This window comes from Daucus carota, chromosome 2, assembly GCF_001625215.2.
Source record: "Daucus carota subsp. sativus chromosome 2, DH1 v3.0, whole genome shotgun sequence".
NCBI lineage: Eukaryota > Viridiplantae > Streptophyta > Magnoliopsida > Apiales > Apiaceae > Daucus > Daucus carota.
The window spans coordinates 11,212,967-11,357,145 of NC_030382.2; the positions used below are offsets into that span (position 1 = coordinate 11,212,967).

Below are 144,179 nucleotides of genomic sequence, written 5' to 3' on the forward strand. Positions count from 1 at the left end.
GTTAATCCAAATTTCTGAGTAATCCTCGGGATTTTCATCTTTAATCGATGAATCAAAGTAGTTCTTACTTAGAACTTTCAGACTCTGAAACTGACTATTTTAAGTCCAAACTTAGGATTTCTATCTTCAAACATGTAAGTTCGATTAGAATTGGTGAACTTTCCAAAACACAAGCACAAGCAAAAATTACTTGGATAGACGAGCCAGGTAATCCTCAGGACTTTATTATTAATAGTAAAAGAAATAACTATCTCTGGAAATCAACTACATGGCAGTGGTCAACATGACCTTATTTTTGTGGTAACTACTAACTTCTGTTATCACAGAGTAGATATTAAATATAATATATCTTTAAGTTGGTCGCATGCCAACTTCTAGGGACTTCAACTCCTTCCAAGGTTTGAAGTTTGTATGAGCCATGGCCTGTGACAGCCTTAACTTGGTAGGGGCCTTCCCAATTTGGAGCCATCTTGCCTTTGGGACCTACTCCTGAAGCCTCAATTTTTCTAAGTACCAGATCTCCTTCCCTGAAATATCGCTCCTTAACCCGTAGGTTATAGTAATAGGAAGCTCGTTTCTGGTTTTCCACAATCTTAGCATGAGCTTCGTCACGAATCTCATCAATCATATCAAGTGCAAGTCTCATACCTTCTTCATTGGCTTCTGGCTCATACTGCTGGACCCTGGAGGATGTATGAGTGATTTCAAGTGGCACCACTGCCTCGGCTCCATAAGCCAGTTGAAAGGGGGTTGCCCCAGTTGAAACCTTGCAAGTGGTTCGATACGCCCATAGTATAGGGAGTATCTCATCGGCCCACGATCCCTGGGCTTTCTCTACTCTTTTCTTCAGTCCATCAAGAATTATCCTATTGGCCACCTCAGCTTGTCCATTAGCTTGAGGATGGGCAACTGAAGTGAAGCGTAACTCAATCGAGTAATCCTCACAATATCCTCTAAACTCAGCATTATTGAACTGAGTCCCATTGTCGATAACCATGACTCGAGGTATTCCGTACCTGCAGATAATGTTTTCCCACACGAATTGAGCAACTTGCTTGGTGGTTATCTTGGCCAACGGCTTGGCTTCAATCCATTTGGTGAAATAATCAATCGCAACCAATAGAAACTTTCTCTGCGCGCTAGCAAGTGGAAACGGTCCAAGAATGTCCATCCCCCACATTGCGAAGGGAATAGGAGTATTGATAGATGTCAGCATCTCAGGTGGCTGTCGTACAACAGGTGCAAACCTTTGACAACGATCACACTTTTTCACATAGTCTTGAGCGTGCTTCAGCATGTCTGGCCAATAGAATCCAAGGCGGGTCACTTTATGAGCCAATGCTCTTCCACCAAGGTGTTGGCCACATACCCCTTCATGAACTTCTCTAAGGGCTTCTCGAGCCTCATCAGGCCTCAGACATCTCAAGTAAGGGATCACAAACGATTTTCTATATAAGATTCCCTCAATGAGTACATATTTAAGGGCCCTTACCTGTAATTTTCGTGCTTCATCAGCATTAGGTGGCAGATGTCCGCTTCGTAAGTACGACTTAATTTTATCCATCCAAGTGGCCCCTGTGTCAATGGGGGCAACTAACTTTGCTTCGATACTCGGGGTTCTCAAAACCTGATAGTAAACGCTTCCTGAGCATACCTCATCGTCGGAAGATGCAAATTGCGACAGGGCATCAGCCTTGGTGTTCTCCTCCCTTGGCACATACTCTACCAAGCATTCTTCGAATAGTGCCATCTGGGTCTTTACAATCCTTAGATATTTTAGCATAGTCTCCTCACGGGCTTCAAACTCACCATTCACTTGGAAGACTACGAGCTTTGAGTCACCACAGACCTTCAAATTCTTTACCCTCAAGGTTCTGGCGAGGCCAAGCCCAGCTATCAATGCCTCATACTCTGCCTCATTATTAGTGGTTGGAAAGTCTAGCTTAATAGCATATTCCACAGTAAAGCCATCAGGGCTTTGGAGCACAAGTCCTGCACCACTACCTTTTGTTTTTGAGGCTCCGTCAAAAAATAGTAGCCAATATTCTTTAGGTTTTTCTTCCTTAGTAGGTTCTTCTACCTTGTCTCCTTGCCCCCGGACTTCCTGGTTGCTAATGGTGCATTCAACTAGGAAGTCAGATAAGGCCTGAGCTTTAATCGCCGTTCGAGGTTTGTATCGGATATCAAATTCTCCAGGCTCAATGGCCCACTTGATCAATCTTCCACTAGCCTTAGGGCTATGTATAATATTTCGGAGAGGTTGGTCTGTCAGGACTTCTATCTTATGAGACTGAAAGTAAGGTCTCAACTTCCTCGAGGCCGTAATCATGGCCAAAGCAAACTTTTCGATCACTGAGTAATTGAGCTCCGCTCCATGCAGAACCTTGCTCACATAGTATACTGGTTTCTGGACTTTGGATTCCTCCCGAACCAAGACGGCACTTAGCGCTTGTTCCGAGACAGCTAAGTACACATACAGGGTTTCACCATCAATGGGTTTCGATAGAAGAGGTGGTTCTGCCATGTACTTCTTCAATTCTTCAAAAGCTACTTGGCTCTCATCCGTCCATTCAAAGTTCTTAACCTTCTTTAATGCTTTGAAGAAAGGTAAGCACTTGTCTCCTGACTTGGACACAAATCTTCCTAGGGCCGCAATCCTTCCTGTTAGCTTTTGTACATCCCTTACGCTTTTGGGAGGTTCCATGTCAAGGATAGCTTTTATTTTGTCAGGGTTGGCCTCGATACCACGTTTGGAGACCATTAGACCGAGAAACTTCCCGGAACCAACCCCAAAGGCACACTTGGCCGGGTTTAACATCATCTTATGCGTCCTCAGGACTTCAAAGGCCTCTTTAAGGTGTTCAAGGTGATCCGCTTTGTTCAAGCTTTTCACCAACATATCGTCTACATATACCTCCATAGTCTTACCAATCAGATGTTTAAACATCTTGTTTGCAAGGCGTTGGTAAGTTGCTCCTGCATTCTTAAGTCCAAAGGCCATAACCAAATAACAAAATACACCAAAGTCAGTGATAAACGATACCTTGGGTACATCGTCCTTGTCCATCCGGATCTGATTATATCCGCTAAAGCCATGCATGAAGCTCAACATCTCATGGCCAGCGGTGGCATCTATTAACGTGTCTATCCTTGGAAGAGGGAAGCAATCCTTAGGACAAGCATCATTCAGATCAGTGAAGTCTACACACATCCTCCACTTTCCATTGGCCTTCTTGACCATAACCGGGTTAGCTAGCCATTCTGGAAATTGTATTTCTTCGATAAAACCTGCTTCCAGCAACTTATCGACCTCCTGTTTAATGGCTTCTTGCCTTTCAGGGGCGAAGTTCCTTTTCTTCTGTTTAATAGGTTTCCTCGTGGGGTTTACATTCAACTTATGTGTTATGAATGAGGGGTCGATACCTGGCATATCAGCTGCTGTCCAAGCGAAAACATCACGGTTGTTCCTCAAGAACCTCACAAACTCTTGTTTCAAATCTTCCTGGAGTAATGCTCCAACATAAGTGACCTTTTCAGGTTCTTCTGTATACAATTGGATTGGAACCAAATCTTCGGCAGGCTTGCCTCTCCTTTCCTCTTCTTCTCGGACATCAAGGTCCTCTATAGGTAATACTTGCCCCCCGGCTCCTCCAGATCTTAATGCCCCAATATAACAGCTTCGGGCCATTTTCTGATCTCCTAATTCTTCTCCAATTCCGTTCCTAGTCGGGAATTTGATCTTCATGTGGTAAGTGGAGGGGATTGCTTTAAAAGCGTGTATCCCGGTCCTTCCAAGGATGGCATTATAGGTCGACGAAGCTTTAACAACCAAGAAATTTATCATGCATGTGGCTTGTCTAGGTTCGGTACCCATAGTTACAGGGAGTTGGATCATGCCTTCAATCTTGGTTTCCACATTGTTGAAGCCATATATAGGCATATCCGAGGGTGTTAGTTGATTATCGGAGTATCCCATCTTTTCATAGGCATCATAGAACAAAATATCCACCGAGGCTCCATTATCAATGAGCACTCTTTTTACGGACGAGTTTCCAATCACTGGTGTAATTACTAAGGGGTCATCATGGGGGAATTTTACCTTCTCAAGGTCGACGTTATCGAATGCCATTGCATAGTCAATTTTTGCCCGCTTCGGGGGTTCTCCAACTATACTCATCACTTCCCTTGCATAAGCCTTTCTTGAATTGCTTGAAGTGCCTGCAGCCGTAGGTCCTCCGGAGATTACATTAATAACAGGCCCTCGAGGCTGAGTTCTTTTGTCATCGTTGTCTCTTCCGCGATTATCACTGTCTCGATGATTCTTGTCTCCATCCTTGGTAAATTTGGATAACTTGCCTCTTCGGATCAAGAACTCAATCTCATCCTTCAACTGCCGGCAATCATCAGTCTTATGTCCTGTATCTTTGTGGAATCGACAGTATAAATCTTTGTTGCGTTTCTCCGGATCGGTCCTTATTGGCTTCGGCCATCTAACACTTTCATCCTTCTCAATTTCCAACAGGATTTGACTCCTCGGAGCGTTAAGCCTGGCATACTCAGTAAATCTCGGCCCCATCTTCTTTTTAGCAGGCGATTTTTCTTCATCTTCCTTCCGGGAGTACTTATTCTCAGCATTATACTCCGTATCATTCCCACGCTTTTTGAAGTTGGTATTCGGTCCCTGATTGTTCTGGGATTTCCTCAAACTTTCCTCCGCCTTTATATACTTTCCGGCCCTCTCTTGTAAATCGTTCATATTGTCCGGAGCCCTCTTGGCTAGGGATCGGCGAAAATTGTCATCAGTGGTGCCTTGTTGGAGGGCAATCATGGCTACCTTCTGATCAAGGTCTGGGACCTTCAAGGCTTCTTTGGTAAAACGATTCATATACTCTCGGAGCGATTCGTTCTTACCTTGATGCAAATTCATTAGGGAGGCAGAGCTCTTAGCATGTGTTTTGCTTCCAACAAATTGCCCTATAAAAGCCCTGCTCAAGTCAGCAAAACAAGAGATAGAATTAGGGGGTAGGCGACTATACCAATGTTGGGCCATCCCACTCAAGGTTTGGGGGAAAGCGCGGCACTTAATTGCTTCGGTGACGGGCTGGAGTAGCAGAGCGTTCATGAAGGTCCGAACATGATTAGCGGGATCACCCGTACCATCATAAGCTTTAATGGTGGGGAGCTTGAATTTTCGGGAAATCCTTGCACCCATGATTTCTTGCGTAAAAGGGGGAACCGGGTTATCAGGATCGCCTGCTGGTAACAAGTGAATTTGATTCATCACGGTTTGACGAGGGATTTCCTCCCTAGATTCTGGGGGTTGCATCCTTGCCTGGTCTCTCTTTAACCGTGCGATTTCCCACAGACGGCGCCAAATGTTATAGAACTAAAAACGGGGGAGAGCGATTCGTGCTTCGGACTGGTCTCGTTGCGAGATGCCTACGTATCCTCTGCTAGGAGAAGAATCAAGTCCAAAACGTAGTTCTAGTTATGAGGGGTAGAGCCCTTTATATAGGCGCTTCGGAGTCAGAAGTCGGACGGAAGTATGATTCCGTATATCAGACTTCTTATCGAAGTATGCCTCGAAGCAAGAGATAAGATAGAGCTCTTATCCTCTTGTTGTTGACGTTTATCCGAACTTCTGAATATTTATCTGCTAGAATCAGATGTGTTATAGAATTCGGACTTGTTACTGGACCTCTGACTGGGCCTCTATTAATTAATTACGAAATTAACCAATAAATAGAGGCTCAGGCCCTATTTAACCGGGCTTTAGTATTCTTGGGCTTTTAATATCTAATAATAATTAAATATTACTTCTGACCCATATCAATTTTGATCTTTAAAATAATCTTTAATACGATCTTTAAAATAATCTTTATTACGATCTTTACTATAGTGATCTTTATAAAGATCCTCTTAAGTAATATTTTAAAATGATTTTAAAAGATTCCATAAGATATTTACTAGAATCTGTTAATATTTGTAAAAATATTCATAACATATTCCAACGAATTGAAAAATGGTAAGATTAATGCAAAATATGTATCATTAATGGTAGTATTTCTAAGATCTTGACATACATGGAAATAATTTGAATAGTATATAATAAGGAACTTTAACGGTGATTTTGATGGTAATTAAGATTCAATCCTCGTAATTATGGAAGTACAATTAATAAAATCATATGGTTGATGTATGCATTAATGCGTATTTTTAAAAATATAATATACTACCCTTAGAGTTTAAAGAGGGAAGGATACCAGTATGTATGTATAAAATATAGACCACAAGATCAAAAGAGAATCAATGGTAGAGATCATGGTCTCTCAGGTCTCTCACTGCTTTCCGGTCTCTTTTGAACCTCTCCATATATATATATATATATATATATATAGGCTCATGATCAAATAGAAACCAATTTTAAAATAAAAACTAGAAACCAATACAAGTTAGTGATATTCTCAGTACAATTTAGTGATTATCTCTTTAGGATTTAGTGATCTGTGCTGCAGAATTTAGTGAAAACTCAATCTCCAGATATTAACCAGCTTAGAATCTCCAGATCTGTTCATGTTTTCGATTCAGATGGTGGTGATAGTGGTGGAGATGGTGGAGGTGAAGGTGGAGATGGAGGAAAGATGATTGTAGCGGAGGTTTGGGCGGCTTGAAGTAGGGGGTTGGAGCGTTGCCGGAATAGTGGCGGCTCCGCCTTTGAAGTTGAGTCGAGGTGGAGATAGAAGTATGAACGAATCTGAAGGAGGTTGAAGCGGCGATTAAGATGGGCCTGGTGAAGATGGAGGTGTGGAGGTTGTGTTGTTAAAGAAATAATGGAGGTGGAGGTGGAGATGGAGATGGAGGTGGTGGTTATGGAGGGGGTGGGCGGCATAGAGGTGGTAGTGGTTATGAAGGAGGCGACGACGGAGGTGGTGGTAGTGGAGGTGGGGTTGGTGAAGATGGAGGTGGGTTTGATGAAGATGGAGGTGGAGATGGGGTTGTTTAAAAATTTAGTGGTATTTGCTTTAGGATTTAGTGATATTTCAGTTTGGTTTTTAGTTTCTAGGATAAGGAGGTTTCTATTGGAGTAAAACTCTCTCTATATATATATATATATATATATATATATATATATATATATATATATATATATATATATATATATATATATATATATATATATATATATATATATATATATATATATATATATATATATATATATATATATAGGCAAGCGATCAAATACAAACCAACTCTTAAATACAAACTAAGAAATAGTTTGTCCACCACTATTTATAACTACAGGTATCACACTATTTATAACTACAGGTATCACTAACTTATACTGCATTAATCACTGTTTTATAAATATATAAACGACTTTTATTATTCAAAATTGAGAAAATCTACTTACCTAAATTATTGATTATTGATTATAGATGATCAATTTCAATCTTAGGAAGGTTCTTGACGGTTGCAAGCCGTAAGAGAAGGTTTATGATGGTGGTAAATAGTCGCTAGTTTTGGTAAGTTATGATGACAAGTCTTCATGACTATTCGTGATGGTTGGTGATGGTGGTAAGTCATAGAAACGGCCGGTAACTATGGTAAGAGGTCCATTACTACAGTACGTTACATATATATGTATGTATATATTTATATTTGAGAGACATGTTATATACAAAATAATGATTTGTGATGTACAAAATAGTGATAACTGCAGTTAAAAATAGTGATGAAAAATTACTTTTTTAGTTTGTAAGCTAATACAAACTAAATTTGGTTTGTGTTGGAGCAGAACTCTCTCTCTCTTTATATAACTCTTATATTTTTCGGATTCCCAACTAAAAAACTGATTTTCTAAAAGTAACACATGCAACATACATATAAGGAAAAAAATTATAATTATATATAATTATTAATATACAATCGATATGTTTCAAATAAATACATTAATGTTATTTTTAATTACTCCATATTATCACTTTAAATATAATATCATAAATCTATACTCCCTCCGTTTCAAATTAGATGTCCACTTTCAAAAAATCACACAGTTTAAGAAAAGTGGTTGTTCACACATTAATTGCATTAAATAAGCATAATATGTGGTGTGAGATTGATCTAGGAAATATAAATAAGAGATATGTGGAGGAGAATTGACTTAGGAAATATGATTTTGCATTGAAAGTTGGAGTGGACAAGTAATTTGAAACAAAAAATTTTCTTCAAAGTGGACATGTAAATTGAAACGGAGGGAGTACTATCTATTTATACTATACTATACCATTAATATATATCGTTGTTGTTGTTGTTGTTGTTGTTGTTGTTATTATTATTTCATTAAAACAAAAATATTAATAATTTTATTGGTCGATCGAGTTTTATCAGCCGTTCGAGTATTGTTCTACGGGTTTCTTTAATATATAACATGTTCTAATAATTTTTTTATTATTAATTAAACCAAAATATTTAAAAATTCGGCAAGAATAATCGATTTATATTTCATTTAAATTTAAAATATAAACGATAAAATTATAAATATTATAAATCATCGGCACAGTAATATATACACTCATTTATACATAATCTAAATCTAAATATCTTTATATTTCCGAAAAATTGTTAAAATATATGATATTAAAGTATTTTACAGTTTTTTTTCAAGGAAATTCACCTACAGTTTGTTGAAAATTCTCCTTTTCCTGTCCTCAGTAAAATATCTCCGCTGTAAAAATGTCGCCATCTCCGCCACACCTCCGCCGTCGCCGCCGCCCGAAAACTACGGACCAAATAAAAACTAATAAATATCTCCGGTCAGTAGCAAATCTATCAATTTTCGATATCGCATCGTTTTTAATCACCACATTTTACTGAAATCCATGTCATTTTGTCTTCGTATATGTGTATAAACTTGTCGTTATATGTTTGTATGTAATTGTGCGTGTGTTTATACTTGTTAATTCGTAAGCCGTGACGTTTTCGAACCCTAGGGTTTTGATTTTTAGTCAATTATTGGTCCCATCGCTTGTAGTCAATCTAGTTGTCTCACTTATACTTTCCGTAAGCTCTTTCGATTTGTTTTCGATGTGGTGTTGAATTTTCCGGTTCTGTTTTGTTTTGATTGTTAGACTAATCGTATGACTTTTAGTGTTAGGTAAGGCTTGTTGTTTCGATGTAATTTTAATTTTAAATTGTCGAGTCGTTTTTATTTGTTACACTAATCGGATTGTTTGTTAGAATAATGGTTTGACTTAAACTTCCAAGTAAGGCCTGTTGTTGTTGATGTAATGTTAAATTGTCGAGAGTCCCTTTTAGTTTGTTACACTGTTGATTTTAATTGTGGTTGAAGTACGGATTGATGTTTTTGGTGCAATGTTAGATTCTAAATTTATTTTTGTTTGTTACACACTTACACTGTTGATTTTAAATACGGGATGCGTGGTCATAATGTGATGTTAAAATTCGTGGTCCTGTTTTTCGTCTTTATCTGACTAGTATATATGTGTGTAGTTTTTATTCTGCTTATCAAGTCAAGATTAATGTCCCACTTATTAATTAGTGAGTGTGTAGTTTAAGTGTTTAACAGGAACTTCACTTGCTCTCACTCCGTGCTTCGATCATATGCATTGCTTCACCAGCGTGTGCTAATTTACATGTGTATATGTGTATGCTTCTTTGTTTATACTGATGGTTGGCATTGTTTGGATCTAGTTTTTGCTTGTTTTAAGTTTGTTTCGGTAATTATCATGGAGATATACGAGGGTGATATGGATTTTGTTTTCTTTTTCTAGTAAAGAGCTAGCATTTCATTTGAGTAATAAGTACAATGTGTTTGACTGACATAGATGCTACCTTCTTTCTGTTCCAGGTGGCCCAATGCTTGTGGAAGTTATCAGTTTCGAGTCTGTTCAGTGAAATTGGAAGATTCAAATATATGCTTTTACAGTCTCAGTACTAAGAAGCGGCTTTTGAGTTGGTAGATTTTGTTAAGTGTTGTATATCTGGTCTGCGGTAAAAGAAAAATGGGTTTTAATCTACTGACTTGGTATTGCCGGCCAATGGACTATGGCATTTGGGCACACGAAACAGGGAGTGCATTCGGTGCTTATACACCATGTGGCATAGATTCTTTTGTGATCTGTGTATCGAACTTGGTGCTGCTTGTTTTGTGCTTATACCGAATATGGCTGATTACAAGGGGTGCTAAGGTCCAGAGATTTCGTTTGAGATCAAATTTTTATAACTACATGTTGGGATTTTTAGCTGCTTACTGTACTGTTGAGCCTTTGTTCAGATTGGTTACCGGGGTTTCAATCTTTAACTTGGATGGCCAGACTGAATTTGCTCCTTTTGAGGTGCACTTTTTCTTTCTCATGTCAGTTACAACTTACAAGTACATTACATGTGCATGCACAACTAATACGGTTGTGTTGTAAGTTCAGCCACTAGTGTAACTTCACTTATGCCGCATGTTCTAAACCCATCACTGGCATTAGCTTGTTGGGAATTTCATGAAGTTACTACTATTGCTATTTTGAGGTATACCATGTGTTTTATTTCAAAAAAATAAAATAAATCAAAATGTTGCTGCTACGATGCCATTTACATAGTCGAGGAAGATGCTATAACATGTTTCAAATTAAAATAAGTAGTTACCTGAAATTAGTGGTTATATATCCCAGTTGGTTTAATTTCTCGAGACCTCTCTGACATAAAGACACATCTTAAAAGTCCAAGGATGTAGAGAGTAAATAATAGTGCTGCTTTTGTTTTGTTCCCTTTAATGTTTGATGCAATTCATATTTCAGTTATAGACCTATGTTTTTCCATATTACTATCATTTGAAACGACTATGATATATGTTTCCTTGCTTTCCTAATGATTAATTAGTATAATTGTATTTTCCGAAAGCTGATTGAGATTGGAGATCTTTGTGTTGGTTGTACCATTTTCATGTAGAACATACACCTATGTCCTCTATGAGTTTAGTCGTGCATTTGCACTCAGGACTAAATTATTGCTCTTGCAGGTGGTTTCTTTGATTATTAATGCTCTTTCTTGGGGTTTCGTCGTGTTGATGATTGCTGTGGAAACAAAAATCTATGTACGGGAATTTCGATGGTACATCCGCTTTGGAGTTATATATCTCCTTGTTGCAGATACTGTGGTGCTGACTTTTGTGATCTCGTTAATGAGTTTTTACACAAGGTCAGCTTTTGGTCATTGATGCAACCAAGTCAATATCTTGTTTGTAAACATCTTGTGCATAGTTATAGGTTATAAGTGACAATTTATGATAAACATATGCAAACGCCATGCTCAATAAAGTTGTGTTGTTGCTGTTAACTATGTAAAGAGCTTAATTTGTAGAAGTAGCGGTTAATCTGTTAAATACATGTTACAGACAGATTACTTAATCTTCATTTTAATTTATAAAAACTGATGTGCCCTGAAAAGTAGGCATACAATTACTGTGAAAACCTCTGACTGGAAATTTTTTACTCATAGTAGCTATTATTTGTGTGCAGGTCTATATTGTTTGACTACCTGGGTACATTCTTCTGCAAGGTGTGTCTGCTGTCCTTTTAATGGTTGTGTTATGGTATTTTACTTCAAGTTTTCATGTTCGGTTTCTAAATAAACCATGTTTTTTTGCTAAGAGTACATTCTTGAGGAACTAAATCTGGTGCAGGACAAAAATTGTTACGAAGGTTACGGTATATGAACAATTAAAAGATGATAAAATTAGGTTGTCCAACTGAAGAAGGATAAAAGATGATGTTTGTGGAATTAAATAGATAAAACGGTCATGAATTTTAAAGTACGACTACCCCTGAGATTTTCTAACCACATATGGGAGAAAATGTATACATCTTAAGCCATATAGGGAGAGACTCAAGTCACAAATTTCGTAATCAGTCAAGTCTTACGACAAGTGGAAGTTACATTACTTACATAGCGAATATCAAAGCAGGCAAATAACCTAATGAACTACTCCCTGTAAGCAATTTGGCTGATTATAAGTTACTAAGATAAACATCTAACAAGTAACCAGTTCCACACATAAAAGTTCCATTTTATTTTTACTTGCGTTCCTGTCATTGTCCCTTGTTGGAGAAAACTCAATGCAGTTAATCTTGATATGACTTGGAACGCCATTATGGATGATTTTGATTGGACGGCATTCAATAAACCCTTTAAGTTGCAAGGTCGCAGCTATCAGAATCCGAATCCTTTTTATACTTTTCAGCTTGCAACCGAATAAATCCTTTTTAGATAGAATCCGAATCTTGGACACAAATTAATTATGGCAAGTGCCAACTATATTTCACATATATAATATAAATTTGTTCCTGTTGCAATTGATTAAGTTATATTGAGAAATAACAAGACGTGATGTAACATGATTAAAACTAGGATCTGTAGGCATTTTTATATGTTTATATACAAGTCTACACATCTTTGTACTGATGGTAATAACATATGTCGTGTGCAGATTCTGTTCGGAATGCTGCTCCTTGTTTACGTTCCGCATTTGGATCCTTACCCGAACTACATTCCACTGTCAACCGAATCTTTTGATGACACAAAGTATGAAGCACTTCTTGGAGGTGAACATGTTTGTCCTGAGAGAGAGGCCAACATGTTTTCGAGTAAGCATATATCCTTGAATAGAAGTATTGTTTAAGCTACCTAAATATTTTTATTGGTTACCTCAACCCATGTTTTAGTTTTTTAATTGTATGATGAGCTAAGCTTCACTATAAATCTCTTTTAACATTTTTAAACTCCCCTGAAGTATAACTGGTATATATGACTTATGACAAACACATAAATTAGTTACAATTTTATTAGGAATAAATGTTATTGCACTATCTATTAATCGAATGTCATACTCCACATAGCTGTAATTTTATGTATCTTGCTAAAAAAAATTAATTTACAAGGTGGTGTTGTAAGTTCGACTAAATTTCTTTGGAGTTGGGTAGTATGATGCTTCCTGGACTGTGATGGTTTCCCGTTTTAGTTGCTATTTTTGCCCCACAAACTTTAATAATGAACTGTTTTGTACCTACTAATTTGTTTGAGTCTATGAGCAATGCATGTATTGACAAATTCTTAGAATAGAAACTTATGATTTGTTGCCTAAACCTTGTGGTAGGGTTGTTTTTTGGGTGGATGACTCCACTTATGCAGCAAGGATACAGAAGACCTATTACTGAAAAGGATGTTTGGAAGCTAGATACATGGGATCAGACTGAAACGTTAAGGAAAAAGTACATATGATCTCGGCCTTGTGATACTTCCTTTTATTTGGCTTTCTATTCCATAAATAAGAAACAGTTGCAATGTACAAGTTTTAACTTGCAAATTGGTTAGGTTCCTGGATTGCTGGATGAAAGAATCTCAAAAGGAGAAGCCATGGCTATTACGTGCTTTAAATTGTAGTCTTGGAAGAAGGTATAGACTGCTAGTATCACTTGTGGGTTGTGATGGTCTAGCTCTGTTTTAACATGCAGGTTTTCTTTTTTGTACTGAATTATTTCAAATTGTTCTTTGCAGGTTCTGGTTTGGTGGATTTTTCAAAGTAATATGTTTATTTCTCTATGGTTTCTGTAGTTTTTGAAATCCTTTTCTTTTCTAGTATGAGTATAATAAGTAACTAGCAACACAGGTTCCAAGTGTATGCACCTTGTTTTTATCTTTTCAACTTGAAATTTAAAAATTGTACCACACATTACCATGTACTCTGTAATATCATATTTAAATTATTTATTTCTCACAACTTAGGTCTTCTATATCCCTTTACAATGACATTGCAGCATTCATCATAATTCTGTGTGAAAGAATGTTTTTAATTTATATCTCTGATAAAAAACTTGATCCCTTGGGATAATGAAGGTTCCAGAATCATTGAATTTGATTGTGTGGCTGATTGATGTCTCCTTTAGGTTAAATTTAAGGCACTTCTACCTGGCACCTAATCCTTAAAAATGAACTTCTGAGTGATTTTAGATTAATTTTTGTATGATTTCAATTAAGTTAATGTTTGTTAGACAAGATAATATAGTAAATGCTCATACCAGAACGTATGGCTGCTGCAAAAATAAATGTGATGTTCATGCTAAACCAAGAGAGATGGCTTCATGGTTGTTCCAGGCTTTTGACTCTTTTACGTTGAACTTGTAGATTGGAAATGATCTATCACAATTTGTCGGACCTGTTATATTGAACCATCTCCTGCAGGTTAGTACCAATATGGAAGTTGTATAATATCTCTTCACAAGTTTTTACATGACAATTACTCACAGTAACTTTTAAATTTTGGACTTATAGTATTTTAGTATACTAAGGCTCTAGCTTGCAACTGGACTAATACTAGTGCTGTTGATGTTGAAGTCACTGGAGCGAGGTGATCCAGCTTGGATTGGCTATGTATATGCCTTCCTAATTTTTGTTGGGGTGGTATGATTCTTAATTTCTTGGTTATTTTTACCTTAATCAACTATAGTTCCATGTCAGCCATATGTATTAGCTCCCTCTTTTTCCCTCCAAAAACCTTCCTAATTTTTGTCGAGGGTGTTATGATTCTTAGTTTCCTGGAAATTTTAATCTTAATCAACTAGGGTTCCAAATATCAACCATGTGAAACAACTTCCTTCTTTTTAGAAACAAAATGAAGCCCTATTGTTTTTTTTTATAGTATGATAGCATTTTTCTACCATTAAACATTATAACATTCTATCATCCCTCGAAATACAGTCGCATCTTGCATATATTTCTATTTGCATATTATTTGTAGCATACATGTGTGGTAGATTCATGTTTAAATTTACATGAAAACGAGGGTTCTTATAAAGAGTCTTATTGAAAATTTATAGAATACCTCATAATAGCTTCACAAAATTGAGATTATTATCTTTTTTGGGCCAGGATGGGATGGTTCATTCTTTACTTACTGATGCAAAATTTGGAAACTTTGGAATCATTGTGCTGTAGTTACTAATATCTTAATGATTTCTCTTGTTTTAACTGCATTCTGTTGCACATAAATTTTAAAACCTGTCATCCTGCGTTTCTATTGTCAATACACAAGTTGAAATCTTTTCGTCAACTGATGTGTAGTATATCAATACTGCCTCAGTGTATCCTTATTTTGTTCTGTATGCACCTGGTCCTGTATATATTGATTTGATAAGAGTCACCTGGTTTACCGATTTTCCGAGTAAGTGCCTGTTAATTGGCTGGTCATCAACCATGTTTTCTTATATATCTGTCAAACCTGGTAATATCTATGTTCTTTTTTCTTGGTATAACTAGTCTAGGTATATGTCTTTTTGTAGGCTATGTACAAATCTAGTAGTGAAACATTTATATTATGCACTTCGTCTTGACTAGATTATTCTATTTGCTCCAGTCATTAGGAGTGCTGTGTGAAGCTCAGTATTTTCAGAATGTGATGCGTGTTGGATTCAGACTAAGATCTACCCTGGTAATATATTGCCTTATTATGTTCACACTGGTTGATAAACACATCCCCTGAAACCGTATTTCACTGGGTAATAAAGTATGTCTATTTAATTTCTGCATTAGGGAAGGCCAGTCAATAAAATCCGGGGATCGAGTATCTAGCACTAAAAATGCTTATTTTTCTGGTTCATGAAAGATTCTGTTTTTCTGTTTCAACAAATATATATATGTGGGCGCTCAAATGACACTTAAATGAGAATCGTGAGAACCAAAGAAAATCACCAAATTCACATACGCTAATCTCTAAATTTGTATTATTTTCTAAAATTTTGTTGATTTGTACAAATTATATTGCTTTGGTACTAGGGATGGCAACGGGTCGGGTCGGATCGGGTTTCTTGAGATCCAGACCCGATCCATTATATTTCGGGTCGGTTCGGGTTCGGGTCCGGGTCTGGAAAATGAATATCCAGATCCGATCTGTCGGAATTTTTCGGGTTTCGGTTCGGGTCCGGGTCTAATTCGGATACTTTAAAAAATTAAAAATTATGTATTTAGAAAAAAAATTGTGATGATTGATTTTTTTAAAATTTAGAAATATAAAAAAGGGTTTTATAAGTTTCGTTTAGTATAATAAACACGTGAAACATGTAACTTAATTGTATACAATCATTCAACTTATCATTTATATTCGTATATTTTTATTATATTTAGATTTTTGAATGCACAATAATTGAGAAAAATATTAATGAAATGAATATAGATTCTATATTGGGCATGTAAAATTAAGTAAAATGTTAATATTCATATATACCTAATAATTCATAGTATTTCAATATATATACTTTACATTAAACATAAAATATATATATATATATATATATATATATAAATAATATTTTGTATCGGGTTTTTATCGAGTTTCAGGTTCGGATCGGGTTTAAATCGGGTTTCGGATTTCGGGTCGGGTCTTGGTTCGGAATACCTGAGATCCTGATCCAAACTCTTTCGGGTCTAAAAATAAGACCCAGATCCGGATCCAAATCCAAAAAAATTGCGTTCGGATAGACCCAATCGAATCGGAACGGGTCGGGTATCCATCGAGTCGGGTAAAACTGCCATCCCTATTTGGTACTCATTTTTCTTATTTAACCTGGTTCTCGTTGGAACATGACCTTATTATATATATATTGAATCGTTATAATTTGTTTCCTGAAATATATATTTTTGTCCAGGTTCCAGAGTATGTGACAGATTAAGTTACTTCTTAATATGTAGGTGGCTGCTGTATTTCGCAAATCTCTAAGGTTGACCACTGAGGGGAGAGAAAAATTTCCTCCAGGAAGGATAACGAATATGATGACAACAGATGCTAATGCACTTCAGGTAACCAATGTGCCTCAGCTGTCATAATCAGACAATACAAAGAACACAAAAATTTCCATGCCACCTTTTTATTGTGTGTGTTTGTGTGTGTGTGTTGTATATGTTAGTTTGATTTAAGGTTTTTCTGCCATTGAGAACAAAATATAGATACGAGTGACCTAGTTGTTCTGAAGAAATGTGGAGTTGTACTAATTGTCCTCTTAGAATGCAAATAATGGGGCATTTTTCTGGTGCTTTGAATTTCGACAGGCCTCCCTAATAGTCTTAGAGATTAATCGAGGTTAGTTAAGCATGAGTAACAGAGTTAGAGCTGGTCAGGTAGCTCCTAGGGATGACTCTCATTATTTTTCCATGGTCGAGATGTGGCTGACATTCGTAACACATATATGTCCGTTAACTCTCATCATCCCCATAGCTCTGTCATCCTTGACCTTGAAATACAAAATATTTCACTGCTATGTTCACTCTCTGAGTTTGTTTCTTCTATCGTTAAACAAACTACCATCTAGAAAGATTGGGACCCGGGTCTGAAGCCTAAACTAGGTAAGAAATGGAACACCATTGAGCAAAAACACTGTTTTATGCTACATGTGTTTCCAATATAATTATTGTCTTTATAATATAAAATTCTCTATCCTTGTTTTTGTTATATTCAATTATGTGTTCTTATAAAATGGGTGGCGGGTGCTCCATATATATCTCAAGTTTTATTTATTCCTACCTGCTTGCTGCAAATGGATTCTTATTTGCCTCTGCTTCCAGTCAATTTGTGCAGCTCGCATGTGCAGACTGTTAAATCATGAGCAATAATATCTCTTGTCTTCAAATTTTCTGAATTGATAGACTTTGCATTGATCTGAGGAATAAGATGGTAAAAATTGACATGATCTTGTGTTGACAATCTTCATGAATTAATATGGGAGTCATCTGTGAACTGATAACCAGCTTACAACTTTTCTGTGATGATAGTCTGATCAGTTTGATTAAAGTGATTACTAATTTCAAAATTTTGTCTTCTGGCATTATCATTATCATTTGATCTAGTGTTGTTGGTCTATGATCGGATCATGTTCTGTTATTTCATGAGTTTCAAAATATTTGCAGAAAATATGCCAACAACTTCATGGTTTGTGGTCTTCACCATTTCGTATAATCATGGCTTTGGTTCTTCTCTACCAGCAATTGGGTGTTGCTTCAATTCTTGGTTCTCTTGTTTTATTGCTTATGATTCCCTTACAGGTAAAATGGTAAATGAAACTCTCTTCTACCCTTTATAGCTGCATTGAATTGTTAAAGTGACTGAACAATCATAACAAACAATTAGTTTCCTCAAGACAGTCTGAATTTTTTTTCGTTTTTCAACTCCCACTATCAAGTCAAGATGATAGGGATAGACAAACAGTTCTAAATTAGTGCTTGTGGCCTTTAAGTCTTTAGGTGTTAAATTCATATCTTCAAAGGTTTTCAGTTGAACTATATTAGCAATATTGCTTTGAATCTTCTAATTAGGCCACCTCGATCATGTTGTCACCTTGGATAATGATATATGATATCCGATAATCTGGCACTACACTTATTCTGCCTGAGATCCTTTAACTGAAATTTGTACACGTGACCAAGCTAACGATATATAAGCTGATGTAATCTCTTACAACTCAACCTATAGTTTGAAAATAATTATATTGCTTTCCTGTGGTATATTGAGGCTTTTGAGGTCAGTGTAGATACATTATACCCCTTTCGGTCTCTTACATCAGAAATGGTTTTATATTATATGCACTAGATTATGGAAAAAATACATTTAGTTTTTTAAAGGAAAATATCAAAGTGCACAAGGTATGTTGAAGACTGGTGTACAAAAGTATCAGAACCCTGAAGTTATGCTTGGAATATTAGTGCATATTCACCAAGACAGCATATGTTTAGAAAGTTTTTTTTTCCTTCCCTTCTAAGATGAAGTTACACTTAATCTTTATAATGTATATTGGTTGGTTATCAAGCCTTACGTGCATAATTATGTAATGGAAGCAGACATTCATTGTGAGCAAAGCGCGGAAGTTATCCAGAGAAGGGCTGGAATGTACCGACAGAAGAGTAGGTTTAATGAATGAAATTATTGCTGCCATGGAAACTGTGAAGTATGTGGTCCTCCTAATCATTTTTATTTGTGGAGGATGTTACTGACTTTAAAAATTTTAATCACTTAATATCTTGGACCTATTCATAAACAAATATCAGATGTTATGCATGGGAGGAGAGCTTTCAAACAAAAGTTCAAAGCATGCGAAATGAGGAATTGTCATGGTTCCGGAAAGCGCTGCTGCTAGGAGCGGTATGACATAAAAAATTTATCTAAAAAATATCGCATCTATAAGACCCATGCATCTGTGTTTGTAGGTGTAGTGTCTGCATATCGGTCATGCATGATACATGCCTGCTGCATTCCTTGTTTGTGTGAGATTAATATGATGCACAGTATTTGTTACACTACCCATCACTACAGTGTTGAAAATATTCCATATTATTTTATAAGTTTCCGTGGTTAAAAATCGAAAATTTAGGAAACAATAATATAAAGCGGTGAGGTGATGTAATTTGTTGATCTTTAATAATACAAATGGAACATTTTCTAGTGCTTGATAAGTTATTCAAACCACAAATTAGTAATTAAATTATCATTACCTTTCTCCAACACTTAAAGAAAAACACTTATCATTCTAAACATCAAAATTAATTGATATCATTGCTTCATTTATTTTTCTCTTGCCTACTTTACAGTGTAACAGTTTTATACTAAACAGCATCCCGGTTCTCGTGACGGTTATCTCCTTTGGATGTTTCACTTTTCTTGGAGGAGAATTGACCCCTGCAAGGGCCTTCACATCACTTTCTCTGTTTGCAGTATTGCGTTTTCCTCTGAATATGCTCCCGAATTTGATAACTCAGGTTACCTTTTCTTCACCTTTCTTATTGTATGTTTTCTCTTGCATGATTTTAATGCCTTTATTCACTTTTGCATATGTGGTAGTTAGATTAAAGATGATTTGTCCTAGTAATTACATAACTAGGCTACAGTCTTCCCCTTCAGTTTCTTTTCCTCTAATACCTACCCGTACTACGGAGACACACTTGTTCTATGTACTGGTATGTAATACCCAGAAGGTAAAAACCCTGAGGTTCTGAAAATATGGTAAAGGGCATACCTAAGTATTTGAAGCGGACTCAGTATGCAATATTATTGTGGTAATGTGATATAGTGAGATTGGGTCTAAGACTAAATTAGGACTGCATTATAAAAGTTGTAAGTATATAGTATGTAGTGTGGAGAACATTGAAATTTAGATTGTGCCTTGGCCTAATGGTTTTTAGACTATTTTTCTTTTCTGATACATGAACTTTGACTCTAATATGCACCAATGTAGTAAACATGTATATACTTGAAAAGTCTTACATCAATTCATCGGAGGAAATATTTTATTGCTGTGACTTCTAACCAAAGCCATTTTAAGTTGGACAGATATTCTGTTAGTAAACATAATTGGTGCAATATTTATCCAGTATTAAGGGATAGTACATAATAGGAGACGTGTTATCTTTTTATTAATAGCTTTTCGTTTTTCGTCTTCTACTTGTGTCCTAAGCTTTTTCTTTGGGATTCAGATCTTTTATCTGATATACGCTTTCTGCCGCTTGTAGTATTATGACTTATAAACAGTGAGTATAAGCAATTGGCATGCCTGATATCAACATTTACTGTTTTTCCATAGTTTCATGTAGCAGCTGCTTGCAGTACTTAATGGCGCTCTATGTTGCAGGCTGTCAATGCCAATGTCTCCCTGCAGAGGCTAGAGGAACTATTCCTAAGTGAGGAGAGGATTCTCTTACCCAATCCACCACTTCAACCAGGGCTTCCAGCTATCTCAATAAAAAATGGAACATTTTCTTGGGATCCAAAGGTCTACCACCCCCCTCCCCCCCAATTCTCTATATATGTGTGTATTCGCGAGTGCTTGTCCGGGGGAGTATACTTGTTAACAAAACATCAAAATCTAGTTTCGGGGATACAACTGAATCTATTGTAACCATATTTGATGATATACTGTAAATTGAGATTCATACTTAGGGTTCGTGCAATTTTATTGTAGTTATGCCGTTATGGATGTTGAAATCCAAAAGTATTTGTTCAAATTTCTTATTGCCATTACTCGCCGTAGTCTGTAAAGCCTATTATACTCTTTCCACAATATATAACTTGCTTTATAGTATGTGCATAATGAGGATGAATAAGGCATTCAATTTTTACATCAATGTTCAGGTATCTGTAAAATGTGATATTGTGATGTACATTTTTGTTCAGATAACTGCTTGTTTGGTTGACTTATTGTGTGCTTGTTAGTAATTTCTGAAAGGATTTTAGGAAATGTAAGCTAAAGTTGAAATTGTAAATTCGAATTTGAGAAACAAGAACATATCGGTAGAATCATTTGTGAGGCTCATTCATTTGTCCATGCTTTTTAGACTGGAAAGCACACATTGTCAGATGTAAATGTGGACATAAAAGTTGGAAGCCTGGTAGCAATTGTTGGGGGTACTGGAGAAGGAAAGACGTCACTTCTTGCAGCAATGCTTGGAGAGCTTCCTCCTATAGTAGATGGAAGTGTTGTCATCAGAGGAACTGTTGCCTATGTTCCTCAAATTTCTTGGATTTTCAATGCCACTGTGAGCTTTCGCATATTCTGTAGTTACTATATGGATCATAATTTTTAAGTAATTGCTACATTGCGTGGTCAACTGAGTAAGAATTGTGAATTCCTAGGTACGTGGGAACATATTGTTTGGATCAGAATTTGAAGCAGCACGATATTGGCGGGCAATAGATGTAACCGCACTGCAGCATGACCTTGACTTGCTTCATGTTAAGTCTTCTCGTGTTATTATTAACAACTCATTTTCATTATTGAAAGTACTTCATATGCCTAGTCAATTGGAACTGTATAATAAATATATATCAACTTTCAGGGACATGATTTAACGGAGATAGGTGAAAGAGGGGTGAATATTAGTGGGGGACAAAGGCAAAGAGTCTCTATGGCCAGGGCAGTGTATTCCAACTCTGATATTTACATATTTGATGACCCTTTAAGTGCTCTAGATGCTCATGTTGGTCAAGAGGTATTGTCATCAGCATACTAAACAGATACACTGAATGCCACAGTTTTTCTTTTAAAATACCATTGCACCATTATAAATCACAAGTTCTTGGACTCGGATCACTTAAGTGTTAGACATGTCATCAACCTAAGTGTCAGGCATGTCATTAACTTAAGTGTCAGGCATCTCATCAACTTAATGGTTTCAAGTCTCTCTTTTCGGACACGATTTGTTTAACATTTTTTAATTTTTTTCAATTTTGTGTTTATGTCTATGGCTGGCCATTAAATGACTCATATCATATATATTACAAGTAAGTTTCATTGTCGGTGGGGTTCTGCAGATGTAAAGTGGGGTCTCCCACTTGAGTTTTTTTTATATATTTAGCGTGCACAAACTTTATATTTTATTTTGTTTACATGTATAGTTTTTAGCCTAATGTTTATATATATATATATAGAGTCCTACTCCAATAGAAACCAAATTAGCCTAAAAACTAAAAACCAGTTTCTGGACAGTTTTTTATCACTATTTTTAACTACATAAATCACTAATTTGTACATAACATATCACTAATTTATATATAGCATATCTCGCGAATATAAATATATATATAACACATATATGCAACGTATATGACCATCATATTCACCCAAATCGTAATAATGGACCTCTTACCGCCATTACCAAACGTTTCCATGATGTGCTACCTTTGTCTATCATCACCAATAGTCACACACACTTTCCATCATAACTTACAAAACTAACAACTACTTACCATCATCATACAACTTCTCTTGCGGTTATCTACCACCAAGAACCTTCCTACGGATGAAATTAATCATCTATAATCGATTATCAATAATTTAGATAAGTAGATTTTCTCAATTTTGATAATAAAAATCGCTGTTTGCATACTGTATAAAAACAGTGATTAGTGCAGTATAAATTAGTGATACCCGTAGTTATAAATAGTGGTAGGGAAACTGGTTTCTAGTTTTTATTTTAAGAGTGGTTTCTATTTGATCATGAGCCTATATATATATATATATATATATATATATATATATATATATATATATATATATATATATAAGGCCACAATAGAATACTTTCCTTTTAGTGCGGCCTATAATCATATTTAATGGATGTTTTTCAACGATCCAACCGTACGAATGTAAAAATTATGTCAAAATATTGTAGTAGAATATTTTTTTATGCAAATTTTAGTTGTAGAGTATTGATTATATAATGATATTATGTTCTGATATAATGTTAAAGGTAGAAATTGATCGATTTTTATGTTAAAAATTGTATGATCCAAATTTTGAAATCATTTAAAAAATTTGCACATTTGTCTATTTTTACTAGATATATACATCCTCCCCCCCCCCCCCCAACACACACACACACACAGATATATATAATATTAGAACTAAGAAAATATGTGGAGTTGTCAAAGTTGTAATTCTAAAAAATTTAATATTTATAGATAATTACTGAGTGATCATCTTATTCTTCGCTTCCATATAGAAATAGTAGTTCATCAATTATGTTGAAAAAGGATATTTACCTTGTTGATTATTGTACTTAATTTGTCTTTTTACCTGATATCTTAAGATCATATTTGCAAATATATACCTTTATATGCTCTCTATGAAACTACTGTCTTCCTGACATACTATTATTTAAATTTATTTAAATTTCCAGGCAAAGTATTAATGGCACCTAATTCGAATATTACTGATTCCCTAAGCATGCATCAGCTATATATTTTTTTTAAAATTATCTCCGAATCAAGCAATATATAAATTGCATAAAAAATATATACATTCGAACAAAAATTAACCTCCAAAGGATTCCGTTGAACTTCAGGATCTTTCAGTGCTTTATCATCAAACAATTGTAATATGTTGTTGATGGTGCTTGAACTCTTGAGCATAGGTAATAATACTTCTAAAGTCCATAAGTATTAGAATTTAACATTTGTTTATGAGGATCGAACTATTAACCTTTGGTAGTATTTGGACAAGATCCTTCTCTTATTTGAAAGGATATAGTTACAAGTAGGGTAATATACATATATATATATATATAGGGCCCTTCTCCTTGAGTAACCAGTAAAATAGTAACTTGGTAACTCTTCTAAGAATTAAAAGAAACATGGCGTTAAAATAGGAGAACACGACCTGCTTGTCTTCAAACCTACTAATCCAGTACTGTAAACACGGACAGTGTTCTGTACACACGTATTAATAAAAAAAGTGAAGAATAAAAATATACATAATATAAAAAGTAGATAGTCCTGTATTTTTTATTATATATTTTCCTCGCATGTTTGTTCTTTCATTTATAATATATTTTTATGTTATATGTTTTTAATATAAAATTGGTTGTATATATTTTAAATACAGAATATATTTATTTCTATATGATAAATATAATTTTCAAAATAAATTGGTTAGAATTATATAAAAATACAGAACATAAAAAATGTGTTTTTTAGAAGTATTTTCTTGTCTCTATTGAATTTTATATTTTATCTCCATGTTCTGTAACTTATTTGTTGTATAATATAATTTTTGTTGTATGTTTTTTTGTCACTTTGTTGTACCTTTTTTTATATAATATATTTTACGTTCTGTATTTTTTGTCTATATTGAATTTTATTTTTTCTCCACATGTTCTGTAGTTTATTTTAAAAACAACCTAAAATAAAAATTCACGCATAAATAAAAGCAAAAAAAATACAAAACATGTTTATAAAATACATATCATTATTTTTATAAAGAACACTTAGACCGTCGTACTTTTCTAAAATATAAAAAGTATATACATCACACAACAATACAGTACATAAAACTAAGAAATACACAGTACTGTATATATTTATAGTTACCAAACATGCTAAAAAGAAAAAACAAATAAAAACAGAAAATTATATATTTGTATAATACATAAAAATAATAAAAAGATTAAAATATAATAAAATTACAGAATATAAAAACAACTTAGCAAAAACACAAGGTATTAGTTTTGATGTGTGGGCCACGTGTCTCATCACATCACAGGTTAGCAGTTGCACAGTACAATATCATCGTGCGGCTCACATCTTTAGTTACCAAGTTACTCAAATAGAATGGTTCCTCATTGAACCATCCCATATATATATATATATATATATATATATATATATATATATATATATATATATATATATATATATATATATATATATGCACATGACAAATATGCTCAGGCTGATGATTTTCTTATGATATAAATGAGCTATGTTTTTTTTTCCTTCAAAATATAAACTATAGCCATATAATTTTGCAATTAGCAAATTTCTGCAATGTCTTTTGGTATGTACGTCTTTTTTGGTAATTTGCAAAATTTTGCGGGACTTTCCTTCTCTCTTGCCTCCATTCTGTAGGTCGGTATTGCAGGGACTACCTAATATTAGAATTGCACTTTCTAATTTTTTCCTATTGAAGTATCAACTGTTTATAGGTTTTCAACAATTGTATCAAATTCTTCTAATGTAGTATTAATTTTTCTATAGGTTTTTAACAAATGTATCAAGGATGAGTTGCATGGAAAGACTAGAGTACTTGTTACAAATCAGCTACATTTTCTTCCTCAAGTTGATAAAATTTTATTAGTTTCGGAAGGTATGGTGAAAGAGGAGGGTACCTTCGAAGAGCTTTCCAGAAATGGGCTGCTTTTTCAAAAACTAATGGTAAATGCTGGGAAAATGGTAGATCATGTTAATGAAAATGATATGAGGCCAGCTGTTGACTGTAATTCTTCAACCCCTACTGCAAATGGGGGAGATATTGACATTCAAAATGGTGCAAGATATGAAAAAGCAAAGAAAGGAGGTGAGGCTGTTCTTATTAAAAAGGAAGAGCGGGAGACAGGTGTTGTCAGTTGGAATGTTTTAGCCAGGTAATGTCAGTTCAGATATTTAAACAGTTTATTTGATTTTGTATTCAACTGCTACATCCCAATGGATTCATAAGATTTCTATCTAGACAAATTGGAAGGTAAATTAATGAGTTTTAAAACGTAATGTGTATGAGCTTGAACATAACTTGCTTGCTTCTATGCCTATAGCCAGAATAATATGTTTAGAGATGTAGTCAATATGCTTTTCAACCAATTCCAGTCTTGAGTAGGTGTCTTTGTCAGGTTTTTAATTACTATGCAGGAAACACCAGGTCAGACTTGATACAGTAAATACTTAATTCTGTGTTCATTCTGTTGTTTTTGTCAGGTATAAAAATGCCTTAGGAGGCCTATGGGTTGTCTTGATATTGTTCTCCTGCTATATCTCGACTGAGGTCCTCCGAATTTTGAGTAGTACATGGTTAAGTATTTGGACAAAACAAAGTAGTTCAACGAATTACGGGCCTGGTTTCTATATTTTTGTTTATGCGGTATTATCATCTGGCCAGGTATTAAAAATATAATTGTCAACTAAACTGGACTAAGTTTCACATATTTCTTTCTGTATCTTTCTAATTTTGCTGTAATTGTTGTATTCAGAAAAGTTTTATCTTCTGCCAGACTTTTATGTTCAAAGTTAATTGCTCATATTACTGTGCTGTAATTAAATAAATACATTCTGAAAAAGAGCTTAATGTATTTCCTATTGTTTGTCGTAAAGGTCTACTATCAATATATGTGAGTTGTGAAGTGTATCTTCTAAACATTCAGACTAGAATGGCTTCTTTGTTGAAATATAATATAGAGATCTCTCTCTTTTTTTTTTTGCCAGTTATTATTGCAGTCGTCTTATCTTCTTTTTGAGCGTGTTCTGATGGATAACTAATAAGGTTTAAGCATAATCTTTATGTAATTATGTAGGTGTTGGTGACACTAGCGAATTCATTTTGGATAATTACATCAAGTCTTTATGCTTCTAAATGTCTGCATGATTCAATGCTGTACTCGATGCTTAGAGCTCCTATGGTATTCTTCCACACTAATCCAATCGGAAGGATGATCAACAGATTTGCAAAAGATCTGGGTGATATAGACCGGGAAGTTGCCACTTTTGGTAATATGTTTTTAAGCCAAGTGTTCCAGCTCCTTTCAACGTTTGTACTTATAGGCATTGTGAGTACGATATCCCTGTGGGCGATAATGCCACTTCTGATACTGTTTTATGCAGCTTATCTCTACTACCAGGTTAGTTGTGTTTGTATTATTTTGTTTTCATCATAATTAATATTTTTATCATCTTAATTTGTTTTGATAAGTTATTAATATTACAAGGGAAGGGGTGAGAGCATATGTTCTAATAAATATACATGACTTATATGGTGAGGGGTCACAGACGGTTTAACTTGGCTATATTCTAGACCTCATATGTTTCTCTCAGTTGCTTGGTCACAGATGATTTAACTTGGCTAGATTCTAAACCTCATATGGTTCTTGCTTATTCAACATTATCCATTAACTTTTACTTTTAATTTTAAAAACAACTATAAAAATAGCACTGAATTTAACAACTATATATAAGCATACTCATGTCTAATTATTGGTTTGAAGTGTTGTTAGAAAAGTCAATACTCTTAAACCAATTTAGTGAAATTATTAAAAACACCACACGCAATAGCTTTTAATAAGCAGCACCTGGTGCATAATCTAAATAGATGTTTATTTAAAAATATTATGGAGATGTTTTTGGGATGGCTATCACATTTTGTTTTGCAAACTTAGTGCACTAAAAGATTCAAGTTACCTTAGTGTTCCAAATACAAAATAGGACAAGTATAATAGCCATACTAGGAATGAGGAGTCAAGGTACCTTGGACACGTACTACTTTATTAGAAGTCGAAAATCCCTTTGTTGGTACGATTAGTCTGATTTTTGTTATAATTCAATTATTTTATAATATTTATATTTAATATTTAACAATATCACATTTGCAAGTCTATACTTCTGTTTATACTTTTTCCATTATAATCCTTTTTAATATCTTTATTTTAAGTATGAACCCCTCAACATTATATGAGGTCTCATTCTCTTACTCCCTCTCTTAAGTCCCACATCCATCACAAAAGAATGATCTCCTCAGTTATTTTGGACAAAATTTGGCCACTAATAAAACAGTGATAAACCCCACACCCATCACAAAATGACAAAAGACCTCCTTAGTTCCTGCGACTAATATTCGATCATCACAATTGCCCTCTTAAAAGGAGTATGCTAGTCTCTACCGACGAATAGCACAACCCAAACTACCTTCCAGCAAATCACCAGTATGAGAAGATAATCCGCAACACAATATATTAGTCTTACTGAGAAACTACTGAACGATAAGCAATAATAAACTATTACAATCCTCGAGAGGCTGGGTCTCTCCTACATCTATTTTACTCACGCAATACTTTCGATGAAACCAGCCCTATTCCCCTCTCTACGATCTTATCCCCTGCTCCCATATTTAATTTACTTTACTACCCTTACTCACTACAAAGACATCTATACCCTTTATTTTTTATTTCTTCCCTTCTTTCTTTCTTCGAGTGTAAGTCCATTTAATATTTTGTTGAGGAGCACTGTTACTAGCAAAGTATTAAGGTTCGTTTGTTTCAACATGTTTAGGTGTTAGGTATGGGTTTCATTCATTCCAAACCCTTACATGGTCATTGGGTGAAGAAGAAACATTGAAACCCATACCTCAAACCACCAAGAAATGGGTTTTTGATACTAAGTGGGGTTTGAGGAATCAAATTTAGTTTTTTTATTTTCATCTCTATTTCTAAAAATACATGTAATTTTTTTGTAAATTATTAAATGCGTGATCAAAAAATATAAAATGATTATTTTTAATTAATATTTTAAATTAGTTAACATTAATAACTAAAAACTATTTTAAATCAAAGATATTTATTTCACCACTTAACCAAACCTATATCACATTAACCCGATTCCTAATTCTAACCTGATACCACTCCACGAACAAAAGAACCCCCAAGTATATATAGTTTAAAATGTGTTAAGGAAAGTATGGATTAGGTATTACTTTAATTCACCCAATCAAAAACAAAATATAAAAAATGATTTGAGGCATGTAAAAATCACTCTCTTATTGAAATATATGAGTCCTTTCTCATTTGTGGGGTGCTGGCCCCCTTTATCCAATTTTAAGCAATAATGCCTCAAATATCATGTGGAAAATATGGCCCCAAAGCCCAAATATCACTTTATAAGGTTATATCATTACATTTGTTTTTGAAAAAAACATAAACGCTATATTGGAGTTGAAATGCTACATCGTGTAGCGTTTACTCCCTTTTTTTTTAGCCCAAGCCCATAGTAAAACACCTACAAACCCTAGAACCCCTAAACCGTTATAAAGTAACGTTACTTTATCTGACGTTTGAAGCCTAAGCCCATAAAACATATCCCTTAAACGCTACATCGTGTACCGTTTTATTCTTTCAAACCTAACTCTACATGTAGTGTTTTTAGCGTGTTATCTAGGGCCATATTTTCAGAATGTGATATTCAGGGAATTTCAACTCGAATTTGTGATATCCAGGGCCTTTTCTCTCATTTGTGCTTGAAGACGATTTGGCCTTGGTCCCTGTAGCATGAAAAATTTCTTTCCAATGTAACCGAAGTTAAAGATCTAAAATTGATGCACCAAATCTGTGTAAATTATCTGTTGTGTTCAAGAATAAAACACGCTAGACTTAACTTGAATAGGTTTAAATAATGTGTTATTTACATGGTAAATTGATATTGTAACATATACAATGTTTTGTTTATTACTATTATTTTTTAAGCTGATTAAAGACTCAATCAATTTTCTTGTACTTGTTACAGTTAGTAATCTGGGTATTATAATATCAAAATATCTTATACACCATAATACTGAGATTTTAATCCACACTTCGTTCCTCAGAGCACGGCCCGTGAAGTAAAACGCTTGGATTCTATTACAAGGTCACCTGTGTATGCCCAGTTTGGAGAAGCGCTGAATGGTTTGTCCACAATTCGTGCATACAAAGCATATGAAAGAATGGCTAATATTAACGGATTATCTATGGACAACAATATTAGATTCACCCTGGTTAACATAAGTTCAAACCGCTGGCTGACAATAAAATTGCAGACTTTAGGAGGTCTCATGATTTGGCTGACAGCAACATTTGCTGTAATGCAGAATGGAAGAGCAGAAAACCAGGTCGCATTTGCATCGGCTATGGGACTTCTCCTCAGCTATTCTCTAAATATCACAACTTTGTTAAGTAATGTTTTAAGATTAGCTAGTAATGCTGAAAATAGCTTAAACTCTGTTGAGAGAGTATGCACATATATAGATATGCCCTCTGAGGCTTCAACTGTAATTGAGACCAACCGACCTCCACCTGGATGGCCATCTCACGGGTCAATCAAATTTGAAGATGTTGTTTTGCGTTACAGGCCTGAACTTCCTCCTGTTTTGCATGGTTTGTCTTTTACAATATCTCCCAGAGAAAAGGTTGGTGTAGTTGGAAGAACTGGTGCAGGGAAATCAAGTATGCTCAATGCTTTATTTCGGATTGTAGAACTGGAAAAAGGAAGAATCCTGATTGATTATTGTGATGTTGCAAAGTTTGGATTGGCAGATTTGCGCAAGGTCTTGACTATCATACCACAAATACCAGTTCTTTTCTCTGGTATGTAGCAATTTAATAATTTAGCAATGGAACTATTTTATTACTAAAATGGATAATCAGCATCAGGTGCATCTTGTTTCCTTTTCGGTTTCGGCTATTGCAGCTGAATAATAATACCTGATGAGACCATGGGTTCTTTCTAGGGTGCCATCCTCTACTAGTGGATATTTTCCAGGGTTTCGTTAAGTAATTGGAAATTTTAAATCCTGCTGAATTTGTAATTACCTCCTTTAAATCAGTAAAACTTGTACTATATGATTTACAAAAACTTCTCATGAAATTATCTAGAAATGTGAGAAAATCTGTAAGGATCAGTGTGCTCTCGAATCAGCAATTTTAATCAATCATTTAGACACATTTAGTGATCACTTGATTTTTTCTGGATGTGGCTTACTGGTTGACATAATATGGAGAATACCAGTTATTAGGTGGGATCCTTTAGTACCTTCAAACTGAAAGATCTATTCTATTCCTGATGTACCCTTGTTGGCTTGCTGTCTTGAATGTCCTAGGAACTGTTCGATTTAATCTTGATCCATTCAATGAACACAATGATGCTGACATTTGGGAAGCTTTAGATCGTGCACATTTGGATGATGTTATCAGGAAAAATGCACATGGGTTAGATGCCAAGGTATAACTTGAATAATGTCTTTTCTGGTACTCATCATGGACTTTCTTATATTGGTTTAAATGTTACATTTGTCTTTTTCAAATAACACCTAATTTGAACAGCCAAGCAGTAGTCATTTCATAGATTTTAGTATACTAGTTTAGCAACAATTTAGAACTCCTAATTAGTAGTGATTGTTAAATATGTGATTTAAAAAGTTAAAATAGAGAGACAAAATGAAGCAATTTCATGCAGCTAGACAAATAAATCCAAATCTTATCTTCGTAACATGTTGAAATCTGTGTTCACAAACTCAATCTCCTTTGTTTCCTATATTTCTAGCTTGTAACCGCTTCATTTTCAAATATAGTTCTGTTTTGTGCTGTATAACTTTTGTTCTTTTGATTAATGAAATTTCCTTCAATTCATACTAATTACCTGTTAGAACTGCTTTGAGCTGTACTAGAATTATTAATAATGTCAAATAGAAATATTGAAATTCAAAGTATATGATGCGTATTCATAAGACATGTCACTTCCTTTTTATAATTTGAACTTCTGAAGAATTGTTAATAAATCTTTACTGAAAAGTAGAAATTTTCCGTGTTAATGGTTAAGGTTTCAGAAGGAGGGGAAAATTTCAGTGTTGGGCAGAGGCAACTTTTGAGTCTTGCTCGGGCATTGTTAAGGAGATCAAAGATTCTTGTTCTTGATGAAGCAACAGCAGCTGTTGATGTTGCAACCGATGCTCTTATACAGAATACCATTCGAGAAGAATTCAAATCATGCACTATGCTTATTATCGCCCATCGGTTGAACACAATCATCGACAGTGACAAAATTCTTGTGCTTGATGCTGGCCAGGTGAATTATCAATAATACATACTTGCTGATCCTGGTTCCTCCAAAGGAACATAAAATTTTAATAGATGTTTATTGTTGATAAGTTGTTAGATACTCTGTTGGAAACATAGAAATTATAACTAATCAGGATCGTCAAGATTAGCATAATAATTCATAATATTCTGTAGATTTTCTAGTATGATCTGATGCATATATCACTCCTTTATTTTAGGAGTTGATTATGACTATATCTCTATATGAGCTTATGCATTTTAAATTAATTGATCAAGGAAAAATAAAGTTTTCTGTGCCTTCAAACTTCATGGTATCAGTTTGCGTAAAACCTTTTTTCTTCAATTTCAAAAACACTTTCATGGATTATAGAAGGGCAGCCACAGGACAAGATAGATTTATCATCAATTCATGCATGCTCCCTGAGAAGAACATCTTGACGTACCATGAAGAACCTTGGATTAGTTCAACTGTAATGGGCTTTAAAGGGTTATAAAAGCATGACTAAATCGATTGTATTTTTTCAGGTTGTAGAATATGATGCTCCTGAGAAACTTTTATCGAATGAAAATGGTGCTTTTTCTAAGATGATCCAAAGTACAGGAGTAGCTAACGCACAATACTTATACAGCTTAGTTCTTGGATGTGAGGGAGTAAAGAATTCAAAGAGGAACCAGACTGCACACCTGGATAGGCAACGTACTTTGGCCTTCTCTCACTGGGCTGCCGCAGCACAGTTTGCTGTCCTTAATAATATCTGTTCTCTGCAGAACAACCTTCGACCATTGGAATCGGAATATGAGAACAATATTCTGAACAAAGCAAAGGATTCTGTTGATACTTTAAAGGTGATTTTGGAAGGAACACATGACAAGCTCATTAATGAGGCACTCGATAAATATCAGGTTCCCGCAGATAACTGGTGGTCAGCACTCTACGGAGTGGTTGAAGGTACTTCCATATTTGTTGCATGTTTATCTTTTATAATTGCTCATATTGCACACATCTCCCATATGCTGCTTACAGTAGGAAAAGCTATTGGTGAACCAGTCCTGTGATAATTACCATTGCATACCAGAAGCAAATACTCATATTTTTACTTCTAAAATTATTTTGGCTAGTATGAAATGCACAACATTCTTAATTGTTCTTCTCTTTCATATTTGAACTTTTATCTCTAACTGGTGAAGAGTTAAGACATACTGCAACTCCTTAAAATTTGGTAGTATCTATTTTTTTTAAACGTAATTGCTAATGTAAATTTTAATAATGTGTTTTCTTTGTTAAAGAAGCTTTTTCATGTCATTACAAAGAGTAATTTATTTATTTTTTACTTTTTTGTAATGGTCCATTGCATTACTCACATACATGTGTCAATTGAGGCTCAAATCCACACATTCAGTACCAAGTCAAGCATGACACTATGAGCCTGTTTGTCCCAGCTTTAAGCCGCTTAAAGCTGTTTTCAACTTTAAGCTGAATAATATGTGTTTGTGTAATAAGTCAGAAGCCGACTTAAGTCAGAAATAAGCCAAAAACTGACTTAAAAGCCAGAATTTAGTTTTAGAGACTATTTTCTTTTTGATAAAAATTACTTATAATACATACTCCCTCCGTCCCCCTCAATTGTTTACATTGGAGAGGGACACGGAGACCAAGACAATGTATGAAAAATGAGTAAAGTTAGATGAAAAGTGGGTAAAGTGGTGGGACCTACCAATATTTAATAATAGATTTGAGATAGTGGAGGAAAGTAGTGGGTGTAATAGTAGTTTTTATTGTTAAATATGAGATAGTGGAGGAAGATGGTGGATGTAATGATGAGAAAAACTTACTATTTATAGTAACGTAAAGAAATGAGAGGGACATCCCAAAATAGTAACTGTAAAGAAATGAGAGGGACAGAGGGAGTAAATTATTTATAAATCACTTTTTTTATTATTATTATATTTTTAATAACTCATAAGTCATTAATTAGTCAAAATTATCCATAAGCTCCCAGCTTATCACATAAGTCACGGTAAGCCATGAGTCACATTAAATTAGAAGTCATAAGCCAAGCCAAACGGCTCTTATCTGCTATGCTACAATTTAAAAGCATTATATATGTATATTGAGTTGTAGGATGAAGAAATTAGATATTTGTTATCTGACAGTCTTGCATTGTCCATTATCTTATCATCTAATTCTCTTCTTCATAGGAGTATTTTGTAATCCACTAACCTGCAAAAACACTTTAACTAATTCATCTACAATTTTTTCGGGCAAATAGAATATTTATCACCTATTTTACCCGGACTCTCGTTTTGCCTCAAGTACCCGTGTCGGACACTCGACACTCGGACATGGGTATGGACACTCCGACACTTATTTTAGGCCAAAAACATGTAAAATTTTCAAAATATTACCGAGTCCGACACTCGGATACATATCCAGTTTGGACACTTTCAGCCGAGTCTGGGTAACATAGTTTATCACTAATGAATGTAATTTAATCATAATTTGAAATTTAGATCAAAATATCATTGTAAATAGGGATATGTATCATCATAATTTATAAGTTTTTTTTAATCATCGCAATATTGAACTAATCACAATCTTTCTTTTTAGGAATAAGTATATATGTACTTTCTTGACCAAAGATTGGATTGTTGCGTTCTGTTCAGGTCTGGCTATAATGAGTAGGCTGGCTCAAAACAGGCTTGGGCATACTGGGAATGGTTTGGAAGACGCACCAGTCTATTCAGAACTTGATGAGATCTAAAAATAGAGAAGGTATCTTCTGCTTCAAACTGAATTGAGCCTGGAGGGGCTAATAACTACCCTGCCAAATGTTTATTCAACTACATTGTAGGTAGCTGATTTACAAATATAGCTTATACTTTTTACTCACATATTTTCCCAGGGACCTGGTCATCTTGGACATCAAAATTCTGTAACAACATTATTGTATAAATATATCTACCTTGTTAATTGAAGGAATGAGGAGAAATTCGAATCACAGCAGACGTGAGGGAAGCAGCTATTATTAACTATTATCCCGTATTACAATATGTTTGGAACACAAGTTATGAGGTGAGAGCCCTCAGTTGAAAACGGTAAGAGGTGGTTAATTTAAAAATCACTGGTTACAATTAAATAAAAATTAACTTAAGTTTTAGTGTATTTGGCTACTTCACTTCTGGCAGAACATGGCCTGGGAGGCTGGGACCATCATTATAAGCCTTTGTAGAGTCAAAATTCTTGCTTGGTCGAAGGTTAAAAATGGATAGTTATTAGGAGACAAAAAGATTACTAATATAAATAAGGGTGTGGCCTTCTTTATCATAATTTGAAGTAATAATATTTTAAATATCATATGTGGAGAATATGGTTATAAATATCATTTCATAACGTTACATCGTTTACAATTTTTTTGTAAAAAATATAAACTTTTTTCACCCCTTTTCCCAGCTCGATCATAGGAAAACACCTAGAAATCCGCTAGACTCTTTTTTCTTAGTCCAAACTCATATAAAACACTTACAAATCCAAGAATTTGTAATGCAAGATAATGTTAAATAAAATTTGTAATGCAAGATAATGTTATATTATTTTATTTAACATTGGAATTCGAAGTCTATATAAGCATCTATACTATTATATACTTATATATAATAAGCGCAAGAGATTACGTGGTCCAAAAGCTTATCATCCGTTGGATCGTATATTGAACAAATAAGAACCGTTAGATTAGAACAAAATTAACTTTTTAATTCAATAAAGCAACTGATATCTCCTTGCATGTTTATAATTTTTTTTCTAGAATCCAAAACAAATTCTGTTTTTCACATGTTTATGATTTTTCTTTAATCCAAAATAAATATTTTCTACCAACTTTAATTGTAGAAACATATGAATTGCACCGTCACAAAATTATTTTATCTGATATATTTTAAAATTAATAAGCCAAATTTAAATCATATTATAATAATTCTAATATAAAATACATATATAAATATAATCTAATGGAAGTTGACGTCATATATTCTACTCAATATATACTAAAATTTGATAGAAAAAATTTAATATTTTGGCATGATACATAAGAGAAAAAAAATGACTTGATTACAATAGTTTATTTGAAGTTATTAATGACTGTGACTGTGACGGTGTATTTTATACTGCATCGCTACTGTCGGATGATCCAACATGTGTGACCAGTGATGATCCAACATGTGTGACCAGTTTTTACAATAGAATCAAACAAATCATAATTTCTATATATTTAAAATACAGTCATAATTTCAAATTTTATTTAATTTGAAATTATTTGAAAAGTAGAATCTATATATTTTTACGATAATTATGACTTACAAACAAATCATAATTTCAAATTTTATTAAATTGAAAATTTTAATTTATTATCTATAAATTAAATTCTTTCACAATATATTCAAAAAGTTTATATATAATTAAAAAACTCTCGTGCCTCGCACGGGCTATAAGCTAGTACTATTAAAGCCGAAATATTAAAAGTTCGGAGTTTTATTGTCTATTTTACGAATGTCCTTAATATATAACGTGTCTTGATAAACCTTTTTATTGTCAATTAGGCGAAATATAATGTTAATGTATATGTATTTCAATTAAATTTAAAATATAGACAATAAAACTCCGAACGTCATAAATCACACGTGCATGGGACGGGACCGAAACATGAGTCTATCTATATAACCCATTATTCTTTTTAACTAAAATATATTATTTGTTTTATATTTGCTAACTGAAAAAAAAATTAATTTTCTAAAATAATATCGAGCAACATAGTAATTACTTTTTTTAACTAAAATACATTAACTTTTTAAGATTTTCTAACACGGGCGACATATATATTAAAATATAATATCATTATATAAAATTATTAATAAATAACCGGTGATATTTTTCAACCAAAATACATATACATTAACATTATTTTTAAATACTCCAATCGTTTCACTTTAAAAGTAAAAATTATAAATCTATACTATATCATATATTATATTATTGTACTATTAAAGGCGAAACATGGAAAGTTCAGTTGGTTTGTCGGTCGGTCGAGTTTTTTAAGTATCTATTAAACTAAAATATTAAAATTTAGGTTAGTATGATGGGTTGGTATTTGCGTTTACGCATCTTTTTAACTTATAATATGTTCTATACTATATAATATATTATTATTAACAAAATATTAAAACGTTGATTGGTTAGTTTATATTTGGGTTTATAGGTCTTATTACATTTTCTATACTATATTATTAATTATTAATAACAAAATATTAAAATGTTGATTGGTTGGTTTATATTTGGGTTTATAGGTCTTCTTAAATTATAACATGTAAAAAAATATAATTTAATATTCTCATTAAGATATATGTTCGACATAATTTTTAATTAGCTATTTAACAGATTTAATTATTAAGAATTTATTCAGCTATTAAATGAAATTTTTATTTAACCACATTATTCTATCATAATTTTATTTTCATAAAAAAATCAAGGGCTTTTTTTATAAATAACCAAGTTTAAAAGAATTTTTTCAAAAATACTGTCACTTTTAGAAACAGATTGCAAAAATATGATGTTGCAGAAAATATTTGCAAAAATATGGTGGTTGCATATGCAACCATATCTGCAACTGCTAGCAACCATATGTGCAACTAGAAATGCAACTTTGTAAAAAAAAAATTAAAATTATATTTATTTGCATAATAAGTTGTAATTGGTTGCGAAGAAAGAAAGGCGTCCTCAGTCACCTCCTCGCGGACCACCAGCTACAGCAGGGCCTTCTCGTCGGGCAGTGCAGCATTCGGGGTTCAGTGATTCACAGTACAGGAGGCTCGCACGGCGTATAGATACTATGCATGATATGCATAGCCGTTTTGCTCAGGATTTGACACAGGTTTTGGGGACTGCTTTTCGTGCTACGGGCGTAGACATTGAGTGGCATGTGTTCGGTGCTGGCATGGTCTATCCTCAGTGGCGGAACCAGGATGAAAATTCAGGGGGGGCTCAAATATTTAACTATAGAATATCCACAATATGAAAAAACTTACAATAATAAAAGAAAATGCAACTAACCTTTAATTTCCAATAGTTGTACTATTCTTTTCTGAAGAAGTGATGGATGATAGTTGGATCCTGCGATTTTGCATATTTTGATAGTGTTGTAGAATAGCTTCGTTATCCACACTTGCAAAAATAGCTTTCTTCGATATATATCATCATACTATCATTCAGCCACGCATCTCCCATCCTATTACGCTGATAAGTCTTGATCGTTTTCATAGCAGAAAAAACTCTCTCAACAGTAGCAGTGGCAACAGGTAGAACCAGAGCTAACTCAACCAGAAGATAAACCAAAGGATAAGCAGTGTGTCTGTGTGTCTTAACCATCATGACAGAAAGATCTCCTATACTTTGAAGTCCAGATAAATCTTTATCCATTCTCGCATCATAGATAAAATTATCCAACTGATTTGGCAACAGCTCAAGATCTAGTAAAGAGAAATCTTCTGGATAAAATTGTGCAAGACGGAATTTGATCCCGAGTCCGTCTTAGCCCCTGATTTCGCACCAGAATTTTTATTCACAGAACCTGGAGATCTCGGCCTCTTAGTCCTAATCACAAATTTATCCATGTATATTGATTCCCTGGACAAACACACAAGCAGAAGCAACAATAATCAACATGACAACATCAAGGACTGTTATAAATTCTCTAGTTCCAAACTTCCAATTCCATGACATTAACATCAATTAACAATCTAAAACCCCCAAATCCCCAATTAACAATCTAATTTATACAAAATCACAGCGGATACAATTATACAAAAAGATTAAAGAGATAAAGAATGAGTTGAAATATGATACCTAGAGGCTACAAATCGGGGGTCGCAGCAGCTGTAGTGTGGGGGAGAGTCGGGAGACTGGGACAGAGGAGCAGAGCAGCAGGTTGTGGTCCTGTGAACCCCTTGTGCAGAAGCAGAACTCGCTGTTTAGAAATTAGGGATTTAGGGATTTAGGAGTGTTTTGTTATTTTGTAACTTGAAAGTTGTGTGCGCGCGTTGGAAGCACTGTGTTAGAACTTAGAAAGCCACTTTGTGTGATTGTGTTACACTGTTACTTTAGATCAAAATTCAAAAGCCTTCTTTTTTTCTTTTTGTTAGATTAATTATGTTTTAAATAATTTTAAAATATTTGTTTTATTTATAAAACCACTAATTTTATTTTATATTTGTTAATTAATATATTACATATGTTTTAATATTATTTTTACAAAATAAGTCCTTCTCTATGACATTTTTACAAAATAATTGAGCGGGGGCTAAAAAAAAATTATATTGACGTCAATAATTTGGGGGGGCTAAAAAAAATTATGTTGACACCGATTATTTAGGGGGGGCTAAAAAAAAAATTTAACTGTTTTTTTCAAGTCAGGGGGGCTCTAGCATCCCCTAGCCCCCCTCTGTTTCCGCCACTGTCTATCCTCCAACTGACTCTTCACCCGATGAGGGTGGGGAGAGTGATCGTTCCGACTCCTTCTAGGTACATTCGATCCTTTTTATCACCTTCAATGAAGACATTGAATATTTAACATTTGGGGGTGGTAATCTAAGGACTAGTAGTAGTGTGTGTTCATATAGGTTGCATGTTGCATATAGTTTAGCATATCATCTCATTTAGTTTGCATATTAGTTCGATTTTATTTTATTTTATATATATATATATATATATATATATATATATATATATATATATATATATATATGCTTGTGTTAGGATGTCTTAGTAGTTTTATATAGTTGCAATTGCATGAATCTTGAAGTTGTTTTTCAAGTTGATTTCCTATGATGAATTTATCTGCATAATTTCTTGGCTAGTAGTCTTGATCATATGTAATGCCTTGTCACTTGGAAATTGCTTGTGTCAAAATTGTAATTACACTTATGCTCTAGAGATAAGACTTAGACTAACTTATTTCTTGAGTCCTTGCGTTGAGTCGGGCGTAGAGTTAGGATTATTCCCTTTTTGAACTTAGAGTTTGTAAATCTTAAATTTGGGGGAGTTAAGGGATGAATATGCATTTCTAAAAAAACAAAAAAAAGGAAAAAAGGAAAAAAAAAGAATAAAAAATTATCAAGTACTCTTTTGAGATCAATGGGTAGAATGCAATGTCATGTGAAACGGACGTGTGCTGGTATTAAGTGCAAATGTATTAGAATAAGCAATTTCTTGGTGACCTTTCACAACTTTTGTTTACTGGAGAATTACTCGATTAAAAAAAAGAAAAAAATAGAATAAGCCAAGTCGAATGGCGGTCGTGACTCACTTACACTGAGAAGTGTCCCAACCTTAGACTTAGCAAGAAAAAGAGAAAAAAAAATTAGAAAAATAGGAGAGGCATAGGAATTCTTTAGTGACCCTAAATTGTAGTTGACTCTTTAATAAAGAAGTGTTTAAACCTAATTCTGATTAACGGCTCATAGTGAGGACTCTGTTGAAGTTTGATGGTCTTTGTTTTGTTTCACTAGAGAGCATGCTAGCACACACGATGCACTTCACACTTTTAGTGGAAGAGAAAATGGCTAATATGTGAAAGAGATGAATGTCGAGAATGTTGCATATTCTGAGGGTTATATGTTAACAAGGATTACACTTCATGATTCGATTAGATGTAGGCATTTAGTTGCATTCATGCATTTCATTAGTAGTATTTGTGTGTGTGTCTATGCTTGAGGACAAGCATCGGTTTAAGTTTGGGGGTGTGATAAGTGGATTTCATATCCACTTGGAAGCCTTCATTTTGACTTAAATTGATGAAATGGCCTCAAGCTTTTGATGTTTTTGATATGTTTTAGTGTTGTGTTGTGTAGGTTTCTTGGAAGGAGGACGAAGAGGAGATTCATAGCTTTCATTGGAAAAAAACGGTGAAGCAATCGGATGCACGAGGATAGAGTTATGGGCAAAGAAGCATCGGCTGCGCGTTCTGACTTTGTGAGGCGTCCGCCTCACTGCGCGTTCTGACTTTGTGAGGCGTCCGCCTCAGGCGGGCGCCCGCCTCACATTCTGAGCGGCATTTTTGGCCCGTTTTGACCGTTTTTGATCCGTTTGAAGGCCCGTTCGCTGGGGAAGTAAAAGAAAGGCTTGGGGAACCAAAAACATAACCTAGAAACATTCCAAGGAGCACGTGACGGCTGCGGAGAAGATCGATATAGAATTTCATAGTTTTTACCTTTGTAATTCTTCGAAGTGGGCGTAACTTTGGATGCTCGTTTCAAATTTGTTTCTTAAGTCTTATTCTCGTACTTTGAGTTTCTTTTTCCTATTTAGTACCATGTTTACTCTTATTCCCATGATGATGAGAAGTTCGATTATGAACTAATCGTTAACGTGGGATTCTAGCGGATTTATATATGGATTTCAGAAGTTGATTTGCCTTAATTATTTGTGTGATGAATGTTTGATTTCTTCGTATTGGTTGTGCTTATTCTTCTTGGATGCGTAGCTAACATCTAAGTTGTGGCTTAATCTTTATTGAAGCGACAGTGGATATATTGATTTAGAACTTGCCATGCGAACATAGGATTATGAATTCGATATACATGATTAGTGGTGTGATTTTAACCATCTTGCATCGCCCTATGTAATCTTGATAGATAACTTGTTCTTCAACCGTTATGTTTTCAAATCTTATAGACATATAGGGTCTAAGCATAATTGGTGTCTGTTTACCTTCTATCTTAACTGTGGATGTGGAACAGTATGGTGCGCGTATAACGACAGTTAGCGTGTATCAGTCTCGTGTTATCTGATTAGTTATCAACCATCACATATCGATAAGGCATAACTCTGAATGACGTATATAATGAAGTTAGAATCCCATGTTTTATTCTCATAAGTAAATCAGTTAATCACTTAGTTTAATATTCGTAGTTCAGTAATTCGATTCTATTAGTTAATTTAGATAAAAACCAACCAACTTGTTAATTGTCCGAGCATTGAATAATAACCATACATTGTTGCATAAGTGCATATTACTTGATACACCAGTCTCTGTGGAAACGAACTGAATTGAATTTCTATACTACTTGTGACCACGTACGCTTGCGTGATTTTGTGCGAACAGATCCTAATTACTAAGAAACTATAATTATAACATATATATATTAGTAATTTACTCTGATCAAATATTTACATTAAATTATTTAAATAGCATTAAAATAAAAATTGAAATTAATTTTTAATCTCATCCTCATATCATGGGATATCAGAAGCCCATACGGGGAAATTTGAATTCGAGGTGTGTATTTTATATTATATCTTTTCCCACCAAACAAGTCTGGAATGGAACAAAAAGACTTCACATGTTAAAGGCTTTGCTGTTTGTTTCCAAATTGCTTAGCAGAGTTATTTATTTATTATATTACCAAAAAATAGTTTACATAGTTGTGCTTGTGGTATAAATACTATTTATGAAATTCTTTAGTTTAATCTCAAATTAGTCCGACAGTTTAAGTCGTCTCAATTTTTAGTAAGAAACTAATTCATTTTTTACTGAAACTTTACGTGAATTCATTTAGGTGCCGTTTGGAAACACATTTTTCATTTGAAATGTGGGATTTCAAATCCAGAATTCGAAATCCAAATCTATTGTTTGGGAATATTAGAATTTCAAATCCTTGATTTGAAATCCAAATCCATTGTTTGGGATATCTTAGTATTTCAAAAACTGAATTTGGAATTTAAATAAATTATTACTTAATAATTTAATCATAAGTCCAAATTTAATCACAAATGTGTTCTTCAATATTTATCTAAATTTATATTTTAAAGTAGGCGATACATGAGATAGATATTTAATCTCATTCATAAAGTCTAAGATAAAATGAGTAAATACTTTATTATAACATGTACTTCACACTTATAATTCAAATATTACAAGCGATCCGTACTTATCTTATGATTTTAATACTACATAAATTTTCCAGAAAACACAAATCACTTATTGGATCAAACAGACACACCCCCAGTTCCTGTATGCAGCTCAGGCTCAAGCCTGCATCTTCTTAAGAAGCTCAACATACACTTCAGGCTCTAGAACAAATTTCTTAGCAGCATCAGTCGACAGAAACTTGGTCATCCATCCGACGAGGCCCGGTGTTTTGGCCTCAGCCAGAACCTTGATGCCACTCATTTTCTCGATTGCCTTGATCCATCCAATGAAGTTTCCCAGAGCAATATCAGTGTAACCTGATCAAATATGTCACGACCCTCTGATCAAAATCCTTACCTGCATATTATCCGTGAATATTAAAATATTAGGCTGAGGACAAATAAATACTAGTAAGCACCTTCATTTCAATTGTTATTATATCCAAATTAGATGAGTAATTAGCAACAAGAAAGCAATCAAAAAACAAACATCTAATGTCCCGCGGTGTGTCAAGTAGGGTGTTTACCTCCTAGATGAGCGTCTCCATTGGTCGCGAGAACCTCAAAAGTTCCATTTTTAACACTTAAGATACTGACATCTAATGTCCCACCACCAAGATGTTAAAGGACAGAGTGCAGAGTGACAGAAAATCAAATAACTCAATGATGTTAAAGTTTAAAAGGTAGCCAACTTGGCCACATTTATTCCGCAACTCAATGATGTCTTACAGTACTCCCCTGCTATGCTATAGGATTGAAACTCAAAGAAACAAAGCTGATATCAATTATTCTACTGCAGACAAGTCCATAAAATGTATCACCAAAACTGAAGAGGCAGAAGAAAATTCGAAAAATAATAATACCTATATTTGTAAATTGTTTAGCACTTGGGGAGACAAGGGGCTGCTTCTACCTGCCTCCATCAAAAAATATATATGAACAAGAGTTAGTTTACGATGACAGGCACAAATACAGAATACTTTACAAGGCACAATTCCTATATTTGATATTTTATTTTTTGCTTAAGACGTAGTAATTCTAGCATTACATAATTTATCACTGTTTAATTTAAGAAGCACAACAACGTAAATGCATTTAAATGGAACCTTTTATCAAATCCTTCTCCTGCAGAACTTTGATTACAGCTTTAAAAAGAATCCAGTCTGTATTATATCAGCTTACAAAATCGACTGAAAAGAAAAAACTAATCAATTGTCATTGGATAACATAATTACTAGTCATTAGTAATTAAAAACAATATCAAGAGCATAAGTTTTATACTACTGGATCTCGTTTACAGATATTTAACATAATTACAAGCCATTGGATAACATAAGTTAAGAAACTGTATCAAGAGCATTTCATAAGTAGATATAACCAAATTACATCTCGATCAAACAGGACTACAAAATTATACCATTTTCAAGTATCCTTGCATTTATTACTCATTAATTCCATCCAAAACAAAAATTATAAGGCTATGAGTCTCAATTTAATTGTTCAGATCTCGAATACGATGAAGTAAACATAACACACAGATTGTATATATAATGCTAAACTCTAATTACAAAAATGAAAGAAGTGAAATCAATTATATGCACATAGATATCAAATTAAGCAATTAAATAACATCCAATGTATATAGAGAGAAAAGATACATATATACTGTTATTTCATATTATATTGTGTTGGCTTTTGTTTTAGGTTTGATGGAATTGAACAAATCCAAATTCAGATTTCATAGAATTTGGCAAACAACAGATTTGTTCAAATACAAGATTTGAAATCAAATCAAAGTTACCAAACGGGGCATTAGGAGATTTCTTAGAATTTATATATTGAAATAAATTTCAGTAACTTACTTGCAATATATTTTCAATTTAGGAAATTATCAAATATAATTTTTTAATTTAAAGTCAACATCGCATAGAAATCATGCATTTGATTTACAGAGGCCGGAGTATAATACGGTGTCGATTATCGTGATTTATTCAATATATGCACATAAGAACAAGTGTTAGCTTTTTAATACTGGTCACGTTAAAAGCTCCAATTCACATGGCCGGATATGAATTATTTTTTTTCTCGTTAGTTTACTCTAGAATAATATAATCTTATCCTCGTGGTGTATAAATTATCCTCTTTTTTTTTGGTTGTTGTCGGGATAAATTAAATTATCCATTTCTAAGAGTTAAGTTGCATGTAGTTCACATATTTACTGTAGTACCGTAGACCACGTATGTTCTGCAATTATAGAATACCATAAAAACATTGCAAAATGTATGAAACTTGTTATTTTGTGAAATACATTCTATAAATATCACTATTTTATGAAAAATATTGAAAATTATTTATGTTCGACAAGTAGAACACATATGTTCTGTAATATGTAAATATGTTCTGCAAACTTAACATGTTTTGCAGAATAATGTGTTTTTCACTATTTAACTTGCAGAATGTTTAGGATTGTCAAAATTTTTAACAAAATAATGATGTTTATAGAACATGATTTGCAAAATAACACATTTTGCAATGTTTTTATGGCATTCTATAGTTGCAGAACATACGTGGTCTACGTTACTACAGTAAATATGTGGACTACATGGAACTTTGTTGCCATTTCTGATTCAATATAAAACGAGGATACTGACTGTTGTCGTAGATTATAGTTTTTCTACTTACCTACCACTCTACCAGTCAATACAGTAAATTTAACTGTAAACAACTCCATGTCGCTTTCCTCGGTGTGTATAAGAAAGTGTTGCCCTTGCTCCAAAATTTTTAGTTAAAATAAATTATATTATAATCATATTACAGATAATATATATAATTTTGTTCACTTTAGTCATACTTTATTTTTCTCTAAGAATATCGTCAACATAGTGATGTTGATTATATTGGATAAAGATGAATCTCTCTTATAAAATTATATATCATTTAGTATGAGCGGAAGGGGACCCTAATTAATCTTTATTAAATAATATATTTTATTTATAATACTTTCAAATAATAATAACATATAATTTTACAAATTCAACAAATTGTACATAATCTATAACATGTCTAATTAAATATCCAATTTCAGTTAAGAACTTTAAAAATGCTTATTAATATATACACATCTGATTAAAAGGGAGTATATACATTTGTGTACATATCTACACAATAATTTATATGATATTGTGTACTTCTTGTTATGGTAAATCTGAGTATGTATACAATAACAAGTATGTTCACTGCGAAAACGATCAAGCTGATTCAAATATTATGAGACCGTTTGGGTAAATTTAAAATAAGTGATATTATGAGGTCGTTTGGGTGAACTTAAAATAAGTGCTTCTTCCTTAAAATAAATAAGTGGAGTAGAAGCTAGAAGCAAAATAAGACTTATAAATGATTAAAATGTTTGGGAAATAAGTAGAAATCCGGAAACAAAAGCTAGCATTCCTAACTTTTTCTAAGTGCTTCCCAACTTCTTACACAAAAGGTACGAATAAAAGCTTCTAACTTATAAGTCGAGAAGTCCGGCTCAAAAGGGGCCCAAACACCCACTATCAATTCAGTTCTAGCTGGACCAAACTTCAAAATTTTAATCACGCTGCAATAAATGCAACGTTGCATAAACGTGGTATACTTTTATATGGTTATATTATCAAAACATCAAAATAAATGTTTTAAATAAATTATCTAATCCCTAGTTAGAAGTAATATATTAAATTTGAATACTGTCGGTGGCGGGCTCAACGGTGCACAAATTGTGTGCCTATAAAAACTGATCCCCCATGCATATTCATTCTCATCAAACGCTATAACTTCTACACCTATCGAGAGAGAGGCCTTGTCTGTGTTCTTAAAGATGTCTGGAAAGATTGGAGATGCGATTTCAGATCAGGATGCTAAAACAATAAAAATTAAAGGGAGAGTTGTCGTGATGAAGAAAAATGTACTTGCTTTTAACGATTTCAATTCTTCGTTTGTTGATACGTTTGATGAACTTGTTGGGACGAGAGTTTGTTTTCAACTCATCGGTTCTCAACATCCTGATCCTTCAGGTAAATGCTGCTTTCACCATTGTATAATATTAATGCGTAACTTTAAATTTTACTCTTGCATGTCAAAATAAGTATGAAGAAGACTTGATGAGTTTTCTATTCGGTCTGTTTTGGAGTAAAAAAAAAAATTGCTATTTTTTTCTTATGTGTCGAGGTAATACTCGCTCCATCCTCTTTTACTAGTCATTTTGACTTTTGCACATAATTTAAGGTGATTAAAATATTGGACATAAAATATACTTGCACTTATTATATTTGAATTTTTTTTTTCTGAATTAAAGTTTATAATTTATAATTTTATTCATAAAAAGAATAAAATTTATAATTTATAAAGTTTGTAATTTATAATTTATAATTATTTTTTTTCTGAATTAAAGTTTATAATTTATAATTTATAATTTATCCTTTCACCATTGTATAATATAGTATAATATAGTGCCGGTTCCACAAACTTGTGTTTTTTTTTTCAAAAAGCAAGCATTTATAAAAAGCTGAGGATGTTAGGTTTTGTTTTAGAAATTTTACTTCTTTAGCGAATAGTTTAGTCACTTAGAGTAATTTAGTTCTTCACTTTCACTTTTAATTTAAACCTTACCCTTCCGGATGTATTCGGTTTGTTTTAAAGTAATTTTAAAGTAAAAAGAATTGTTATTTTTCTATATGTGTCGAGGCTAATGTTTATTAGTACCTTAAATTTAACGCAGCCTGATATTAATGCGTAACTTGAAATTTTACTCTTGCATGCGAAAATAAATAAGAATAAGACTCCATGACTTTGTATTTTAGTCGAGTTCGCTTTTTTAATCTTTAGTTTAATGTATATGTATATTTTTGCAGAGAAAGGATCGAAGGGCAAGCTGGGAAGTCCAGCATACTTGGAAGATTGGATAGCAACGATCACTGTTATAAATCCTGGCGAATCAGCTTTCGATATAACATTTGATTGGGATGAAGCTCATGGAGTTCCTGGTGCATTCGTTATTAAAAATTTCTATGATAGTGAGTTTTACCTCAAGACACTTACGTTACTAGATGTTCCTGGCAACGGTGATATCCAGTTTATCTGCAATTCATGGGTTTATCCAGTTGACAAGTACACAATGGATCGCGTCTTCTTCTCAAATAACGTACTCATAACTTTACACGTTACTCTCATAAGTTGTACTCTAAACATATAATAGTCGCTTAGACTTTTTTTCACGTACTTTTAAGAACTCTGACCGTACTTTTAGATATTATTTTTAAAATTTTATTTTTATGAATAAAAATATGATACTTCTAATTTTATTCACAAAGAAATTTAAAAATAATATATATAAGTATAAGGTCAAAGTTCTTAAAAGTAGGTAAAAAAAAGTCAAACGACTACTGTATCCCGAGTAGTAGTTTGTAAACTTTATAGTGGTTTTGGGCTGATTTTGATGTTTTTTGCAGACTTATCTTCCTAGTGAAACTCCAGGGCCATTAATTGGGTACAGAGAAGAGGAGTTGGCTAACTTGAGAGGTAGTGGAACTGGAATGCGCCTGGAATGGGACAGAGTTTATGATTATGATTTCTACAATGACCTGGGAGATCCGGATAGAAATATAAAGACTGCTCGTCCAGTACTTGGAGGATCAACCGAGTTCCCTTATCCTCGTAGAGGAAGGACAGGCAGACCACCTACACAGACAGGTTTGTCAACTGTCCTCAACAAGTTTCCAACACATTTCAAATTATTATCTCCGTCCCCTTTTAAATGTCTATTTTAGTTTTCGAGAAGTTAAATTGATCAATTTTTGACTTAACGTTACAAATTACATGTTCATTATTTTTAAAATCTGAAAGTTGCATATTAAAATGGGCTAAATATATTTTTTTTAACGATATAATTTTTACTATTTTTCTCAATTATATAATATAGTCAATTCGATTGGTAAAAAATCAAAATGAACATGTAAAAGGGGACGGAGGGAGTAATTTTTATTTTGACGTGTTTAAATAACTGAGTACTCCTAGTCAATGAATGACATGTAATATTTGTTATGTACATTGAACAGATCCTGCAACTGAAAGCCGACTACCAAGATTTGTCTTGGACATTTATGTTCCTAGAGATGAAAGCTTCGGACATCTGAAGGAGTCAGATTTTCTTTATTTTGGACTAAGAGCCCTTGTTCAGTTTCTTCTTCCGGCATTTGAAGCTATATTTGACAGCACTCCTAATGAATTTGACACTTTCGATGACGTTCTTAAACTATACGAAGGAGGATTCAAGTTGCCAGAAGGCCCTTTACTTGATAATATCAGGAAAAATATTCCCCCAGAACTGCTGAATGAACTCATACGCATTGATGCTCAAGGATTTGCGAAATTCCCTATGCCAGCAGTTATAAAAGGTAGCATACACCACAACCATTTTTTCATTTGAGGAAAAAAATACGTGAAAATCTAATCTCTATCTTTTGTAATAGAGGACCTGACTGCATGGAGAACTGATGAAGAATTTGCAAGAGAAATGCTTGCGGGAATGAACCCTGTCAGCATCGCTCTTCTTCGAGTAAGATGAAACTTATGCCGCATATTCATTAGACTTAAGTACTGTAATACTAAAGTGATATTTTCCAAATATTTGCAGGAATATCCTCCAAAGAGTAAGCTAAATGTCGAAGTCTATGGAAACCAAGACAGTTCTATAACGAAGTTTCACATACACAACCAACTCGATGGGTTAACAGTAGATGAGGTAAATTAATAATCTTGAGCCTTTTAAATAAGAGGCCTGTTATACAGCTACCGTTGGATAGAGAACCACCAAATCAGGGCCGTTGGATGAAAAAACTCCCTGCAATGTTTCATTGCGGGGACTTAAGTACCCGCAATGAAACAGTGGGGCGCTTTATATATTTTTTTAGAGCTAAACGAGTCTAATTTTGTTAACAGGCAATGGAGACCAACAGGCTGTTTATATTAGATCATCATGATGCGTTGATGCCATACCTGAGTCGGATAAATGCTTCAACAAAGACAATTTATGCAACAAGGACACTACTTTTCTTGCAAAATGATGGCACATTGAAGCCTTTGGTGATTGAATTAAGTTTGCCACATCCAGAGGGTGATGAATATGGTGCAATTAATAAAGTCTACACTCCTGCTGCAGAGGGTACTGTTGAAGGTTCCATATGGCAGTTGGCTAAAGCTTATGTTGCGGTGAATGACCAAGGCGTTCATCAGCTCGTTAGCCACTGGTATAAGAACTTTTCAGTTACACAATTGATACCTTCTTGGTGAGGTACGGCATTATTTTTTAATTAAAGAGTCTGTATTTGATTACAGGCTGAATACACATGCATCAATTGAGCCATTTATCATTGCAACCAATAGACACTTAAGTGTGCTACATCCGGTCCATCGACTTCTACATCCTCACTTTCGTGATACGATGAACCTAAATGCAAGTGGCAGACAGATCCTCGCCAATGCTGGTGGTATAATAGAGCTGACCATGTTTCCAGGAAAGTATTCAATGGAAATGTCATCTGCAGTTTATAAGAGTTGGGTCTTTCCCGAGCAAGCCCTCCCTGCAGATCTTATAAAGAGGTAATCAAACATAATTTCTCTACATTTTTTTTTACATATTTGAATTTATAAATGAAATTGTGCATTTTTCAAGATGGCATTTGGTTATATAAATCCATAACTTTTGTTTTTATTGGTACCTCAGGGGAATGGCTATTGAAGACTGTAATTCTCCCCATGGTCTTCGCTTACTGATTGAAGACTATCCTTATGCTAACGATGGCCTTGATATCTGGTCAGCAATCAAAACATGGGTTACAGAGTACTGCAACTTGTACTACAAGACTGATGACATGGTCCAAAATGACAATGAACTTCAACGGTGGTGGACAGAAGTTCGCGAAGTGGGACATGGTGACAAGAAAAATGAAGGTTGGTGGCCTAAAATGCAGACTTGCCAGGAACTCATAGACTCATGCACCATAATCATATGGGTAGCATCTGCTCTGCATGCTGCAATCAATTTCGGACAGTACGAGTATGCAGGGTATATCCCTAATCGACCTACTCTAAGCCGTAGACCCATGCCTGAACCAGATACACCCGAGTATGAGGAACTTAAGACAGACCCTGATGGCGTATTCTTAAAAACAATCACTCCTCAGTTGACAACATTACTTGACATGGCAACCATTGAAATATTGGCAACGCACCCTACTGACGAGGTATATCTAGGGCAAAGAGATAACCCGGATTGGACAAAAGACACTGAGGCATTAGAAGCATTTGAGAGGTTTAATAAGAAGCTGGAGGACGTCGCGAAGAACATTGATGATAGGAATAAAGATGGAAAAAATAAAAACAGGAATGGACTGGTGAAAATCCCTTACACTTTGCTTTATCCTACAAGTGAACCTGGACGTACAGGTAAGGGCATTCCCAACAGTATATCAATGTAGGCTGGGTTCATTTGGATACCAAGTCCTGATCCATTTCATTTCGTAAGTCTCTGTTTTTCTGTTTTAGTTATTTGCATTGGTTGTCTTGTCTTCGGGCCGAGACTTCCATATCCTTTTTACTGCTTTTCCCGTTTTGGGCTTGTATGGTCCGTTGGATTTCTGGCTTTGCACTGTTATCAACCTCGGCAATAAAATTTTATTTCTACAAAAAAAGAAAGTTGCGACAGATATCTCTTTTTTTGACAAATGCAAGAAAATTTCATTAACTTGAACATAATACAATCGGGACAAACCCCCAACTGCCAATACAACCAGGTGGTAAAACAAATAACATACTAAAAACAATTAAATGATTTGTTTCCTGATCGTTTAACAGATCCAACACTAAATAGACCCAACCATAATTAGACGGAAACATAACCAAACACTCCAACAGGAGAGACAAAACACACTCCAAAAGGATATGATTAGAGCTATTTGGTCATCTATCTCTATCTTGAGAATTAAAAAATTAAAATTTTATCGACTGATAATTAGACCTATGGAAAGAATATTTATATTAAACGATATTAGATTTATTTATATTAAATTTATTTAATTAGAGCACAAAACAATCACATTTAAAGATATGATGAATTAAAAAGTTATATTAATTTGATGATTAAAATATCTAGAACAGAAGTACAGCGTCAGCATAGACACTTGCCAAATCAACAATTCAAGAAATAAAAATTGGGTTAAATAGCTAATTCATAATTAACCTGGTTAAAAACTTGCAGTTTGGTCATGTTGTTGAAAAAACTTTCAAACACATAACTTTGTTTCATATAATTTTCAATCGAACGATCATGCTATCAGAAACTTACACGAACGTTAAAAATCATTGACTTTTAACGTTTTCCGTTAAAAAATCCGTTTACCCGACCCGACCCAATCCTAATTACATCTAAATTCATCTTGGAAGAATGGCCAGCATATAACTAGAACACCACCACAGTCCATCTCCACCATAGAATTCCATCCACAATGCGTTAGAAACGCACCAACTCGAATTGAGTGAATTGATTGGACTTTTCTCAGGTACATGACAGCCTAGCAATGGAAGAGGGCTGATTGGGTAGACGTTGGTATAGTTCAACTTGGAGACCAATGCTTGCAGTGCTTCAGTTTCAAGTAATTCAAAAGTGTTGAAAATCATGGTAGGGGCTTTCAAGTTATTTTGATCTTCTTCACCCATGAAATCAAACATTATACCATCAGGATCAGTGGTTCTAATAAAACTGAAGGTGGGATGATAATTCATTTTATTATTGCAATTGCAGGGGGTGATGTTTATTATGTTTGTGATAATGTTTTTGCATTATTTTTTTTGTCCAGTGATCTTTTTGAAAGAAGGCTTATTTCCGTTAGTGTTTTTTAACAGAATTCACAGGAATTACCAATATGCAAGTTTTTAAATACTTCATTAGTTGACTGTGAGGTTTTTTAACAACATGACCAAATTGCAAGTTTTTAACTAACTTAGTTATGAATTAGCCATTTAACCCAATAAAAATTTGTTGGTAGTTTACAAGTTCCGTTAAACCCTTGTACACTTGTTGCATAAAATCATAGAATTGGAGTACACATATTGCATTATTAAAAGTAGAAGTACACACTCTACATTTTGCTCAAACTTAAGGTACACAATATGCATTTTACTCTATTTTAATCACCAATTCAGCATAAAGTTACGTGCTAGTGACGAGGGAGTATCGTTTTTTTCAAGAGCGTACAGTATTTGAGCGGGGCCATATATAACGAGGGTTTTGATTCATTATAAACGAAAACACGCACAACACGCAGGCGCAGCCCCCTCCCTCAGTCCCTCGTCGTCTAAATTAACCAATTATTTATCCATGGCGAGACTGCAATACAAGAGTAGTGATTACAAGCCACCGAAGCAATACAAGAGCAGTAGTATTGATTACAAGCCATCTCCGATCGTTGCCCTAGCTACAAGTCCTGATGATTCCAGAGTGGCCGCCGCTCGTGAAGACGGCTCGCTTGAGATTTGGCTCGTCTCTCCTGGAGCCGTCGGCTGGCACTGTCAGCTGGTACCGCATTCTCTTGCTACACTCTCTTTTTAAGCTCAATTTTATGCGTTTTTGAGGTTAATTATGTGTTTTTGTAGACGATTTACGCAAGTCCTAATTCGAGAGTTTCATCGCTTGTTTGGTGTCACTCGAATGGATACTCTCTTGGACGCTTGTTTTCTTCTAGTATTGACGGTTCAGTTTCCGAGTGGGACCTTTTTGAGTTGAGGCAGAAGGTATTATATTTGCTTGATGTATATGCTGGATGGATGCACATATTTATTTATGTATTTATGTTTTTGGAGAACAACTCTAGCTACTTGACATGTGTTTTATTCAGTGCTCGAAAATTGGGACTCGAATTAGTAACTAGAGTTACTTTTGAGTGATTAATCCGGAGCACTTTAATTTTAATTTTTAGTAATATAAAGAGAAATGACCAAAAATACTACTTTTTCCAAGTTTTTTTTTTTTTGCAATTTTACGATCTTTTTATAAAAATCGCAAAATTACGGTTTGCAACCAAATATGCAACTTAACTGAAAGAGTACTGGATTTTTTTTTTGGTTGCAATTGAGGTTGCATCTTGTTGCTGCAGGTTGCAGTGTGAATTTTAATCAATTAGTTTTGATTTTTTTTCAATGCGTAGAATGTGCTATCTATTGGTGTGTCAATCTGGCAAATGGCGTCTGCCCCATACAAAAACCCGCATAGTAATGAGAAGAAGCATCCTCAGTATATTAAAATGATTTCTGATTCTAGTGATGATGATGATTGTAGTGAGAGTGACAATGACATTGATTCAGTTGTGACAACGGATGGATCTATTGTTGAAGATGCAAATGTAGCAATGGCGTGTGATGATGGCTGTGTGCGAATTTGCACTGTTTCTGATGAGTTTATTTACCACAAGTCATTGCCAAGAGTCAGTGGTAAGATAACTTGTCACTACTACTGTAATGCCCTTCATTCCAGAAATCATGTCGCCAATTTTTTCCTTCTCATGTTAAGACCTCTTATTTCTGTATCTGGTTTGCAGGGCGCACCTTGAGTGTGACTTGGAGTCAGGATGCAGATAAGATTTTCTCAGGAAGCAGTGATGGGTATGCAATTATTGGACAAAAGGGCATATGTACCTGCCCTGTTACTATGTTGCTGTAGAGTTTATTATATACTGAAACTTCTCATCTTTTGAGCAACATTTAATTTTAAATTCTACACTAGACTTGTGTTGCAAATTGCTAGTTCTAGTTAATTTGGATGACACCAAGTTGTATGCCTCGAGTCGTTGACGATAATATGGAAGTTTCAGGTTAATCAGATGCTGGGATTTTAAAACAGTTCGTGAGGTTTTTCGGATAACTGTCGGACTTGGAGAATTAGGCAGTGGACCTGAACTCTGCATATGGTCATTGCTTTCCCTCAGGTAAACTTGCCCATTTTCTTTTTAGCTAATTGTTGCATAGGAGTATCTATGATCTCTCTTTGTGGCATTGGTTTATGATGTGATTTGTTGCTTGGTTTCCTGATACCAATAATTATTGTCTGGTTTCAGGAGTGGTACCCTTGTCAGTGCTGATAGCAATGGTAGAGTTCAGTTCTGGGACAGTCAAATGGGAACTCTTTTGCAGGCTCATTCGCGTCACAAGGGTGATGTGAATGCGCTGTCTGCAGGTCCAAGTCATAATATGGTCTTTTCTGCTGGCTCGGATGGTCAGGTGTGGACTTTCGGTTTCTGCACACAGATTTTATGCAGTAAAACTTTATGTAGCATTATGTACTCCGACAGATTGACATTTAGCCACCCTTTGCTCTAATATTATAGATTAAGTGATTAACACTTTTACTGTAGCTCAATATCTTACTTTATCCTATTTAGAATTTCAATGCGCCCAGCTGGTATTTAATATGAAGTCTATCTGTAAAGCATGTGAGTCTTTTTTCTTTTTATTGGACTTGCGATGTTTGTTCAAGACTCACAATGGAGTCTTTGAATGAGCATTTTTTATCTCAAGCACACAGTAATAATAGAGGACATCTTTCAGTGGGTGACTGGACACGTGGGTGATAAATTGTAGAGGTTAATTTTAAACGGATTGCGTATGTTTTCTTATGGACATCTCTTATACTCCTAGAAATCCTTTTTTTTTTTTTTTTAAATATCCAGCCCTCTAAGGTGGATTAAGATTTATTAAATTTGAGTCATTAAATTTCATAATTATACTGAGCTAAAGAAATAAGACTCGATGGCTATATTAATTACTAATTAAATGAGATAGCAATGTGAAATTTCTTAACCTTTTCGCGGTTACGATTCATACGTTAGCCATGGAGTAACTAAATGCGATTATGTAAATCAAAGGCACTATGTCGCTGCTAAACAAAGATTTACTTCTTATGATTATTAACATTTTACATTCATTATAAAGGTTGTTTTCGATAGGCAATCTCAAAATAGTCTACACAGAGAATGTAGTTTATTTGTGGTGTTAACCATAGTTGTCTTTTTTAATATGCTGAAGAGAGATAACAAGTTGTGAATACAAAATTCTCTTTGTTGTCATTTTCACGGATGGCAATTATATGTCTAGTTGGTTTTGTCTTTGTGTCTTTGTAGGTGATACTCTATAAGCTCTCAAGAGATGTATCTGGATCAACTGATAAAAAGTCTTCTGTCAGAGTAATTGAGAAGTGGGTATATGTTGGTTATTCGAGAGCACATACACACGATGTGAGGGCCTTGACAGTTGCAGTTCCCATAAGTAGAGAAGGTGACGTTTTTGTATTAACTGTTCTGGGTTTTGGACCTTTGGTCATCCATTTGAATACTTTTTAAATGTGTCAGTGACTAATGCAGATACGTTTCCTGATGAAAAGGTAAAGAAGGAAAAGAGTGATAGTGTTCCGAAGAATGAGAAGGTATATAGGAAAAGGAAAGACCGTAAAAAGGTAAAGAAGGAAAAGAGTGATAGTGTTCCGAAGAATGACAAGGTATATAGGAAAAGGAAGAAAGACCGCGTAAAGAAGCCCCATGATTTTAGTTTCCGCAAGTGGGGCCATATAGGTGTTCCCATGCTTATTTCAGCTGGTGATGACACAAAGCTTTTTGCGTATGCTGCAAATGAGTTTACCCAATTCTTTCCTCATGACATATGTCTAGTACCACAGAGACCACCAATGCAACTAGTACTGAATACAGTTTTCAATCAATCTCCTTTGCTTATGATTCAGGCCTCCAAGTGGTTAGATGTTTTTTGCGTCCAGTCAAAAACTAGTTCTCATCCTGATACGAGTTCTGACCCTTGTGCCGGCATTGCAACCACAGACATGGTAGTCAGGGTCAAGAGTAAGGCTTCTCAGAAAATCATTTGTAGCTCCATGTCTAACTCAGGAGTGTTCTTTTCATACTCAGATGAAAAGAAACCTAGTCTTTTAAAACTAAATAAAATCGAAGCTCAAAAAAGTGCATGGACTATTGAAAAAAGGAAACTTCCGAATCTGCCATTTGCACATTCCATGTGTTTCACATATGATTCTTCTTGGCTGATGATAGCAGGGAATGACAGAAAGATATATGTAAGAATTCTATTTGAATGTCAATTTGTATCTCACTATCACTCTCTTTTTATAATGTTTTTTAGGTTATTGTTATCCTTTTCTTATATCAAGTATCAATTGACGTACAGTATTACCCTCTCATACAGAAATCCAGTGATTTGTATGTCTTGGGTTGTATGATTTTTGCTTGATTGTCTTTGCATTTATATATCCATATATATGAATTGAAAACCTCTAGATTTCTAATGTACCTTTATGAATATACACAAATAAGCACATATACCGTGTATTTCTTTGTGATGCAGGTTGTAGATGTGGAAAGCCTAATTCTGATCTGCACATATACCCCTCGTTGCAAGGACATCGATGATGAAATTCTCAGTGAGCCTCCTTTAACAAGGATGTTCACTAGTCCTGATGGACAGTGGTTGGCAGCTGTTAACTGTTTTGGAGATATATACATTTTTAATCTGGAGATAGGAAGGTACTGATATTTCTGTAGAAATTGTAATTAAAAGAGTGCAATAAGCTGCTTTATGAGTATGCCAGAAAAATATTTGCTTTACCTGTGAAGAAATACCCAGGACAATCAAAATAGCATTCTAGATGCATGTGTTTAGAAATTGTCAGGCTTTCATTACATTAGAATCTGAACTTGTTTAGAAGTATGAATTTTTTATAGATAAATTTATAAAATTATTCTGAGCCTAGAATTGTAAGTATTTGAAATATTATCTCTGGTGAAAGTTATTACATCTTTGAGGCAGTTTCTTATGCTTATCATCTATATTTTTGAACAGACAACATTGGTTCATATCCAGATTAGATGGCGCTTCTGTTACTGCTGGTGGTTTTACTCCTCGAAACAGTAACATCCTCGTAATCTCCACCTCTTCAAATCAGGTATATGCAATTGATGTGGATGCTAAACAGTTGGGTGAATGGTCTACTCGGCACAAATTTACTCTTCCCAGAAGTTGCCCAAAATTTTGTGGAGAGGTTATAGGACTTACATTTCCGCCATCCCTAAATGCTTCTTCTGTAATTGTCTATAGTCCCAGGTTTGTCATTTCACCCCCTGCTATTATTGATGCTGTTGACCCATGTGTCTTTATTGTGTGTGTGGAGATAAGAGTGAAATGGAATTTGAATGGTTATATGTTTTTTGCATTTTATTTTGCGCCGTTATCTTTCGTAATTTGTAGTATGATTTGCATATTTGAGCGGTGTAGAGACATTTGTTTGGAAGTGGTCAAATCAAGGTAAAATGGTAGATTCTGTTTTGTGATTATCTTTATTGTGACATTGACTAGAGTTGGAGAAACTATGCTGCTATAAATTGACTGGGAGCGCTAATTAAAATGTGTGAATATAAGAAGACAAAAACCAAATCCTCATCACACACACACACACACACATATAGTAAGTTTCTAGAGAAAACCCTCGTAAAAAGTGAACAAGAGAACCTTAGCTTTAAAATGAGATCCGAAATACTTTTTATCTTATTTAACATTATAATTTTCTAAATATTTATTAACATTATATATTTATTACATGATTTTTAAAATCAAAATTTTAGTCAATATTTATAAAATTCAAAAACAAATTCTTAAAATTCATAAGATTCAAAAGCAGATTCTAAACTTTTTTCATGATTTTTTTAAAATTTTCAAACAAATTGTTGTTTGTAATTAACTTTATTGAATCACCATGAAAATTAAAAATCATTTACACCTTTTTTCAATTTTAAAATTTATTTTTAAAAAAGGGTTCTCTCGTTCCCTTTATATAGCCTATATATATTGGACTATAGTTTCTGGTGGAAACTTGTGGGATGTAATCAAGAAAAAATCATGTTCTTATGCCTTTATATATGTGGATAATTTGAGTTTAATTGAACCTTTATCTTAGTTTCTCTACTTGTAGTATTTGTTAGGAGTAACCAAGACCTGAAAGGTGAATATGTCTTGGCTGGTTTTGAGCATTTTGTTTAGTCATATTACATGATTGGTTCAAAATTTTACTTTTATTTAATGCATATTTTCAGTGTAGTGAAAATATTGGCCCTACCACTGTTAATTATTAGGAAAAATTGTGATCTGTACGCCACACCCCTACAATAGTGATCAAGAAAATATTGTATCATAACATTTCTACCAAATGGATAGTATCATTGTAATAGATTTTGATGTTTGTAATGTCGATGAATACTATCATTGAAATAAATTTTGATGTTTGTAATGTCTCTGTTGCAGGGCGATGTGTGAGATAAACTTTGAAACGCCAGTTATTGTAAAAGATCTCGATGCTCCTGTGAGGAAATTACCAAGTTCACCTTCGAAAAAAGAACTGAAAAGAAAGTTAAAGGGCTGTGACTTTGAAAAGAAAGTTGAAAAGAAAACCAAACACAATGGTAAGGAGGATTTTGAAATAACCCCTTTTGATGAACCTGTATTGTTTGCTGGACTTCTTTCCAAAGGTTCTCTCTTTGTCATGGAAAAACCATGGAGTCGAGTGATTACAAAATTTGATGCCCCGCCTGTGCACAGTCATATCTATGGTACATAACTCCGTAATGTTTTTGAAGGAGAATTTTGAATGGCGAAGGTGGGCGTTAAGATGTTGAAGTCAATATGATATTCTGAGGGGCTATTTGAAGGATGATTTTGTTTATTTCTGAAAGTATAATTCTTATAAATTATTCTGTATTTACTTTCAACCCCTTGTTTGCATGTATTTGCAATTTTTCTCTCAAGTTTGTATATAATTTTGGATTTTAGAGAGTACAAGTGAGGGATTCACCCTCGGAACCTTAGCAAGCCAAGGTGAAGACTAATTATGACCAAACCCACACGGGTGAAAGTAATGTAGAAGCAATCAGTCCCTCGCTATCTAAACAATGAAAGAAAATAACTTTGATGGCACCTTTGCAAAACCTCTCCAATTAAGTGATCTGAGCAAACTAGCAATTAATCAGAGGTCAAGGCATTTCCTTAGCATACTAATTTTCTATAATGCATCCTTAGAGCTAAAATTTGAGTTAATATAGAGCTTATAGTTTGATATAGGCTAAGGCATCTCCTTGGCATGCAAGCTCATTCATGCTGGCTTCAAATTTTAAGCAACAAAGACTACGAGCTGATCAAATCAAACAAGGTCAGAGACTTGGGCAGAGGTGCCAAATTTTCATGTAGGACCACATTGTTCTTCAATAAAGAATTAGCAATTAACCAATCTGCGGTCATGAAACAACCAACCCAAGCAATCCTTACCTAAGACCCAGCAAATCAACATCTACCAAGTATCCAGGCACTTTTTAATGAGGACCAGCCGAGAACAAAAACAAATTGGCCAAGATCATAACAAGGCCCTCCACTCTCCAGTATAGGCATAAACCCCTTATGCTTTGCACAACTTAAACAAGGTGACAACTTACAAGGCTTGAACTAAGTTGATCGAAAGAATGCAGAGGAGAAACCTAACCAAGCAGACAAGATGTTTAGCAGGGCAACACGACGACTGAGAAGGCGAGAACCGTGTCACTAGCAAGCTCCACCAAACAACACCACCAACAGTTTCTTATCGACCAAGTTGGCAAGGCTTGCATCTACACAGAAATAATATGATACTGAACTAGGAGCTAACCCCGAGGCTTTAAGTGTGAGGAAATTATGCCATAAAGCTAGAACCACAGGCTTATAAGTGAAACTAACATAATTAGCTTAACAATATCTATCCAAGTCGAAACGTAGTTATTCAACAATTACTAAGCATTCAAGCACCCTTCATTGCGAATCTAGATGCCGTGACAAGAATAGAAAGGAGTCGACTAAAATGTAGCTAAACCCAAGGCCGTTATAAAAATGACAAGCACTGAAAAACGTCGAAACAAACAAGCATAACCAAGTAAAATGAAGTAACCGTTGCCGTATTGTAGAAGAAATGAAGAAGAAATGAAGTGAAAATGAAAGAACGTGCGTATTTATACTCGGATAAAAAGGTCGGATTAAAGTAAATAAAAAATTAAAGATAAATGGAGTACAGCTGTTGACGATAAGGGTTTCAACAGTCCGCATTTCAGGGCGCGCCCACTTAGGTCATGAACAGTTGGACGAAAAAGAAGTCAAAGGAGGAAAGATTATTAGATCTCGCCAACATTTTCAATATCATCAAGATCGGGGGGTAGTTGTTGTATGCAAAATTATGAGATATCGCTAAATGGGTCAGGCCCACCAAAAGAGACGTATTTGGGCTACAAGGAACCAGACTGAGACAACTTCAAGATGACCCTGTCCAAAGATAGGGCGCGCCCGCCCACTTGCTGAGGATAGTTTCGTACGCGGAGAATTAAAAGGGCAGAAGGAGGTACTTTTTGTTTAGGGGGACGCCCTTAAGCATAAGTAGGTCCTACTGTTAAAATGATGAAGGCCCTACCTTGTAGTCTAAGGGGTTGTCCTCCTTGGGAGGTAGAGGATAAAGAGAAGACACACCCTGAAGGGTCCTATCTCTGTAGTCTGGCGGGTTGTCCCTGTCGGGGAGTAGGGTAGTGCCCATGCATTTGGGGTAAGCTTTAGACCTATGCCTCATCGTATTGGGCCCCTTTCGGGAGGAAGATTCTAGGAGGGGAGGCCCAGCCCACATGGGTCTCTTAGGAGAAAGAACTACGTGCCGGCTTGATCCCCTATAAATAGGGGTACGTAGGCAGATTGTAGGCATCGATCATTCTTGAGAGCTATTCCAGTTAGCAATCTAAAACCCTTTGCTTACAATTGCAGCCACCATCATAACAAACAACCAACCGCTTCCTACATTCTCGCCAACAAGAATCTTGATCCACGCCGCGAACCTCATCTTTGTTAACCTACCAGTTTTCTCCGTTAACAAAAATGTTCCAGAGTAGTACGCTTCAATTAACACTCAGAGCAGAGGCGTTTGTAAGGCGCACCCCCTTCACCCAGTATGGGGGCCGGTGGCTGCCCAGTTCAAAACACCGCGGTTCTTTGTGGGCGTACCCCCGCATTTCTCTGGAAGACATTCAACGCCCCCCGTTATCACCACGATCTACGTTTATGAGGTTTGAATTGGTTCTTGGTTTTTATCAGTTCTTGAACTAGACTATCGTTCTTCATGACTTTTTGCTTACAACCGTATTTCTTGCTTTTGCAGCCTAGTCGATTCACTGCATTAGCAGTGGCAGGATCACTTTCTAGCTTGGGATCTATCTTTTGGATAGGGTTTGAGCATAAAAGGAATCTGGAGGCGAAACAACAAGAAGTAGCTGAAAAAAATATTTCGACAAAATTTACAAGTCTAGTGTCGAATAGAGCCTACACAGGTTGGAAGAAGAGGTTAAGTCGTTGAAGAAAGACTTTATTGATCGTAAGAAGAAATAGTTGGTTGGTTAGCATAACAAAGACATTTACATAATGCAAATATTCAAGATCAAGATTCAAGTAGCAGCTGGTAGCATAATGTTTTAGGAAGAGTTTGTAAATGTAGTTGATTTGTTACTTTGTTTTTTTGGTATTAATGCTGTTCTGATTTAGGATTGGTACACAGCAAGATTCAAGATTCTTGGCCTACATTTAGATAAATCATACGTTTTTGAGTTGAAACAATACGGAAATCTGAAAAACTTTGTTTGCAGTCGAGAAGAGTACATTTGTATAAATGCATGGTGTGGAAAACAAGAACTTGCATGGCAATATAAGATGTCCTTTTTTGAGAATTTCTGGAGTTCCAAGATCAAGATTCAAGTAGCAACTGGGAGCCCATTATGGATCAGGACTACTGTGTAGTTTTTTTTTTTTTTTGGTGTTGAGTTTGTGAGTGAAGTTGATTTGTTACTTGTTTTTTTTTTTTTTTTTTTTGTTAATGCTCTTGTGATGTAGGATTCAATTGTTACCTCTTGTTTTTGCTTACCATCAATAATACAATATTAATCTATTCATTAAAATAAACAATCAAAATTTTGTACATTCCAAACTGTATTGAATTTGAGATTCCATATTTTTAAGGTAATTTTTTTTTTGAAACAATTTTTAAGGTAATCTTACTTTTAATCTTCTTTTACTATTTTTTTTCTTTATAGTTCGTTAATGATTAATTGATTATTATTTTTTAAATTGTGTTTTCTAAATAAAAAATTAACATTTGTATTTTTATTTAGAATTTTTTTAAAAAATAATATATAGAAGTATGTCTTTTTAATATCTCAAATTATGTATAAAAAGTATTCTTATTTTGGAACAGATTAAACATACCTCTGCTTTTTTTTACGACATATAACTGATAACTTTCAGTGTCTCAGTCAGACTCGTATATTTCTCATTCTTTTTGCGGGATATTAACTGTATGAAATTTATGAAAAGAAAACAAGACGGGTGTACACAAACACGGGCCAGCGAAAGGTGGTGTTTTTGTAAGAAACCCAACTCTATATATATATGGGTCATTTATGCAAACTTAAAAAAAGTGATTCTTTGTTTAAAGTAAAGAAGTGGATTAGAAATGAGAAGTAAATAAGTTAATAAAGTGTTTGGAAAAGAAGTAGAATCTCTTAGAGAGAAGCTAACATTCTTAGCTTTTTAAAAGTGCTTCTACTTCTTTACACAAACGGGTCAAAAAAAAAAGCCAGAAGCGGCTTCCACTTCCTCTAAACAAACACCCCCATATATATAGGGGTGAGTTCTGGTACAAACTTACAAACTTACAAACTTTCTGTGTTCAACACATAAATAATTTGAGTTCAACATTTTTTTAACATATTTTGTTGAACATCGATTAAAATAGTGGTGAAAAAGTACATAAACTAATTTTTAAATGTAAGAACTAAAGTAAACGTGTTATATAACTAATATTTATGTTTCTAGACCCTACCCAAACCCAGAGGTATATTTTAAACATCTTTTTAGATATATTCAACACAATGATAATTAGTGGTTAACACCCGATGTTGAACCCCAGTTATTAATGTGTTGAATGTACGATTTATTTTTGCGTTATTTTTAAAAATTGTGATGTTTTTTCAAAAAATTTCAACATGGATACTTTCTATAACTAAGGATTAACACCATGGAAGAATAACAAAAAGTTTGTAAGTTTGTAACTTATAAAAGTTTTTATTTGATCCTATCCCTATATATATATATATATATAGGGGTTTGTTCAAATACAAACCAACTTTATCATAAAAACCTAAAAACCAATTTCAAAACTAAACAAATATCCCCCCAAACTCTTAAAAACTAACAATATCACCCCCCCTAGCTTTGCCATCAACTTCCCCAAACTTACACTTTCCACCCCGCCACGTCACCATGCCACGTCAGCGCAGGGGGTCCCCCACTGCTGACGCGGCACTGCCACGTCAGCACTGGGTCACACCCACTGATGACGTGGCACTGCCACGTCATCTGCCACGTCAGCACCTGCTGACGTGGCACTGCCACGTCATCTGCCACGTCAGCAGTGGGCTGACCCAGTGCTGACGTGGCAGCTGACGTGGCAGATGATGTCAGCAGTGGCCCCCCCCGGAAAAATAAAAAAATAAAAAATAAAAAGATTGGAGTGCTCATAGCAAAAATAGGAGTGGAAATAGTGGTTTTTAGGTTTGTATGAGAGTGTGGTTTGTAGTGGAATAAGCCCCTATATATATATATATATATATATATATATATATATATATATATATATATATATATTGAGTTGGGTTCCTTGGAGACTAATTATTTTGGAGTACTTGAAGACGACATCAACACCATTAGATTAAAAAATTAATGCACGGCTAAGATTTAAACAAATTAAATATTTTTTTCAAATAACTGACCATACATCAGAAACGCTTTATTCTTTAGTTTCTACCCTGAATCAACCTCAAGATCTAAGTCATATGTGCAGACCTTAGAATTTGTTCAGGCGAGTAATTGTCTCTTACTAGCAGATTGTTGCAGGATAGTCGAGTAATTGTCTCTTACTAGCAATAGCAAGTTGTTGCAGGACACACTGAGTTTCATTCCTTGGTTATGGTTTGCTGTACTTTCATTTTCACTAATGTTCTGTAAATGTCTGATGTGACGAATAATATTTACTGTTCATCTTACTCTTGATGAAAACCAATCCAATCGCCTTCACCAACAAAAGCTGAAAACCAAATAAAATCAAATTGATGTTTATAACTGGTGCTCCTTTGTTTGCTTAGTATGCTCCAGGCACAGCGAAGACCTTGGCCTCCTGCTCCGCTATGCCATCCATTGTGAGAGGTGTGTCGCGTAAACCCATTAATATATAAATAAAAAAATGAATGCCTATTCTCTAAAACCCAAATCAGGCAAAAACCCCAAAGGAGGAGAAGCAATCCAACGTTAAACAAATCGCAGAGGAGAGAAAAGCTGAGCTAATACATATAGGGAGAAACTGCTGCAGAGAAAGAAGAAAATGAATAGCCGATGGTATTACAAAAATTTTGTGTAAATTGAGGGTATATCTGTCATTTCATGGGTATTATTTTTACTCTTTTTGCCCCTGGTCCTCTTGTAATATATAGAAGTAGATGTGAAATTAGTTTTTGGTAATTTAAGTAGACATATACTCTCTCTGGCTGAGCCAATTCTTTACATTTAATTTGAGCACAGAGTTTAAAAAATATCAATATATCAATATACCTATATAAAAGAGAAGCGAGGGGCGTGTAGGTGGCGCCTCTTACATCGCTCCATTTTATTTTTCTAATTTTCTGGAATTAGAACTATCTTTTTTAGTGTCGGATATATTAGAAGCAAGTTTCAGAATCTGATTTTGTTTCAGATTATTTATGGAATATAGTAGCTTGAAAGTTTTAATCTGATTTTGTTTTTATATAAAACAGAAGCGAGGGGCGTGTAGGTGGCGCCTCTCACATCGCTCCATTCTATTTTTCTAATTTTCTGGAATTTTCGGATGAAATCAAAAATTAGATCTACCTTTTTTAGTTTCGGATATATTAAAAGCAAGTTTCAGAATCTGATTTTGTTTCAGATTATTTATGGAATATAGTACCTTGAAAGTTTTAATCTGATTTTGTTTCAGATTATTTAATTATGATAAAGAGTAGCACACAACTTTCTCTGCACCTATAAATACTCCTATAGGTTGTAGGCTTTTGGATCATCTAAACACAACTTACTCTATCTCAATACCAAAATTCTACCTCTCTCTGGTGATAGTTATCTTGCTCGATTTCTAACTCGGTGGTGCCGTTCTTCTGCAACGATAAGTGTAGGTTATTTATACGGTATTAAAAATAAAACAAAAGTTGTTGCGAGCAATAGTAGGAGTCGACACATCCAAATACGGGAGAAGAACATAGTCTTGACATGATATTGATGGATGATATCAATAAATTAACTATTAGTGATGTATGTTTGTTGGTTATTTTTTTATAATATTTGTTTTGTTCATCGGACATGTTTGTTGTTGTTAAAGTTTTATATGATTTACTTTGTACACGTGAAAATATTATTCATATATTACCTGTTTGCTCCGTTCAAGCAACTTTTAACTGAAGACTGTTCAGTATTAAAAAATAAAGGTCCTTACAAGTAAGGGTAGTTATAGACCGCTATCTCACGGATTTAAGTTAGATATTTTTGTGCACAAACAATCCAAAAGAAATTGGAGGAAGGTGATAATGTAAGAACATGATTACTTTTCAAAAAAAAAACACAAATAAAATTAAGATTTGTCGTGCTTTAAATTGTTAATTACGTGTAGAAATTTATTTTCATTTTTTCAACATGAAATATAATCCAATTTTGCAATTTTATATATTAGTATTGGTATTACATCAAGATTTTTATAATATGAAATTTATTTTATCTTACAAATATTAATTTTTAATTATTAATATACTTTTTATAAACAGCCACAAAATTATTGCATTCTAAAATATTAATATTGAATCATTAATATAATTTTTATAGACCGCCGCAACACGCGGCTTCTCTACTAGTGTATATAATAGTAGAAAAGAGGGGAAAAAATAGGTGGGATGGTGGAACTCATTGACAAGTACTAATAATTATCAAATTCAAAAACCTTGCTTTTCTGAGTGTTTTCCTTCCAAAAGACTATCTTTTGAGTCCGTTACTATTTTAACATGATCAAACCTACCACGTATATAATTTTCTTACAAAACTCTAACCTCAAAAAAAGCCCTGATGTTTGTAAAATAGTGTTAAAGCTACTTCGGAAGTTTGGGCTAGTGGTCTTTAGCTACTATAGTCTCTACATGGACAGCCAAGAACGAAAGTGAACGAGCGGACGTATCTCAAATCTTAATGTTCTCGAGTTTATGTATGTTGAAGTATATATATGTTAAAGTACTACCGCAGCAACCTTGGCCTCCAAGTTCGTCACTGTAGCAGCAACCTTGGTCTCCAAGGAGTTTCATCTATTTAAGTAGCTTCTTTTCCTTGTAATCAGAGCCGTGCCTGAGGGTGTTCCAAGTGTTCAACGGAACAGGGCCCAAAAATTTGAGGGGCCTTTTTTTAATGCATTATATACATGATATATACTGTTGGAAAAAATAGTAATTATAATTTCATTTCAACACAGAAAAATGTAGATAGAATAAAGTTTAAAAAATAATACATGCTAACTAATTATCAATTATAATTATAAGTAAACGTAAAACATGTTATATTGATCTTAAAGATTAAAATTAATCATAATAATTTAATATAGACTACCCGTCTTACTTATTTCATTAAAATATATTTTACAATCGGGAACACTAGGGTTTTGTAGACAACTTCTACATTTTATCATTTTTTTAGTAATTCAATTCTTAGTTAATTAATTTATTTTATTTTATAACTACATGCAATGTTTACATATTAAATGAAAAATATTAACTTATAAAATTACATTAATTAAATTATATATTTATATATAATTTAAATAAGTTTAAATAAATAAATTAGGTTTATGTCATTGTTTTTTTGTTTATAATGATTACATCTTATTAATTATGTACTTGTAATTTATCTCCTTATTTTCGATGTATTTAAATTATATTATAAAAGAAAATATTTAGTTAATTTTTGTATTTTATTTACTTTATTATTTTATTTTATTTTAATTATAGGGCACCATTTTAAAATTTTGTACAGGGCACATGAAATCTCAGGCACGGCCCTGCTTGTAATAAACAAGCTCAATACTCCGTATCAATATACAAGAGTCATAGTTTGTTCTTATCTTTACATTGATGTTCAGTTTCGTGCGGACGTTACTTATACAATATACTTAACCAATCTCCGGTTACTATATACATACACAAGCAGAGCATCCCCGCGTCTCTACAATGTAGACCCAAGTTATATAGTGTTCCATGTTCGAGTTCAAGGTTATGTCGTACTTTACAGGATGTCTCTCACATACTATTATTAATTATCATGTTATTTTTTTGTGATATCACACGCACATTTTAGGTGCATTTTCTGATAATCGCGACGACAATACTGCGAAATTGATTTTTTTTTTTTTTTGGTCAGATTTCATTGCTGGCGCTTATTGCGAAAACATGTATATATAACAAAAAAAGGAATAAATCCGAGAGAAAACCTGAGGCTTAAACCTGCTTGACAAGTGCTTAACAAAAAGGGAATACACCTGAGAGAAAAGCCAAGAATCGTTTGAACAAGTGCTAAAACTCCTTGACATCATCCCCCATGTTCCTAAATAATTTTAACAAAATTTAATCCTCCACTTGTAACTTATATTGCTTGACAAGGAAACATGTCAGGACCAATGCAAAATGTATAACAGAATGTGTCATAGATCAGCAACCCAAGTACAGAAGTAGCAGAATCCCAGATAGCTTCCATCGCCTAAACCTCTGTTTGTATCTTGACAATGCAGATGCCGAAGCACGTAAAGATCTGAAGCCACAACAATAGTGGAACTAAAAATTAGAAAATTATTGTTGTCTAACAGAAAACTTATCAGTTGTTGAAGTACCATACTAAAGACTTACTCCGATGTAGAGTAAGAACATTTTCCGTAACCTGCAGACAAGGTCAAACAATTAAGTACAAAGTTTTCCCTAATTCGGATGTGAATCATTATTTAACTTCAGTCCAAAGTAAATTTTGAGAATATTGAAATTGTTGCATTTGAATTCGAGACCATTAGGCCAATGTAGCTTTAAAACTATATCAAGTCACGATGAGGTCTTACTCGGGTTTCTCTGAGTTAAGGTGGCTGTCCCTCCAAAATTGCAGGCGATATCAGAATTTCCATTTTGTTGGTAATAGCTGTTAAAAGCAAAAGAGGCATGGGACAAAAGTGTATTGGGTTCAAAACATGGACCCCCTGATTTAATCGGACCACAATTAGTCTTTCCCATGCCACAAGCCCAGTCTAATGCATCCTGCAGATCTCCTTGAGAGACCCCAGGCCGCGCAACACACCAGCTTGTTCCATCAAGGAACGTTGTGTTGCCTTCTGGCGGTGTTAGAACTGGTTGATAGTTTGTTATATCAGCTTTCTCTTGAACAGGCACGAACCTTACTGCATCAGCTAGAAACCAAAACACGACAAAAGGAAAATGTTTCATTGACATGCTGCATAATTTTAAAATTACAAAACCTTCACCAAAGACTATTTCAAGGTGAAGTATATATGGGACGTTACGCTATCCATCTCAATAGTTCTTCAAATCTTAAAGGAACTAAAATAGTTCTTGCTACTCATGTCATAAATTTTAAATACAAAATCGAATACATATACCATAACTTCAAGAAAGCTTACTTAGATTTTCAACTAAAAGTTAATAACTTAAGCTGCACCTGCACATTACAACCTATAATCTACATTCTGGGCGACGTAATCTACCTCAATTACATTAGGAACGCTCACGAACAGGTTACAGTAAGCTAACATTTACAATTGAAACTGAAACAACTCGAGAATTGATGCAGAACAAAAATACTTGTCTTGAGGAAAGGTCCTGATATATGCAGCCTTAGTCTTATGTTCTATTAAAAAAGCAAGTGATAAACTAGCGGACAGATATAGCTTTTATCCTTTCCCGAACTTTAGTATAACTAACATAAGATACAATGAGGAAGCAAAGCACCTCAATGTCTTATTTTTTGTTTTTAGAAAACTGTAAGCACTTTTTTAATGAGTCTTCTTTTCTTCCTGTTAAAGCAACAAGAACATTACATTCTTTCTTCTATTCTGTTTTATAATCCCAGTTTGGCTCTCATGGGAAGCCATACAGGAAAAAAAATAATGTTCCCAGATTATCAGCAAACGCAGAACACTATTTAATAAAATGAAATATCGAAATTAAAACCAGAGTTCTTGTACTTCTTTCAAATGGTTAGTTTTAAAGATCTAGGTGCACTTTTCTCATAATAATTGCGAATATGTATTGTGAGCAGCTCGCATGTAGGTTGCCGAAATCAAGAAATCATCATATGTGTTAAGTGACCGGTTCTCCTAACTGAACAGTGATGAACGTCTAAACATCAGTCAGCATGCAAGCATAAAATTCAGAGAAAATTTCAATAAACATATGCAAATGCTACCAACATTAGTTAGCATCCCTAACAAAAAAACATAATTTTCATAACATGCTAAACCAAAACATTATAGTACAATGCAAAAACACAAGATTATTTTTACACACCCCAATAGCATTTCATGGCTTCAAGGCAGAAAAAAATCAAGAGATTATGTTTCTTGATCATGTCTGAAAACCACTGCAACTTCTTGAAAAATGACCAGCTAAAGAAGAACAAAAACTGGATCACTCTTTGTATTCTCTCTCGGGTAAAGTGAGTTTAAGGACAACTGTGATGAGTAATGGCACCTTTAAATACACAACAGAGTATATGAAGAATCAACCGTTTCTTCAGACAAAATTTTCTTCCTGTCTTCCTACTTATTAATTTCCTATCCTTGTAGATCTTTTAAAACCGTTTATAGAGGCCGTTCACAGTCCTCCCTCCGTCTCTATTTACTTTTCAACTTTTTGCATGCAACTTGAGGTGATTATAAAACATAATTCCGATCATTATTTTTAAATTTTTTTTTACGAATAAAAATATAAACTATAAACTTTAATTCAGAAAAATAAAATTTTAAAAATAATAAGTAGAAGTATGTTCTTTAATCATCTTAAATTATGTGCAAAAAGTCAAAGTGACAAGTAAAAAAGGACGGAGGTAGTAGCGATTGTCTCAAACCATCTTCGAGCAATATTTTTAAATATTACCCTCTCTATTTTTATACCATTTTTCATTGTCTGACACGCATTCTAAAACGTATATAAAATATAGGTTCATAATTTTTTCTAAAAAAATTACTTTTTTATTAAATATTTAGATATTAAATTTTTATTCAGAAGATAAAGAAGTTCAAAATAATTTATCAAACTATATTTTATGAAGTAAACAATTGAGGGGGACTGAAGGAATAATCAATGATTAAAATGATGATAAATGACATGGCTCCATGTATTTACTAGAAATTTAGAATTAATATATTCTTGTGATTAAATATCACCCAAAAACAGTCTGTCTAAACCACTTGTATACATTTTTTTTTTCAATACTTGACATGTATTTTAAGTTCTAATAAAACATAATTCTACAACTTATTTTTAAAAATCTTAAAAATAAGTTACAGAATTATATTTTATTGAAATATTATAAACCGTGCCGCAACTCGTCCCTTGTGTATACTATTGGGTGGGACTGAGAGTACATCAAAGTAAATTGCTGGAATCGCGTTTTATATTTATTTATTTACTCTTATTTATATTTATATTCTATGGATCACCTAGCAAGCTACTAGTACTTGTCTACTTACACATGGACAAGAACATGGACATGACTTGTAGAGGTGGATTTCATACAGGAATGAATATCATAGATATAAAGAGTTGTATCTCAAGTTTAATCTCGTTAATATTTATTCAAGAGTGTAACAGAAGCTTTATTTGCTGTTCAGTGCTGACTTAATTGGTAAACTAGTTTTCGGTCTTTCTTCTTACTGTTCCAATGAATTGTATACAGTTTTTTTTTTATGTCTCATCAACTGTACACATACCAAAAATGATAAGTTTTATAATATAAAAACTTAACTACACCCACTACTTTCTTCCACTACACCCACTTTATACCTTAAATATAGTAGGTACCACCACTTTACTCACACTACCCTCATTTTACCCATTAAATATTAATGGGTCCCACCATTTCACCCACTTTTCTTACTTTTCATCACTAAATTACACATTTTCTTAACCTCCGTGCCACTTCTCATATGTATACTACTCACCGGGACGGAGGGAGTACTTAATACGTTCTAAATAACGAATAAAAAATCGAACTCTTTTACTCCCTCCATCCAATTTAGATGAGTTTTTTACTCGTTTCACACATATTAAGAAGTATTAAATGTTTGGTTTTTTTCCTTCCATATTTGCCTATATTTATTGCGTTGATTTCTTATTGTATACTACTCACCGGGATGGAGGGAGTACTTGATACGTTCTAAATAACAAGATGTGCACGTATGCACCGATAAGTCCATACATGTACATCGGGCTGCGCATACATCTAAAATTAAAACGGATCGTGCCGGACAAAAAATCGAACTCTTTTACTCCCGTCATCCCAATTTAGATGAGTCTTTTACTCATTTCACACATATTAAGAAGTATTAAATATTTGTTTTTTTTTTCCTTCCATATTTGCCCATATTTATTGTGCTGACTTTTTATTGTTGTAGTAGTATTAGCTAGTTGTACATTGGAATAATAAATATGAGAGAGTAAAGATGGAAGATGGTTGATAAATATGCATTCAAAAGGGAGAAGCTCAACTATTTTGGGATAAAAAAATTTCTCCATAGGCTCATCTAATTTGGGATGGATGGAGTGATTCATGAATCTATGTATAAGAGCATCTCCAGTGGACTCCTCAAACAAGCTCTTAACTCTAAATTTAAGGAGGATATGAAAAATTAGAACTCCAATGAGCTTTTAAAAATTTAAGAGCTTATTCTCTCTCTCTCTCTCCTTTCTTTTAAGAAGCATCTAGGTACCTAACTTATTTTCAACAAATAAAATAATCACTTCATTCTATTTCTATTTAATTCTCTCTACAACTATTCTCTCAAATAATAATAAAATATGAGTAAAGAGTAAGTATAAAGAGTATGGTTGGAGTTGTCACAATATTCAATGTCTTAACTTACAAGGAGCCACATATTATATTATTCGGTTTTTCTATATGGTGTGCCCATGGGCACATGCTAAGCACTAAAATTTATAAGTTTAGGTGATTTTGACTGGCTCCTACTTCTTTATAATGGTGGACCCCTCTGCAGATTCAACCTGTACAACAATCGAAATCCACCAAATTTATAGAATTTTGGTGCTTACCATGTGCCCATAAGCACACACTAGACAAACGCAATATTATTTTTTAAAGAAGGATTTAAGGGTACCATTGGAGATGCTCTAAGACCTCTTATATTTGGTGTTTAGAGCATCCCCAATGCACAAGCCCAACTCCACTTACATGTGGGTCCTTTTTAATGCCACATAAGCATCAAGTGGATTTTAGAAAAATATGGTCACAGACTCACAATGCTCCATGCTCCAATGCACAAGCCCACTCCCTCTTACGAATGGGTCCCATCAAATCTTATCTTTCTTTATATAATTCACTTATTTCAAATTATAATATAATTATAAATATCTTATGATTATATAATTATATTTAATTTAAATAAAATAAAAATATAAACATATAAAAAATAATTTTTAATAAAAATATTATATTTGATTCATAATTACAATATATTACATAATTAGGAAAAAGAAAATTACAAGAACAACATAATAAAAAAACAACACAAACAATTAAACAAGTTAAAATTAAACGATGGTTTAAAAAAAAGTTAAAATTAAACAATAGTACAGTTAACTAATTCAATGAAAAAAGCAAGCAGAAAAGTAAACGCAGGAAACTAGATATGGTAAAGTGCGGCAACTTTATTATTTTATTTCACTTGAGCTGAGCCCAGTGCGCCAGGCCGGACCTCTTTTTTGTCTGCGGCAGCGCTTTACTCGGACATTTCCCATTTCACGTGTCCCAGCTCCCAGGCAGCAGCTGGGCTCAGGCTGGGGATGCTCTTAGATCGTATGGAGAACAAATTGGTTTGGAAGAACTTTGACACTAGACCTGGCAATTCGTGCAGATCGTGTACTTTCGTGTCGTGTACCTTTTCGTGTCGTGTACTCAAAGGCCAAACACAAAACCGACCCGTTTAGCGTTCGTGTATTTTCGTGTCGTGTACCTCCGTTTTCGTGTCATTCTCGTGTCGTGTTTCGTGTAAAATCGAATTTAAATATAAATATAAATAAATATATAAATTAATGTAAATATTAGATTTCTAGGCAAAAAATTTACAAAATAATATGAAATATATATATTTAAATCATTTACACTTACAATATTATAAACTATGTATTATTTTAAAAGAAAATATACATATATTTATTATAAATATACATATTTATAATTAAATATTAATATTTAACTATTAAATTATATTTATTTCGTGTACCTCGTGTCGTGTCGTGTACCCGAAGGATAAACACAAAACCGACACGACATCTCAGTCGTGTACTTCGTGTCGTGTACCTTTTCGTGTCGTGTACTCAAAATGCAAACACAAACACTAAATTTTCGTGTCGTTTTCGTGTCGTGTATTCGTGTCGTATTAGAATTTGCCGGGTCTATTTGACACACATATCTATAGAAGATTGCTCAAATACAAATTAAAATATAAATAAAAACAAATAATCTAAACCACAATCACCCACGTGTTATGTGTCATCACGCGCCTAGAAACCATCATCGCCACACTTAATCCACCCGGGCCCACTAGACCCTCACCAAGACTCCACACAGGATAGCCTTAAGAGCCAATATTTGGCCCCACTAGGCCTCATCCCGACCCAAGTAGGCCCCACTTAAGTCCCGTCTACGCCCACCTCAGGGTCATTCTCGACCCCAAAATCCTTCTCATTGTACTTAATCGCATTGATTTGTATTTTAGTGATTTGTATTGAAGTTATTTACATATATTAAATATATTCTCATATATTTAAATATATATAATATATATAATTACATGTAACTATTAATATATACAAATATATATATGTATATAGAATTTATATATAATGATCTATAAACATAAATATACATATATTTATGCACATAATATATATGTAAGGTGCTACTCCATTATAAACCTTTCTTAGAATAAAAACTAAAGAACCAAAATAAAAAAAACTTTACTATTACGTGTTTTTGTTTTAACAGGCGGTACTACTCAGTTTATGATCCGTTAACCATACTACCATTCAGTCCATCAAAACGTTAAAAACGTTAGTTGACCGTATTTATTTCATATTTTCTTTTAGAAAACACAAAAAATATAGCTCATATCCGTATTTTTTCTTTGTGTTCTTGAGTTTTTTAAATTAAACAAGCTTTTGATCATGTTGCCCGTGTCCGTTTTAAGAGTACGAGTAACCAAATCGAAATTCGAGACGAGCTCTATCTATTTTGATTATTTTGATTATGATCATCAATTTCACCCTACAACATCCTTTGACATATAACCTCAGTAATAAGTCTTTTCTCAGCACTATCCCGGTTATTATAAGTGTATTTTGTATGTACAGATCTTCTATAAATACCTTGTACATGTTCACAAGCTACATAAGAATCACAAACGCTTCTATAAACCAAGCTAAATATGAGTCTTGTTGCTTTTCCGAAGCTTCATAATGCCAGAGGTCTGTTAATCTGAGCATTGCTGCTACCACCACGCTTGGGAGTCGCGGCTGGAGCCTTGGCAGCTAGTGTGGTGAATAGATTGGATGGTGGTCAAGTTGGCATGGCGGTGGAGTTGTACCATTATGATATTGGTTTTGATTTGGTTACGCATACTCTTAAAATGGACAGCGACAACATGATCAAAAAGTTGTTTAATATTCAAAAACTCAAAATATAAAGAAAAAAAAATATGGATATTAGTTGTATTTTTTATGTTTGTAAAAGAAAATATGAAATAAACGGTCAATTAATGTTTTTAATGTTTTGATGGACAGAATCGTAGTATCCTTAATGGATCATAAACTAAAGAGATAATTGCATATCGCACCCCCTAACTATCGTTCAAAAACGATATCGTACCCATACTTTGAGAAACTCAACTCGCACCCCCTGTCTTTACATTTCGAGAATGATACGCACCCCCTCCGTTAACTTCCGTTAAAATACTCCCTCCGTCTCAATTTACATGTCCCTTTTACTTTTCGAGGCGTCAAATTGACTAATTTTTGACCAACTATTAGAAAATATTTATTTATTATTTTAGAAAATGAAAAGTAACATATTAAAATAGACTAGATTTACATTTTGATGATATTTTTTAAAAATTTTGTGACTTGGGGATAGCTTAATCAAACAAAATTTTAAAAAAAAATTCATCAAAAAGTAAATCTAGTCTATTTTAATATGTAACTTTCTATTTTCTAAAAAAATAAATAAATATCTTCTAATAGTTGGTAAAAAATTTATCAATTTGACTCCTCGAAAAGCAAAAGGGACATGTAAATTGAGACGGACGGAGTATTTTAACGGAAGTTAACGGAATTTAACGGCGGGGGGTGCGTATCGTTCTTGAAATGTAAAGATAAAGGGTGCGAGGGGTGCGTATCGTTCTTGAAATGTAAAGATAAAGAGTGCGAGTTGAGTTTCTCAAAGTATGGGTACAATATCGTTTTTGAATGATAGTTAGGGAGTGCGATATGCAATTACCTCTAAACTAAATGATAACGCTGGTAAGTCAAACACACGAAATGGCATCATTCAGAAAAATCAATACCACAATGGTACCATTAATAATTTTCCAAAAAAATTTCACATAAACATGATCACATCCTAGAAAATATTAATTTTACATTATTTATTACGCACAGAATACTCTTTCAAATAAATATCACTAACATAAGATATTAAAATTAATATCCAATGAACAACAAACCACTTTACTGGGATGGTGATATTAAAATAATTAGGAGTATTATTTATTTATAAATCCACAAATAAAACTTCACATCAACAAATCACAGTCTATAGGCTAAACAAATTTAAGGATGTACACACACATATAATCTTGATATTTCATTCACAAACTTTCCTGTAAACATCAGATCTAACGAGCACCCCACATGGTACATAGATTTGACGTTGCCGACTACTATGATTTTATTTTACTTGTCAAGTTTGTCAAAATATATTTTCATATTTTTTTCCAGGTACTTTTCACACTATAGTCAAACGTCATCCACAACCGGAAACAGTCATTTTCATTCAAAGTTGGTTTTGTTTTTACCTATTTAGTTGGTGCCCATTATGTGATTTATATAAAAGTTAAGCCAGAGTAAAATCAAACCAAATCGAATCGAAATAACTGAACCGAATCATACAAATTCGGTTAAGTTTGATTTGAAATTTTTTAGAAATTCGGTTAATTCGGTTTTCAGTTATAACTGAACAAAATTTTTGGTTCGGTTCGATTTCTAAAAAAATATAATTCGGTTTAACTGAAATAACTGAAGTTAAATATAATTCCATTTATATGATATTAATAATATTTAGAGTAAAGTACATTGTGTGTACCTACAGTTTAAACGGGACACCATTTATAGTACCATATTTTTAAAACCATCACATGCAATATCATAGTTCAAAACCTGTTACAGACTGTGCTCTTCCGTCAAATCTCTGTAACGCCGTTAATAGTAATGGGGTAAAATATGACTCTTTTGCCTATTTAATCAAACTGCACCCCCTTTTCATTGTAATTTTAAAAGATTCTTCTACAATCTTGAAAATTCCTGGCTATTTTCAGTATTAGATCGTGGTTCGTCAGAGGGAGAGGTCGCCGGATTCGGCTAAATGGCGGCGACGTAGCAGGAGGTTGGGATTATAGGCTGTCAATGAGGGAAAACAGATGGAGATAGTTGCCGGAGTTTGGTCAAATTTGTAGTGGGTTAGGCGACGGTTGGTTGTAGTCAGTGACAAAGCTGTTTGAAGGGAGATTCACGACGGCAACGCCGTCGGGTTTAATAGTAGGAAAATTAGTGGGTCGTTGGGGGTGGTCGGAGATTGGAGGCGGAGGGGCGAGCTGTAGTAGATGGGTTGCGGTGATTGTAAATAATAGGTAGGTTGATTATAGTCATGTCCAATCTTGTAATAAGCGGGTGCAGTTCAGTTAAACAAGAAAAAAGGCCAATACTGATGTAAAATGATGAATTTACCCCCAATTCTGTTAACAGAGTTACAGAGATTCGACGGAAAAACACAATCTGTGATGAGTTTTGAACTGTGATATTGTATGTGATAATTTTTAAAGTACGAAATTACAAATGGTGTCCCGTTTAAAATGCAGGTACACGAAATGCACTTTACTCTAATATTTATATATAATTCAAGTCGATGACTTGCACAAAGTTATGAGATACATTACAATTAGACAAAGCAAGATGATGACCTAGAGATATTGATGCAAACGAATAGATCGATTATCTTAATTAGCTAGCTAGCTTTCATACTGAGACTGCTTGATCAACAATGTCGGGAGCAGAAGCAACGACGATGAAGGCCCTTGCAGTTGCAGCCTGAAAAGCCTTCATTGCTGCAAACATTTCCATAGTTGGTCTTGTTCAAGCATGTACTCCTTCAACTGCAAGTCCACTTAATGTAATTTTTATAAACTTCAGATTTTATATAACAGAATCGAAAAAACTGAACTATTTAGGTTCGGTTTAAAACTCGAGTTCGGTTCGGTTCGGTTTTCAAGAATATGAAATTTCGGTTCGGTTCGTTTTTTGACCGCTCCGACCATCTGCTCAACCCTATATAAATTTATACTACTCAAACAAAATTTATATAATTCCATTGAAATTAGTATTCATGATTATATATATGTGTAATTTGGAAATTTCCAGATTTACAAATACAAAGATGATGATAATACTAAGTTTTATGGGCCTATTACTTACTATTCGAATTTTGATCCTCAAATACTGAATTTTGATTGTTGAATTGTGACATCAAATTCTCACATCCTATAAAGAAAATTAATTTGTATTTAAACTTTAGTATGAGGATTTTTGGAAAGAGTAAGAACAAATCCGTACAAGTTTGGTCACGGTGCAAAGCGGATAATATCATACTAATGCGGAGTTAACCAATATTGTCTAGCCAACAAGTGAAATTAGAAGGTAAAAAATTTGATCCTTAAGGTTACGAATTGCATGTTGTGAGTGGAGTAATAGCGGATGAATATCCATCAGTATGAGACCATTTGAGAGTAGTCCAAAAACGAATTCGTAGAGGTTTGGTCATAATTCAGAACGAACAATATCATACTCATGCGAAGTTAACGGGTGTTGCGCGGCCAACATTAATATGATTCAACATTCCAATATGTTTAATACAAAATTGGAAAAATATCAAAATTTAACTTTTTATTTATTATTGGGAGAATTTTTTTGGTGTTTACGACTTCTCGAAGATAAAAATTATTAATACAATAATAAATTATCCTTGAAAGTGGTCATATATATTTTTGTAAACTCAAATTAAAAAAAAAATAAGTCACCAAAAAAGTTAGAATTTTTAATTTCTCAGATTCCACCTTATATTTCGGAGAACAAAGATTAATTTTAAAGTTATTTACACCAATGGTACAAATGAGCTACTTTCGATTTACAAGTTCAGAAGATGGGTTTATAAGCCCAGACAAATACCCCCTAATTATTTTACTGACTTAGTTTTATCTTTGCAATTTAATTTTACATAAATGTAAAGTACCACTTTAAAAGATAATTTACAATATTTTATTATTATATTAATAATTATTTTATCTCATAGGCTATAAATATTGAATTTGTCGAAACACATAGGGGGCCGGGCTTAAAAGCCCGGCTTCTAGGTTTACAAGTTAGAAATATTTATTCATATAGTTTACGTAAAAAGTCAAGAAATACTTAAAAAACGATAATACTAGCTTTTGTTTCATGGCTTCCACTTCTTTTCCAAATATTTTAATCAGTTATAAGTCTTAACTTGCTTCTAACTTATACTCCACTTTTTTATTTTAATTAAGAAGCACTTAATTCACGATCATAAATTATAAATTACTTTTCATTCATAATTTAATTATCATATATAAGTAGGGTTTTGGTCCTTGACAACTGATTGTTAGGGATGCTTTATCTAACACAGCTCCATTACCATCAGATCTGTATTTCAAGGGTCTAAATTGAAACTTGTTTTTTTAAGTATCCGCTATAATTTTCTGCGGATAGTAACTTTTCCAATCCGCGGATACTTAAAAAAACGAAATTTTAATTTGGACCCTTGAAATATAAATCCGACACCCCTGGAAGTATGTGTTAAATAACCTGTGCCTGACAACAAGTTGTCAGGATTAGGACCCATATAAGTAATAACCACTTCTTTTTAAATTAAGCTAAATGACAAAAAACCTTATGCTGGTAAAAAATTTTAGATTTGAATCTTGCTTACTTCAAAATATTTTAAAAAAGTTCCATCAGTTAGTAAGACAGTACAAATTTATAAACGATTTTTCTTATACGTGTCTAAGAACAGACATACAATAAACACCAACAACCATCAAAATGTCTTATTTTTATTGGTTGAACCGGTGTGAATGCATGAAGCCATTAACATTCATTATTCATCCAACAATTAAAATTTACAATTCTCATGGAAGTTAGTGACTATTTTGTGTCTTTATGTACATCATAGAAAATTCCATTTATAAAATATAGATTATTTAATTATTGAAAAATTTATGTGATTTATATAAATTAACTTGATTGCAAGTTCGTTCACATAAAACTGTAATTAAAACGAGTTTCACAATTGTAATTAAATACATATTTTTCTTTTCTTTTTCAGCTTTTACAAATTGTTTGAGATCAGATTAATTAAATCAGATATTATAATTAGAAATGAATTCCTCACATCATGAAAGCAGTAAAAAGAGAAATAATGGCGGCATATCTATTACTGTGACAGTGAAGAAACAAAGTTGCAACTAGAAAACTACAAATAGATACTGTAGAAGTGTAGATAGATACATGGGTCCGTTTGAGTTAGAAGTGACTTATTATTTATAGTAAAAAACTAAAGCAGAAGTGAGAAATAAATAAATTAATAAAGGAGATGTTTGTTTCCAGCTTAAAAGCCGGGCTTCTGATTTATAAATTAAAAGCACTTATTTATACCGTTTGTATAAAATGTCAAGAAGCACTCATAAAAACTAGGAATGTTATCTTTTGTTTCAGGACTTCTACTTATTTCTCAAACACTTTAATCACTTATAAGTCTTACCTTGCTCTAATTTTTACTTCACTTATAAGTCTTATCTCTCTTTTATTTTAAGCACTCATCCAAATAGCCCCAAAGTATTTGGAAAAGAAGCAGAAACTGGGAAATAGAAGCTAACATTCTCAGCTTCTTAAAAATATTTCTACATTTTTACACAAATAGGTAAAAAAAAAACAAAAGTAAGAAGCAGCTCCAACTTCTCCACAACAAATGCCCCGTAAATATATAGATACAGTTCAAGAGAAAGCAGCAGTAGCATTAAAGGCACAAGCTTCCACACCCATCTCTCTCTCCTCTTTCATTACTAGTAGTACCTTTTCCCCATTTTTCCATTGCTGGGCAAGTTTGAAAAAACTGTTCTAAAAGCCCCAACTAGACTTTCCTCTCAATTTCCATTCTCCATCATTTTCACCCATACCCATGTACTGAAATAGCACATATTGTCCCTTTTTATTTGCAGATTTATTGTGCCATTTGGGCTCTGAGGGTCTTGATCATTGTGGTATGTAAAGGGGTGTGCTTGAAACTTGTAAAGATCTGTGCTCTTTTGGGTTTGTTTTGTGGAGGTGTTCTTTGTGTTCTTGAAGTTCAAGATTTCGGTTTTCTTTGGTGGTGCAACTAGCCTTTCTCTCTCAATATTCAGCAATTTTCACCCATAGCCATGTACTAATATGGCACATACTGTCCGTTTTATTCTATAACAGTTATTTTGTTTTACTTTGGCTCTGAGGTTCTTGATCATTGTGTTGTGTAAAGGGGTGTGCTTGAAAGTTGTAAAGATCTGAGCTTTTTCTGGTTTCTTGGTGAAGGTGCTTTTAGTGTTGTTGAAGTTGAGCTGAGATCTGGAGAGTATGAGGTTATCAGCAAGTTTTGGCCTTGTGGGGTTTCAAGATTGAGCTCAAATGTGTGGTGTATAAGCTCAGAAATTTTTATGATATCTCTATTAATATAGTTTTAGGATTGGATAAAGTTGAAGTCTTTAAATAGAAAGGGTACTTTAGCTGATTTTAAGTATTGCATTGGGGGGATTGTGAAGGTGAAGAGGAAGTGATTATGTTGTTTTTGGGGGAGAAAGAAGGGAAGGAAGAGTCTGTGAAGCACTTTCGGATTGGGTTCTGGGGAAATTTGTACTCAATTGTTGGATTTAGTAATAGATTGTGATCTCAATTGTGAGGAAATTTTGGTTAAGGGGGTTGTTGCATCTGCAGATATGAGGCTATCTTCTGCAAGTTTCAATAGGCAGTCACCTGAAGGTATATATTTATATGTGTGTGAGAAAAAGAGACTCAGTGATTTCATTTTTTTGGCCATATTTCCTGATATGAATGTTAGTTAAGCTGAAATGGAGTTTTCAATAATGTGATTCTTGATTGGTTCAAATAGTGTATTTCTGGAAATTTTTGTCTAGATTAGTGATATAATATTATCTTTTCATTGTTTTCCTTAAAGTGTTATGTGTAATTTGTATTTTACGAGCATGATTCGGGTATATCTTTAACCTGTTCTCTGGTTTGGAGGGTCATCTTCTTTTCTCACTAATGAAATTTATATTCACAATTTTTTGTTGAATAATATTATCTGGCTATACATGTTTTTGTTTCATTACTAAAGACCTTAAATGAATTGGGTACATGTTAGCACATGTGATTTTTTATATCAAAGTTCGCTACCCATAACAGGTGCTTCTTGCATATTTACCTTTCGTCCATTTTTCAGGTGAAAAAAGTTGTCTGAATTCTGAACTTTGGCATGCGTGTGCCGGACCTCTTGTTTCCCTTCCTGCTGTTGGAAGCCGTGTGGTATATTTTCCCCAGGGTCACAGCGAACAGGTTAGTTTATAATCTACATAGTAGCTCTGGTGTTGAACATTAATTTTGCTTTCACTTTTTTATTTATCAAATCGTCCATCGTACCTCCCTTATTTTCCCTTATTTTTACTCCTTCCATTCAATTTCATTCTCCGCAACCTAAAACAACTTAAGTACTGATTAGAATTCTTACTAGGTTAAACCATCTAACACGATCCCGAAACGCTCTAGTGACATTATCAGGCTCCTAATATGTTTTTGCCTTGAATTAATGAGTTGCATTTGAATGTAATCACTAAAACTCGAAGAATCTCTTGGTATAAGGTCAAAAGTGTAATGGCTAATGAAAAAAGCGGTAGATCATTTTTTTGTCTCTTTGAATTTTTGATTGACATTCATTTCTGCCAAAGTGTTTTGATACTGATTGTTGAATTCAGTTTTCAATGCAGCATACAGGTTAAAATTACTCATTGGAAGTTTTTTGTGTAGGTTGTTGCATCGACAAACAGAGAAGTGGATGCTCATATCCCTAATCATCCAAACTTGCCACCGCAACTCATCTGCCAGCTACACAATATAACTATGCATGTATGCAGTCTAATACTCTCCCTGTTCCATAATGATTGTGGTTTTAGACTTTTTCTAGTTTTTCATCAGGGTTGTCATTTTCCTTTTCCTATTGCCTGCCCTCATATTCTAGGGTCCTGATTTTTCTATTGCAGGCTGATGCAGAGACTGACGAGGTTTATGCTCAGATGACTTTGCAACCACTAAATGCAGTATGCAACTTGAGCCATATTATGTCCATCTGTTTGTTTCATCTCTTTTCCGTTTTCCTCATAATTATCCTAATAATGTAGGAAGAGCAAAAGGAACCATTTCTTCCCGCCGACTTGGCTGCCCACAGCAAACAGCCGACCAATTATTTTTGTAAAACATTGACCGCCAGCGACACAAGTACTCATGGTGGTTTTTCGGTCCCTCGTCGTGCAGCAGAAAAAGTGTTCCCCCCATTGGTGACGTTTTTAGCTTCTTTGGTCTATCTACATATAGCTTTTTTTTATGGGTTAAGATTACCCTTCATAAGCTGCCTTCCAAATTAACAGCATGTTTTGGCTTACAGGATTTCTCACAGCAGCCTCCTGCGCAAGAGTTGATTGCAAGAGACCTACATGAAAATGAATGGAAATTCAGGCACATATTTCGTGGTGAGATTTTATGAACTTACTTTTACAGAAGGCATCAGAATATCTTATATTGTAGTATCACTTGTAAAATGTTTTAGGTGTTTTTCCTTTTGAATGCCTAAGCAGTTGGTTTGTCTCGCCCCAATAACGGTTTGTCAATTTTGGGAGTAGAGTCAATTTATGTCCAAAGAGGCAATTTTTTCTCGTTCTATATATATGTATTTTTTATATTCTTATTGAAAATAAACATTCTGGTTTTAGTAGACATACTGATACAGATTTATTGCTTTCTACAATCTGTGAGATTTGCTGATCTTATTGATGCAGTTCGTAACACTAATTAACAATGACAACCTTCTGGACTTTAGTAATCATTTTTTAAATTTGTCTCCTGCAGAATCTCTTTCCATGGGTACCACTTTTCAATCATTCTCGTTTTTAGGAGTTCTTATCTGACTAGAAAAACTGGAGAAAATTCGGAGTAAACAAAATGTAATGCCAGTATAAATTTTAAGCAAATAACCAAATAGGAAGTCTCAAAGATGTTGGAGAATCTATTCCCCATCACTAAATCTGGCTGTATACTGTAATCCAAATTTTTGTCTCTTATCAGATCATCTACTTCACGAAAATATAGGATGTATCGTGATAGTATATTGCTCATAAATCATACATACTTGAAAGCTTAACTTCGATGTTCTATATGACAGTCTGTAATTTTGCTGGCATGCTAAAGGCTTGAGCTTGTTATTATGCAGACTTCGAAATTTGTATCTACCATTCTACCTTTTTAGTATGTTTAAGACATGGGTTATTAATATTAATACAAGACATTTGATTCTTAAAAAAATTTTATTCTTATTACAGGCCAACCTAAGAGACATTTACTTACGACAGGTTGGAGTGTGTTTGTAAGTGCAAAAAGGCTTGTTGCTGGTGATTCTGTCCTCTTTATATGGTAAGATATCATTCTTATGCTTAGTTTGATGCTTTTGTCGTTTTTATCTTGTTGGAGGCTTGGAGCAACAAGTTTATGACAAGGGATTACTTCTTTCTGGTCCTTTCTATGCAATAAATAAGTGCCTGCATTGTTTGATTTAAATGATGTACGGACAGTATTGCTGAATAACAATGTTCCTTCAATGTATTATGATTTTATCTTAATGAAATATTATTAGCTCTATGATACTATCTGTATTGTAGACAGATTTTGGTATAGCTGGGATCAAACCAAGTTTCTGAGTTCTTTCTCTTGCACCAGGAATGAAAAGAATCAATTATTTCTAGGCATTAGGCGAGCTATCCGGCCACAAACTGTTATGCCTTCTTCAGTATTATCATGTGACAGTATGCACTTGGGGCTTCTTGCTGCCGCAGCTCATGCGGCTGCCACAAACAGCCGTTTCACCATATTTTATAATCCAAGGTGTGTTGTGTTACATATGTGGTTACTTTGTTAATGTACAACCTTTCTTACATCTCAGTTTCATCTTGTATGTAGGGCCTGCCCATCAGAATTTGTCATACCTCTTGCCAAGTATGTTAAAGCAGTATATCATACTAGAGTTTCTGTTGGCATGCGCTTTCGGATGCTTTTTGAAACAGAAGAATCAAGTGTCCGTCGGTAAGTATCAACATATTATACAAACCAGTGTTGTTTTCATTTGTAGTTTACCTCTTTCGGCAGTTCTTAAATTTTGAATCTTATCTGTCGTGTATCTCTCCTTTCAATAGATTAATCTCGTACAGATGTATTACGATATTGTTTATCATGCTTTTGAGTTTCCGTTACACATAAACAGTAGAAAGACAAATTAGATGTCGTCATGACTCATGATCACGATCCAAAGCAGTGTTGTAATTCACGATTTAAAATTCTTTCTGGGGGTTGGGGTGGCAGTGTAGGGATAATATATAATAGTAAACAGATGCAAAGAGAAGATAGGGGGTTAATGCAATGCAAAATCCAAACTCTTGGCTGCTCCATTATTCATAATAGAATAAATCATTTTATAATGATTCTGACAATTGTATAGGGGCGTTAAAGGACATTGAAAGAAAGGAAGCTGTTTATTTCCATTAATCTTTTATTGTGTGACACATGTATATCTGATATATCATCAATTGTGAATGTAGGTGGTTTACGTAAGAAAGTTGTAGTCAGTGCACTTTGAGTTCTTAAGAGTGGTATTTGTTCTTAGTAACACAAGCCTTGTTTCTAATATAGTGAGTTGTTTGTATAGACTAGACGATGTGTTGTTCGGCCATATGGCTGTTTGAGCTTTTGTTGTGAAGGAATTCCCCTCAAGTAGAGTCGTGTTACTACATGTCTAGGAAAAAAAATTGAATAAATGATATTAATGTTCATATAAGATTCCGGAGAGTTGTAATGGTATGTTTGGTGTCACTCTCATTGATTATTATTGCTATTATATACTGAATATTTACAAGTTTAAGGCATTACATTTAATGTTGCTAGTCAGTCATAAAGATAGTTAAAATTCAGTTGAGTCTTGTCAAGTAAAACAGTTGATAGCTAGACCAACTCAATTTTCATACAAGTGAAATAGCTCCTTTAAGCACCATCAATAAAGTCTAACTTCTTTCATCAATTGGTTATGCTTCTACTTGTTGATATACCTAGTAAACAAATACTATTTATGTCCCATTGCAGCTATATGGGCACAATTACTGGTATAAGTGACTTGGATCCTGTTCGGTGGCAGAACTCGCATTGGCGTTCGGTAAAGGTTTGTCTATATATAGCTGAAGATCTTGCTAGTTTTTCGTAGTGTCCCTACATCAACTTTGGTAAAATTGGCATGAAATTTACATGGTAAATGCAGGTTGGCTGGGATGAGTCTACAGCTGGGGAAAGGCAGCCAAGAGTATCGCTCTGGGAAATCGAACCTTTAACTACATTCCCAATGTATCCCTCCCCTTTTCCGCTCAGACTCAAGCGACCTTGGCCACCAGGATTACCCTCATTTAACGGCAAGTTAATTCTTCATTCTTATTATGACAATGGCAATCCACATGATTACATTCTTCCCACTCGTTAAAGCATATTATGCTCTTTTACTAATATGGAGTTTTACTGCTTCCGCTACCTCTTAATTCTTTTATTTACTTAATTACCCTCCTGAGTCATCAATCATCATTATAACTTGTATTATGTGTTGCATGCAGGGATTAAGGATGAGAGTTTAGGTATGAATTCTCCACTTATGTGGCTTCGGGGAGATAATGGAGAGCAAGCATTCCAGTCACTTAACTTTCAAGGGCTTGGAGTCTCACCTTGGATGCAGCCAAGGGTTGATGCTTCAATGCTTGGCATGCAAACTGCTGATATTTATCAGGCTATGGCTGCTGCTGCGCTTCAGGAGATGAGGACTGTTGATACTTCTAAGCATTCAAATCCATCAGCTATGCAGTTCCAGCAAACTCAAGGTATTACTAATAGGATGTTGCAACATAATCAGATGTTACAACAGTCGCAGCCCGAAGCTTCATTTCTTTATAGTGGAGGGGAAAATCAGTCCCAAGCTCAAAGTCAGTCGCACCTTCAGCAACAGTTGCAGCACCAGAATTCATTTAGTAATCAGCTTAAGAAACAGCAGCAACAGCAGCAGCATCAACACCTACAATCTGTAAGATCTCAGCAACACCATATGGTTGATGATCAGAAAGTTTCAGGGGTGGGATCTCTTGTAACTCAGTTCGCTTCTCAAGTTCAGTCACCATCCTTGGATAAATTTACTTCCTTGCAACAGCAGAGTTTTTCAGACTCAAATGGAAACCCTGTCACCAGTCCTGTTGCATCTCCTCTACATAATTTTACTGGTTTGTTTCCTCAAGATGAAGATTCCCAACTTAATTTTTCTAGGTCTGCTGCCCTATTGACTTCTGCAGGATGGCCACCAAAACGAGTAGCAGTTGATCCTCTTCTGTCCTCCGGAGTGTCACAAAGTTTTTTACCCCAGTTGCAGCAGTTAGGATCCCTCCATACTAACAGCTCTCAGGATGCTTTTCCGTTGCTACCGTATAATGGTAGGGATTGCTCAATTGACCAAGGCGGGGACAATGATTCTCATAGACCTCTTCTCTTTGGGGCTAATATAGATTCGACATCTCTCCTTGTGCAAAATGGGATATCAGGTCTTGGGGGAGTTGGTAGTGATGGCAATTCCACATCTGTACCTTTTACTTCCTCCAATTACATGAGTAATGCAGGCGTTGACTTTTCACTTAATCCATCAATAACGGCTTCCAGTTGTATTGATGAAACAAACTTTCTGCAGTCTCATGAGAATTTGGTACAAAAAGATACACCACCAACTTTTGTGAAGGTAATTTTCCGTTGTATACCTGAGGACTATAAATTATCACATATATATTCTTGATGGTTTCTGTAAGTTTGACAATGTTGCATCCTAAAAGCTGGCAATTCCTGTCAGGTGTACAAGTCAGGGTCCTTCGGGCGGTCTCTAGACATAGCCAAATTCAGCAGTTACATTGAACTGCGTAGTGAGCTTGCTCATATGTTTGGCCTTGAAGGCCAATTGGAGGATCCTATAAGATCAGGCTGGCAGCTTGTATTCGTTGACCGGGAGAATGATGTTCTTCTCCTCGGCGATGACCCCTGGCCGTAAGTTCTTGTCTGATGATTCCTTGTAAAAGTCACATCACCATACTACTAAATTACGGAAACTTAGCAAACTTTCTAGTAATATGTACTATATAGCACACATACAACTGTCTAATGTCCCGAGTTATACCAACTCACCTCAGGGTGTTGGGAATAGACCCCAAACTACAGATGTGCTATCGTTGTGTTACTTCTCACCCTAATTGATGCATGCATTTTAGTTTCTTAGGTCACATTTAACTGTATGTTATGTTGCATTCCAGGGAGTTTGTTAACAGTGTCTGGTGTATCAAGATACTCTCACCACAAGAAGTGCAGGAGATGGGTAAACAAGGCCTAGAGCTTCTGAACTCGGTTCCAGTTCAAAGGCTCTCCAGCAATAACTGTGACAACTATCCGAGCCAACATGAGTCAAGAAATTTGAGCAATGGAATTGCATCAGTTGGATCTCTTGATTACTGAAGATAACGACCAGAGAAGTTACTAGTTTCCTAATTTAGCATTTCTTTGAATATAATAGTTTGCTAGGAAGGAATACCTGATTCTAGCTTTAAAGCTGTCTACAAGAGCTGATAATGTAATTATGAAGTTTATCTATGTTTATTATGTCTCTAAGGAGACTAATGTTGTGATACACCAGTCCTGTTTAACATTGGACTGGTCTATCAAGCTAGCTATATGTTGGGTTTGTTCCTATTGTTACCTGGCAATTATCGTACTCAAATACTTCAAATTCTTGGCGGTTAGATATCACTAGGAAAAATTATCACCCTAAATATGTTATCTAATAGCTTATCAGTTCACGTTATTTAATACTCTCTCCACTTCTCATTTCTTTACAATTTTTTTTTTTCATTTTTGGATACATATTTTAAGGCAGATATAAAATATAGTTTCATAACCTTTTTTGGAAGTTTTTTGAGATATAAAAATTTAAATAGTAAATTTTTATTCGGAAGGAAAAAATTTTCAAATTAATTTATTAACCTATATTCTATGTGAGAGAGAAAAGATTCAAACTAATTTATTAATCTATATTCTACGAGAGAATTAGAAAGCGTGCCGACCTTCTTTCCTCAATTTAAATAATTGAAAATAATTGAAGGAGACGGAGAGAATATCACGTTAATTTGGAGGGATTCTGCTTAGACCTCTATAAAATATGTACAATCTATTTTAAATTGAGGAAATTAACGGTTGCAAATTTTTGTTAAGATTGTGTCCGCTGTGCCTATATAAGTATCACTTCTCTAATATATTTGTTGTAAGCGATTGTGTTTTTTTTCGAAATACTCAATTTTAAGAAGTTTTTTTTATTACAAAAATAGCGTAATTTTTAAAACATTGTAAAAATATAATTTTTCGAAAAGAAAATCCCAAAACCCCCATTTCTTAAACATTTTTGTAAATATACCGTTTAAAATTTTTCAACGTATATACAAGTGCTAGTAAATGTTAGGAATATGCTATGCTTGATGATGCAATTAATTATTTTCTTTATCGTAAGTTTGTAGCTGATCATCGAATGACATATTTAATTGTAGTATCTACTGATCAGATTACCCATTAACGGATGACGAGGTGCTGTAACGAAACTGTAGTATCCTTAGCAGTTGATAGATGTTATTGTGATCAACTAATATAGCAATTGTTCTATCAATGGATGTGTAGTTAGGATGACAAATTGTAAATATTCCAAGTCATGTTATCTACACAAGTGAAGTGAAGAATCAACGACTAATCAAAAACATCAACAGATGAAGAATAAAAGCATCATCGACTACTATCTCAATCCATCAACGGCTACCAATAAAAGTCTATCAATTGATACACTCAAGATACCATCAATGACTGCACTCATAGTTATCAGTTGATGGTTCTTCAAGCTATCAGTTGACAACTACAGGTCAAGTAAAAGGACAAGAGTTACATGGGTTGATATAAAAGGTGATGCACCAATTTTGGAAGCTAAATTATAAAATTTTTAATCAAATATTGAGAATCTCGAAACCTACCATTTCAAGCAAAGCAACAAGAATTTCATTTGCCAAAATATGTGTCAAGTCCAAGAAATTTTATACTTGTATTTGTAATGAAAAGAGTAGGTATATACTTTTGCAGGCTAGTACTTTCATACATAGTTTGTATTTTACATTTGACAGTAACACACAAGGCAATAACAAAAGAGCAAGAGTTTAGTTCTTAGTAAGTGAGATCTGTAAAGCTTTTGCTCTTTAGTTTCTTTGTATGTAGCCAAGTGAATTAACTTGGGTGGTTCTTAATATAAAAATCCTCATCATCCTCATTTGCACAAGTAACTGCAGCAGCAACCTTTTTATCTTTGAATCCTTTAAAGCCTGGTGGATAACCATGAAGCTTGAAACAACGCTCTGCACTATGTCCAGGTACTTTACAGTGACTACAATAGTATTTCGAGTTCTTCTTGAGTCCTGGATTGAATTTGGATGCTCCTAGATTTGTAGACTTCTGTGAGGTTACTTGCTTGTTGTCAAAACTTTTCCTGTTATCAACCATGAAAGCAAGAGACTCAGTGTTAGAGGCCGAATTTGCTATGTCTTGGTGCCTTTCTTCCTGAGAAAACAGCCTAAAGGCATTAGCAATAGTAGGAAGTGGCTGTTGCATCAGCACATTGCCCCTGATTATGGAATACTTGTCACTAAGCTTCATCATAAACTGGATTAACCTGTGGTTTTGTTGTCTTTGAAGGATCTTTTGATTGACATTACACACACATTTGTTGCAAGAACAGTAAGGTAAGGGATCAGCATCCAACACAGCATCCCACAGAGTTCTGATCTCAGTAAAAAACTCGGAAATCGACTTGTTCCCTTGATGAGCCTCAGCTAACTGTTGTTCAACAGAATAAACCTGTGCCATAGAAGCAAAACCATACCTATCTTCGAGATCGTCCCAAATTTCTTGTGCATTCTTAAAGGACAACACACTCTTAGCAATACTTTCATCGAGATTAGTAAGCAACCAGGCACACACCATATCGTTACAACGTTCCTAAGCTTTAAGATCAACAGAGGTTAAGTCTGGTTTAGCAACAGAACCATCAACAAAACCTAATTTGTTTTTCATAGACAAACTCAGCAACATTGAACGTTTCCAACTCGTAAATCCATTTCCATCAAACTTCACAGACACTAATTGTGAAGCACTATGATCAGACGGATGAATGTAATATACACTCGATTGATCATACACCGGCAAGATCACAGTACGATCATGAACATTTCTTGAAGAATCAGCCATATTTCTTCAGTTTTGACTCAAATTACACTACTGATGACAAGAACACTAAGCAGATTCAGTAAACTAGGACTGTAAACAGAGAGTTTAGAGTGATTGCACCTTGAAATTAACGCAGAAATGAGTAGAAAAACGCAGATTCACAAACCCTTTCGAGCTCAGATCGGTCGAGAAACGAAACAACTTCTTCAATCTTGATCGTTTTGGCTCTGATACCATGTTAAAACTATGATTCTGAATTTAACTAAGTAACAAAGATGAAGAAGAAAGCTAAGAAAACTCCATTACACTATTGAACAACTAACTGTATTTACATTCTTGTAGAAGAGAAAATGTAAAGACTGAAAACTTAAACTACAAAGACAATGCATATGCTAATATATACAGGTGAGTGGATCGTGTCTAGAATCTAACAGAACATTCTGTTGTAACAAACTCTCAACTGAATCTCTGAGTTGGCACTGCCTTGCTGGCACCACCTGGAACACTCTGGAACTGTTCCTCCACCTCAGCTGTACCACAACATGCATGTTGAGCATGCATGGAATCTGATATCGCAACAATTGTTCAATGTCTTCTTTTAATGAATTGGCTAGGCTTGCTTATCAAGCCATCCAACAGCAATGAAAATCATAAGTTAAAACTGCCGAGGGTTGGGGAATGCTCGGGCAGTTCGTGCTTTGGGAGACTTAATTAAGTCTCACAAACCCAACATCTTGTTCTTAATAGATGTGTTGTCGAAAAAAGAAAGAATAAAGAAGTTAAGTATGAAATTTGGTTTCGAGAATTTCTAGGCAGTGGATAGCATTGGAAGAAGTGGAGGTCTAGCATTGTTGTGGGATAGAAGTGTGCAATGTTCTGTGTTTGATTTTGATCAAAACCATATAGATGTCCATATGTTGCAAAATAATATTCCGAAGTGGAGATTGACTGGCTTTTACGGCTATCCTGAGAGATCTCAAAGAAGAGAGTCATGGAAGTTTCCAAAAACTTTGTGGAACATATCTCATTTTCCTTGGGTTTTGTTAGGTGATTATAATGATATGCTCAGCGAAGGGGGAAAAAGTGGGCCTCATAAACATCCACAATTGTTGTTCGTTGGTTTCAGATGAACTGTTGATGAATGCAGTTTGATCGAGCTTGACTTAATGGGTGGTAAGTTTACTTAGGATAAGAGTAGAGGGAAAAAAGATTGGGTCAGGGAAAGATTGATTGAGCGTTTGCATCAGCTTCGTGGTGACAGTTATTTCCTTTATGTAGGTTGGAGGTGCATCATACAATCTACTCTGACCATGATCCTATTAAGCTGGATCTTTATAGTACTGAGTCACTCAAGGAAAAAATTTCGTTTTCGGTTTAAGAACACTTGGCTGAAAGAGCATTCCTTCTATGAGGAAGTTTCGAATTACTGGAAAGACTTGGTTCCAATACACTATCTCTCGAAATTATTGGAGTTATCGAGAATCATGGAGAAGTGGGGGCGTAATTTTTTTAACAAGTTTCGTGAGAAAATTAAAAAGCAGAAGAGATCCTGAGTTTGTATGAAGACTGAGCAGAAAGAAGCGTTATTTTGAAGAGAAGAGCAATTTAGAGGATCTTTTAGTTCATGAAGAGGCGTACTAGAAGCAGATAGCTAAATTCTTTTGGCTTTTGGAGGGAGATTCAAATACAAAATATTTTCATGCATATGCAACTACAAGGAAAGCAAAGCGATTCATCATCCAGTTAAAGGATGATAATGGTGATATGTTGTCTGATCAGGAAAGTATGTGCAGAGTGGTTAAAGACTATTTTATAAAGTTGTTTAGCCATGCTGACAGTAGAGTAGAGGAGGGCCTGGTTAATAACAACATAGTAATCACAGAAGCTCAAAACTATAAGTTGACAGAAGAATTCACATTTGATTACTTCTCTTTAGTAGTGAAACAAATGCATCGGGATAAGAGTGTTGGGCCAGATGGTCTCAATCCCGCTTTTTACCAGAATTTCTGGAATGTCCTGGGTCAAGAAGTGTTCCAGTGCTATCTTAAATGGCTAAATGAGGTATCTTTCCCTACCAAGCTAAATGATACTACAATAGTCTTGGTTCCCAAGAGGGATGGTGCAGATTGCATGAAGGACCTTCGTCCTATTGCATTATGTAACGTCTATATAAGATAGTAGCTAAAGTTTTATCGAATCGGCTCCGAGTTTTACTTCCAGATATCTTTTCTGAAAATCAGCCAGCTTTTGTTCCGGGGCGTAGCATTACAGAAAATGTCCTTATAGCTTTTGAAACGATGCATTACATGAAGTAGAAAAAACGAGGAGATGAAGGTGTAATAGCTTTGAAGCTTGATATGAGCAAAGCCTATGATAGAGTGGATTGGGACTTTCAGAAGATGCAACTTGAGCAAATGGGTTTTTCTAGTAAATGGATTGCTTGGATCATGTTATGTGTATCCACTGTTTCGTACTTTGGTAAAATTCGATTAAGTCGATGATTAATTGGTCAAAATTGGATTAATCAGTCAAAAATCAGGTAGAATATTAAAATTTACAAAATTTATAGGGAAAATTTAAAATTTTAAAAATGATTAGATAATATTATTTATATGTATAATATTAAAATAATTTCAAATAATGATCATGTTATAATTAATGTATATAAATGTTGGACATTAATGTATAATAAATACATTACTTAGACATTAATGTATAATAAATGCGTTAGTATTAAACCTTTATATATATTAAAATATGTGTATTAAGTGAAGGGTATATTAATCATATCGAATTAATTTACAATGATTAGACATTAATGTCTAATAAATACGTTAGTGTTAAAAGTCAATAATAACCTTTATATATATAAATATTGTATAATGAGCAAAGGGTAAATTGGTCGTTTTGAATTAAATTACTCATGGTTGCTGTATTATATATATAATAGATTAGTAGGTGCCTTGATTAGTAAGTTTTGCTTCAACCTACTCCGTCCCAGTCAATTCTATACAGTTTATGTCCCATCATTTCTATACATTCCAAAAATAGTAATTTTTAATAATATAAAACACTATTACACCCACTATTTTCTTCCCCTATCTTCATTCTATAATAGTATAAACACTATTACACCCATTACTTTACTCCACCACTTTACTCACTTTTCCTCTAACTTTACTCATTTTTTACACTTTTTCTTGGTCTCCATGTCCAAATCATGTCCATGATTGTACATGTCTCCATGTCCAAATCATTTGTATATAATTGACCCGGACGGAGGGAGTATAACATAATTACTAGGTGTCAGATATGTAGCTGGTTTACAGAGTTTGCAGTGGAACATGATCTGGTATATAAACCGCAAACCTCATTTTCAATATCGTTCAAGTGAAACAATTCAACATTTTTTTCGCATCATAAAATGTACCAGGCATTAATGTAATACACCCAGAAATGATACAGAGTATTTCATATAAACACTACAATGTATGAGTATATATATGATACAAAACTTGCATGATCCTTCTGTGCATATCTTTAACTTTCAGTTGCAGAACTAACATATAATAAGCAGTTCAGACTGGAATTTAATTCGACAAAACACACCGAGTTCCACAACTCTTTAAATCCAAACTCTTATCCGAATTGACAATATACTGCTACAAGCTTTACAAAATAGTCTATCCTCTAGTTGTTTTAATATCTTGGGAAGTATATGTAGCCCAGGCATCCTGTATACAAAGCTAAATCAGTTATACTGTTAAACATAACGATTACTAGCAAGAGTCGAAAGTTTACTTGCAGACAATCTTTAAGACTACTTGAGCGTGTAGTAAGAAAAACAGATTGCTTGATATCATAATTTATGTATGCATGTCTTGATAATTACAATGAGTTAGTTTAAAACGAAGCTTATATATACGTTTTACTACTTAGTAGGGCACTTAAGGAAATGCTAATCATTCATACAGCATAAGGGAAAAGCTTTTATTCCGATCCATTGAGTTTCTAAATTATACGAGGAGACAATGATAGCTATGGGCGTGTCAGATAAGCAAGATCGTGGAAGATCCCTGTGTGTTTTCGGGTGACATTATGCCAATAATTGTTAGTGGCTTGCTGCTAAAAATCCAAATCATCTCATTTTTCTCCTACCATAGTGTTTTCTTAACAACTCAAATTTAATAGGATCTCTGTTATTCGATATTGTTATCTAAAAATGTAAGTGTAGTTAAGTATAACAGTTGCATTTACATTGGCACGCAAGAAACAATTTACCTGAAGGATGGAAAGTGCCTTCTCTGCAATATACTTTTGCGGAGGAGTTGCACTTCTTTGTTGCAGTTTGGCCCGATGCAGACACAGTCGCGCTTTCTGATAAGCCTTGTTCAAATTTGAGCTTTCACTTAGAATTCCTAGAGGCACTGGGCACCAGCCACTAGTTGGCCACAATATCTGTTAAACAAAATAATATCACCCAAAACACAGAAAATTAGTACCAGTTCAAGCATGGTCAATAATATAATAAATTATTACTGGAGATCAGGTTTTACTTCGTGTAAAGTTGAGATCAGCAATTGAATGTTTCTTTTCTTTCCAGACGACCACAACCTTATCTCTTCATCTAGTAATGCCATTTCCTTCTGTACTACACACAAGGAAGATAAAAAGTGACTTTTAGTCAGACTTTGATTCTAATTCAGAACATGGATAGTGGAAAACTATAAGCACGTAGTCATTTCAAATGTCCCGACAAGGGGAAAGCACTCTCCCTGTAAATTCGATTAAGTAGTCATGTAACATGAAAACACATGCATAAATGGGGACCTATTAACAACCAGAACTAATTATTGAGTTGCAGACAGATCCAGATTTGATCATTGGAATATAAGTACCGGATCATCGTCCACAATCAAACGCCACACTTTACAACAAACAGTAGTTCAGCTGTAAATTTGTCCCAAAATTGTTTGGCACCCCCCACCGTCCAGTTTTCCTCTTTATATCATTCATCAACTGAGCAGACACTGGTACAAATAATGCCACTACTACCTTATCCCGTACAATATCTACAACCAGTGGTCGGTTTCGGTTCGGTTAACCGTTGGTCGGTTTCGGTTTTTTCCGGTTTTTATATGATTAGAAACTAGTATACAAATTTAATATTATTATTAATTTTAGAAAAATATTTATATACTTATAATATCAACTTCTCTTACTAAACTATATAATTAATATATTATAGCACATATATATAATATATTATTTATAATATGTTATATATAATACTATATAATAAATGTTATATTTTTATTATATATTATATAAACGGTTCGGTTTTTCAGTTCGGTTTTAGGGGTAAAACCGTAACCGTTACCAAACCGTTATATCGGTTCGGTTCGGTTACGGTTTTTTTCGGTTTTTGTCGGTTACGGTTTTTTTCGGTTTGGTTTTTCGGTTTTTCGGCTCGGTTTCGGTTTTTCGGTTTTTTTTGCTCACCCCTAAGCATTTGTTTTTCTCTCTGCATCAATCGTCTATTAACCGATTGTGACTAGTTATAATGTCACTCATTTTTTTTATTTGCAATAGCTACAAGAAACATTATTTTTCCATATGATATAAGATCTTCTGCATAACAAAATTACCACTTGTAAGCCCAATGATGCGTATCCATATATTTGTGCATCTGTGAACGGAAGCACAGCAGGGGTTTCTGCGAGTTCATGAATATTCAACATATAATCATGGTTAGCAGCGTGTCACATAGAACTGAAAAATAATAATTATAAGCACCATTGTAAGGAAATTTATAAATTACCAGGCATCTCTGCAAAAACTGGTTTCTCAGGTTGTCTACTGCTCCATTCTTCTAGTGAACTTTGTGACTGAAATTTCCCCTTCGCCCATTCAACTGCTTCGGCAACACCTCCTACTTTATTTGTTTGTTCCTTGTTACCGCCATTTATCTCAATAATGTATGAGCTCATTACTTCATCGTCATCACCTTCCTCTTCTTCTTGAATTTTATTGGTCCTGTATTGTTGTTCTTGAAGAAGGGAAGATACGACAGATGAAGGGGAATTGACCTCCAGATCATCGACTGATACTTTGAAGCTACTATATGAATTAGGTCCAAGGTTCGAGGTCTGTGGAGAAGACACACGTCTAGAAAATCCAAAATCGATGCTTTTAAAACCATCAATATGTTCATTTTCAGCGACTGAAGGACGACAGCAGGAATAATTGGGCATTCCCTGTTTCTGCTGCACTACTTTGTGCATAGCTGTTGATGTCTTCCATCTAGACGGCACATTTATTGGCCTTCAAATGCATACTAAATCAGTAAGTACAAAAATCAAGCAACCACATCTCATAAATATATGTGTTCGATTACACAAGCAACATCATGGCTGGCACCCTCTAGCTACTCTGTTAAACTGCACGATAAATTTGCTGGTGCAACCAAAATTATTACGTTGTGTTTTTATATTACTTTGTTTTATAAATAAACAAACTCATACAACCCTTTGTCTTTGATAAGATTGAACTCCATGACCTCCGGTAAGCGGAGCAAGAACGATACTATCTTACCTGACATGGTACCACAAAATTTTAATGTCACATACTAAATTCCTCCAGTGAGACTCAAGAATTCAACTTCTTGTTATCGAAAAAAACAAAAGCTCAGGGCCGTTTGGGTGAGCTTAAATTAAATACTTCTTGATTAAAGTAGAAAAAATTAAATAAAAGTTAGAAGTAAGTTAAGACTTAATAAGTGTTTAAAGTGTTTAGTAAAAAAACAAAAACTCTCAAGGAAAAGTTAGCATTTGTAACTTCTAAAACCTGTTTCTGCTTTTTTAAACAAACGGGGTCAACAAAAACAGATTTCAACTTCTTTGGAAAGAAGTGCTTCCCTTGCATGGCCAAACAGGCAGGGTATCATCCGGAAAAGATAATTTCTGGTAATCTTCATGTCGGTTGTCTGTACACTACCAAAACCACACAACTTTGAGCAACTTCTAGCTAATGAAATCCTGAAAATCCAATCTCATGATTTCTGAAATAATTTAAAGCAAAGCTTGCTAGAGCAATTGAGTGATGGCCCCAGGCCCCCAACAAAAAAGGTCATCACTTATCATGTCATATGCTGTGACATAATAGCTCTTTTACTTAAAGGCCAAACCATAAGCCAGGTGGGGTTTCCACTAAAGTCAGGTCGGCCATGAGTCTAATTTTTATTTTCTCTCTGTAATCTTGATTTGCCATGTGTGTATTAAAAAGATTAAATTATACTCCCCTGAGCATAATTTTGATTTTAAAACACTTAAAAGACATGGATTTGTAATACATGGGGGATATCAAACTCGAACCTTCCTACTCCCACTATCACAAAAATTGTTTTGTCGTGTATTTAAAACATCCAAAACAAAAGTGGATGTTCGGTGATTTAGTTTTCGACCGTAAAATCGAAGTGGAGTACTCATATATCATATGATAGAATTAAAATTATAGTGGATTGTTTACTCTTTCTTGGAATAAAATCAAATCTCAAGATCGCATGATCTGATATTCATGAATGTCTAAAATCACATGACCATATCCCAAAGGGTGTCTCGTATGGTTGGACAGTGACGCTTAAGGCTGGCTGCCTCTTGAGGTCACGAGGGCATTCTTGGAGTAAGTGGCTGCTCGGACACCATTTTAACAAATAGTAATCAGTTACTTACGTAAACATCTAAAAAATGAGTTTTGAAAATATTAACTGATATAAGATCGTTTTAATTTGTATTTGTTACACAAATAAATCATTGCAAAAATGGGTTTCAAGTTTGCAGCTGCAAACACTGATGGAAAACGCGACTACTACCAACAATAAGTACTTATCTAACTATAATAAGAAAATACGATCGCAGAGCACTGTACATGTAATATGGAGCTACTCTCTTGTAACATTTCCATTCTGAATTTAGGAATAAAATTGAAGTCTGATTAAATTTTATTTTTCTAAAAACAGTAATTTATTAAAAAAATATATAAAAAATTGTAGTACCTGAGCTTTGAAGCAAACACAGGGAAAGAAGCATCTTCATCACTCATCACTGCCTGGAACGGACTCAACTCCTCCGAACTCAAAACCGACGACGAATTCGACTTTGAATTCGTCGTTTTCGACTTCGACCTCGACCTACACCTCCTCCCCTCCTCCGTCTCATTCCCAAACATGTCAACATAAAACTCCTCCCCTCTCCTCCCTCCTCCGGGCGCCGGAATCCTGAATTCCGGCAAGTTCCTCCCGGTTCCCGTCGGAGAAACAAATTTCTCGGGCTTCCGAAAAATGTGCTCGTACGAAAGACTCTGCATGTCGCCGCGGGAGAATTGGCGGGAAAGCACAGTAAGTGGTGGCCCCCCGAAGACATCGTCGAAGTCTTCGGGGTCAAGTGGCATGGGCTCACCGGAGGAAGGCTTGCAAGAAGCGTGTTGTTCAGTCGATTTTCGACGTGGGATTGAAGGGTTTGCCGAGGACATTCCCATCGGCATTCGCCATGACTCGTCCATTTCTCTTGCAAAGATTTGCTTCGGATTTCGAGTTTGGGTTGTGTAACCTACTGAATATTTTTAAGGATGCTTTTCTAGAGTGTCTGTAATCTTTGTAGCTTGCTTAGTCAAAAAGGAGTGTCATTACATTACATATATATTCAGAGCTGGGGACCTCGTTCGTTTGAGTGGTCCTGCAAAGCACGAATGATTTTACTTAATTATGATTAATAGTTCAATACTCGTAATTTTAATTGTTTTATGATAATAAAACACGTTCCTACATTTATATATGTGATATTCAAAAATTATTTTAAATTTGAGAAATCAGAGTGAATGGAGTGACATATATTATCCCGAGGTCTAGCTCAAATGCATTGGCAACCCATTCTATATGACAGATATATTAAAGTATTAGAGGTTGTTTGGTCAACTTAAAAAAAAAAAAAGACGATTATGTTTAACTTTGTTGAAAACAATTATGTTGAGAATAATAATCAGAGCGATTAATATTTCCAAGCCCTTCTATGCTTCTCAATTGGAAGTTGCACACAAGACAAAGTTGAATAATTTATTTGCACTGTTTGATATCATTGATCAAAGCCTAACTAAAGTTAATTAAAAATGTGATTATTCAACACCTAATTTCCTTCAAACCAAATAAAAAATAATATTTTAGGCGCTATAATAAGATGTTGATGTGCCTTTTTTGGCAAGCAGGATAGTCGGGTTTTTTTTTTCAATAGGAGTTTTTCATTTTCTTAATTCATTTGTGTCAATCAAAAATATTTTTAAGAAATTCCGAAGTTAAAAGTTGAAAACTGAGAAAGCAACTTTCACTTCTTTTAAATCTTCTATTCTAATAATACCACACTAAAATTTTAAATTCTTAAATATTTAAAATTTTATTATTCAAATACTTAAATAATTTACAAGTCATTATTTACTTGTAGTTCCTTTTCTAATTTTAACAATGAGTAATTTATTCTGAGATTTATATACATATATTCAAAATAAGTAACTTTATATAAAAATAGCTGAATGACCCATATATATTGAGAAAAACAAATATTTTTTACTTTTCTATTTGTTTGAGACTAGTTGACTTTCAACAGTCATTCCACGAAACTGAGAAACCCAAATTACCTGATTTTATATTCCACGAAAAATGTTAAATATTTTCAGAATAATAAGTAATAATTTAATTATTGATATTTTGTGATGAAAGTGATAATTATTGAAGGTTGTTTCTTTTAGCATGGATATCTATTACGTAAATACACTTATCGGTCTCTTTCTCCTGAATAACATTTATACCTAACAAACAAGTCTCATATGCTCTCCCCTCTTCTTTTAACTAACTTTGGATTTTTCTTTTTGCCCATGGCGTATACGAAATAAAAATTATATATTTTCATTTGCGACATAATTGAATGTAGAAATAGAGAATATATCAAATTAATCTCGAATATAGCATATTTTTTCATGCAAGGCAGTGTTCTAACTTGTTGCATTTTTATCAAAACTTAGAATTTCATTGAGTCAGTGTTGCAGTCTTGACTAGCAGATATGGATCAAACTGTGCATCATTTATATGGTCCCGTTGGTTTTTATTTATTTATCACAAATCTATTTGTTTTAGGAAAGAAAATGTAAATGTGTATTTTATTCCAAAATTAAGTACTTACTTTGAAAAAAAATTAATGTTAAACACCCACTAAATATTTAATACAAATATATTATATAAATGTGTAAGACATTTTTTTGAAATAAATTCCTTTTTTACTTTTTATAAAATTTGAAATAATTAAATAATTATATATTATATTACGTAATAATGTGTATATATGCACAACAAAACTGCAACTATTACTCTCATTTGTAAATACGTAACCCCCCAATCGAACCAGCCAGCCTTACACACTCAAGAATCACGTTCCCTCACTACCTAACAGAGTAGAACACAAAAATGTACATATGTATAACTATAAACACTAAATACCAACAGAATATCTGCTTTTTGGTGTCAATGTCATGATTTTCCTTGACAAGTTAGGATTACAACCTTTAATGAAGTTCCTTTACTTAACAGTGACACTTACCGAATAACTTTATTCTACCTTTTAATAATTAAGCTTTTCAGTTAATCCAAGATTTGGTGTTAGGCTCCTCGTTATAAACTAGCCCGTGCGAGTCACGGCTTGATTGTGCAAACAGTTCGGTTAAGTAAAAATCAAACCGAATAACAAAAAAAAAAAAATTCAGTTTGATTAATCAAATTTCATAACTCAGTTCGGTTTTCGGTAATAGATTTTCTGAAATTCGATTTTTCGGTAATTTGATTTTTAACCGCAGTTAACTGAAAAACCGAATATAAAATCAAAATATATGTTATTAATTAATTAAAATATTCTTATTCTATTCTTCTAACTGCACTTCTATTACTCACTTCACTTTTATCATCAAATCCCTAATTTCCCTAAACAACACACGACGCATCCATCAGAGATTCTCGCGAAAGCCGAGTCACATAAACCCTAATTCCTAATTTGGAAGGCAATCTAATTAAAGATTTGGATTTCAAATCACAGCAGACCCTAAGCTCTATTCTCTCAAGTCTCAATAACGACGACGCACAGAGGCGTAGATAGGGCTGTTTAACGAACCGAGCTGTTCGCGAACAAGCTCGAGCTCGGCTCGTTAAGAGCTCGTTCGGCTCGGCTCGTTAAGTTAACGAGCTCGAGCTCGAACACAAAAAATTGTTCGTTAAGTAAACGAGCTCGAGCCGAGCTTTTAGTATGTTCGGCTCGAGCTCGGCTCGAGCTCGGCTCGAGCTCGTTCGGCTCGAGTTCGGCTCGTTAAAGCTCGAAAAAATGTAATATTTTCGGGATTTTTTTATAATTTATATATGTTATTGGACTCAGAATTCAACATAATATATATATATATTTTAGTGATGTAAACAAAATTTTAGGAAATAATAATTTTATTTGGTTTTTAACAGGCAAGTAGAAGTTTGACTAGTACCGCTAACTAGTGTTTAATCCTAATTTAGTGTTTCAATATTTTAAAAAATATTTTTTACCGATCCAACTGTATGGATGTTAACATATATACATTTTAGTGATATAAACAAAGTTTCAAAAAAATTGAAATTATTAGGTTAGCTATTTTAAGAGTCAACTAGCGGTTTGTCCTTATTTTTTTTCTGACTCGGCTCGGCTCGACTCGACTCGGCTCGGCTCGTATTTGTTCGCGAACAAGCTCGTGTTCGGCTCGTTAAGCCGAGCTTGAACACAATTTTTGTTCGATTAAAAAGCTCGGCTCGGCTCGGCTCGTCAGAAAAAAAATTAAAGCTCGGCTCGGTTAGGTCAAAACTCGGCTCGGCTCGGTTCGTGAACAGCTCTAGGCGTAGAGGTATTTTCGATTGACTCGATTCTTATTTTAATTGTGGTGTATTGATGTTTGTTACTTTGACCTTGTATACTAAGTTGTAGTTGTGTATTGTGTACTTGTATTGTAGTTGTGTACAGTAGAGTCATAATCTGCACAGGTATTCTCACGCGTGCATATTCTCATACACGTGAATTAAAAAATATTGCTAGTCTTGTCCTTGTCCGACAATATAAATGATAAAAAATTTGATATTATATTAGTTTTGAAACCTTCTTGTTGCAATGCGACACAAAGATGATTTTTATTGTTTGAGCGTTGCGTTTGTCATTAATGAGTTAGAAATAAATATTCTTGAAATATTATGAGTAAAGTGTTAGGTGTGTCTAACTAAATTGTTCGACTTGCCTGTGCGAGAAAACTATTCTCCAGGAAAATAATACTAATTTTATATATTATCATCTTATCTACAGGAATCCTATTTATTAAAGACATGATTGATCGGATAACTAAAAACATCTAGTTCTGTTATAGATAGGAAAATGAAGGGTGAACTTCATGGTTTAAGACTGTTCTCGAGATTCGAGATGCATACGTATTTTCTGCTATTGTAACATCTTGAATTTTCGGAATACTAAAACTAATTTCACAACAAAAATAAAACACTTTCTTAAATCAAAATACCCAAATCATATACTTTCTTAAATCGAAATCCCCAAATAATATATAAGTCAAAGCAGCGGTAAAACCCAATAATCAAAAGTCATAAACTTAGAGACGCAACTCCATCAATTCAAAACCTGTGACAGCCCAGAATCCGGGGTGCAGATTCGGTGTCACTAAAAAGAATAAACTAAACAATAAAATAAACTTATGACAGCTGAATAGATTAACATAATAATTATATACCATTACACCCCTGAACAAAGATCTTGCTAAGTTTAATTCTGCGAAAGGTTTAAATTGTCGCTACAAACGAACAACAACGTAGGTACCTTATTACATGAGTTTTTCACTACAACCATACTGACAACTATAATACAACTTGGAAGAAACAAGTCCTACTGACTAATCCACACTTAGCCCAAGACTTCTAACATCTTCCTGCGATTTACCTAGCACAAAATATAATTCTGGTAACTCTTATAAGCGGTTGCCCTAACCCTTGGCATCTGAAAGGGGTTAGTTTGAAAATAAACAAGTATGAGCCAAAGAAATGCTCAGTAAGTACAACAGAACAAAATTAATATTTTTTGTAAAGCAATGCCATAATGAAGAAGTGAAAATCTTTAAAACTGCAGAAATGAATGTATAAGCAAATATCTCCTAAACGCAGGATAGCTTCTATTTCTAAATTATTCACAATTTAATTGGGATTTAAAAAAATAATTGGACACCTGGCTATAACAGATGATCAGTCATGCTATAGTACATAAACAAAGCTTATTCAGCAAGGTTGACAAATATTACGAATTTTGGTTATCCAGGCTTAAGGAGCCACCTTTCACGCTGGGTCGGTGCCCGAGCCTCTTACGCAAAACAACCAAAAGTTTAATTTTTGGAACAAATATGCAGTTCCATCATGTAATTTCAAGAGCCTGAATAACATTTTGTTAAAACAATTTCTTTTATGTATATCATAACGTAGAGTCGATATCAAAAGTGTTATCTGTTAAACAAAAAATTTAAAAGTACTACATATGCTTTACATGAAAGTAATTGCAAATAATTTGAATCATGATATAAAGAAGGTTTTAGTATCTATAGTTACTAGAGAAGTAAAGTAGAAATACTTGCCTTGATAATAGAATGCTAGAGATAAGACTGCACTACACTGTTAGGCTCTCTGACCGGAACCTACAGGATAGAAGACCGGGTCTTAACTATTTGGATCCAGGCTAACAATGGACTGAGTGAAGGAAGGTCTTACTGGGAGAGAGGTTGACGGTCTTCCCATGGACAGGGCAGTCATAGAAGTAGAGGAACAACTTCTGCCAGTCTGACATGGACTGCCTATTGCCCTTTATACCCTTCTTGTGATGGGTATTCCAAGAGGTTAAATAGAAGAATCCTAGCGTACTCCCGATCAGCTTCAGCTGGTAAAACCAGCCCAGCTCAAGAGCCAACATCCTCACCCAATGATGGATGTCATAGAGGATGTAGAGACAGACCGCTATGCGGTAATAGTTTGGGGTGAGCTGCATGGGGGAGACCTCATAAAAGTTTAGGATCTCCATGATGAAAGGATGAAGGGGTAATGACAGCCCCAACCTGAAGAATCGGGAGGAAAGCACCGCATTAGGGTAGGCAGTCTCCGACTTAAGGCTGTCAAAACGGTGACACCTTTCACCGGGCTGCGGGATAACCAGGGTTACAAGACTCCAAAAGCGACTGCAACCTGGCAGGAGTCATGATGGAATCCAGGTTCCCCTCAGAGGCCACTAGGGCGTCCACCGGGGGTTCCGAGGTCCCTTCCGTCTTGCTGGACTTAGAGGTAGTCTAGTTGAGTTCCTTCACCGGCAGGCTGCGCCTGGAGCGAGTCCTTGAGCTAACCCCAAGGCTTGGGTGCATGGGACGGGGATCTGGCCTAGGAGAGGACCCCGTATCTACTTCAATAAGAAGTGGGGCCATGCTAGTGGCTGACTGAGAGGAGCGAGAAGATGCGGATCCCTGAGACATCTACAAGAAGAAAGGAATGGGTCAGCAAGGAGTTCAAAAGGGGGACAACAAGCTAGAAGCGAGATGAAGAAGGAAAAGGAAAGGAGTTTATAATAGGCAGGGCCTACGAACTAGTCAATTATTGCACACAAATTGAATAATAGTTCAAGTAAAACAAGTAAAAACATAGAGGAGGCTTCGACCATAAAAGAGGAGTTTTTCCTAAAATTGTACACGAAGACTTAGGGTTTATCCTCGTGATGCACAATACTGGCTGTAGCCGAGGTTTTGTATCGTTACCATTTCGCGACAGTGTTGAGGGCGATAAGTCCAGTCATGGGAACATGGCATGCAGTAAGGGTGTGTAACGGTGGGTGTTATTCTGTAGTCGAGAAGCTAGAGAGGTAAGAGTCCAGTTTGAATACTATGGCTGAAACGCTTGGATGGTGGGTTTTAGTTAAAATTCAAATTAATTTGAATTTCAACTAAATGCAAAGTTTGGGATCAACCTTATCTTGGGGTGTTAAGGTGCATCCGGGAAACTAAAAAGGCGGCACTGGATTTATGGAAACCCGAAAAAAATCTCAGAAATAATTTTAATTATTATGGGAACTTATATTGGAAGCTTGCACTGATCACTGCAAATTTAAAAAAGTAGAAAAAATTTCTGTTATTATGTGGGTAGTTTTCGGAGAATTTCTTGTTTCCTACATCGGGCACGCCCACGTAAGCTTAGGAATTCTTTATGATTAACGCTTGACATAATTTAAAGGATTGGAGACGAATGGGAAGAGGTTACTGTTGATAGGTTCCTCTCATATTTCATGCTTACTGGGGGGTAGTTGTTGTGTCATAAAATCCCCCTGGACTTATTTTATAGCCCATTGTATTTAATGGGCTTTATCTGGACTTATTTAGATCATTTGACAAAAGGCATCGGACTTCATCATGGTTGGGTGAACCATTGAGGGCATGCAAGAAAACTTATGGGTTTGCATTGAAGACATAACAAAGGCTGCCATCAGGATGGGGTTGCCCCCGGAAGAGTTCCATAGGATACCACTGTTAGGGGTTACAGCTGGGTGCACCCCGGGTTACAGCTGTGGGGGTATAGCTAGGGGATGCAGCTGGCAGGGCTACCGCCGCCTGGGCAGAATGGCAGGCAGACTCCGAGAAGAACTCATTTTCCTTATTTGTAGGAGGACGAATTGTAGAAGGATTTGGGGTATATTAATCATCCTTTATCCACGAATTAAGGGATAATTATGCTTATTTCGGAGATAATTACAATATATGAAGATAAATCTCAAATATGGTTGGATATACATCAAGATGGAGGCTTCAAGTGACCTACTTGGAGTGGAATTCCGCTGGATAACTACCAAATAAGGCTGATTTATCATAAAATAGAGGGAATAAGAGCTTATCTTTTACTAATTCTTACCCAGAACTACATGGGCTTGATCCCTATAAATAGTGTATGTATGCACCTTGCAAAGGGATTTAGATTCAAAAGTTCTAAACTCTAAAGGGAGGCACGTGTAACCTTCGTGACACTTTTTCCGGGCAATTGCAGGACATAATTCAATTATTTCAGCCTCTTTGTTCGATCCTTTGCGAGCTCAGTTCCTAAATACACTTCTTTTTCTATATTTTTTGTTAACGGTAGCCCCGACAAGCTATCCGTAATTTATGTATTCATAACGATTATTTCCATTATTGTGACGTATAATTCTGGGGGTGTTGTACCAATTTCTCTCATAACACGATGCATCCATGCCATCTCCATGACATAATCTTCACTAGAGCTCGAGCTCCCATTGCTAACAGTCTAAAAAGACCAAATAATACAAATGCACCAAAAAATAGAGGAAATGTGATTTACTTAGATGCAGCAAAGCACAGATACTACACCAAAAATCGCAAGAAAGGAGGACAAGACAAAGCTGATGGAACAAAATGAAAAATATCTAGCTTTATATAGCCCCAGCAATCATCAGAGCAATAAAACCTCACACTCTTTCCCTAGGCGTTCAAGGGAAGACGAACCGGTCCCGATGCTGAAGACGTTCACAGAATCACAGACATCCAACAGTTAAACGGCGGATAAATGTTTGTGCCTTGCATTATATGTATGCAGATAACCACGAAACTACCTCCCCAACAGAAGCAAAGCTTCAGCTTTATTTTCACTTTTTATTCAAAATTTTCAACTTTTCTTTTTATTGGCCGCGTCCAATACTTAGGGGGCATATTTTCACTTTTTATTCATAATTTTCAACTTCACTCATTATTGGCCGCGTCCAACACTTGGAGGCATGTTTTCCTTTTTTATTCAAATTTTCAACCTCCCTCAATATTGGCCGCGTCCAATACTTGGGATGCAAATTTTCATTTTTTATTCAAATTTTTCACTTCCCTCATTATTGGCTGCGTCCCAAACTTGGGGGGCATATTTTCATTTTTTTTATTTAAATTTTTTAACCTCGCTCAATATTGGTCCGTCCAATACTTTGGGGGAAATTTTTCATTTTTATTAAAAAATTTCACCTCCCTCATTATTGGCCGCGTCCATACTGGGGGTAAATTTTCAATTTTGTATTCAAATTTTCAATTTCCTCGTGATAAGCCGCGTCCAATACTTTGAAGGGGGCATATTTTTATCTTTAAATCAAAATTTTTCATTTCCCTCATTATTGGCTGCGTCCAATACTTAGAGGGCATATTTTTATTTTCATTTTAATCCAAAGTTTTCCCCATTGTCACGTTAGGTTTTTTCATGACTTACACATTAAAGCCTGTCAACCACGCATGATATGATATGTAATCAATTATCCTTCCTCCAAAAGCAAGAGTAATAGCAAAAGAGCACAACAAATTATTTATTTATATTTTTATTACATAGGCAGAATGCGGACTCAGTCCGCGACAAAGCAACATAGCATCCTAGAAGACTACAACTGTGCCATCAATTCCGCAATGCACTGATTCACTTCCGTGAGCCGCTCCTTCAGCTCATCTCTCTCGACGCGGGCATCCAACAACAGCTCTTGCACAGTTTTCCCGGGGGCACCGGAGGACGGTCAATGGGCACCATCAGCCTCCCATTCACCTCCTCCGCATCCTGAGCGCGGCCCGACAAAAGAAGCTCGTGGTAGACGACCTCCTGGACATCTTCATATGATCGCTCCTCCTCTAGCACCTCGATAATTCTGAGAGTAATGGCGTCTGTCGGAAGACGCCGGAGACGAGATATCAGGTCATGCCAACGCCTCCACTCCAGCTCCCTGCCATAATGTACACTAGAGCTCACACCAGAACTTCCTGAAGAAATTTTTCTGCAAAAACACACAACAACAGTCAGTAGAGCACGATCAAGGCAGGAGACACAACAAAAATAGAGGAAAACTTGCCAGTATTTATTCCGATTACGCGACGACGACTCACCAAAAAATAAGAGTGCAAAAGTAAGAGATCAACAACTGATGTTCTCGTGCACAAGCCTCCACTATTATAGGCCAAGTCCAATTGCTTGGAATTCAGCCGTTGATATTTCCCTAGGCAGTCAACTGTCAAAATCACGCCATCGACGCCTGATAGGCAATCGTGGGGAATATATTTACATATTTTTTCAAAATTACTCTAGTATTGGCCTTGTCCAATACGACGAGGCATATTTACATATTTTTTCATATTGTTCGCGTTCCCCGTACTTGGCAGCATATTTGTATTTTTTAAGTCGCATTCAACTCCACTCAATTCTAGTCATGACATTTGCGGGTTATTACCTACTCCTCCCATCCGCTAAAGCAAAATGGAAGGAGTATGAGGGAAATGATATGGTACCCCCGCTACAGTACTCGCTACAGTGACTGCCCCCAGCACCGTGTCCGCTACGGTACGCGAACAACACAAAACGGCCCTCATCATAACAAAGTACAAGACAAACAGGATAAAAGGTAAGCACGAATCTCAAAATGATCTCAAAAGGACACACAAAAGGTCAGTTGGTACATGAAATCAAACAAACCATGCTGGGAGGTAGGTATGGGTTCGCAGTCGCTACTGTAGCGGACAAAGCCCTATATAAAAGCCTCCCAGTTCACATTTTTTAAGTAAGTGAATTCTAACTCTCAAAAACTATACACACCTCTAGTTCACTCTCTCTCACATCTAGAGCTTTGAGCTCTCTGATACCCATACTTATCAAACATTTCGATCACTGATTATCACGCTGGAGACGCTTTATGGGACACACCCCCGTACGACGTTGTTGGACCCACCCGACGAGGAAAGGACCTCGGCTTCCCGGAAGAGTGTGTTGGACCCACCCGACGAGGAAAGGAGTTATCACATATCAATCAGTTTGGTGTTTATGGCCATGATGTTTTTTTACAGGAGATTTATATATGAGAAATATGTTACGGAAATTGATGCAACACAAATTTCCGACGTGCAAACATTCAACTATTGTTAAACAAACTACAAATTATAACAAAGGAACTAAAATCAGCTACATTCCTCCACTAGCTAAAGGGTAAGAATAAGAACTTGTGGACAGTGCAATAAGTATCCATAATGCAGGAATCATCATGCAAAGAATCTAATCCAGATAAGGAAAGAATCACCGGTCAGCCTCGCTCTTCTGAGATCGAACTAATATAACTTACGTTAAAGGAAAGAGTTACATGAGCAGCAGCATCAAGGAGAAGTTTTGCCCATTGAAGGAGGTACTTTTGTAGCGAAGTTTCTAAAAAATTATCAAGCAATGGCTCAACTACCCCAATCTTGTACTGCCAAGCCTGATTTTGTCCCTCTACATTGTACCGACCCCAGCAGTGATGTTAGGCAACTCAAGGCAAGTATCAATGAAATTTAAGATTGAAATTCACCACTCTCTATACAGCATATATAATTAAAACATGCTGTGCTGATTTTTTTCTTGTAGAATGGTTCTAATTTTGTGAGTGCATCGGCTCTTAAGTTCGAAGGCAACTGGAAAGAAAAGTAAGTGTGAGGAAGTATTTAGAGTTTACCAGTGATACTATCAAAATAAATCAAATATACTCATACTTCAATAATTTTGACTGCAGTACCACTTATGCCGAGTTACTAGATAGCTGCACGTTCAAAGTTAGCGGAGATTGCCGGCTTCAAGGACATAATTACATGGCACAGTTCGTGATCGGGCTGACACATCATCATACTATTGGAAGAGTGAAAATTGAAACCAGCTCTCCAAAGCAAGAGTCTGAAGAAGACTTGAGTAATCAGACATCTGAGCTTGTGAAACCACTTTTGATCGGCCTTTGTGGTGATGACCATGTCGAATATTCCCTCACTAGTGTTGAACCCCACCGGAAGATGCAGAAAGGCCTAATTGTCTATGGTGTTTCGTTTACCCTTGTGGGAATGTAATCATCTATATGTGTAGCCATGCATGAGTTTGTCAAGCTCATCATGTCATAAATGCATGTAATGGAATAAGACTAACAGCCTGCACTAGCTTGGGTTGTGCACTATATTGTGGGAAATTGAATTTGAATCCACCTTATTAGTTAAAGACTCCTCTCTTCGGCCTAATTGTGGAAGAGGGGATGATTCAAATCCATTGAAGATAACATCACTCACCTCTATAATTGTTTATACTACTGTTTTCTTGTAAATAGTCTAATATGCATAAATAAAAAGAAAAAAGGCATTGCACTGTGCTGGCAAGTCCACAATAATCATCCACATGCAATTAATGAGGACAAATTGGTTATAAAGAGTTCCAGGTTCAACTTTAAACGAAGAAGAATAGATCACAAGTATAGCTGAAACAGCTAAATTAGGGAAAGAATACATCACAAGTACATAAGGAACAACAACCAAACCAAGCAGAGGATTAGAGGAGAACCTTGTCGACTTGGTTCAGAAGATTCCGTTATGCCGGATGATGGGGATGGTCCAGTGAGTGAGGCTATGAATACAAGAGCTGTGGGGACGGTTCTAGTACACACTTGATTGCTAGCTTGCCAGCCTTTCCCAAGGATCTCGAGTAGACAAGAAACAGGGCGATTCCCCCAACAAGCCAAGCTGCCATGGTTTAGGCAGCCATATAGGACTTGTCACTGACTTGCCCCTTGTAAACCATTCAATCCAAAAATATATATTAGTTAAAAACGAATAAGGAATACATGCATCACACCATGAACCAATTCGGTATATGACATGAGAAAGCTCTTTTTGCTAGCCCACTAGAGTTCATTAACTTTAAATTAATATAAAATTGTCATCACAATTTGTTTGTTCTCATTTTTCCGTGTTACTGTATATGTACTGAAGGAGAGGTTAATTGATACTGAATGTGGAGAGTGTGTAGAGAAGTTGTAACCGGTGATGAGTGATAGAAAATTCCTTTTTATCTGCATAGTGGCCTAACCAAACCAGGCTGAATTTCCTAAACTTGAACTGAAAATTTATGAAATTCCTTGACTTAATCCATGTTTTTAAATTTCTCATTAAAGTTAGGAGATTTTTTCATTAGAGTTGGTCTGATTTTTGAAAAATAGGTAAAAAAATCTGGCCCCGGGCCTTTTCTTTTCATGGTTCCACTCGCTCCACCGTATATGCACAGTAAAATATCTGTTTACTGCTGATATTGTGTTAACAATTTTAGCTTGTACTAACTTGATTATTAATTAGCAATTGACTGTAGCCTAAGATCTGTTTTTTTTAAGAAAAATATGAAGTTATAGCCCTTTATTTTTCGGACAAATCAATCACTTGTGGTTTGCATGCAAAAATTTTAATTCCGCTGTCTTCGGTCCAGAACAACTTTAATTTGCAGACTAGCAAAAATAAACTTAAGAGAGGCTCAGATTTGTGGATTATGTCACAGCGGTACTGAACTATTCGACAGAGCACCATGACCACTCGTACAGGAAAGAAAATTGATACAATATGAAAATATGGATAGATCCAACTCTATATCCGAGACAGTTTCTCTGTTGATACGTGATGTGTAATATTGCATGCACATTCAATTGACATTAGATTAATTTTTTCTTAAAAAAAATGAAAATTCGATTAGCATAATTTAAAATTCTAATTGATTTTCATAATCACTCCTTCCAACATATCATCCATGTTCCCTGTTGCGCGCATTTTGTGGTTCCTATAAAATATAGTTCCTTAACGTTTTATTAATTTTTAATTTTTTGAATAAAATTTTAAACGTCCAATTTTTATTCAGGAAAAAAAAGTTTTACAAAAATATTATGGAACTATATTTTACTGTAGACTAAAAATGCGTGTCAAAAAGTAATGTAAAGAACTGCCGGGCGGAGGGAGTACATTTTTTGAAATCCAAAATTGTAACAACCGTAAATTTTCAAGTACGTGAATAAGTTGATTATTAAATTTTATGCGGTTAAAATTAACATTCACATAAATTATGAATTTATTATTGGTACGTAAAATATTTAAGGGTAATAAAAGTTTAGATTATATTTTTATGTCGGCTAGCAAATCAAGTTCAGTTACGTACATTAAAAATAATACGTGAATAGTTAGTAGACGCGAAGTTCTAATTTTACAACCCAAGAATAAATAAATACTACGGGTTAGCCAGAGTAAATAATTTGTTATAATTATTCAATAAATTTCGAAATATTTGGGAAAATATTAGAATAATTATTAATTATTTAATTAATCTCGAATAATTTTTTTAAAATATTTAAATGAGTAGCGTTAAATGAGCCGGGACCGGAATATTCGAGATTAACCGAAACAATTTATACTTTTGCGAAACGTAACTTGGTACGCAAGAAAAGTAGAAACTTACGACCCAATTAATTAAACTTGGGGGCCAAGTTTGCTTGGTAATCAAGTAATAAAGTGATTAAAATTGAATAGTGGCCAATTAGCAATTAACTACAATTAGTGGAAGTAGTATAAATTCACAGGAAAATAAGAGAAAACCAAAAAGCTTTCTGCAAACTACAGGAGTACTTTGCAAAGCATAAAGGAGAGGACTTTGGCCTTAATTTTCTTTAAAATAAGAGAATATAATATCTGGAAAAGCCAAGCCGATTTATAAATATTAGATTCGGAACGACAGGCAAGTTCACAATTCCTCTCTTGACGTGAAGTTTTCGTGCCTATTGAATAATTTTGTGAAAAGTATTGATTGTGAAGATATTGTATTTTGTACCATTGTGTATCGAGAAAATATCTAACTTTCATCTGAAGGCTTTAAAAATATTATTCGTATATTACTTTCTATAATTCGAGCCATCTCATTGTTCGGGAATGAGCTGATCCTATAACGATAATATTTTGAATTTTCAAAACTTGAAGTGAATACATTGCAGCGATGATCTCACCACAATTAACTTACTCTTTTTTTTTTTTTTTGGAGATCATCTTATGCTTTGAAATCTAGTTCTTTTAATTATCCTTCACTTCTACCTTTGGGTAATCTTTGTTGAAGGGGTGCATTGTTCGCACTTCCTTGGTAAAGATGAGTAGCGATGATTGAGAAGTGTTTGTTTGGGAGAATTTCCTTGTATTTGGAGGAATCCGTTCAAGCTGGCCGGTCAACACAAATTTATTAAATTCGTGGTAGAGTTGAGAATTTACTATCTGGTAAGACAGATAGTTTAGGGTTACAAATGTTAACCGTTATGCTAGCAAATGAGAATGGTAGGTGTGTCTTGTGCGGTTACGATCAGACTGCAAATATCACACAGGAGAACGGTATTCACGAAATGGTGCTGATCGAGCCATGTAGTGTTACTGAGAGGTGGAAGACCAGCGTTTTCTTTACTTGAACTTGTGTTGTCATTTGACGATAGCTACTTTGTTGCTTTGACTTGAATTGTTTTCTATGCCTTACGTGCATATTCTGTTGATTGTTGTTTTGTTCTACGTGGACTTGCTGAGCAATTTGATTGCTCATTCTTGCATCTATTTTATTCCTTTTTGAGCAGTAAATAGTGAGTATGACACAACTCAAGAGAACCGCCCGTAAATGAGTTTTTGGCAAAGGCAACGAAAATGCGCATCACCCAAGCTGAGACTGCTATTGTTATTATAATGGTCTGAAATCAGACTTTCCTTTATGTAATAAAGTTAGACTCGGTAGTAATGTTGTAAGATGATAGACCCCGGACTTGTGGGGCGTCACAAAAATTGAATAACCTCGGATTTCAGAAATGAAACAAAATGCTTTAAAATATCAATTCAATCACCCTTAATTCATGAAGCTACATTTGTATCAAATTCTCTTGAGTGTATGAACCTGATGTTTATGTTACGGACAGACCCAAGACATCATAGAAAAGATGATCCATAGTGATCCATATAAAATAACTCACTGATGAAGGAAAATTAAACAAACTACATAGAAGGAACATAAATCAGTTAGATTCTTCCACTTACTAAAGGGGAGGAATATAAACTTATTGGGAATGTGCATCAGTACGTAGCTATAATAAAGGAATCATCGATCAAAGAATATTATCCAGATAAGGAAAGAATCATGAATCAAGTACCTCAATGTTATGAGATTGAGCTCATGTAACTTGCTATAAATTCCATTGAGGGTGAGAGAGCACTAGCAGCGGCAATACAAGAAAGGAGGTGCATCCTAGTTTATAGAAAATTTTTTATCAAGAAATGGCTCAGCTGCAACAATCTTCTTCGTCTAAGCCTCTCGAACATTGTAATGACTCCACTCATGTTCAGCAACTCAAGGCAAGTCTTTATGGAAGTTAATAAGACTGAAATTCATACCATATATAGTCAACATATTTATAAGTTTAGGGCTCATACTAATATATGCATGCAGGAGCAGTACTAATAGAGATTAGCAGATATTACTTTTTTCACTTCAAATTGTTTTCAAGCCCCCGGCTGCCATTCCATAACTAGCATCCTAGCAATAAATTTTTTAGACAGTCTGCAGTTTCATATTCTTTGTTCCACCACTTTGTGCAAGTGAGCCCTGTGCGTACTGACTGATATTAATATATTTTGTGCTAACTTTTTCTCTCCTAAATATTTAGAACGGTGTTCTTTATCTCAAAGCTTCAAATCTAAAACTCGAAGGGAACTGGAACAAACAGTAAGTAAGAAGAAGCATTTAGGGGTCCAAAGCGTTGTAAATCATAACAATTGAACAAAATATGTACATATATTCATTCAAAATAATTTTATCTGCAGTGGTACTTATGCTGAGTTACTGGAGAGCAGCATATTTAAAGTCAGCGGACAATGTGGGCTGCAAGGACATATGTATGTGGGGCATGTGGTGATCGGGCTGACCCGTTGTCATGCCATGGGAAAAGTGAAAATTGAGGCCAGCTCTCCGAAGCAAGAGTCTGAAGAGGACTTGACAAGTAACAAACCAGGGATTCTGGCACGCCTTGAGATCGGCCTCTACGGTGATGAACATTTCGAGTTTTCCCTCACCAGTGCTGAACCAAGCGGGAAGATACAGAAAGGCCTCATCATATATGGCATTACCTTAACTCCGGTGAAAATTTAATCAAATTGAATAATGCAGCTAGCCATGAGTGTGTCAAGACCATGGCCTACACCTCTAATTTCATCGTGCCTGTAATGTAATAAATAACAGTCTGCTGAAGCTAAGCTGTTTGATGTGTTATGAATAAAAACCATGACTACCATTAGGTAGGTGGTTCAGTCTGTGTGCTGTATTATATATGCTATTGAACAATGTTTGATTTAATTTCCGCTGCTAATTTGACATCCAAATTCTACTATATATACGTACAAAAATTACCAACTAAAAGACTATAATACTAACTGCATGCATATATTAGATACGAAAAATACACGGTCGATCTCTATTAGGTTGGGATCAGAAAAATCATTCCTTTAAAGTGATTATTAATACATCGTGTGTGTATATATGATTCTACCACAATTATACTCATCATACATATAAATCACATTTCCTCCAATACGTAAAATGCTTATATATAGTAGTGTAATGTTGGAATAAGAAATTGTCTAGAATTCGGTACTAATGTTAATATACATAAAAATTATGAAATTCTGTAGAATCCGGTACTGTGGGGGCATAAATTAAAGTTGCGATTTTCTTATTTCGTGACCCGAGTTGAAGCTTATTGATGTTCCATTACATGTGTTTTTTCCTTCCCTTGTGAACTATGCGATATGTATTCATATCTTCTCTGTTAGATTCTACTCAGTGTGTTTTTGCTGTTTTCTCTGTTAGATGCATTGTCTTTACAACAATTCTAGCCTTGTGGGCGCTCGCCGAACAGTACTATAATCATGAGCGGTAGGTGTCCTAATTAGAGGGTGATAAAAATGGTCAAAAATGCTAGCACCCGAAATAATTCCAATTTCATGTTTAAGATATATTCAATATTTTTCAGCTAAGAGATCTAATATTCCAATTTTGTTTAGCTTTTGAACGCATCAGTAAAAGAGTTCTAGTTTCTAAAAACATCTACTCTTTTAGATTTTATTAGGCCATTAAGAGTTCAAAACATCTATATAAAGGGAGCCAACATCATCCATCTTCTGCATCATTTCCATCACCGAGAAGAAACTTATTTACGAAAAATGGCATCTCAACTGATAGCAAGTCACCGCGAAAATGCAGTAGTAGTGACTGACAAAGCAGCCATCAAGAAAAAAATATCAGAGGTTCTAAAAAATGCCAAGTTTCCACTAGGAGTCATGCCGGTTGATGAAGCGGTGGAACTAGGCTACAATCCCTCCTCCGGGTTCTTGTGGATTATTCGAAAAAAGAAGTTGGAACATTTTTTCAAAGGCATTAACAGGAAGGCCACATTGGATGCCGAAGTGACAGGGTTCTTAGAGGAGCGCAGAATGAAGAAGATCACAGGTATTAAGGCCAAGGAGTTGATGATTTGGGTGTCTCTTACTGATTTCCGCATTGATGATCCTGCGTCCGGGAAGATTATCTTCACCGCAACTGCTGGAATCACCAAGACGTTTCAGATCTCCGCTTTCGAGGAGGAGGAGGAAGAAGAGGAGGTGAAGAAGGTTGAAGAAAAGGTTGCGGAGCCGGGGAAAAAAATGGAGGAGGCTAAGAAAGAGGTGGAGGTGAAAAATTAAGTTTGCATGGCGAACAAATTACTACGTACTACTAGTAGTTCTATTTCTATTTCTACTACTGTTTTTATTTGCTTTAAAGTACTCTTAGTTTCATGCATGTTTGAGGAATTAAAGCAATAATAACGATAAACAATTTTCAGATTATTGTTAATTAGAGGCGCATGCGTCTGTTCTCGTATTTCTCCTCTTAATCCCATGTTTAATGCAAATTCCAAACCGATGGTTAATTATTTGACATAAGTCAAATCAGGCAACAAGATTTAAATTTGGTATGAGTGTTAATAGGAGCAATATATGCTCCACAATAATTTTATTAATCAACTTACTTTTACGTGAAACGTGATCAGCATCATCTTATAACTGACGTTTACATTTTTCAGTTTCTAATTAAATTTATATCCCAGATTCGAAAAGAATTAGATTTCAAACGCAATACTAGATTAAACAAATGGCTTCCAGCGCAAAGCTTGACAAAACAAATTCCCCCTGGCCCAGAATTTGGACTTTTCTTGTTCAATCATGTAATTGTGCGTAATTGATGATAGCTTGGGCAAAATTGGTTAACTTCTTTTATTTTGTATGAATGATGACTCATTAATTTTTTTGAAATAAATTTTTTAATATATTGAAACCTACCGTTAAGATGCATGATATAAGAGTTTGTTATTTTTATTTTTGAGATGAAACAAATTGTGAATTATATTATTATTAGTCAAACTGTGCTCTTTTATACATTTTTTATATTATCCAACTGTTGTTAGCCAGTATAATAATTTCGTAACATAGTTCTATACAAAAATTTGGAGTTTTCCCAAATGCTAGAGCTATCAACTAAAAAATCCCCACCAACTTAATTTTTTTTGTCAAATTTTTTTAAAACTTTTTGTTTCGCTAACGACCTCAATAAACTTTACTAAAATTAAGTAGCTTATTTGACAACTAGTTCAAAATAATATAACAAAAAATATAAGAAAAAAATGAGACATCGGGTAAGCACATCTTCAATTGCTTTCATGTTTATTTTAATTTAAATCAAATTTAACAAATATCATATTATAAATCACAATCTGCTAATTATTCTTAACTAAAATTAGAGAGATTCTAAATAATATCTATTTAATTTCGAATATGTAATTTGATTATTTTCATGCCTAAAATTTAGGACCTAAAAAAGAATTTGATTTTTCATATTTAAATTAGAGGAGCCCTAGAAAAAAAAATGATTCGAACGATTCTAGTCTAGAAGAGCTCCCGAGGTTTTCCTTTATATATATAATAATAAAAAAATCGAATATGTTAATAAATATTTTCTTCTCAAAGATTAATATATTTAAAAGGAAATTTAATTTATAATTTTAAATTAGAGAAATTCTAAATAATATCGACTTAATTTCAAATATGTAATTTGATTATTTTCATGTCTAAAATTTAGGACCTAAAAGAAAATTTATTATTCATATTTAGTTTAGAGGAGCCCAAGAATAAAGATAAATATGATTCGACGGTTCTACTCTAGAAGAGCTCCCGAGGATTTTTCTTTATATATAAAAATAATAATAATAATAATAATAATAAGGTAAAAGATAAGATATTATTATTTATTATATTATATATTATATATTATGTTAGGTCCTATAAAATCACTATATAATCTGATATAGTGATCACAATCTGTAACACAGTAAGACAATATAAGAGATTTGAAAGCAGTAAACTCTTATATTCACAAAGCTTGAATGGTTACAAAAACTCTCTCAGTGATTTATAATGTATCACTAAGAGCTGCTAGGGTTCTGTAAAATATACTCGATAACTCAACTCATCTAGAGTAACCCTAATCTGTGTTTATATAGACACAGTTACAAAATCAATCTCTGATTTGATATCCTATAAATCTGCTATGAATTCTATCAATCAAAGATTGCTCCAGTTTTCTGTTTAGTTTCCATAGCCAGTAAATCACTCCTCCGCTTCTATCCTTCCTTGAAGTATATCCGCTTCTGAGCTCTTTCCACGTGTAAACTCTGACGAGTCTTGACTATGTAAACTCTGGTCAGACTTTATCAAACTCTGTCAGACTTTATCAAACTCTGTCAGACTTTACTAAACTCTGATCAGCTTCCAGATTAAACTCTGATGATTCCTGTTCTAAAACAGACTTTAAGAATATTAGTAATCATCAATTATATCTAACAATCTCCCCCAACTTGTGCATAAACAAGTTATGTGCAAGTTAACAGATAATTGATGATGTCAAAACATTTAAGTCAAATGCAACAGAGTTTAACTATATAACAGAAAACTTTTAAAACTTACAGATACTTTACTCCTTAGCTGCATAGACACCATTTGCTGTCTGTAGATACCCTCTGAGGAGTTCTCTCTCAGCTTCTTCAAGCACTGTAGTCATTTGTCTCTTGATCTCTCTCAGCTCTGGATCTGAAACTCCAGTTTGATAAATTGCAGCTCTGAGATCATAAATCTTGTTCTTCTTCAAGTCTCTATCCAGCCTGATATTGTAAGCTTTATCAGACTCTTCATTAAATGCAAGAGTTCTGATTCCACCTATTGTTTCAATTTTTGCTGAATTTTTCTTCATCTCCACCAGCTGTCCTTTATGATTGAGGTATTTAGGAATGAAAGGTCCAGCATTTTTATTTCCTGTAATCCCCATCTTTCTTCTGATTTGATCCTTGAGCAGGTTGGAGATGTGCTGGCATGACTTGTTCTTCACAAGAAATATGTGTGAGACATATCTCAATTCTTCCCAGTGTTTAGCATAGAGATCTGCTTCAAGTACTCTAAACACTGTTCCATCAGACATGAAGTAGATAAGAATATTATCTCCTCTGTCATTCTTCACCAGCTGGACTGAATCAAGCTTGTCCATTTTGTCTTGCAATACTCCAGTCTTGGGAGCACAGAGAGATGAGGGGTCATCTGGTCTTGATCCTATACTCTGATCAAATTTCTCATATTTGGATCCCAGCCCTCCTTTATCTCTTCCTGCCTTACGATGAGAGATTGGTTGAATTGAGCCCTTTTCAAAGCTTATCTCAGTCATCAGAGTAGGCTTTGCAAATCCAGCCAGTGGAGTAGTTGTTGGTTTAAACACAGCTTGAGCTTTGTCAGAGGTTGTGTCTGTCTTTGCATCCTTATTAACTTGAGCTTTGTCAGAGGTTAATATTTCTTTTTGAGGTTCTGCAACATGAGCTTTGTCAGAGATTGCAGCTTCTAATTTCTTTTCCTTTACAACTTGATCCTTGTCAGAGGTTGTAGACTTCTTCTTTTCCCAGCCTTTCTCCAGACGTTCATCTACTTTGCTTTTGCCCTTGGAAGTATATTCATCTTCAGAGTATACCTTTTTGACTGGTAAACTCTGATCAGCAACAGTAGGTTCCTTAATCAATATCCCTTTCTCTTTTGGCTTGGTAGTTGACTTTGCAGGCTTTTGGATCTTTCCAGAGTTTATAGCTTCAACATGTTCCTTTTTCAGCTCAGCTTCCTCTGCAGCAATCAACTCCAAATCCAAATTGGCTTCTGGATTTTCTTGTTCAAAAACCAATCTAGCAAGCTCTTCATCAGTCATTGGTTTGTCTGATCCAGTCACTGGTCTTTGCCTAGATCCAGATGTGAAGTTATGTGTTGGACCAGACTTTGTACTTTGCTTAGATTGTTTCTGACTGTCAGAGTTTGAAACTCTTCCACCAGTCCCTGCTTGAAATCTCTTGTGCTTGGTGAAATCATCAATATCATCATCATCATCCTTCTTCTTTCTCTTCAGAGTTTGAGTAGTAGACTTGCATTTGACTTGAGCTACTCTCTCCCCCTTTTTGACATCATCCTCATCAGGAATCAGTATGGATGTGATCAGAGAAAGTGAAGATTGGATGGCTTCAAGCTGTTTGGACATCTTCTCCTGAGTTGACTCAATGATAGTCATTCTCTTGTCCAGAGATTCATTTGCAGTCACCAGCTTCTTTACATTCTCTTTCAGAGGTAGCATGGTCCTTTTCTTTTCCAGATCATTTGTCTCCTTGATACTTGCCACCTCTGTTCTGAGACTATCTATGGATTTAGATGTCTGAGCATGAGCAGGATGAAATGTCTTCAGATAAAGAATTGTGCCTTTGAGGCTTGACATAACATCAGAGTTTGTGATTTTATTCTCTGCCATAGACAAAAATTCTTCAGCTTTAGTTGTCTCCAGAGAATGCTGATGGCTAAGCCAGAGTTTATCCCATACTTCATTTGGAGGATCAACTTGAAGATCCCTGGGAAGTGGCTCAGAGTCTGTGGTCAGAGTTTGTAGCCTGGCATTATACTGGCTAGTAGACTCCCACTTTTGTTGAGTCAGAGGAACTCCATCATTTTCATCCTTGCTGTCATCATCATCAGTATCAGAGTTTGCCTTTTCAGTTTCAGGAACAGGATCAGCAACTTTCTCCACAGTATCTTGAGCAGATTTTTCTTTAGCTTCAGACTGTGATTTAATAGGCTCTTCACCAGTCTGAGCAAGAGATTGTAGAGCTTCCATAGCTACCCTGTCAGATTCATCAACTACATCAGACCTGTAGTTGTCTGGAGCTGTATCATGAACTATGGCACCCTCTGGAATTTTCATTGGAGAAGTAGGAATTGGAGTAGAGGGTCCATGATCAGATACTGGAGTATGAAGATCAGACATATTTGCTCCAGCTTCAGTAGTGATAGGTTCCTTGCAAACAATTTCTTCATCTACCTCAGATGAAGTTGAAGATGCTGTAGGAGATGTCAGAGGAACAGCTGTGATAGGAAGCACCATCAGAGCTTGAGAATTTTCAGCTACTGTAGTTGATGGTGTTTGGTCTTCCTCAACTGTGAAATCTGTTATTTCAGTGATTGGAACTTTTGCCCTTGCAGGCTTTTGAGCCCTTCTTTTGAATCGAGCTGGCTTTTGAGGACTGGCTTGAACAGGTTCAGAGGCTGTTGTAGGAGTAGATTCAGAGTTTACAGCATGTACAGGTTCAAGATCATCATATTCATATGCTGCAACAAGTCTTCTTCTTTTCTTCTGCTTTTGAGGAGTAGCAGCTTCAGTGTTTTCTGGGATCTCAGAGTTTAGAGCTTCAGAGTTTAAGTGAGCCTCAGAGTTTACTTGAGCCTCAGAGTTTAAATGAGCCTCAGAGTTTACTGGCTCATCAGTGTTTGTCTGCTCATCAGTGTTTGGTTTCAGAACATGTGTGGCAACAGAGGTTCTTGTTCTTTTTGCAGTAGAAGGGGCTGCATCAGACTTTGCACCCCTTTTGGACTTGGATGCAGAAGTTCTGGGTTGTTTGGGGTTTGTAGGAGAGACTGGAGGTTGAGGTTGGTGTGGTTGTGGTTGTTGGTGTACTGGTGGCATATTCATCCTAGCTCTTAATGGGGCTGGAATGTGTAGAGGCCTGAGTACTGGTCTTTTCTCATCTTTAGATATGAGATCTTTGAAAACCCTTTTATGAAGTTTAAAAGGTTTGATCTCATCTGCAGCATCAAAAGCCACTTCTCCAACAGTGGCATTAAACAACAATTGGCAAAATCTTGAAAAATATATAATCTGACGATTTTCATGCATTCTTTCACCAATATTTCTAATCACTAATCTACCAAAATCGAAATTAGTAGAATAGATCAGAGAATACCCAATCTGCAGCATGTCCATTGGAATAGCATCCCAGTTTGTAGATTTCTTCTGGAAAGCCCTGGTAATGCAATCAAAGAAAAAACTCCACTCCTTCCTGAGGCCTGGACGCTTTAATTGACCCAGTTTATCCAAAGAGTCGTAGTACCCCAAATCAATCATCATTGTTCTGAGATTAGCATCTCCATTTGTAATGTACGCAGCATGCTCTGGCAGGTTAAATGCTGTTCTGACTGTGGCTGGAGTAACAAAATACTCCTCCCCTTCATATGAAAATACAATTGATGGTGATCCATCAGCACCACCATTATCATATTTACCCGTCCTCCAAAAATTTATGATTTGGCTTCCTGAGAGTCTGGCAGGAGCGGTAAGGGCTGTGGCCAGGACACTTTGAGCTAAGAGTTGCTGAAAAGGATGATAGTCACTTGGAACATCAGTGATGTCAAGGATGGCAGCATGATTGTTGGGAACAAATTCAACACCTGCAAAGGTAAAAGCTGAGGTCGCCATTAGAACAGAGTTTGTGAGTAGCGGAAAGTGTTTGAGAGAATGTGTGTGAGAAGATTTGAATTTCGGAGAGAAGAGAATAAGAGTTTGTGAAGAGAGTGTGTGTAGGGATTGAGTGTATAAGAGAATAATGAGCAATAAAATCTGATGTGATAAACCCTTCAGATTTTGTGTAGCTGTACACGCATGTTCTCTTTGTTCACATGGACACCTGTCAGTTTTTAACTGGTGGACGAGAGTTAGTGGCATGGAGAAAAGAAAGTAATCATTATGAGCGCAGTAAAACAGTGCAGTTATAAATGCTGATTACACGTTCTCCTATTAAAAAGTTTTTCATGTAAACCCACTAACAATACATCCGTTTGAAATACTCCCTTCATATTCTCTGAATATTTGTACTCCTGAAATGTACAAGATTTAAAAAAAATCAAGATTAAATCTCTCGAATTTTAAACTCTGAGATTTACATCACATAAAAATAAATTTCTAAGTACCTCAGAATAAAGACATGATTTTTAGAAAATTCATCAGAAAATCAGAGTTTGTCATAAAATCTATAGCCCAATAATGTGCTTGTGAAATTATGTGTGTGATTGAACATATGAGATCAGAGACTAGGGAATTTCACAATTTCGTAATTATAAGGTAGACAAGAATAATTTATTTAAACTCTCAAGACATAGACAATAGGCATACTCTGATGGAGAAATGTAAAATAAATTAACCCCTTTTTTTTTTTTTTTTTTTTTTTAAGGACGCTTTTCAGTGCAAATGAATCACGACCTTTAAATATTATTGTGCACCAGTATTTCTCCAGTAATCAGAGATTGTGACTAGTCACCATAGATTATAAAATCTTGGCAATTACTTAATACCAGTAAGTGTTTGGGTCTTCCCAGTCACTGTCATATAGACATCTAAGATCTCAAAGGAGTACCATGCTTTATTTGCAAGGGTGTATATATCATCAGAGTTTATAATCACTGTCTAATTTACTGAGAGAAAATGCAAATTAGTCAGTCTCACTTATAATTAAGATATGTGAAATAATAGAGTCTCAATGATATCAATGTGCATATAGTGTTAAGTAGTAGCACAAAATTGAGATCAAGATTAAGGAACTGAACTGAGATTTATGATTACTAATTCATATCATGCTTCATAATATCTTCACAGGTTTGTTTTCTCAGAGAAATAAAAATGAAATCATTAATCAAGATTCAGAGTTTACAAACATCAGAGAATATCGTCAGAGAATGACGATCAGAGAATGTCATCAGAGTATAGCACACAGAGTATATCATCAGAGAATGTCATCAGATTTTAACAATCAGAGTATATCATGGCAAATTTGTGAGTAATACATATTGTAATTTGACAATTGAAATTTGAAAGATCTGACCAGTATGTTTACTCAGTTCCTGATATCATTCCTAGCTCATTCACCAGCCTAGTGAAGGTTGCTTCACTGAGTGGTTTGGTGAATATGTCTGCTAGCTGCTGTTCTGTGGGAACAAAGTGAAGTTCAATGGTTCCTTCCTCCACATGCTCCCTTATAAAATGATATCTTATACTGATGTGCTTTGTCAGAGAATGTTGAACTGGATTTCCTGTCATAGCAATAGCACTTTGGTTATCACAATAAATAGGAATTTTAGAAAAGGCTAACCCATAGTCCAACAGTTGATTCTTCATCCAAAGAATCTGAGCACAGCAGCTGCCTGCAGCTATATACTCTGACTCTGCTGTTGATGTTGAAATAGACTTCTGCTTCTTGCTGTACCAAGAAACTAGTCTTCCACCTAGAAATTGACAACTCCCACTTGTGCTTTTTCTGTCAATTTTGCAACCTGCAAAATCTGCATCAGAGTATCCAATTAGACTAAAATCTGATTCTCTAGGATACCATAATCCCAATGATGTGGTTCCCTTGAGATATCTGAATATCCTCTTTACTGCAATCAGATGAGGCTCTCTTGGATCTGCCTGAAATCTTGCACATAGACATGTGGCATACATGATGTCTGGTCTACTTGCAGTCAGATAAAGCAGAGATCCAATCATGCCTCTATAGTTTGTGATATCCACTGATGCACCAGTATCTTTGTCTAGTTTGGTTGCTGTTGCCATAGGAGTAGTTGCAGCTGAACTGTCTTGCATAACAAATTTCTTTAAGAGATTTCTGGTATACTTGGCTTGATTTATAAAAATCCCATCTTCAGTCTGTTTAACTTGTAAACCCAGAAAATAACTGAGTTCCCCCATCATGCTCATTTGATACCTGGACTGCATGAGCTTGGCAAATCTTTGACAGAGTTTAGCATTAGTGGAGCCAAAAATAATGTCATCAACATAGATTTGAACTAAAAGCAGATCATTACCATGATTCAAATAAAATAGAGTTTTATCTATGGTACCTCTGGTAAATCCATTCTCAAGAAGAAATTGAGCCAGAGTTTCATACCATGCTCTTGGAGCCTGCTTTAGTCCATAAAGTGCCTTGTCCAATCTATAGACATAGTCTGGATGCTTTGGATCCACAAAGCCTGGAGGTTGTTCAACATATACCTCTTCATCCAGTTTCCCATTTAGAAAAGCACTTTTGACATCCATCTGAAATACCTTGAATTTCTTGTGAGCAGCATAGGCCAGAAAGATTCTGATTGCCTCCAATCTTGCAACTGGAGCAAATGTCTCATCATAATCAATACCTTCCTGTTGTGAATACCCTTTTGCCACAAGCCTTGCTTTATTCCTTGTAATGACACCCTCACTGTCAGTTTTGTTTCTGAACACCCATTTTGTACCAACTATGGATCTGTCTTTAGGTCTTGGTACTAGGGTCCATACTTTGTTTCTCTCAAACTCATTTAGCTCCTCTTGCATGGCTTGAATCCAGTCAGCATCTTGAAGAGCTTCCTCCACTTTCTTTGGTTCAGTTTGAGACAGAAAGCAATGATGTAAACACTCATTTGCTGTAGCTGTCCTTGTTTGCACACCTGCTTCTGGATTTCCAATTATTAAATCAGGTGTGTGAGATTTTGTCCACTTCCTAGCATGTGGAAGTTGACCATTTTCATCATTGGATCCTCCCCCTTGATCCATGCTCTCTTGATTCTGTTGATTATTCTCTGTAGCTCCCCCTAAGTTTGTGCTATCAGAGTTTGAATCAGTATTCTCTGATGAGTTTGAGTCAGCATTCTCTGATGAATCTTGGGTAGAGTCTGAAACATTCTGATGCTCCCCCTCAGCAAGTGCTTCATCATCATGAACTTGTAAATTTTCATCAGAGTTTGCTGTATCTTGTTCACAGTCAGAGTTTGACTGTTCATCAGAGTTTATCGAATCAGAGAATATTTCTTCATTTTCAAAATGCAGTTTTTCATGATCATCCATATCTGTTAAGGCCATGATTTTCTTGTCATCAAATGACACATGTATGGATTCCATGATCACCTTGGTTCTTAGATTGTAGACTCTGAAGGCCTTTGTTATCAGAGGATAACCTACAAAGATGCCTTCATCAGCTTTTAAATCAAACTTGGTAAGCTGTTCTGGATGAGTCTTCAAGACAAAGCATTTGCACCCAAATATATGAAAATACTTCAGATTTGGCTTCTTTTTCTTCACCATCTCATATGGGGTCTTGCCATGCTTATTAATCAAGGTTGCATTTTGAGTGAAACAAGCTGTTTGAACAGCTTCTGCCCAGAAATAAGTAGGCAATTTAGCCTCATCAAGCATAGTTCTGGCAGCTTCTATAAGAGTCCTGTTTTTTCTTTCAACTACACCATTTTGCTGTGGTGTACCAGGTGCAGAGAATTGTTGCACTACACCTCTTTCTTTGCAGAACTCTTCCATTGTTGAATTTCTGAACTCAGTTCCATTATCACTTCTAATGATTTTCACTTTGTCTTCAGATCCATGGTCCAGTTGTGTCACATGATCCATCAGATGCAAGGCTGTTTCATCTTTAGAGTGAAGAAAATATACCCAAGTGTATCTGGTATACTCATCAACAATGACAAGAGCATATTTCTTCCTTGCAATGGATGGTACATTAACTGGTCCAAATAGATCAACATGTAGAAGATGATATGGTTTCTTTATTGAGAATTCAGTCTTACTCTTGAAGGATGTCTTTCTCTGCTTGGCCTTTTGACATGAATCACATAATCCATCAGATGTGAGTAGTGATTCAAGGAGTCCTCTCACAAGCTTTTTCTTTATAAGCTCATTTATAGAGTTGAAATTCAGATGTGAGAGCTTCTTATGCCACTTCCAACTTTCTTCTGCAGAGATCCTTGTAGACAAGCAGATTGCTTTTCCTTCAGAGTTTGTAGGCAAGTGGATTTCATAAATATTCCCATGTCTGTGAGCGATCACTGCCACTTTGCCTGTTGACTTGCTTACTATCTCACTGTGTTCTTCATAGAAATCAACATGATATCCTCTGTCACAGATTTGACTGACAGAGAGTAAATTGTGTTTTAGCCCTTGAACAAGAGCTACATTTGATATGATGACATTTCCAAGATTGATGTTGCCATATCCCAGAGTCCTTCCTATGTTGCCATCTCCATAAGAAACACTTGGGCCAGCCTTCTCCACAAACTCTGACAGCAGGGACTTATTTCCAGTCATGTGTCCTGAACATCCACTGTCCAAGACTAGAATATTCTTCCTGTTGCCCTGCAATCACAAAGACCACTAATTGTTAGTTTTAAGGACCCAGACTTGCTTGGATCCCTTGGCCTTATTAAGTTTGTTAGCTTTTGCAGCGGTATTATTATCAGAGTTTGAGCTAACAGACTTTGCAACAGAGTTTGTACTAGAAACAGATTTTGTACTTGCAGAGCTTTTATTAGACTTCTTCAAAGAAGGTTTCAATTGATAATAATCATAATACAAACTATAATATTCTTTGCAAGTATAAATAGAATGCCATAAACTACCACAATGAAAACATGGATCTTGTGGTTTATATCTAATACTACTTTTTCTAACTCCAGACTTTGTAGGTAAAGAGTTAATGTCCTTGTTCTTCCTGCAAAAATTAGCAAGATGATTAGTATTACCACAGTTATGGCATGTCTTCCTAGGTGCATTTGGAACAGGCATGTAGTTATTACTCTTGTCTATTCCAATCTTGCCATTTCTGTTTTTCCTAGGCTCCTTGTTTTTGTCATCAGACTTTACTTCTTTAAGCTTGTTTTTAAGCTGTTTCTGAGTCATCAGTCCTATGTTAACCTGTTTGGGCTTATCAGATTTTAAATTTTTGTTAATCTCTGATTTTGGTTTACTCTGTTTAGACTTAGAGGATTCAACAACAAATTTGACAGGTTTAACCTTAGGTTTTTGAGTTTTAACAAACTCTGTTTTTGATGACTCAGCTTCAGAGTTATCAGTGTAACCTAGTCCCTTCTTCCAGTTTCCACTACCTAAGATATCCTGAGTAGTTTTGCCTGAATTAGTCCATGTTTTAATAATTTCCCTTTCCTTAGCAAGTTCTGATTGAAGAGATGCATACCTCTTTAATAATTCATCTTTGACAATGACAGCATCATCTCTTTCTTTCTGAACTTCCAACATCTGAACTAATTCTTTTTCTAGATAATCATTCCTTTTCTTTACACTTAGAGTTTCAGATTTTAATCTTTCATTTTCTAAAGTCTGATCTCTAAAGCTGGTATGCAAAGTTTTAAGAAACAATCTTAACTCAGTTATATCTTCAGTATCAAAGGCAAGAGTAGAATGAGGTACCTTAGCAGGAGATTCAGAGTTGTTGTCAGTGTTTGCCATCAGAGCATAATTGACTTCTTCTTCTGAATCAGATGTATCTGTCCAGTTTCCTTTCTTGGTGATAAAGGCTTTTTCTTTTTCCTTCTTGGCTTTCTTGCATTCAGATGCAAAGTGTCCCTTTTCACCACAGTTGAAACAGGTATACTTGTCAGCTTTTCCAGCTTTTCCTTCTTTGCCCTCATTCTTCTTAAAGTTCTTCTTGTCATAAACTCTGTCAGAGTTTCTGTCTTTCCTTGAAAAACTTTTGCCTTTGTTGAACTTTTTGTAGGCCAACTTCTTGAAGCTTTTCACCATCAATGCTGCTAACTGCATCATCTCATCATCACTTTCTTCAGAGTCTGAGGGAACATCAGAGTTTGAGTCATCAGAGTTTGATGACTCAATGTCAGACTTTGTGACATGAGCTTTTCCTTTGCTCTTAGCAGCTTCCTCTTGAACTTTCAGAGCAACAGACTTTGATTTTCCTCCATGACGTTTGCTCCTTTGCTCCATTTCAAGTTCATGAGTCTTCAGTCTTCCATAAACATCATCAAGAGACATTTCTCCAAGATCAAGATTGTCTCTTATTGTGGTGACTTTCAAATCCCATTTTTCAGGAAGAGCCAGAAGGAATTTGAGATTTGAATCTTCAAGATCATATTCCTTGTCCACCAGAGATAAGTCATTCAACAGTTTGACAAATCTGTCATACAGATCTGTCAGAGACTCACCAGATTTTGAGTCAAAGTGCTCATACTCCTGTGTAAGGATTGTTTTTCTGTTTTTCTTAATGGCCTGAGTTCCTTGACATCTGGTTTCCAGAGCATCCCAGATTTGTTTAGCAGTTTTGCACCCAATTACCCTATTAGACATTGCATTGTCAAGAGCACTGTGCAAAAGGTGTTTCACCTTTGAGTCTTTACTAATTGACAGGATGTCCTCAGGGGTATAATCTTTCTTTTCTTTTGGAACCATCTTCTGAGGTTCATCAGCAAGCCCAACAGAGAGCTTGGTGGGCATATGTGGTCCATCAAAGATCCTGTCAAGATATTCTGGATCAACAGAGTCTAAGAATATTATCATTCTCTCTTTCCAGACTGGATATTCAGATGCCTTAAGGATTGGAACTCTAAAGGATGAAGCTTGTGATTTTTCAGACATGATTGTGTTTAAGATCTCACTGTAGTAATCTTAACAGAGCTGGCTCTGATACCACTTGTTAGGTCCTATAAAATCACTATATAATCTGATATAGTGATCACAATCTGTAACACAGTAAGACAATATAAGAGATTTGAAAGCAGTAAACTCTTATATTCACAAAGCTTGAATGGTTACAAAAACTCTCTCAGTGATTTATAATGTATCACTAAGAGCTGCTAGGGTTCTGTAAAATATACTCGATAACTCAACTCATCTAGAGTAACCCTAATCTGTGTTTATATAGACACAGTTACAAAATCAATCTCTGATTTGATATCCTATAAATCTGCTATGAATTCTATCAATCAAAGATTGCTCCAGTTTTCTGTTTAGTTTCCATAGCCAGTAAATCACTCCTCCGCTTCTATCCTTCCTTGAAGTATATCCGCTTCTGAGCTCTTTCCACGTGTAAACTCTGACGAGTCTTGACTATGTAAACTCTGGTCAGACTTTATCAAACTCTGTCAGACTTTATCAAACTCTGTCAGACTTTACTAAACTCTGATCAGCTTCCAGATTAAACTCTGATGATTCCTGTTCTAAAACAGACTTTAAGAATATTAGTAATCATCAATTATATCTAACATATTATATATTGTATATTATATTTTATTAATATATTATTATTGTAAGATATAAGATAAGATAAGATATCGATGATAGGTTGATGATTGATTGAGGATTAAAAAAATTAGAAGAAATAACAATTTTTATAAAATAAATAATAACAAAGGAAATCCAATATAAAAAAGTTTCATAAAGAAAACCCTATATGATTAATTTGGATTGTGAATAGCCAATAGGAAATGTAATAATATAAATACAGGGTCGGGGGCTCGGGTCAGGAACAAAAATCATCCTCGAATCTCCCTCTCTTGTTAGAACTCACCCAAAACATAAGAAATTAGGGTTTGATAATGGAGGGGATCAGTGGAGTTTTACCAACACTTGTTGATCGGACGATTCATAAGAACCGCCGTAGATTAGATGATGATAGTGATGAATCGTCGAACAAACTTTGTAAACCGGATGACTCTTCGTCGAGCAAATGTTAAAACTAAGGGTTTATAAAACTACAAAAGAACAACTAATAAAATAAAGCTTGCAGAGAAAGACAAGTAATGAAGAAGAAAAAGCATATTCTCATTTCCAAAGATGCTAAACACTGGAACAAGCATTGCCCTTTATAGGCAGACACCATAACGGTAATACTAGTACGACTACAGCATAACCAATAAGCCCACTATATGTGGCCCAATCCCAGCTCAATTATACTAGTCCAGCAAAAGATAGTCCAATCCAATAACTACCAATTAATACTTCAATTCTACTAACTCCTTTTTAACTGAATTCATGACAGATTCCCCCTCTTAAACAGATCCTTGTCCCCAAGGATAAAACTTTGGGAATTTCCTATGGATATCCTCCCATAGTTCCCACGTTGCCTCATCTGTTCCACCGTTGGTCCACTGTACCAGCACTCTTGTAGCAGGACGATGACCCTTCTTCACCAGTTGTCTATCCAACACAGCTACTGGTTCTACCTGGTAACTCCCCCTCATCAGCAACTCCAGGCAGTTCTGTCTGAATCACCTTATCTTTACCCACCCATTTCTTGAGTTGAGACACAGGAAAGACATTGTGCACTTTAGACCCCACTGATAAATCAATCTGATAAGCCACATTTCCCACTCTCTTGCTTACTTTATAGGGACCATAAAATTTTGCCACTGATTCCTCCTCATTACCACTGAAGCTTGACGATACGACTGAAGTTTTAAGAACACCTCATCTCCTACATCAAACTGTCTATCAGTTCTGTGTTTGTTGGCATACCACTGCATTCTTTCCTAAGCCTTCAGCAAATTTTCCTTGAGTAACTGCTGGACCTGTGTTCTATCCTTTACAAACTGCTTCACTCCAGGATTAGTAACAACTGCAGACTGGTACTGTATAAGCGGAGGATCTTGATTGTAAAGAGCCTTGAAGGGAGACATCCTAATAGTTGTATGGTGACAGGTGTTGTACCACAGCTCAGCCATGGGTAGCCAATGGCTCCACATGCTAGGTTTCTGCCCAGTAATGCAACGCAAATACATCTCTAAACACTGATTTACCCTTTCCGTTTGGCCATCCGTTTGGGGATGGTATGCAGTGCTGATATTCAGTTTTGTTCCCATGGCTTTGAACAACTTACTCCAAAAAGTGCTGATGAATATGGCATCTCTATCGGAGATAATACACTTGAGAGGTCCATGTAACTTAATCACTGTATCCAGTACTTTCTGGGCAACTACCGTCGCAGAATAGGGGTGACTAAGTGCCACAAAGTGAGCATACTTTGTAAGTTTATCCACAATGACCAGAATTACTTCTTTTCCAACTGACTTTGGCAATCCTTCCACAAAATCAAGGGATATGGTTTCCCAAGCTTCATTTGGTATGGGAAGTGGTTGTAGCAAACCTGATGGTGAAATATGCTCTGCTTTACACCTCTGACATACATCACAAGCATTAATGTACTCCTGAACATCACTCCTGAGCTTTGGCCAGTGGAATTTCTCCTGAATCCTTTTAGCAGTTACAGTGATGCCCGAATGTCCACCCTCAGGACTGCTGTGGGTATTTTCAATGATATGCTTTCTCAACTTCCCTGAACCTACATACCATTTGCCTTCAAACATCAGATCACCATCTACCCATTTATACCCTGCCATATCACAGCTTCTAGTCATCAACTTGACCAACAAATCCTGTGCCAACTCATCATTTTCCCAACTACTTTTCAACTCTTGCATCCACTGTGGCATTGTAGTGTGTATTGCATTGCACTGCAGGGTCTGCTCATGACATCTTGACAGAGCATCAGCCACTAAATTGTCTTTTCCCTTCTTGTATACCACTGTATAGTCGTAGCCAAGCAATTTTGACAGCCATTTGTGTTGTAAGAGAGTGGTAAGCTTCTGTTCCATAAGATACTTTAAAGCTTCATGGTCAGTTTTGATGACAAATTTGTGGCCCAATAAGTAATACCTCCACCTTTGTACTGCCATTATTACAGCCATTAATTCTTTCTCGTAAGTTGACAAACTCATGTGCCTTGCAGCCAATACCTTGCTAAGGAAAGCAATAGGCATCAGTTTTAAGAACAAAAGGTTTACTGAAGTCTGGCATTGCCAATACGGGTGTTGAGGACATAGCTTCTTTGAGAGTATTGAAGGCGACATCAGCTTCCTCACTCCATTTAAATGCACCCTTTTTGAGGAGCTGAGTTAAGGGCCTGCTGATAAGTCCATAGTGAGCCACGAACCTCCTGTAGTAACCAGTTAATCCAAGAAACCCTCTCAAGGCTTTGATATTCTGTGGCACTGGCCAATTAGTCATTGCTTTTATCTTTTCCTTGTCAGCTTCTACACCATCTGTAGTGATGATATGCCCAAGATACTCTACACTGGTTTTAGCAATTTCACACTTAGACCTCTTGACGAACAGTGAATTTTTCCTCAGCAACTCCGGCACTGTTCTCAAATGCACCACATGCTTTTCCAATGAAGGGCTGTATATCAATATATCATCGAAGAAGACAAGCACATAGTCCCGTACTTGTTCTTCAAACACTTCGTTCATTAGACTTTGAAAGCTTGCTGGGGCATTAGTCAATCCGAAGGGCATAACCATAAACTCGTAGTGCCCTTGATGTGTCCTAAAAGCCGTCTTGTGTATATCCTCAGGTTGCACCCTTATTTGGTGGTACCCACTCCTGAGATCCAACTTGGTGAACACAGAACTACCCTTGAGCTCATCCAATAGTTCCTCTATCACTGGTATTGGAAACTGGTTTTTTATAGTGATCGCATTGAGTGCTCTATAGTCAACACATAACCTCCATGTGTTGTCTTTCTTTTTAACCAGCAAAACAGGTGAAGCATAAGGCGAGCTGCTGTGACGAACAATGCCACTTTCCAACATTTCTTTCACAATCTTCTCAATTTCAGTTTTGTGCACATAGGGACACTTGTAGGGGTTAGAATTGACAGGGCTGCTATCAGTTCTCAATGGAATTTTGTGATCATGACTCCTTTGTGGAGGCAACCCTTTTGGCTCTGCAAACACATCAGCAAATTCTTCTATTACCCTACTAACTTCTGTAGGAACAGCATCTGGAGGGGAAGGTTTAGTGACTGCCATGACCTGAATAAGGAAGCAACTGTCTTCCTTATGTACCCACTTACCATTCCTTTTGTTAGAGACTACAGTTAAGTTCCCCACTCCTGTATTCTGCTCCAACTGAATTCTCTTCTTCTTCCAGAACACACTGATTTTGCTGTGTTGAAAATCAAAAACTACGGGACTTACCATCTTCATCTAATTAACTCCTAAGATGATATCATATCCTCCAATGGGCAACAACAACATATTAGCTTCAAATTCCTCTCCAGCCATCATCGATTCAAATTTGTTCACTATTTTATCACAACTCAGCTTTGCCCCATTAGCTACAATGACACTAACTGGTGAACAGGGCTGTGTTTTTAAGCCCAAAGCTTTTGCTGTAGACGAGGAAACAAAATTATGTGTTGATCCACTATCAATCAATACCCTCAATTTATGGTTACCCTTCATTCCTTGTATACTCAACGTGTGTAAACCATCTGTTTCAGTCAGGACATGGATGGAAACCTCAGACTCCTGATCTGGAAGTTGTTCCTCACTTTCTTGCTCAGCTTCTTCCCAAATGATGGACAACTCCCCTGCATCATTAGAGTTGTCACACACTTCACCTTCTGCATCAGTGTTCAACATGAAAAATTGCTTATTCCTGCAATTATGGCCAGGGACATATTTTTCATCACAGTGCACACACAAACCCTTATTCATCCTGTCCCTAAAGTCTCCATAAGATAACCTGCGAACAGGTTTTGACTCTGTTTTACCCCCTTGACTAGTCTGTCCTTTATATTTCTCCCCATAACCAGAGAAGTCTCTTCTTGTTGCCACAGTACTAGTACCACTGGCTGGAGGTTTGACACTTGGTTTGGCTCTCCTTTCCATGGCCTCCAGCACACACTCCTGTGCTCTAGCTTTCTCACGAGCATCCCGTAAGCAGTGTGGTTTATGCAGGTAAAGCGTACTAGATATTTCATCTTTTAACCCACTTAGGAAGCTGTTAACAAAATACAGCTCACTGAGATTGGGGTTTTGAACAACAATATGTTTCTTTAACTCTTCAAACTGAGTGATGTAATCATCCACTTTCCCTTTCTGCACCAGTTTATTGAATTGCCCTTCCAAATTTTCATAGCCTCCCCTTGTAAAACGATGGCATAGCAATCTAGCAAAATCTACCCATAGCAGATCAAGATGCTCAAGTTGAACAGACTGGTACCAAGTATCAGCCTCACCATCCAAGTGCAGAGCCGCATACACCACTTTCTGCCTGTTGTCTAATGAAGGATTGAGTTAAAAAAAACTTTTCACATTTGAAATCCATCCTCTGGGATCCTTACCCTCAAACCTCGGAAAGTCAATCTTAGGGAATTTATATGGAGTAAACTAGTGGTGGTTGGTATTATGTGGCTGTTGGTACTGGTTAACATTTGGTTGATAAACTGGCGGGTTTTGAAATTGTTGCTGGTATGGTGGGATATTATGTGGCTGATATGGTGTGGGGTTTGTATGTTGAGTTTGGAAGTGGGTCTGGTATGGTTGTTGTGGGTTATGGTTGAACGGCTGGTTGAGGTAGTTTGGTTGAGGGTTGTGTTGGAATTGGTGGTGTGGTAGAGTTTGGCCTGTGTATGTAGATGGGTATCCAGTAGTCACAGCAGGTTGTGACACAGGTTGCCAAGGCACAGAATCAACATTATAGTTCAAAGAAGACAGATACTGCTGCAACAATGGAGGCAGAGTGGTACCCATAACAGTTTGTGCAGTGTGAGGTGTGTACTGACTAAACTGTAAATTAGGGTTTGGAGGTGGCCTTACCTTGCCAGGATGAGCAGCCTGAAAGAACAGAGTGCCCTCAAGGGGTGTGGAGCTTCCACCTATGTTAGCTGGCCCAGATTTGCTGTTAACCTCATCCCAAGGTTCATTGTACGTCGCATAGTTGGTGGGTGTTGTAGGCACAAACCCAGGAGGATACCCTGTATTTCTAGGGTGGACTGTCTTGGGGATCTGGGTGGAAGAGCCCATTTCAGGTGTTTCCGCCTGCTTCCCTTTAGCAGTACCCTTTAACAACTCTAACAGCTCATTAAATCTCTTACCACTGTCGGCATTAACAGTGGTACGCTGCTTCATTTGGAGTTTGAGATCAGCCATGGAGTCACTAGATCGCTGGTGCTCCTCCTCCAAAATAAACTGCATCTGCTTAAATTTGTTTTCTAAAGCACTAATGGAATTCTCATGTTTCAGGAGATTTTTTTTGATATTGTCAGACATGGCCAAGGATTGGCTCTGATACCACTCTGTTACAACTAAGGGTTTATAAAACTACAAAAGAACAGCTAATAAAGTAAAGCTTGCAGAGAAAGACAAGTAATGAAGAAGAAAAAGCATATTCTCATTTCCAAAGATGCTAAACACTAGAACATGCATTGCCCTTTATAGGCAGACACCATAACGGTAATACTAGTACGACTACAGCATAACCAATAAGCCCACTATATGTGGCCCAATCCCAGCTCAATTATACTAGCCCAGCAAAAGATAGTCCAATCCAATAACTACCAGTTAATACTTCAATTCTACTAACTCCTTTTTAACTGAGTTCATGACAGCAAACTCTGTAATCTTGATGACTCTAATTTTGATGATTCGTTTGGTTACGGCAGCAACAAATTTACTGAATCTGGTGTCCTATGCTCACTTTTCGCAGCTAATCTGAAAGAAGAGAATCATGTTCTCGCCACAGTAAGTTTGATTCTCTCTCTCTCTCTCTCGTTCTCGCGCGCTCTCTCTCTCCCTCTCCTCTCTCTCTCGTTATCTCGCTCTCTCTCTCTAGCTCTCTCTCCTCTCCCTCTCCCTCTCTCTCTTACTCCCTCTCCTCCTCTCTCCCTCTCCTCTCTCTCTCGCTCTATCTCTCTCTCGTTCTCTCGCTCTCTCTCTCTCTAGCTCCTCTCTCTTTCTCGCGCTCTCTCTCCTCTCTCTCCCCATCTCTCTCTCTTTCCTTCCCTCGTCTACACACACATATTTGTATTGAATATTTAATATTAATGTTTAACCACTGCAGGACCCTAACCTATGTCGTTATCTCTGCGAGTGCGCTCTTGATTGGTTGTGCCGTAGGAAGGTATAAATCTTTGTCTCATCTTTTTTACCTTGTAATATATGCATACTTTTTATAGCTATATTCATTGTTATTATTATCATGTTTTAATCATTTTACACTACATTGATATACACAGTATGAATTGTATGAGTACGTGAGTCTTGTCAGCTCCTTTAGAATGAATCTTGATGCTGAGAAGACTCAGACACATAACTTGCATATCATTTTCAAAGCCTACTCGCCAGATGATAAGACAACTCAAACATTCCGAACAACAGTACTATTTAGGGTTGGCCAGAGCATACAGATAGTAATTGCATCTGTGGGGCAGGACCGCCTAACACCAGAAAATTTCTTTGATTTTCCTGTTGATCACCTCTCTGATTCTGATGACGACGAAGACTACGGCAGCGACTGCGAGGTCTCTCAACTTAACCCTGCATTTTTAAAGGTAATTTCTAAAGGAAAGTCCCCGGAGAAAAGCCCTGAAAAAGGCCCTACTTACGATTCTTCTTTGCCTCAACACGAATACAAGCGTCAATGCCCCGGTGGTTTGTATGACGAAGACCCTGAATTGATTAAAGAGATTGAATGTTTCGAAACTGATGTGGATAACAGTGGGGTATGTTTTCTTTGTCATATCTTGTTACGGCTTTACTGTTATTGTTTTAAAGTTGAAATTGCTCTAATTATTTTGATTTTCATGACTGACTAGTGTTTGTTTCTGTATGTTTATGATTGCTGCAGGGTTTTGAGGTTGGATACTACCCGCTCATGGATCGGGCAGGGATTTATGGTACTTGGATATGTAAATATTACGACATTGAAAACAAGTCTGTTTCTGCCTTTAGTTTGACTGAACTACTTCATCTCTCTCAGTTGGCTCTTTGCTTCTATAATATCAAGGAGGTTTATCTCTATTCTTTGTCTTCATTAGTGCGTTTCTTTTATTTATAACCAATCCCCCTCCCTCTCAGTAAACTAACAGCAATTGTTATTGTTACTATCTCACACTTTTACATTATATTTTTACATACAGGGTACGAAGTTTGGAAATGTCAAAGTGCTCAGGGCAACGACATATTGTCCTGGGAGTGTCGCTTACAATATCACATTTGAAGCCTCCTCGAGTGATGACAGGTGCCAAAATTTTCCAAACAAATGTATGTACATCTATAGCCCTGCCAGTTGAAAAGATTACGATTGCGTTTGTTAGGATCAAGCCCAACTTATTACAGGTAATTCTATCTTCCAACCCATCTATTGCATCATTCTTTTCTCCTGTTATGTTATTTTTTTCAAATGCTTTTCACTTTGAATATTGATAGAATTTCAAGAATTACTGTATGCATTTGTGAGAGTATAAATGTGCTCTACAACTTCTGAATATACTCAATCATATACATATGCACGGGTTGTTTGTAAATAGAATGTAAATATAAATCTTAGATTAAAAAAAAAAGCAGCAACTAAGAAACAAAATAACAGATTTTACTTGGAGACGAGAGAGTGTTGGTTTTTTTTTTTTTAACATAAATTAATCTTTTTCTTTATCAGGTTTCTGAAACTAAATCACGATTATCACTCGGATCCTCAACATACTTAAATAATTCCTATTATCCTCCGGGGTTCTTAGCGGCGGTGTTTTTTAGATTATAATGATCTGTTTCCATCTGTTTTCTGTGTCTTTATTTTTATATATTTCCATTTTATAAATTTTAAAAGGCTTAGCCATTATAAAAGAGATAGGAGTATTACATTATGCACCCTGTAAGTTAAATCTGAAAACAATATAGTGTTCATATTTTCAATCAAAACACTTTGCAGTTTATAATTTTGTTTTGACCTGCACTTGCCATGCACCCTTTTCACTCTATTCTGTTGAAGACTAACATAAACATTAACTCTCAGGGTCAGTGAAGTAATTGCACAATTAGTTGAAAGTTAAATGAAAGATGCTGTAAACGCTGTGCTTGCTTCTAATAGAACTTATTACTATGTTAAATATCTATATTTAACGGGCCTTGGATATCTATGTTAAATAATTACAGTTTGTGGGATTGGAATACTAGAACTGACCTGCAATTTCAGTGTTTGAAATTATATTGCTCTATGCTAGAAAAACCTCGTATACATGTTTAGTTTGTAGGAGATATTTATTTGATCACGGTTGTTTGTGAATAGAATATAAATATTACCTTGGTTAAAAAAAGTAGGTTGTTTGTGAATAGAATATAAATATAACCTTAGATTAAAAAAAAAGTAGCAACCAAGAAACTAAAGAACTGATTTCACTTAAAAGAGTAGAATGTGGTAGTTTTCTTTTTTGTTTTTTTACATAAATTAATCTTTCTATTTATCAAGTTCTGATTCATTACGATTATCACTTGGATCCTCAATTTACTTATATCTCCTATTTTTCCTCGGGGATCTCACCGCCCAGTGCCTTTCAAATTATAATGATCCTTCTATCTATTTCCGTTTCTTTTTTATTTCCTTCTTTTAAATTCTAAAAGACTATGCAATTATAAATTAGTATTTTCCATTTTACACCCTATAAGTTCAATCCGAAAACAAAATAGTGTTCATATTTTCAATCAAAACATCTATAGTTTTGTTGGACCTGTACTTGATACCCTTTTCACTCTATTCTGTTGATGACTGACGTTAATATTACCTCCTAGGGTGAGTGAAGTAATTGCACAATGAATTGAAAGGTAAACGAAAGATACTGTAAACTGCCGTCTATATAAGGGGCCTTGGATATATGACTTTTATTAGGGAAGAGTTTGGACTTAAAATTTGATAATACTACTATATATTTTCTCAAGCGAGAGTGTACATATGTCCCTCTAAAAGCCTGCAACTAGATTTTGTGGGATTGCACTGCTAGAACTGACCTTCAATTTTAGTGTTTGGGATTATAATGCTCTACACTGGAAAAACCTTGCATACATGTTGCAAAGTTTGTAGGAGATCCTTAAATTTATTTGATTAACGCTGTTATTTTAGCGGATTTCTTGTTAGCATTGTTATTTTGGTAAGCTATTTAGTTTTCCGTCTCTAGCTGAATTCCAGTTCTTTACGAGGAAAGTGTAACTGTGTTTAGTTTAATTGATATAGAATCTGAAATTCAAAATTCGGTAGTATTTTTAGAAAAATGACCAGAAAAATACAAAAATAAGGATCAGTGCCCAAAATTGGACACTTTTAAGTAAATATTGGCCCTTTTTAGCATATTGTGAAAGCATTTTTCATATTTCGTAATTCTACAAGTATATGAAGTGTTGATCTCGTCCAGCAGTAAGCAATGAGTGTATCAAGCGTTACCGTGGAGGTCTCAATTTTATTTTACTTATTTTTATTATCATTTATAGGAAATATTACGACATGGTGACAGTCTGACCCATATGCTGGTTTCTTTTGTTGGATAAAAAAATGTCTGTTGTTCTTGGATATATTAATCTTTATAGGTTTTAGTCTTTAATTGACATCAAGACACAACATGGATGTCCATTTTTTGTTATTTTAAGTTTGGATGAGAAAGTTGAGCTTCAAGTAGACAATTTTTGTGTGAAACCGTTTTAACACGTTCGTGAACAGATGTATCATCTGCAATTTCTTGCATTAGTTTCTTTTTTCTACGTAATTGTGTGCGGATATTTTTATATATAATGTCAATTGAATTGTGATGCATCTGCAGTAACTTTCGTTAGTGACTTGTTCTTGTAGTTGTGATACATCTGTTGCTTATTTGAGCAGGGCTTTGCTTGCGGAACATATATGATTGTGGAGCGTGGGGAGACTAGTTGCTGCCTTGCTGGATTTGGAACATGCTTTATGCATGGGAACCTGGTTGCTGCGTGAAGTAGAAATTGCTGTATTCACTTGCTTTATGTTTGTGTGTTGGTCGGTTTTGTATGACCATCTGGATAGCAAGAGTAGATGGAAGTCCATATTAAAATTGATATCTAGATTAATACAGTTTATCAAAAAGGTAAATGCTGTAGATATTATGCGTGTAGAAATTCTGACAATTAAGTTACTTTTCCAATTTGTAGTTTAATGATTTGTGTATGATGAAGCAAGAGTTGATGCAATTTTGTCCAAGTCCTATGTAGCCATGCAGCCTCCGTTTTGATGTTAATAAATTTTAAAACATAATGTAGATATGAATAATTTGATTAAATAAAAAATAAGTATTATTCATGTTAGTAAGTAGGAGAAGCCACGTGTGTCAGCTACCAGATACTTAATTTTGATATATTGACCAACTAGCAAGACATCTGAAATTCAATAAAAAAGAACTAGACAACCGAAATAGGTTTGCCTGTTTTGATGAGTGCATACGGGATGGGTACAGTCGTTTCCGGCCGA

General features: G+C 35.2%; 11 protein-coding genes across 16 annotated transcripts; 8 read left to right on the forward strand and 3 right to left on the reverse strand.

Moving 5' to 3' along the window:
* Window positions 1–890: 890 nt before the first annotated feature.
* On the reverse strand, window positions 891–4,756 carry LOC135150355 (uncharacterized). Its single transcript, XM_064086619.1, has 6 exons — window positions 3,881–4,756; window positions 3,044–3,502; window positions 2,384–2,848; window positions 1,850–1,942; window positions 1,017–1,750; window positions 891–909 (listed from the first exon to the last, which is right to left on the reverse strand). The coding sequence occupies exons 1-6, from the start codon at window positions 4,754–4,756 to the stop codon at window positions 891–893; spliced, it is 2,646 nt and encodes an 881-aa protein (XP_063942689.1).
* Window positions 4,757–8,681: 3,925 nt separating this feature from the next.
* Window positions 8,682–35,326, forward strand: LOC108209006 (ABC transporter C family member 12). Of its 5 annotated transcripts, XM_017379680.2 has the most exons (29): window positions 9,455–9,668; window positions 9,872–10,358; window positions 11,033–11,211; window positions 11,532–11,571; window positions 12,500–12,656; window positions 13,166–13,280; window positions 13,384–13,464; window positions 13,567–13,591; window positions 14,194–14,250; window positions 14,404–14,469; window positions 15,422–15,496; window positions 16,753–16,860; window positions 17,965–18,099; window positions 18,892–18,998; window positions 19,099–19,192; window positions 19,639–19,806; window positions 20,676–20,816; window positions 21,379–21,579; window positions 21,677–21,775; window positions 21,880–22,032; window positions 25,577–25,962; window positions 26,291–26,471; window positions 26,884–27,207; window positions 29,937–30,693; window positions 31,206–31,327; window positions 31,925–32,170; window positions 32,689–33,112; window positions 34,828–34,936; window positions 35,067–35,326. In XM_017379680.2, the coding sequence occupies exons 2-28, from the start codon at window positions 10,026–10,028 to the stop codon at window positions 34,923–34,925; spliced, it is 4,872 nt and encodes a 1,623-aa protein (XP_017235169.1). In that variant the 5' UTR covers window positions 9,455–9,668; window positions 9,872–10,025; the 3' UTR covers window positions 34,926–34,936; window positions 35,067–35,326. The 5 variants fall into 5 exon arrangements, with proteins under 5 accessions (XP_063942499.1, XP_063942500.1, XP_017235169.1 ...); XM_064086429.1 differs by lacking the exon at window positions 9,455–9,668 and adding an exon at window positions 8,682–8,816 and having other exon boundaries at window positions 34,828–35,326; XM_064086430.1 differs by lacking the exon at window positions 9,455–9,668 and adding an exon at window positions 9,139–9,157 and having other exon boundaries at window positions 34,828–35,326.
* Window positions 35,327–46,909: 11,583 nt separating this feature from the next.
* LOC108206848 (probable linoleate 9S-lipoxygenase 5) lies at window positions 46,910–51,847 on the forward strand. Its single transcript, XM_017377266.2, has 9 exons — window positions 46,910–47,169; window positions 48,007–48,296; window positions 48,604–48,844; window positions 49,210–49,548; window positions 49,624–49,709; window positions 49,788–49,895; window positions 50,093–50,400; window positions 50,489–50,752; window positions 50,877–51,847. The coding sequence occupies exons 1-9, from the start codon at window positions 46,974–46,976 to the stop codon at window positions 51,628–51,630; spliced, it is 2,586 nt and encodes an 861-aa protein (XP_017232755.1). The 5' UTR covers window positions 46,910–46,973; the 3' UTR covers window positions 51,631–51,847.
* Window positions 51,848–53,367: 1,520 nt separating this feature from the next.
* Window positions 53,368–60,052, forward strand: LOC108210244 (WD repeat-containing protein PCN). Of its 2 annotated transcripts, none has more exons than XM_017381548.2 (11): window positions 53,368–53,726; window positions 53,804–53,941; window positions 54,355–54,637; window positions 54,745–54,808; window positions 55,018–55,131; window positions 55,261–55,423; window positions 56,323–56,476; window positions 56,563–57,281; window positions 57,569–57,747; window positions 58,064–58,324; window positions 59,519–60,052. In XM_017381548.2, exons 1-11 carry the CDS (start codon window positions 53,529–53,531, stop codon window positions 59,829–59,831), a joined length of 2,586 nt encoding a protein of 861 aa, XP_017237037.1. In that variant the 5' UTR covers window positions 53,368–53,528; the 3' UTR covers window positions 59,832–60,052. The 2 variants fall into 2 exon arrangements, with proteins under 2 accessions (XP_017237037.1, XP_063942501.1); XM_064086431.1 differs by having other exon boundaries at window positions 53,390–53,726; window positions 55,018–55,113.
* An 8,863-nt stretch (window positions 60,053–68,915) lies between these two features.
* LOC108208560 (PLASMODESMATA CALLOSE-BINDING PROTEIN 5) lies at window positions 68,916–71,185 on the reverse strand. The gene is made up of 4 exons (XM_017379088.2): window positions 70,942–71,185; window positions 69,483–69,824; window positions 69,280–69,310; window positions 68,916–69,184 (listed from the first exon to the last, which is right to left on the reverse strand). The coding sequence occupies exons 1-4, from the start codon at window positions 71,000–71,002 to the stop codon at window positions 69,085–69,087; spliced, it is 534 nt and encodes a 177-aa protein (XP_017234577.1). The 5' UTR covers window positions 71,003–71,185; the 3' UTR covers window positions 68,916–69,084.
* Window positions 71,186–82,014: 10,829 nt separating this feature from the next.
* On the forward strand, window positions 82,015–90,117 carry LOC108209252 (auxin response factor 6). Its single transcript, XM_017380060.2, has 14 exons — window positions 82,015–83,025; window positions 83,489–83,601; window positions 84,070–84,168; window positions 84,303–84,359; window positions 84,441–84,596; window positions 84,704–84,788; window positions 85,635–85,725; window positions 86,029–86,193; window positions 86,269–86,391; window positions 87,442–87,517; window positions 87,614–87,761; window positions 87,957–89,116; window positions 89,225–89,415; window positions 89,679–90,117. Exons 1-14 carry the CDS (start codon window positions 82,983–82,985, stop codon window positions 89,875–89,877), a joined length of 2,706 nt encoding a protein of 901 aa, XP_017235549.1. The 5' UTR covers window positions 82,015–82,982; the 3' UTR covers window positions 89,878–90,117.
* Window positions 90,118–94,437: 4,320 nt separating this feature from the next.
* LOC135150356 (uncharacterized) lies at window positions 94,438–95,174 on the forward strand. Its single transcript, XM_064086620.1, has 2 exons — window positions 94,438–94,836; window positions 94,989–95,174. The coding sequence occupies exons 1-2, from the start codon at window positions 94,438–94,440 to the stop codon at window positions 95,172–95,174; spliced, it is 585 nt and encodes a 194-aa protein (XP_063942690.1).
* Window positions 95,175–96,130: 956 nt separating this feature from the next.
* Window positions 96,131–101,348, reverse strand: LOC108206560 (uncharacterized). The gene is made up of 6 exons (XM_017376900.2): window positions 100,727–101,348; window positions 98,495–98,997; window positions 98,322–98,389; window positions 97,230–97,319; window positions 96,955–97,131; window positions 96,131–96,407 (listed from the first exon to the last, which is right to left on the reverse strand). The coding sequence occupies exons 1-6, from the start codon at window positions 101,230–101,232 to the stop codon at window positions 96,357–96,359; spliced, it is 1,395 nt and encodes a 464-aa protein (XP_017232389.1). The 5' UTR covers window positions 101,233–101,348; the 3' UTR covers window positions 96,131–96,356.
* A 10,533-nt stretch (window positions 101,349–111,881) lies between these two features.
* Window positions 111,882–112,827, forward strand: LOC108208267 (uncharacterized). The gene is made up of 3 exons (XM_017378786.2): window positions 111,882–112,120; window positions 112,211–112,269; window positions 112,356–112,827. Exons 1-3 carry the CDS (start codon window positions 112,031–112,033, stop codon window positions 112,678–112,680), a joined length of 474 nt encoding a protein of 157 aa, XP_017234275.1. The 5' UTR covers window positions 111,882–112,030; the 3' UTR covers window positions 112,681–112,827.
* Window positions 112,828–116,846: 4,019 nt separating this feature from the next.
* LOC108208035 (uncharacterized) lies at window positions 116,847–118,000 on the forward strand. The gene is made up of 3 exons (XM_017378509.2): window positions 116,847–117,003; window positions 117,315–117,373; window positions 117,472–118,000. The coding sequence occupies exons 1-3, from the start codon at window positions 116,926–116,928 to the stop codon at window positions 117,794–117,796; spliced, it is 462 nt and encodes a 153-aa protein (XP_017233998.1). The 5' UTR covers window positions 116,847–116,925; the 3' UTR covers window positions 117,797–118,000.
* An 866-nt stretch (window positions 118,001–118,866) lies between these two features.
* On the forward strand, window positions 118,867–119,385 carry LOC108207046 (uncharacterized). Its single transcript, XM_017377511.1, has one exon. It carries the CDS (start codon window positions 118,867–118,869, stop codon window positions 119,383–119,385), a length of 519 nt encoding a protein of 172 aa, XP_017233000.1.
* Window positions 119,386–144,179: the final 24,794 nt, after the last annotated feature.

Excerpts from the sequence above, each read along its gene's own strand:
- LOC108209006 (XM_064086429.1), top strand. The coding sequence starts at position 10,026 with ATGGGTTTTAATCTACTGACTTGGTATTGCCGGCCAATGGACTATGGC. Across the intron at positions 22,033-25,576 it reads ATGCTCATGTTGGTCAAGAG|GTTTTTAACAAATGTATCAA; the intron begins GTATTGTCATCA and ends ATTTTTCTATAG. Across the intron at positions 33,113-34,827 it reads ACTCTACGGAGTGGTTGAAG|GTCTGGCTATAATGAGTAGG; the intron begins GTACTTCCATAT and ends CGTTCTGTTCAG.
- LOC108206560 (XM_017376900.2), bottom strand. The coding sequence starts at position 101,232 with ATGGACGAGTCATGGCGAATGCCGATGGGAATGTCCTCGGCAAACCCT. Across the intron at positions 98,390-98,494 it reads AGTTTTTGCAGAGATGCCTG|AAACCCCTGCTGTGCTTCCG; the intron begins GTAATTTATAAA and ends ATGAACTCGCAG. Across the intron at positions 96,408-96,954 it reads AGGCACTTTCCATCCTTCAG|GATGCCTGGGCTACATATAC; the intron begins GTAAATTGTTTC and ends CTTTGTATACAG.
- LOC108206848 (XM_017377266.2), top strand. The coding sequence starts at position 46,974 with ATGTCTGGAAAGATTGGAGATGCGATTTCAGATCAGGATGCTAAAACA. Across the intron at positions 48,297-48,603 it reads GCGTCTTCTTCTCAAATAAC|ACTTATCTTCCTAGTGAAAC; the intron begins GTACTCATAACT and ends TGTTTTTTGCAG. Across the intron at positions 49,896-50,092 it reads ATGGGTTAACAGTAGATGAG|GCAATGGAGACCAACAGGCT; the intron begins GTAAATTAATAA and ends TTTTGTTAACAG.
- LOC108208035 (XM_017378509.2), top strand. The coding sequence starts at position 116,926 with ATGGCTCAGCTGCAACAATCTTCTTCGTCTAAGCCTCTCGAACATTGT. Across the intron at positions 117,004-117,314 it reads CTCATGTTCAGCAACTCAAG|AACGGTGTTCTTTATCTCAA; the intron begins GCAAGTCTTTAT and ends CTAAATATTTAG. Across the intron at positions 117,374-117,471 it reads GAAGGGAACTGGAACAAACA|TGGTACTTATGCTGAGTTAC; the intron begins GTAAGTAAGAAG and ends TTTTATCTGCAG.
- LOC108209252 (XM_017380060.2), top strand. The coding sequence starts at position 82,983 with ATGAGGCTATCTTCTGCAAGTTTCAATAGGCAGTCACCTGAAG. Across the intron at positions 83,026-83,488 it reads CAATAGGCAGTCACCTGAAG|GTGAAAAAAGTTGTCTGAAT; the intron begins GTATATATTTAT and ends TCCATTTTTCAG. Across the intron at positions 84,597-84,703 it reads AAAAAGTGTTCCCCCCATTG|GATTTCTCACAGCAGCCTCC; the intron begins GTGACGTTTTTA and ends TTTGGCTTACAG.
- LOC108210244 (XM_017381548.2), top strand. The coding sequence starts at position 53,529 with ATGGCGAGACTGCAATACAAGAGTAGTGATTACAAGCCACCGAAGCAA. Across the intron at positions 54,638-54,744 it reads GTCATTGCCAAGAGTCAGTG|GGCGCACCTTGAGTGTGACT; the intron begins GTAAGATAACTT and ends TCTGGTTTGCAG. Across the intron at positions 55,132-55,260 it reads TGGTCATTGCTTTCCCTCAG|GAGTGGTACCCTTGTCAGTG; the intron begins GTAAACTTGCCC and ends GTCTGGTTTCAG.
- LOC108207046 (XM_017377511.1), top strand. The coding sequence starts at position 118,867 with ATGGCATCTCAACTGATAGCAAGTCACCGCGAAAATGCAGTAGTAGTG.
- LOC108208560 (XM_017379088.2), bottom strand. The coding sequence starts at position 71,002 with ATGATCAAGAAACATAATCTCTTGATTTTTTTCTGCCTTGAAGCCATG. Across the intron at positions 69,311-69,482 it reads CTTAACTCAGAGAAACCCGA|GTTACGGAAAATGTTCTTAC; the intron begins GTAAGACCTCAT and ends CCTTGTCTGCAG. Across the intron at positions 69,185-69,279 it reads TGTTCTTACTCTACATCGGA|ATCTTTACGTGCTTCGGCAT; the intron begins GTAAGTCTTTAG and ends TTGTGGCTTCAG.
- LOC135150355 (XM_064086619.1), bottom strand. The coding sequence starts at position 4,756 with ATGAACGATTTACAAGAGAGGGCCGGAAAGTATATAAAGGCGGAGGAA. Across the intron at positions 1,943-2,383 it reads CAGTATACTATGTGAGCAAG|CTAGACTTTCCAACCACTAA; the intron begins GTTCTGCATGGA and ends TATGCTATTAAG. Across the intron at positions 1,751-1,849 it reads TGAGGGTAAAGAATTTGAAG|ATGGCACTATTCGAAGAATG; the intron begins GTCTGTGGTGAC and ends GTAAAGACCCAG.
- LOC108208267 (XM_017378786.2), top strand. The coding sequence starts at position 112,031 with ATGGCTCAACTACCCCAATCTTGTACTGCCAAGCCTGATTTTGTCCCT. Across the intron at positions 112,121-112,210 it reads GTGATGTTAGGCAACTCAAG|AATGGTTCTAATTTTGTGAG; the intron begins GCAAGTATCAAT and ends TTTTTCTTGTAG. Across the intron at positions 112,270-112,355 it reads GAAGGCAACTGGAAAGAAAA|TACCACTTATGCCGAGTTAC; the intron begins GTAAGTGTGAGG and ends TTTTGACTGCAG.
- LOC135150356 (XM_064086620.1), top strand. The coding sequence starts at position 94,438 with ATGTTGTCTGATCAGGAAAGTATGTGCAGAGTGGTTAAAGACTATTTT. Across the intron at positions 94,837-94,988 it reads GTCCTATTGCATTATGTAAC|AAAAAACGAGGAGATGAAGG; the intron begins GTCTATATAAGA and ends TACATGAAGTAG.